Genomic DNA, 109,407 nt, shown 5'->3' with positions numbered 1-109,407 from the left:
TCTCTGGTCAGCCCATGACCATCATCTACCTTTGTCTTACTTCCTTCCCCATCAAACATTAGGTTTTAAGTTTTTTGAGGGTAGAGGTTCATTCTTGTGCCTTTCACAGCTCTTTTCAAAAGACATGTATAAGCAAGGCATTCAATAGATGTCTAATTAAAAGGGATGAATCCCTTCCTGGAGTTATACATCTTCTCACCAAACTGAGCCCATTTAGAAGCCTGGTGGCTCAGATGGAAGAATCTACCTGTAATGCAGGAGACCTGGGTTCAATCCCTGGGTTGGGAAGATCCCCTGGAGAAGGGAATGGCTACCCACTGCAGTATTCTTGCCTGGAGAATTCCATGGACAGAGCAGTTGGGTGGGCTATAGTCCATGGGATCACAAAGAATTGGACACACCTGAGTGACTAACACTAAACTAGAAGCCCATGGACACTATGAAAGGACACTGCCATTAGGAAAAATATCCTTCTATTCAGGGACTCAGAGAGCAACCTGTTATCACTTGGATAAAATTATGGCCCTATGATTGGAATTGGATTATGGTAGTGAAACCTGTAACTTAAATGAAACAACTCCACCAAGTTAGCTTCATTTCCCCATCATTTGGGGGCTTGAGACATAACAGCAAATGAAAATTCAGTTGTTGCACATACTGTGGCTGTCACACGACATCAAACTTTTGTGAGAAACTTTCTTGTGTTCAGGGTGTGGCCTGGCAGTGCCTTCCCCTGCTCACAGCTGTGTCGGGGCTATGTGGAGCTCTTTCTGGGCTAAAATCTCAAACTACAATTTCCTTTTAATTCAACCCATCCTTTTTTCCCCTTCTAAATCAATGAATGGCTTTAACTGGGTAGCTGTCACCCACAGGAGGTCAGGGACTGTGCTCTCACTGGAGCAATGGGAACACTGAGACTATTAAAGAGCAAGAGTCTCCTTAATGTCAGTCAGCTTTTATTTATGCCTTTATTGTGGTATGAAAATGGAGGCTATGTCTAGAAAGTAAATAAAAGAATGAGGTTTATTTTCCCCACAATCTGAAAGTTTTTGATTGATAAAGCACTTATTTTTGGTAAATTAACTGGGGAGCATGTCTGAAAATTAGGATATTCATGATGACACAGTGGCTGGATCTACTTTGAAGGTGAAACTATTGCTGAAAATAGCCTTTGTTCCTGGCCTAGGTTTAGGGTAGCTAGAGTTAGCAAATAACCAAACCAATCAAGCCAGGACGCCAGTTATATTTGAATGTCACATAAACAACCTTTTTTTTTTTTTTCATTTTGGTATAAGTCTATCCCACGTAATATTTGGGATATACTTATACTAAAAATTGTTGTTTATTTGAAATTCAGATTTTACTGGGTATCCTGCATTTTATTTGGCAATGCTGCCTGGGTTTCCAGATTACAATAAGATTAAGATAAGAGGACATGAAACAAACTGAGAAAGGATAAAACATTATCTGAGAAATAGTAGGAAGAAGTTGATATTGAATTTAACTCTTCTACATGATCCTCATTGAAGGCAAAGTCATATTCCCATGACATGCATGTAAGATCTGCATCCTGGACCTCCATTAAACATATTTCATTTGCCTGGGACAAATGAAAGTGCTGTCCTCTGAAAGCTTGCTAGTTATTATTTTTATATTACTTTCTTACTCTTGTAACTGCTCTAAGAACAATAGACTACACTTACTGAACGCTTACATGATGCTAGCCATCTACTATCTTATCTCATCTCCACAACAATGCTGGGAGGTAGGTATTTTGTTTTACAGAGAAAACTGATTTTCCAAGGTCTCCAACAAGTGGCAGATCAGGGATTCAAGCTTAGTAGGTCTGCCTGCAGGGTTTGAAATGTGCTGGTTTCCTGATCTGTATGCTCTGTTTATCAAAATTATCTTTGAAGTCATGATTTCTAAAAGGTGAAGGAAGGAAGTGAATCCTTTGATGATCAGAACCAGCACATAGGGCACTAAGGAATCTGCCTTGCTCTCTTTTCTTTTATTGATTCAATAGGTGGTTGTTGAATTTGCTTTCTACTGGAAGGGAAACAAGTAAAGAAATTAACAAGTAAAGAAATGAATAACAAGCTCATCTCTTATAGTGATAAGTGGTACTAAGAAAATGAAACAGGATGGTATGTTCTAACATGTTTTCTGTTTTCTACCTATGGGGACAGAAGCCTATTTTGGAACCCCCCTACATCGAAGCCCATCATCGAGTCTGTACCTACAATGAGACCAAACAGGTGACGGTCAAGCTGCCCAACTGTGCCCCTGGAGTCGACCCCTTCTACACCTACCCTGTGGCGGTCCGCTGTGACTGCGGGGCCTGCTCCACTGCCACCACGGAGTGTGAGACCATCTGAAGCTCGTGTGACCTGCAGACACAGCCGGAGGGCTCCAGGCTCACGGACACACCTTCACGGGCAGCATGAGCAGCAATACCCCCTGAATTCAAGGGCTGTTTAATTTTGACCCCACCTATGCAAGAGGCTATACATCTCCCTTATGCCTGGCTCAGGCACAAGGCTGAGGCAGCATACTTATGTTAAAAATGCAAAACAGTATTTGTGCCTTCCCTGACACAATTTCTCTGGTTCACCCACTACAAATTAAATTTTCTTTACCTTGAGTCTGAGAACATAACTCGTATATCATAACCTGCCTCCAATATGGATTTATAGTAAGCCAATATTTTAAATGCTTTGGGCATAATTAGGAAATGGGGCTAGAAAAGCCTTTAAATTCTCATATCTTATTTAATGACTGGTCTCCAACAAGATTTATGATCAAAGTGCCAAGAATTAATGAAAACCAATGCTTTAGTCCTCATGCCCTCCAAGAAAATCCAATTGCAAGCTCCCTTAGAACTTTCTTTTCCTTTTAGCTGAGTGATTACCTACACAAGATATAGAGACTGCTCAGATTAAAAAAGGGAGGGCAACAGTAGCTCAGATTGAAAGGTATCTGGATTTAAGGGATTCTTTTCCCAAGAAGAATTCCCAAAGTCCCTTTTTAAATCCTTAATAAAGAGACTCCTTTGTGATTAAAAACAAACAAAAGACTCAAAAAAAAAAAAAAGTAATCAGAGCTATCACTTGATCTTAAAAACTTGTGAAACTGAATTTATGCATTTAGACTCAAGTGATACTCTCCCAAAGCTATGTCCCAGATTATCAGAGTCACAAATATTCTTTACCACTGAGTATATTTTAAATTGTAGCTTTTTAAACTCAAAAGTTCTGTGTTTGTAGGGGTAAAACTGCACTGCTGACTCAGAGGAAAAAGTCTGTGATCGTCTAGCTCTTGCCCTCTGTAAAATCTTACGGCAGCTGATTCTCTGTACCTTTTTTTTAAAAAAACACTCTAATGTTATGCAGGTGTCTTTAGTTCTGACATTGTGGGGGTTGAAATGAACCTCCTTCCTTCTACACATTGCACCAGGAGAATCTATATTAATGACAATAAAGCATTTCCTCTGTCTTTTGAATTCACGAATACTTTCAAAAAAGTCTCTTTTGTCTTTAATACACTTGGAATTATAACAACAATCACACTTAAAATGAATTGCAAGGTTATTTTTACTTGCACATTTAGGATGTCATATTTAGTAAGGAATACAGACAGATGACTGGGTACCATGAGTCCCAAAGGTGGCTCAATCTGTATTCTCATCCCTGGCATTTCATCAGTAGGAACCAGGGGTCCTCCTTGAATGAGGAATCAGTGAGTCTCCATGAAAACAGTAAAGCAAATGCTAGGATTGATGGTCTAGGATTGGGATGCTGAGGTGGACATCCCAGAACAAAGGGCATGAGCAAAATCCATCCAACCTTCAGTGCAGACCTGTTGGTGGACAAGAGGTTCACTCTAATGTGAAAAATATGTGAGTGCCTGCCGTCTCTGCTGGGGTGGAGGAAGGGGATTAGGGATAAGACTTGATGGCACCACTCAGGTGTTTCCAACCCATCCCTCAGAACTTCCATCAGGAGTTTCTGAGAGAAAGAGCTGCTTCTTAAAGAAACTTAGGGAAAAAGAGCAGAAGCAGGAAGGGCTTGCCAGAATTTGAGAAAAGGTGACTGTAGCAGGTGGCACAGTGGTAAAGAATCCATCTGCCAGTGCAGGAGATGCAAGATACTTGGGTTCAATCCCTGGGTTGGGAAGATCCCCTGGGGAAGGAAATGGCCAGCCCTTCTTGCCTAGAAGATCCCATGGACAGAGGAGCCTGGTGGACTACAGTCCATGGGGTGGCAGAGAGTTGGACATGACTGAGCATGCAGCATCTGTAAGGGTCCTGGTGGGAAACAAATAATATACTGCAGTGGGATATTGAGGAGAATTAAACAAAGAGGCTATTTACAAACATGAAGACAGAATTAAGGAAACCAACTAGGGGGTGGTGAGACACTCTCAAACTCTTGTGTGAAGCAGCTGGCAACTGAGGCTGAAGGACCAGGAGAAAGAGTGATTTTCAGATCTCAAAGAGAACTGTAGGAGAGGAATTTTTTGACAGGGGTTGTGGTTTTTCATAGGAGGATGCGGCCGTTAACAATATGAGGCCTGAGAAGGAGGCAGGTGGGTAGCAAATACTCTAATCTCACTCTGCTCCTGTGCCCTGATCTTCTGCAAATGGGAAGGCAGAGAATTAGGGAGTCCACTGGTTCAGCTCATAAATGTTGGCCACCCAAGAAGCAGGCTGGAGAAAGGTGGGGAGTGAACCTAAGGGGTCCAATGGATAAAATCCCCAGAGGTATCTTTGGGAGACTTAGCCAGAATGCCATAGGTAGTAATGACTGCCCACTCCAGTGCTCCTGCCTGGAGGATTCCATGGACAGGAGAGCCTGGTGGGCTAAAGTCTACGGGGTCACAAAGAGTTGGACACAACTGAGCGACTAACAGTTTCTCACTTCAAGAAGAGCTTCTTGGGCGTTCTCCGATGACTCAGGACTAGCATCCTCACGAGGACACCTGGATTTCATTCCAGTGTGCGGTTGGACTGGCTCCCTAAAGCTTGGGGGAAATGGTGGCTTACATGAATGAAGAGAAGAGCCCAGACTGTCCTGGCAGAATATTTGAGGACTAAAGCCTCAGAGAGGGGCCCTGATATGTTCACCTGGAGAGTTCAGAGGATCCTCCCTTCATTAAAGCGATGAGGAAGGCACTAATGAGGGGCTTCTGCATCACAGAAAAGCTCAATAGTGGCTGTCTTTGTAGAACAGGGTTGCTGGGCAGGAGAAACTGGGCTTCCTGGTCTCGGCAGAGGTGAGAGGGGTCTGGAACAGCAGAGACCTGGTGGTGACATGTAGCTGCCAGAGGCGAGGTGGACGTAGTTGCCATAACAGGAGGAGGGTTCTGATCCGCGGGATCTGCGGTGCTGTAGAGTAGTCCACAGCGTTCCTAGTCCGTGGTGTTCCAACAGCTTCTACAGTAAGTATTTATTATAATCAGAAATGTTATTAATGAAAAGGGGGAAAATGTGTCAGTGATAAACTTGATTGTTTTTCAAATCTCCTCTTCCCTTTCCCTGTGTCTTTGTCATTCTCTTTTTCTCCCTCCTTCGCTTCCACAAGTATTTATGAATTCTAATTCTGTGCAAAGCACTATGTTTGGAAGTACAGATATAAATATTGCTACCATTTATGGATTTCTTATTATAAACAGGACCCTTTATATATATATATATTTAAACTTTTAATTTTTACTGGGGTATAGCCGATAAAGAAACAATGTTGTGATAGTTTCAGATGAATGGGAAGGAACTTAGCCATACATACATATGTATCTATTCTCCTCCAAACTCCTCTTCCATTTAGCCTTCCACATAACATTGAGCAGAGTTCCACATGCTATACAGTAGGGCAGGACACTTTATATTAATTCTTTGTAATCTTGTGTCAACTGTGCTCATAGGCATTGTTATTGCTGAAGCATTGTTAATGCCATCGCCATTTTACAGATGATGAAACCAAAGCTCAGAGAGGTCAAATAACCTCCCCAAGATGAGACAGCTGATTGGCAGCACACGCCAAGTTTCTCTGACCCAGAATCAAATTCTTTCCATTGGAGCACGATGGCTTTTTGGAGTGTTTCTTCTGAGTTGTTCTTGCCTGGAGAAGTCTTTGAGTTTATTGATGTCAGACTCTTTCTCACCATTGATTAGCATGTCTGCTGTCTCTCCTGGAGGTAGCTCAGTGCAAGCTTGGGTTGTTTTATGCAGACTGTAGTTTTTCTCTAGTTTTCTTTATAACCTCTAGCAAGATAGTGCTTTGCTATAACTCAAACCAAAGTTTATAACAGGAGAGACTGAGAGAGAAAAGAAGCAGAGCCTCAAAGGGAAATTCAAAGAGACTGCTGTAGAGATGAAGGTTGTATGCACTCAGCTTGTCTCCCAGGCAGTGTGAACGCTGGCAGAGATGGTGGTCCATGCCTATTGGTGGAGGAGAAACTCTAGACAAAACTGACTCCCAGCAACTCCTTACTCTTGGAGATATATTTATTTTGCAACTAACAAAAGGTAAGGAGAAGGGGAATTTCCTAGATTTTTTTTACCCCCATAAGAGTGTTTTTCAATGGAGAATGTAAATACTCACAACACATTCTACTTCTGGGCTTATTAGTTGTGCTGATTGAATTCACGTTTTCCTTCTTCCCCTGATCAGGAAAGGAATGAGCCACCACAAAAGTACCAAATTCTGCTGCAGTGACTCAACTCTTCAAATTAATTAGGTTTTTAATAAAAAATTTCTGAGATAGTAAATAAACTGTATATCTAATCAAAAATAATGTGGCATTGATAAAAAAAATACATTGCATTTCGTCAAGTTTTCCAAGAGGACTGATTGTCTTTTTCACTCAGGAGACATTTTCTTAAAAATAATATGTATCTTATCCTTTTTGGTTTTCTTCAACATGTTAAAGCAACTTATGAAAAAGTAACTTTAAAAGGATTCTTTGGAAAATTCTAAAAATATTATTTTCTGCTGAAAATTTCTACTAGAGAAATAGATTGCTCCTTATTGGTGAAATGAACCTTCTGGCATTTTCTTTTACAATGATCTCCCTTTGTTTTAATGAACAGGGTTGTTTGGAATTGTGTACAGGGAGATCTAAAAGGCTCAGTGGCTGGTTGTTGTGGTCCTGGAGTATCTGAAGGGGATGCTAAAGACCTCTGAGGAGGTAGGTGATGTCTAACAACAGAGGAAAGAAATAGAAAAAGGATGAGAAAAAGAGGAGCAGGTGCACAGCACTGTAACCTGTAGTGTAAGTAGAGACTTGTTCCAATGTTAAGGAGTTTAGAGGGATTATTCGAGTCTCTGTTCCGGGTCCTCATTAGCAGGAGAAAAGTAAACATTTCCTAAGCTCTTTGGCTTTATTTTTTACTCTAAGTTCCTCTGACTGTAGTTCTTTAGCATACTGAATAATTGAGTTAAAAAAAAGGCTTTCTGATAGACAAGATCAATTATATGCTTTGACCTTGACTGTGGGCCATCAGGGCTTCTGGAAAGTCATTCAAACCCCCAGACACATGCACCTCCTTCTTCAAAAGAGAAAAAACCATTTTGCTTTAACAAAGAATTATCAGTGTGGGCTTGATCTCCGGGTCAGAAGAACCCCCGGAGGAGGGCATGGCAACCCTCTTCAGTACTCTTGTCTGGAGAATCCCATGGACAGAGGAGCCTGGTGGGCTACAGTCCATAGGGTCACAAAGAGTTGGACACGACTGAAGCGACTTAGGATGCACTCATGCATCAATACTACCGAGACGACAATGGTAATTTTTTTTGGTGATGCTCAAGATATGATTACCAGTAAGTAATAAATATAACTATCCCTAAGTCATAAATAATAAATAACTTGAAAGAACATTTATTCACTTAATCTCTTGTTGTTGTTTAGTTACTAAGTCATGTCCAACTCTTTTTTGATTCCATGGACGGTAGCTTGCTAGGCTCTTCTGTCCACGGGATTTTCCAGGCAAGAATACTGGCATTGGTTACCATTTCCTCCTTCAGGGGATTTTCCTGACCCAGGGATCAAATTCGCATCTCCTGCTTGGGAGGTGGATTCTTTACCACAAAGCTTACCTGGGAAGCCCACAATAAACTCTATACATATACAATAAAGGATACTGATGAATTACTAATTGTCATTATCTCTGAAGTACACATGCAGAATTATACAGTTGAAATGGAAATTTAATCCTGTGAGGTTGCCAGGTCTTTGCATAGGAAATGCATGAACAGATCACGCTTCCTTGGCCTCACCCTGTTGCTCATGCAGAGGTTATTAATACATGGAGAGGTGCACCCTTGAAGGAAGGTGCTCTAAGCTTCTAGGCTGTTCTGAACCCCCATCTTCCATTACCCTCTTGGCATCTGCATATCAAAACTAAAACATGTGGGGGGACCAATTTTAATGAGTGGAATGACGACATCCAGCATTTTCAAATATGTTGGAAAAGGCTTTAAAAGGAAGATTTTGCTCAGCTTTTAGCTCCTGTTTGAGCAAGCTGAGGATGCTAATGCTGAAATATCTCCCCATTGAAACATAAACATTAGTTAATGAGAAAGTCCAACTGAAATCAGTGGCAAATTTCAGCATGAACAAAATCTGAGCCACCTTCGGGACAAACCTATGGTACAAACTAACGTACTGTAATTTCACTCAAGCCTGTCTCTATGCCGCAGGCTGCTGGCCAGTGGAGTAGAAGCAAGTGGGTTGTGACCAGAGGCTTCTCTCCTTTGGCACTTGATTATTTCAATGTGCTTAATTCAGTAGAGGACTTTCCAATTTCTTGGACTGGGATTTTGTTTTGCTGTTGCAATAAAGGGAGTGGGAATCAGACATTTAAAAATGATAAGTAAATGGATTCTTAAAGAGAGATTGATTGTTGTTGTCAGTGTTCTTGCCTGATTAGTTTCTTATGAGGAAGATAAAACAGGCTCTATTTTGTGGCCTGGGGAAGGGAATGAATGGATGGGTGTGCAGGGCCTAGGAGGATACACAGCCCCTGGTGTAAGAAGTGCTTTTTGGCAGTTTGCACCAGTGGTTATGAGTAAGAAGCTGCAATAATGAAAATCATCTTTAGTAAGATTCTGTTTTTGGTTTTGGCTAAACCCTTCCAAGAATGCTAGCTGCTTTGGGTAGCCAAGCTGCTCCTAGATGTAAAAACTGTCCCAGGTTAAAAGCTGTACCCAGGTTAAGGGTAACAGGTGGTCCCTGCAGCCTTGAACGTGAAGGAATAACTGACTGACAGCACCAGAATCAGAGCCGCAGGGGGCAGAAGGTGGTCCTTCCCAGAGGAGGTGGTCCCTTAGTGATGGTATCTGCATAATAGCATCAGTTTCTTATTCTGGGATGGAATCACTGATACTGTAGCTGGAAAATTAGGAGGCCATTTGTAGGTACAAAAGAAGTGATCCTTGTGTACTTTGTTTGAAAGTAGGTATGATTTGCCTTCAGGTCTTCTGGAGCAACAGTGGAATGCGAATAAGATAATAGGCTTAACCATGTGTGTGTACAATTTTCAATTTTTAAAGGGCTCTTGTATACGAGGTGAGGTATGCGTAGAGTTAACAAAGCGTGGTCCCCTGTGATGTTTAGTAAAAATGTGTTGAATAAGTGATGACAATTCTGGTCTGTGCTTAGAGCAATAAACATCTAAATCAGGGAGATGTCCTTCGTAGAGGTGAAGTTGTAGTCAATCCTTATTCTGGCCTCTAGAGAACTGTCTAGAATATTATCTTAAACAGTGAAGAATGAAGTTTTATGCCTCAGATAACCAAAAGTTTTATGCCTCAGAAATTTGTTTTATCTTCATTTTATAAGTTTATAATGTTACAGGATATAAATCTTTCTTATTTCTTGATGGGAAATCATTTTGGAGGTTTTTTCCTCTCCCTTATAAATGCCAGAAAGACTTTTGGAAAAGAAGTTCTTGAGATTTATCAGTTCTTTCAAACCAGATGCTGCTTTTCTGCTCTGGATTCCAAAACATGCTGTTTCTTTTACTGCAGCTGGGAAGCACATGAAAAGCAAAAGAAAGGACTTCTGAAAGTCTTTTTTTTTTCATCCAGTAAATGTGGACAACTCAAATATTGGCCTAAGATAGCATCAGAGAGACAGGTGGAGCCGATGGTTTCATCATCTGGCAGCTACATGTTTGGGTGTAAAGACTAATGATAAACTTAGTTGTCTCATAGGCCAGTATTCTCAAATTTTAAAGTGCACATAAGTCACCTGGGGTCTTATTAAAATACAGCTTCAGATTCAGTAGGTCTGGCCCAGGACTGAGCTTCTATAGTCCTAACTAGCTCACAGATTGTGCCCATTCTGTTAGTCCCTGGAACATACTTCGAGTAGCAAATTTCCCATTCTAAAGGCTAGAGGAGGCAGTTTTCTTGTGTGTATGGTGGGGACCCCGTCAGATAATCCATAAATAAGAGTAGGAAAAAAGACTGTATAATGAATTAAAAGTCAGAATACAGCACAAGATAAACTTCAAGGTTACAGCACAGGAAATGACATTCTGTTAATTACAGAAAGTGTACACAAAATAGCCATTACAAAGAAGGAGATGGTAAGAAAGCCAATCTGCAAGCAGCTCAGTCATGCTTCCCGTGTCTATCATTTTCTCTGTCGAGATTACCTGAGGAGGAATGTGGACTGTTTCCACTGGGACAAAATTCTGCTGAGATGTACTTAAACAGCAATTACTGTGTAATCAGAGTAAAAAAAACAATTTAAGCCAGGTGATGAGAAGAATGTAGAATTCATTAACCTTCTGCCCACAGCCCCTCTGTGAGAAAAAATCCAATTGCTTACAAAAATTGATTTAAAAAATAGCAGGTGGTGGTACTTTCAGGTGTGTGTTTACAAAGCTGTCCCAAACATACCACCCTGCTATGAAAAAGTCTCTATTTTTTCTTTAAAGAATTAACATAAACTCAAAAAGACTGCAGAGAAGGCAATGGCAACCCACTCCAGTACTCTTGCCTGGAAAATCCCATGGATAGAAGAGCCTGGTGGGCTGCAGTTCATGGGGCTGCGAAGAGTCAGACACGACTGAGTGACTTCACTTTCACTTTTCACTTTCATGCACTGGAGAAGGAAATGGCAACCCACTCCAGTGTTCTTGCCTGGAGAATCCCAGGGAGGGGGGAGCCTGGTGGGCTGCCATCTGTGGGGTCACACAGAGTTGGACACGACTGAAGTGACTTAGCAGCAGCAGCAGCAAAAAGACTGACTTGTCCAGGGTCTCTAGGAGGTGAAATGTGCTTCTAGATGAGACTCAGCTATGGGTCTTGGGACCCTCTCCTCGAATTACTCCAGACATCACATCCCTAAAACACTGATCAGATCTTGTTCATCCATGATAACTGCATATACTGAGAGGCTTGGAGGACATGGTTGAAAATACAACAAAATTATACCAGCTACATATCATAAAGTTTCTGAGTCACTGCAGAACTCAGAACAAAATGAAATTTCCATGGTAGAACATGTTTAAAACATGCACAAAATGACTCTAGATTTTAACAGAATATTCCCTAAGGAGAAAAAAAGACATAGATTGTGACCAAGATTAATCATGCAGCTTTTCCTCTAATTTCCTGTAGTGGAAGTTAAAAGCCAAGAACTGTTACTGAACTTGCATCCCACAAATTCATCGATGAGCCAAACCCTCCTTGACTCACTCCTGTCCTAACCCCAAGAAATCTTCCAAGAGCACAGCTGAGCCTCTTAGTGCTTGATGAGCTTGTGTGTAGAGCTTGGTGCTTTAATTTCCTTTTTGCTCTTTGTTGACCATGGAAGCACCATGAACTGTTGCCTTATCTCATATTTTTGTGCTCTGTTATTGCTGTTGTGCATTTTATTTTTTTTGTTTTGGAGTTTAGAGATGTTTTATTTTAGAAAGGTAACACCATTGTCCATTTTAAATGCAATCTTTCTATTTAGAGTTATTCTGCCAAGATAAATAAATATTCTTCATACAAGTAGCTGTCTTTCCAGATATCCCACAGTCATCCTTTACAGGTTTTAAGTCATGTTCATTCTCAAGGAAACTTTCAAAGTGATTTATTCACTCATATTTCTTGGTTAATTTCCTTTGCCTGCCTGCTCCATGTTAGAAGGTTTGAGGAGGATGAAGAAGAAGATTTGAAGGGGGATGACCTGCATGGCTATTAAAGACCCAGAGAGCACTGTCCAGCATCTCATCCATTTTTAATGAATCACGAGGTGGCATTATCTAGGATTATCACATAATTAATTCTGTTGGCTGACTCTGCTTAGAGACCCAGAAACATAGAATGCTCTTCATGAGAATGGTCCTGTTTTCTTCCCCATGGCTCTAGAGACCAGGCAGAAGTTAGTGATTCTCCAGAAGGACTGTCAGATTTGTGTTTTTGCTTTGTGTTTGGTTTTAGTTTTTTCTCCCTTCTCTAAATGTTTCCTTTTTAAGAGTACCTAACTTTCTTCGCAAGAAGTTTGGTTTCCCTGACCTCTCTCACTCTCTCTTTTTCTGTTTCTAATGGTCCTTGAAATGAAAATGTTCTCTTGAGTTTTTCTTTGTACCTGGGCAGCCTATTCAATGACTCTTAAGAGAATAGCTGGTGACCTGTGGTTCTCTTTGCAGAAGAGAATGCACATTTTGTATTCTGGCCTCTAAACACAGAGGTAGATTTAAAAATGAAGACATAAGTGGTTAATCATCTCCAGCATGGTGTCAAACATTCCTTTAAAGCTAAACCTTGATTTTTAATCTTCCATCACTTTGGTCTTATGGATGAATCTGCATTTATGAAAGCAATACTGCCTCTTTAAAGGCCGACCTCAAGTTATATTGGAGAAGGAAATGGCAACCCACTCCAGTATTCTTGCCTGGAAAACCCCATGGATGGAGGAGCCTGGCAGGCTACAGTCCAGAGGGTCACAAAGAGTCAGACATGATTGAGTGACTTCACTCAAGTTATATATTTCTTCTTGAAGACCCACTACTTTGTGAGGTTATAGGAGCTAACACTCCTAATGATGATATTTATGTTGGCTTCACATTCTGGGTTTAACTTTAAAATTTTTTTTCCTAAAATTGTGAGTATGGTTGTGATTGCCTCTTTACTACTATTTGAGTATTAACTTCCTTACTGATGTTTTATGAAAGCTGTGTGTATGGTTACAGGCACTTCATCTGGCACTTCTCTTACAGACCAGAAATCTTCCAAATGGTTCTTTGCATGTTATGATCAGACATATTGAATTCTCAATACCAAATATCTCTTCCTGTCATATGTGTGTGACAATTTTTGATTTCCCAATTTAGTGCTTTCGTCTTGAGAGTGCTGCAGTTGCTCTTTGGGTATAAATTTTCTTGGCAGAAAGCAGCCCAGAGTTCTACTGTTAACATGGTTCTGACTTGGGTCTTCCAAATAAGTCCATTAATTCTACTAAACAACCAACCATCTGATCGAAAAAAAAAATCTGTCAAACTAGCTGCTTGATCAAGCCATGAAATTGAGATTATATTACACTGTATATTTGTATCTTATTACAGTGGCCCACATATTTGAAATGTGGTTAGGATCTGTAGGATAAACAGATGCAACTCAGGTAATATACCTACAAAACTCCAACTTAATATGTTGATAATGAGTAGATTCTAGTATGAGTGGTGTCCAATTCTGCAACCCCAGGGATTGTAGCCCACCAGGCTCATCTGTCCATGGAATTCTCCAGGCAAGAATACTGAAGTGGGCCATTCCTTTTTCAAGGGGATCTTCCTGACCCAGGGATCGAACCTAGATCTCCCGCATTGCAGGCAGATTCTTTACCGTCTGAGCTACCAGTATAGATTACGGTATGGAGTTGAAAGGCACTGGATGGGAAGCAGAAAAACTGAGATCTGTCCAGCTTTGTCACAACATATCTCTTTTAACTCATCTGTGTATTCAAGAATATGTTTTCTAATCTGTTCAATGAGGAGATTGGACTATAGCTTCTTCTATCTCAGAAAAGTCAAGACTGTACCTTCAGTAGCGATCCGTCGCCCCTTCTTGACTTTGAAGATGGTGTAGACCTTTAAAAGGGTCCTTGTTGAGATTTCTATGTCTTCCAATCTTTGGTTTCAGAATATAGTTTTATTCAATCTTATGGCAGAAAATTTTTTTTTTTTTTTTAGAGAAATTAACTACCTATTGCCATGAAACAGGGAATACATGATTAATTTGGTGGAATGACATGAACTCTTTTAGGTTGCTTTATTCTTCATTATTTTATTCAACAAATAGCTCCTAAAATCTCTAAGAGCCTGGGCTCCACACAGACATTGTCTCTCCACGTTCTGGTTCTAGGCGAGAGAGAGATCTCCCACTATGAACAAGTTAATCTCTGTGGCCCATTAGGGAGGTGATGACCTGGGGAACCATTTGCCTGTTGAGTGCACACATCTGGAAAATTCTCCTTGGCAGAGCAAACACACTGTTCTCAATTTTTCATCCACATCAGTGAGGAGCGGCTCTTCAGCAAGACGTAACCACACAATAATGTAACAAAACCAGCTAACGGCACTTCATTTATTATAGGGCTAAATGCTCATTATTGTTTGTAAAGGATGAACTCATAACGTCTGCAGAGTTACAGTTTATACATGGTTGATTTCCACTTACAGAGAGAGAATGTCCTTGTTTTCTCTAAATGTCAAGCTTTGACTTACAAAACTCCCGTTTTCTTTTAGGTAGGGTGTGTGTGTATTCAAGAAAATGTTCAGCAACTAGATTGGGGAGAAGAGAAATAAAACTTGAAATGTAGAAGAAGGGAAAGCACATTTCAAAAATTCCAAACAAACCCCAAAAAACTGAGGGGGTGTCATGGAAGTCTTCACAGAAAAGACCAATACTGTATGCTTCTTTTTAAATGTGCTTCCTCCAGGAGCAGAAAGAACTAGAAAGACTGGATTTTTCCAACAGGAGTGTGAATCTAGAAATTCTTAAACTAAAATTCGTGTAATTTCATGCTGCAAAGAGGCACTTTGCTTATGCAATTGAAATAAAAATAAAGTGCCTACCTGGGTGTTTCCAGGATAACTGTAAGCAAATAAAACTAATTAGAAGCCTTCACAGTCTCTAATTAAAGCTAGGAAATAAATCACTCTGAGATATAAGAATCCCTGGATGTTTGGAAGTCTCTTCCCCAAGGCCAAAGTCCCTGTTCCACAGAGCACATCAGTTTGGAAGCAGGGCATAGATGGATCCAGAGCTTGGTACTCATGGATATAGACCAAAATACACATTTGGGACAATGAGTACAGGAAATAGGGAGGGGCAATATTTCAGTACCAGTTATACTTGGAAAATATCATTTAAAGAGAATGAGAGCTCCCATGGGACAAGCTGAGAAGCACTTTCAGTTGAAGTGAGAGGGAAAATTGAGGCACTTTGGCTTAACCTTTGGGGACTTTTAAACACAACTTTTTTACATCCCATGATCAGATCCTTCTTTGGAATCAAGTTATTATTGGGCATGGGAGACAGTGTGAAATCAAGAGAGGAAAGAGGCATGCAGTGGGGAAGCGAGGAAGCAGGAAATTTCACTTTAATGAATAATAATTTTTTAAAAGATAGGTCTGCCATATTCTCTTCCTAAAATCAGTTTGATTGAAAAGCAGAAATCCTACTTTATTAAAAGTACAGTTCATTTGTAATTTTGAAGAGCCAACTCATTGGAAAAGACCCTGATGCTGGGAAAGATTGAAGGCAAGAGGAGAGGGGAGAGACAGAGGATGCAATGGTTGGATGGCATCACTGACTCAATGGACATGAGTTTGAGGAAACTGTGGGAGATAGTGAAGGACAGGGAAGTCTAGTGTGCTGCAGTCCAAGGGGTTGCAGTGAGTCAGGCCTGACTTAGCGACTAAATAACAACAATGACAATATAATGTGGAAAAAATAAAGTGACCAATCAACGTAAGCATTCCTGGGGGTGAATCTTAGGCAACAAATGTGGACCTGCAACAATTCAGATGGTGTTTCTTTCAATCAGGGTCAGAAATTATGGCTTTGTATATTTCCAAAAGTTTCAACATTTCCTTGCATCTTCTTACAGTCAGGCATTCAGAGGTACATGTTGGTTTTAATAGCTTTGGTAGAAACATGCTCAAAATAGGAATGAACTTAAAAACCTTTTTCTTTAAGATAGTTTGGCATGGTTTTATAAGGCCTGAGTAAACTGGTAAATTAGTAATTTCTTAAAATAATACAAATTTATGTAAGACACATAGTAGAACAGCAGATTCAAGAAAAAAAAAAGGTTAGTATCATATTCCCAGGTTTTGTAAAAGACATCACATAAGGCCACCAATACAAGAACCAAGTTCTTTTTTTTGGTTTTGTTTTCGGTTTTCCTGTGATGATTTCCTATCAGATTCTCGATCTTGGAGGGGATGATGGAAAACTCAAGATGGTCTTTGACTTTGTTTCCCACGTGGTCAGCGGTGGCACTGGCTGGGATCTGGGCTCAGCATTCTCGTGGAGTGTGCAACGTGGATGCTTCTGGCTGGTATGGAGGATGTGGCAGTTGGCTGATAGTGTGCTGTGCTTGGGAGGGCTCACAGGGCAGAGGGCCAAGCCTCTGGGTCCGGGACTTCCTCTCTGGCCATGCCCTCCTTTTGGCTTGAGCTGGGTCACAGAGACTGGCTGCCATTCTTACCCTCGGTGGGGTGGAGGTGGGTCTCAAGCCACCTCAGATAATTGAACAGCAGCTGTGACACTGGGAGCAGTGTTTCTTCTTTTTCTTGGGATGGAAAATGGTGAGGATTGCTTCATCAAAAACTGCTTTGAGACCTTTCTGGGTCAGGGCCGAGCATTCCAGGTAGCACTGTGCTCCGATCTAAAACACAAAGAGAGGCGTGAGAGGAGGAGGAGAGAGAAAAGCACAGTGGTGTCTGCCCTCTGCCCAGCCAAGCGCTACCGTTGCTTGTCTCACAAACAGCCCAGGGATGGTTTGGATCACGTCTTTTCCTTCTGCGTTTCAACTTGCATCTGCTTTTCTTTTTGGTATTTTTACATATTTTGCTTTCTGATGTTAACATTAAATGACTGTGGATTGCTTCTGATAAACAAATTTATTCGTAAGTATAAGAATATAAAATATAAAAATTAAGAGAGGATTCAAAACCAGTGATATGGTTTAAGTATTTTTTTGTGAACTGCAGGGTACGTGATGTTGTTTTTCGTGCCTTCTCATTTGTATGCAGAACATGTGAACGTGGTACAAGTGAAATGAATTCCCTTCTGTGCATAGTAGGGCAGGGTGTCAACTTGCTTAATAAAGCTCACAGAAAGAGAGTGGTTTTATAGAGAGTGATATGGTTTTATAGGTCATTTTTTATTAAAATGTACTTCTGACAAGGTCTCTCTCAGCAAAGTAATATCTGATTGGTTATATTATTCACTTTTAAGATACATTAAAAGGCATATTTTAAGCAGTTAAAAAAAAGTCTCAAAACATATAAAAATAAAGGTCATAAAATGTATCTACTAGCACAGATACCCTCTTTGTCAATATACAGTCTACGTGTATTTAAATGACAAAATATCTTGTGCTTGCCTAGGGCTTTATTTCAAAGCTTTTGATGATTTCATATTATGATATATTTGATAATCACAGATCCCTATGAGAAATATAAAAATTCAGGCCAGAGCTACAGATTCTCATTTTAAAATATTGCAGCTAGAGCAGCCCATGTTTGGCAGTCAACTTCATGAGCTAATTCATGTGAGCGAGACCTGGGGTTTTAATTGCTCCAAGCTCAGTATGAGCTAACAGTTTGATGTGGACTTTTTAATATTAAGGACATCTGGAGAAATGCTTCTATTATATGCTTTACATTATAAGAATAACTGAGAAATTAAAGTGTATCCAGGAGAGGGTGGATAGATGGAGAGCTCCTGGAAACCAACAGATAAATGACTAAAAGAGGGTAGCAAAATCACATGCCAATTAGGGCCAGTAGCTTAGGGAACTGAATAAAGTAGGGCTGGTGCCAGACAACAGGGAGAGGTGGAGACTGCGGCATCCTGTGGGTGCACACCCCTCTAAAGCTGGCAGTCTATTTGGCTTTGGACAATTGTTGTCATGCAGGAATGTTGGTTCATTGTTGCCATCTTCATGTTTTTGAAGAGGACATGGGCATTTGGACTTTAATTAATATTTACCAATTAAAAAACACTCTGTGGGCCAAGCAAGACACTAATATGGGGTGTCTTGGGCAGCAACCAGCCAATTTGTATGGCTTAAGGATGTCCAACTAGAAAGTGAACAAGCTAGACCTAGAATCTGGGTCACTTTATGACTATTCTTTTCCTGGTTTCATGATGGAAACTCTGACCTTCATCACTCAACTCTAGTCAAGTTGACAATGAAGTGAGGCTGCCCACTTGTTTGAAAGTCTACAGATAAGAAAACTAAGCATGAGGTAAAATTGTTCTGGTGGGGTCCAGATATGCATTTTTTTCCTATATGGTTATTGGTTACTGTATAAGCCAAAAAAAAAAAAAAAATTCCCAAAGGAAGGATGTTACATATTGAAAACTGATTTTATGGTTTCACTTTGACCGTGGTCTGGATTACAAAATAGCTTTCTTTTATAGTTAAAAACAATTGAATATAAGAGAGGGACAGTGAAGTGAAAGTCACTCAGTCGTGTCCGACTCTTTGCAACCTCATGGACTATACAGTCCATGGAATTCTCCAGGCCAGAATACTGGAGTGGGTAGCCTTTCCCTTCTCCAGGGGATCTTTCCAACCTAGGGATTGAACCCAAGTCTCCCGCATTGCAGGCAGATTCTTTACCAGCTGAGCCACAAGGGAACCGAGGGATAAGGATTAGAAAAATTTTTCCTAATAATGTCCTGAAGTGTCATCTCTTACCATTTGGGACTGTATTCAGGACTCAATTTTAACACATGTGAAAAGCACAGTAATTTAATGAATGTGTCTACTGAGTGAGTGCTTATAATGTACTGGCTCTTGTCAGTCATACTGAAAAAAATACCCAGAACACGCCATGGGGCTGTTGTATCTAGAATACCTCCCCGCTAAGATCACAAGCTTCGACTGACTCTGGGAATTACAGGACAGCTGGATTGAACTGGGTTTACACATGGAATTCTGGACCATCTGGTCCTGCAAGATGGGAGAGTGCACATTTTCTCCTTCTCTTGTCTCTCCCGTGCCCCTGCCACAGTGCTGCTGACAACCTATTAGAGTTTTCCTTTTGATGGTGCAAGAGGAGTCCAAACTTGTCTTTCCCAATTCAGACATTTCTGAAGATAATCAAACAGTAGATCAAGGCATTATTGTGCAACTGGGTTAATATAGCATTATTTTGTACTGATAGTTACAGGAAAAGTAGCAAACAGATTTTGGGTGTGATTTGGGAAATATGTGTGAGAACCAGAACCCAGTTGTGAGGTCAGTATTGCTAACCAAGGATTAGGTGCTGTAATGGTCAGAGGAAAGAATTCATCCCGATGCAGGTAAGACTTATTCCCTGTAACACAGCTATGTTATAAGGACTGCTGGGAAAAAAAAGTGTGCCCTCCCTTCAAGGTGCAAAACGTAAAACCATCCCAAGGAAACATAGCCTCTTTTACAGCAGCAACTTCATCTGCCTCTTGGAGCAAAGTGACCTACACTGTAAAATATTTAGAATCCATCTGTAAGTGCTCAGGATTCACAGATCTTTGTTTAGATACACATTTTAGCAATCTGGGACATGCTTTACCAAAATGATGTGTTTTCAGGAACAAAATTGAGACTGAGGAATGTAAACTGAGAGAACATTTTCCTGATAACTTTGTAAGAGCTGTAACATTGTTTCCCAGAAGCTGGGAAATTTATCAGAGGTATACAGAAGGTCAAAGAGTGTGACAAGAAGAAAAAAACAGGCAAACAAACTCACAGTGACCAATCAAGTGAAAGAAAACCTAGTGTTTCTTCCAGGTGGTCCTTGTGGAGGTGGGACATGTTCTAGAATAAGATAAGGCATAACTGGAAGGAATAAAATGGAAGGTCTGCCCAGCTGCAGACATATCTGAGAGGACACAGTGTCCACAACAGTGCTAGCTAGGTGAGCTAGACTTTGTGGTAGGTACACTGGCTCACTTAGCTGAGAGGTTAAGTCTCTCACCATTCTCCGTTGTAGCTCAGAAAACTGATGTCCAGAGAGGTAAGGTAACCTCCTTAAGGAGGTTATACAACTAAGAAAATGGCAGAGGTTTGAATATGTCTGTCTCCTGAGCCTGAGTCTTAACCATTCTGTTGAGGTCTCTCTAGCAAATGTAAAGAAATGTGATGAAAGAGCAAAATAAACAGATGGAGATTTTGCTATGACTGAGTGACGATGAGAGAAGAAGAAGGAAAAGGAAGGCTGGTACTGTATGTAAATAGGGAGAAAAGATGTTAGTACAATAAACAGAGTAAGCTGATATCTAAAGAAATGGTGAGTAGCAGAGAAGTTCCTTATTTCTGATTAAAAATTTAGGAAAGGTATGCAGAGAGAAAGTTCAACTTGAGAGCCACACGACAGAAAGAGAACCAAAGGACTTGTGAGAGAGATTCCATCTCAATAAAGTAGCATAATGACCAAACTGCTGAAAGAGGAAAAGTGTTTCTACGCTGGATGCATTGGCTGCTGATTTTTTTTTTTTTTTCAAGAATTGGTAGAAATTGCCAACTCAAGGGTGGATAATGTGAGCGCACTGCTTGAGTGTAGGTTATTATGAGGTGGTGGGGATTGTGGCTTACTGAACGTATATATTGGTTCAGGTTTTTCTGTACCATCTTATGGGAAAACCTGAATGAACTTTCAGGCCAACCCAATGCCTTATTTAAAAAACTGTTTAAAAGTTGCAACTGATGAAGAAATGCTGGATGGTGCTGCCAGATGTACTGATTTTTTTAAGAAGTCAGAAACGTGTATATTTACATGAAGTTTCCAAACTGCTCAATGTTGGCCACTAAATCACATCAAAAATACCCATGTTGGTTGATCAAAACATTTGTGGGTGAAATTTGGGCCATTACTTGCATGTTTTGGTCTCCCTATTTGGGATTTGATCTCCCCAGTCCTCTAGTTTTGTCCACCTGACAAACTTATTATCCTGGCTCAGTTGTTGGCTGCTCCAAGAAGCTGACTCTGAGTCCTTCTCCCCAAACGTGTCCATCACTCTCCCCTCTCTGCTACCCCAGTCCTTTGTGCACGTGTCTGTTCTATTTGTTCAGCTGGTGTGCTTTAGCTTGCCTGTCTCTCTTGTCTTCTGTGCTGTGGGTCTCCTGAGGGCAGGGCTCTCACTCTGATCTCTGTAGCCCAGATCCCAGCAGTGAAGTGACTGATTTCCCATGACCACAGGACAAAGAGGAAATGGCCGGCACACAAAACAAGGAGGGTAATGGTGACCTTCACAGTCAGCAGAAGGGTATTAGAGACTCCAGGAGCATTGATGACAAGGTTTGTGCTGCAGTTTTGCTGCTTTAAACCCCACTGGTGCAAGTCAAAAACCCAAGAAACAGGTGCTAAGACAGAGAGTGAGAACAGCAATAAAAAAGGCACAGGGTGAAGAAGATGACGGGAGAGGCCAAAAATTGAAAAAAGGAAAATGATCTAGAGTTTTATTCAGAAATACCTTAGGAAGACTGAGCTTAGAAAACCATGTTTAGATTGTATTCAGCGGAATTGGGAAAGAGAATACACAAAGAAGCATCATCTCAGAGCAAAAGTGGCACAGATTAGGTATTAATTACTGCCAAGTAAGTCCAGTAGCCATACAGACATACACAAATGACAAAAGCGTGGGAAGAGTAGGCTGAAGATTAAAAACAATAATGAAAAGAAGAGGAAGGATAAAGCAAGTAAAGGGATAACAATGACTACTTATTATAAATTGATATAAAACATTTACATAAATGTAGTTGACTCTAGAGTGTAAATAATAGGAAATATGTATTACATGAAAATGTCTCAAATATAAAATGTCCTTTCAGATCAAGAAGAGATGATAGATGAAAAACATTTTGGAAATTGAAAAGTACTGAACAGAAGTATATAAAAAATCTGAACTTTCAAAGCATTTAAGTTATGGGGAGAATATACACATTAAAATCGGGGCCTTCAGGGACTTTCCTGGTCCCTGTGGTTAAGACTTCACCTTCCTGTGCAGGGGGTGCAGGTCCGATTCCCGGTTGGGGAGCTGACACCCAACATGTCTCACAGCCAAAAAAACAAAACGTTAAACAGAAACAATATTGTAACAAATTCAGTAAAGACTTTAAAAAGGGTCCACATCAAAAAGAGTCTTTAAAAAAGATACGGGGCTTCAGTCTATAAACAAAGAAGCCCCAAACCTAAGGGTTTCTTTTCAGATTAGAAGGGGGGAAGTAGAAGAGCATGGTGGTTAAACGCAGTTGCATATCCTGGCCCTGCCGCTTTCTAGGGGGCGACCTTAGCTTCCCTGAGCCTCCGTTTCCACTAGGAGAGTGGAGGTAATAATATATACACCTTGGGGGGTTGCTGTGAGGATTAATTAAGACAAGGCGTGTAAAGCACTTGGCATGAAGCCCAGTGGACTGCAAATCCTCCATAAACGTTAGCTGTTATTATAAACTACTTGACAGGAAAGTCAGGGAGCAGAGAAACCTAAAGCATCTCTATAATTACATGAATTGTGATGAAACAAGTTAAACTCTTGCTTGGTTTTCTTCTAAATTGGATTTTGTAAGCTAAACATGATTTTCGCTGTATCTGAGAGCAGTTGCTAGGAGAAACCGGCAAAAGGCGATGAAGTGGTGAACTCAGCCATTGTTCCTAAAATAAGTATGAAATGAGATGGGAGGCTTTGGAACGACTTCTTCTTAGAGGGAAAAAACAACTTCCCAAATGAGAAGCCAGTCTAGGACGTTGACAGGATGGTGGTGGGAGAGACTCCAGAAGCAAGAGACACAGAAAACAAGTTTCTGCACAAAGCTGGTGCTGAGCCTTTGGAGCCTCCTTGCTGTGAGAGATATCTAGCTAGGAATCACATATGATCATTTGTGGAACTGTATGTTAAAGTACTTTAGGGAGAGAATGGAAGCTGGATGTTTGAGGAAAAGGAAGAAGAACCTGTGGAAATGTGCCCATTTCTTAAAAAACATTTTGGCTCTATCACATGGCATATGAAATCTTAGTTCCCCAACGAGAAACTGAACCTGTGTCCTCTGTGTGGAAGTGTGGAGTCTTCACCGTTGGGCCACCAGGGAAGTCTGACATGTGCCCATTTTATAGGTGGGAAAAGAAATGGTTTGAGGAGATGGTTTACAAAAGGTCAGGTGCATGGGGGTGGGGAGGTCAGGAAGATCCCCTGGAGTAGGAAATGGCAGCCCACTCCAGTATTCTTGCCTGGAAAATTCCATGGACAGAGGAGCCTGGTGGGCTATAGTCCAAAGAGTTGCAAAGAGTCGGATGTAACTGAGCGATTGAACACACTCATACACACACACCTATTATCAGCTGTGTGAATCAAAGCTGTTCATCTCCCTAAGACTCTGGGTCCTCAACTGTAAGACAAGACCACTGCTCTCTACCTAAGAGGGGAGCAAGAGGCTGAAATGAGATGGAGCTTGTAAAGTGCTTAGTGAGAACAGGATGGGTGGCTCCCACTGCTGGTTCTAACATTACCACCCCTAGAAGCATTCAGTTTCTCAAATATTTGTGAGATGTTCTCACATCTTACATCCATAGAAACAGAATTTTATTTAATTCATTTCTATTCAAATACATCACTTAATTTTGTTGCCTATAAGAAAGGTTTAATAAGAGAAATACATGCATTTTTATTCACAAAAATTTGGTAATTAATGTGACTCTTCACCTATTTAAAAGCAGGGGACCCCTAACTCTGTCCCAGGGCATGCATTTGCAGAGTTAGTTACATAAAGTAAAAGAGAAATTTCTGAGACCTTTGGCCTGGCTTGATGGGTTTGTGACTAAATCAATGAGGAGGTTATGGAAATATGATTTATAAACCTCCTTTTGCATCTAGTACCTCGTCCTCTCATGTACATGTTAGTGTCTGCTTTTGTGCACCTCTTGGCAGTAAATGGGAGACAGATTTGGTCTAAGTTGTTTTCCCAACAAAATCACTCTTTAGCTCTTAAGAATGAAGAAAGGACCATGGAGAGGATCATGGAAACTGTTCCAGTTGTGAGCAAGTAGCTATTATCTGTGAATAGCCCCTTGGATTCTTCGACTAGTTACCTTTTGGTCTATGTTACTCTGTTAAGAAGCTGTTGGTGACATAATCCAGCTTCTCTAACTGGCTACTCATTATAGGATAAGAAGGACTAAACAAATATAACCCTGCCAGATGCAAATCTAAGTTTCTCTCAGGAAAATCACAAAATGCCTTTTATGGAGTCATTTAAATGAGTTTACATGGATAATAAGCAGTGAGCTTTACAAATATCCATCTAATGACTCCCTTTATTCATACTCAATATGGCAAATGGATATTCTAGAGGTTGCTAAATCAGATGATAAGTGCTTCAGCTGTTTAAATTCATCAAGTTTCTTTCTTAATGAAAACCAGACAGTGCTGGATGACAAGAATGCTAACCAAATGGTCCCTTCCAGCCTGACTTGAACAGAGGGAAGTGTATAAAGCAGAGAGATGATTTTGAACACATTGCATTTTAAAGCAAAAGCCTATGTCACTCTTCCATTCCAAAGCATACAGCAAACTCCTCTGTCAGAAACCATTGAAAATGAAATTCAAAATCAGTACCGCTTTTGCAAGCTTCACACCATGCTCGTAAGTGAGAGGTTTCTCCTTCATATATAGCAAACGGGCCAAAGTTTTGGGGTCATCTCGGAGATCAATCTGGCAAAAAACACACATGTGATACATTTATTCATTTTTTCAGGCCTTACCAGATATTTCAAACTGTGACATAATAGAGATGTTTTCCCACTTGACACCCATGAAATTGCTGAATTTTCTTTAAGGAAGCACATACACATGGCCATATTATGTCTAGAAATTAAAGTGTGTTCTTTGTATATGTATACCCCAGGCTTTACTCATAGTTTCCCCTTCAAAACTATTACCCTGGGAAAGTGAAAGTGAAAGTTGTTCAGTCCTGTCTAACTCTTTGTGACCCCAGGGACTATCAGTCCATAGAATTCTCTAGGCCAGAATACTGGAGTGGGTAGCCTATCCCTTTTCCAGTGGATCTTCCCAACCCAGGAATTGAACTGGGGCCTCCTGCATTGGAGGAGGATTCTTTACCAACTGAGCTATCAGGGAACTTTCACTATTACCCTGGGAGCTGAGGACTTATTCAAATGATTCTGCGGCTGTTTCAAATGCTTTTGAAATTTCCTGTTTATTTCTAGACCCTACTTATTGGATATACAAAATAATCAGTCTTATTACCCTGCAGTGATGCCTCATTTCGGAGAAGGCAATGGCACCCCACTCCAGCACTCTTGCCTGGAAAATCCGATGGATGGAGGAGCCTGGTAGGCTACAGTCCATGGGGTCGCTAAGAGTTGGACACGACTGAGCGACTTCACTTTCACTTTTCCCTCTCATGCACTGGAGAAGGAAATGGCAACCCACTCCAGTATTCTTGCCTGGAGAATCCCGGGGATGGCGGAGCCTGGTGGGCTGCCATCTATGGGGTCGCACAGAGTCGGACATGACTGAAGCGACTTAGCAGCAGCAGCAGCAGATGCCTCATTTGATCTCTAGTTATATTACCAATTTTCTAATAGTTATTTCCTGGCTCTGATTATATGTATATTATACACATAGACTTTTCCAAACCAAATCTTCATACTCAAAGGGATGAAGATGTGTCACTTATGAGGATATTCTAAAGAATGTGCTGTAGGCTCTGAAGGCAAGTTCTAAAGAAGAATTTCCAAGGGGCTTGCTCAAGGAATAAACATTAATCTTTTCAAACATAGAACTACTTCAAAAATAGCATCCATGTGTGGATGAGGGTTGAAAATTTAAATATTTAAGTTGCTTTAACCTCTCACTGTGTGTGTGAACCCATGCATACATGCATGTGTGTCAATATGGGCACATCAAAGCTTGTGTTTGAAAGAAAAAAATGACACTAGGGTCCCCTTTGAAAGCCCATTTCTCAGCTTTACTACTTTGTGGGTGGGTTTTATTTTTTTGCCTTAATTTTTCAACTTAGTGCCCACAAGTTATAAAAAGGATTTGGATCATACAAAGATGTTGGCATGTCCCATCAAATATTTTCTTATCAAATCGTCAAACATTATCATCTAAAGTTAAGACAAATGATTTCATTTAAACAAACAAATTATTATCTTTCAGAGCAGAAGCATTAATTATATTTATGGATCTGTTAGTTCTCTGTCCACATACTCTCTTGGAAATATTTTCCTTTCTCTTACTCACTTAAAAGTTTCTCTTGGTCAAGCAGAATGTAAAATGAGAAATAGAAAGCAGCTGCATATGAAACAGACAACAATAAAGCTCTTCAGTATCATTACATTTCTATGTCTTTGGGATAGTAATTTGGGTTTTAACATAGCAAAGAACAATCTATTTAAAACTATAAAAAGCTAGAACAAGCTCTAATGTGTTTGGGAACTGGCTTACTGTTGGAAATTCAAACTATGGAACTTTATTAGCTTTCAAAACACTTTAAAGTCTTACAATTGCAGCTTTGTCTGATATATATCTGTTTGAATATCATTTCTAAGATCTGAAAGATGGGGGGCCTTCAAGAGAATAGGGAACAGTGAATTTCTGTCTTCCTTTTCAAGGACTGTTATTGAGGAGTTTCTGTCATAATGAGCCTATTCTGATTGCTGGGGTCATTTTGACATTCACACCTATTTTGTGACTTTCAAACAATCATTGGTTTTAGATATAAAAAAAATTAGGTAATAAGTGTAACTGACATCTACACCTCATTCCTCTGACTCAGAACTGGAGAAGGGTGTCTGTTTAAAAAATGACTTTGTTTTTTAAAGACAAGAAGTGGAGAGAAGAATTTTTAAAGGCCCCACAGAAACTTACTGTTACATATGCAATGGCTTTATTGTCTTTTCGACCGTGGGCTGAATAACCACGTGGTTCATAATAAAGGCTGTTCATCAGACTGTTGTACCTGAGACCCTCTATTCAACAGTGTTTGGTAGAACAGGACGTTCAGGAGATGCCTACAGGGTCTTTCCATTTTGGTGAACCCTCCACTGCCACCCTACCCGGCCACGCCGCCTTCTAACCTGGGTCCCTATGAGGACGTAAGGCACGTGAGGCATGCAGTCCTTCAGCTCCGGGACCCACTCCTCCTGGACGTTGTGATAAGAAGCAGGGTTTACGACAGAGAAGCAGATCAAAAACACATCAGTGTTGGGGTAGGAGAGCGGCCTCAGCTGGTTGTAATCCTCCTGTGGGAAGAGCAAAGAGTCTGTGTGTTTGTATTGATGCAACAGGGTGAGGTGCGGCCCGTGTGGTTCCAGGAGTGACGCAGACTTAGATTCCACCGCAGCGCCCTCTGACGCCGTTCCTTCCCCGACGCCGAAATCTGATGGTTCCCTGTATTACCAGAAGTAAAGGAGCCCTCGGCCAGGAAAACACTTTGTTGTGTACAGAGCAATTATGAATTGTCCTCTTTTAAGATGAACAAAAACAAAAACAAACCCTTAAAAACATTTTAAAATAGCTTTAGTGGGATAATTTACATACTATAAAGTTCATCCGTTTAATTTCTATAACTCAAGAAGAATAATTGCGATTCTTGTGTCTGTGGGAATTGTGTTGTATTGCGTATGGATTTAAATTAGTGGGCCATTGGCCAAGGCACAGAAATTCTCTCCTTATGTAATTTTTAAAAAATTGCATTGAAATTCAATTTAGAATAAGCTAACTAAAATGCAAAGCAATGAGTTGTTGCTAAAGCATACACCACAATATTTGAAGAAATATATTGTGTGAGGGGTTAGATCTAAGAATTTGGGATTTGTTTCTAAATCTACCTACAAGCCATATTTGACCTAATAAATAAATAAGATACCAGATTAATGATTTTTCTCCGAAGACTTTTCAGAACAGAATATGCTTTGGTTGAAGAGCTTGTGGTTGCATAAGATGTTTATGTATATGCTATTTTAGTGAGAAATGATAGAGAGAAAGAAAAATGTTGGATCATCTCAACTTTGGGAAAAGTCAGCAAGTATCTTTTATTGTATATAAAATATTTTAGGAGGTTCCAAGGTAAAATCTGCTATTTCATTAGAAGGTTTTATCTATTTTCATAGGATTTGGTAACAAGTGCACAGTAACTTTATGTGTGTGTGTATATTTTATATGTATATACTATATACACATATTAATAATACATGTTCTCACATACCACAGTATGACACAAATGTTCATACACACTACAGTATACTTCATATACATACACACACTACATACAAGCACACATTATACATACATAGGCGAAACCAAATCTGTATGTTCACACTTAACACATATGTACATAGAAATGGACAATGTATCAATTCATTTATTAGGGTCTGTCCTTACCACTCTTTCTAACATTAAAAAAATTATAAAACATATATGCTCGTTGTAAATATTTAAACATTATGTAAGGACATAGAATTAGAAGTAAAAGTTTGTTTCTATCCGGTGCTTTATCTCTAATAATTTTTCCTCTCTTCTCAGATGGAGCCATTATGTAACAGTATCCTTCCAAACTTTTAACGTTTATTTACATATATAACATATGCATGTTTATTTAAAAATTAATTGATTATATAGCTTAAATTGTTGTGTGAGTCTTGCTTTTTTTTAAAAAATTTTTTTATTTATTTGGCTGCATCAGGTCTTAGGGAGGCATGCAGGATCTTTATTGCACCATGTGAGATCTTTCATTGCAGTGTGTAGACTCTCTAGTTGTGGCCCAGCTACTTGCTCCACAGCATGTGGGATCTTAGTTCCCCGACCAGGGATCGAACCCACGTCCCCTGCATTGCAGGATAGATTCTTAACTGCTGGATTACCAGGGAAGTTCTGATACTTGCTATTTTAAACTTTATATGTATGGATATTTAAAAATATCGATCTCACTATCTTTCTTTTGACTCTAATAACATCTTTATTAAAAGGGGGTGCACACGGCCATGTACACATGTGCCTGGGAGGAAACCCCTTGGAATGTCAGGCATGGTCATCTCTGGTTGGTCAACATGCATTTATTGTCATTTAGTGCCCAGCACACAGGGGCTCAGTACACTATTACTGCTTCTAATTCTATCACAGCCTAAGAAAAATGCAATGCAGGCTGGCAAGGATGCTGAATAAAATCCTAAAACAGTGAACGAGAAACACACAAAAAGTCCGTTATTGTGGCTCATTTACCACATTTCTATTAAAGCAATTAATTGGGAGTTGAATATGTTGCTTAAAAACTGACTGGGCCAGGCCTACGACTGCATCTCAGTCAAGTTGTGCCCATGTCTGTGTGTGTATGTCTGCATGTTGAGGGTGGTAGTGGTGGGAGCGGACATCTTTTATCAGTACCTCCTCCTCTGCACACAACTAGCCCTAAAAGCCAAACCTCTCCCAGGGTCTCTCACCCCTCTCTCTTCTCTCTCACAGTAGCTGTGAAGTCCGCAAGCTAAGAACTCTCCTTCCCAGCCCATAATCTATAGCTGTTCACGACACCACCTGCTCCCTGTCCCTGCGTCCTCTCATCTGCATTGTCATAAATGGAGTGCGGGCTGTGTTGTTTTTCTCTTGTGCCCCACTTAGACTCAGTCCATAGCAAATATTCCATAAGTGCTGTTGACTGACTGGATGACACAGGGTCTGCTGTGACCTGCAAATGAATACACGGCTTTTCTGTGGATCATTTCTTGTAGTTTTCATAAGAATCACCTGGGGAGCTTTAAAAACCTCCCGATGACCTGCTAGTCAACTGCCTGCCTCGTCCTTCCCTACCCTGGGATCAGTGAAACCAGAATCTCTTGAGAGTGGGTTTGGGTATCTGGGTATTCTGATTTCACTGGCCTGAGGTTGGCATGGAGTTGAGAACAAGTGAGTTACATCACCTTGACTACCAACTGAAGATATATCCAGGGCTTATTACTAAGGGCCAGGCACTGTTTCAAGCTCTTTCATGCATGATCTAGTTGATCCTCTCACTAGCCCTGAAAAGATGGTACATCAACATCCAAATTTCATAGAAGAGGAAATTAAGGGTTAGAGAAATTCAGCACTGGACCAAAATTACAGAGCTTAAACACCAAGATAGTGTATTTAGCCTGAATCCAGCTCTAGCTCTTAATTGTGAACATGTAATTTGTTTCAGCCCAGAATTTTAAGTGACAGATTAAGTATTTTCTTGAAAATTTGGTTCTCTAGAAATCTTAATATGGATTGATGCTTTACCCAAGGATCTAGGAAAAGAAATATTAGACCATGGGGTGTAGTTACTTATTGCACTCATCTCACACACTAGTACAGTAATGCTCAAAATTCTCCAAGCCAGGCTTCAGCAATACGTGAACCGTGAACTTCCAAATGTTCAAGCTGGTTTTAGAAAAGGCAGAGGAACCAGAGATCAAATTGCCAATATCCGCTGGATCATCGAAAAAGCAAGAGAGTTCCAGAAAAACATCTATTTCTGCTTTATTGACTATGCCAAAGCCTTTGTGTGGATCACAATAAACTGTGGAAAATTCTGAAAGAGATGGGAATACCAGACCATCTGACCTGTCTCTTGAGAAACCTGTATGCAGGTCAGGAAGCAACAGTTAGAACTGGACATGGAACAACAGACTGGTTCCAAATAGGAAAAGGAGTACGTCAAGGCTGTATATTGTCACCCTGCTTATTTAACTTATATGCAGAGTACATCATGAGAAACGCTGGGCTGGAAGAAACACAAGCTGGAATCAAGATTGCCGGGAGAAATATCAATAACCTCAGATATGCAGATGCCACCATCCTTATGGCAGAAAATGAAGAAGAACTAAAGAGCCTCTTGATGAAAGTGAAAGAGGAGAGTGAAAAAGTTGGCTTAAAGCTCAACGTTCAGAAAACTAAGATCATGGCATCTGGCCCATCACTTCATGGGAAATAGATGGGGAAACAGTGGAAACAGTGTCAGACTTTATTTTTGGGGGCTCCAAAATCACTGCCGATGGTGATTGCAGCCATGAAATTAAAAGATGCTTACTCCTTGGCAGGAAGGTTATGGCCAACCTAGATAGCATATTTAAAAGCAGAGACATTACTTTGCCAACAAAAGTCCATCTATTCAAGGCTATGGTTTTTCCAGTGGTCATGTATGGATGTGAGAGTTGGACGGTGAAGAAAGCTGAGCGCCACAGAATTGATGCTTTTGAACTGTGGTGTTGGAGAAGACTCTTGAGAGTCCCTTGGACTGCAAGGAGATCCAATCAATCCATCCTAAAGGAGATCAATCCTGGGTGTTCATTGGAAGGACTGATGTTGAAGCTGAAACTCCAATACTTTGGCCACCTCATGCGAAGAGTTGACTCATTGGAAAAGACCCTAATGCTGGGAAGGATTGGGGGCAGGAGGAGAAGGGGACGACATAGGATGAGATGGTTGGATGGCGTCACTGACTCGATGGACATGTGTTTGGGTAAACTCTGGGAGTTGGTGATGGACAGGGAGGCCTGGCGTGCTTCAATTCATGGGGTCGCAAAGAGTCGGACACGACTGAGCGACTGAACCGAACTGAAAACTGAACCGAACTGAAAAGAAAGGCCTATCTCTAGGTCTGCATCTACCAGAAAGTACCACCAGATGGCAGCAGACACTGTATATTTAAAACCTCAAAGCCTAAAAAAACAACACAATTGGGAGAAATGTCACAAATACACAAATCGGGTCACAACTAGATAAGCAAATAACTGGTAGTCTGAAAGGATCATGTTTACTTGATTCTTTACCCAGAAACCCTCAAAGAAATTCTACTTTCATTATGGGAAAGTTAGGAAGACCCTGGGTTGCTGGATTAACTGTAGGTGGGAAGGTGACAGGAGTTTGGTTTTTTGATAATTTTCCTCCTAGTAGGTCTAGCTGGGTGACTTCTGACTGTGTCCTTCATTGGGCTTTATCCTGCTCTGTATTCTGTGAAAACTTTAGTGCTGCTGTATGTACTGTGCTCAGCTTAGTCGCTTAGTGGTGCCCGACTCTTTGCGACCCCATGTACTATAGACCACCAGGCTCCTCTGTCCATGGGGATTCTCCAGGCAAGAATACTGGAGTGCGTTGCCATGTCCTCCTCCAGGGGATCTTCCCGACCCAGGCATTGAACCCAGGTGTCCCGCATTGCAGGCAAATTCTTTACCACCTGAGCTACCAGGAAAGCTCAGTCCTGCTGTATAATTCCAATAAAAAAGATTAATTAATTTCCTACTGAATGCCTAGCATATAGCATTAAGGATGCTAGAAGAACTATATAAACAAGAATTGGAATTCTGGTGGGAAAAAGATGAAAATATGGGAAACAATTCCATTTATGTGAAAGTGAGAGGTGAAATGTCTCTTGTGTTAGTTTCTCAGTCATGTCCAACTCTTTGTGACCCAATGGACTGTAGCCCACCAGGCTCCCCTGTCCATGGGATTCTCCAGGCAAGAATGCTGGAGTTGGCAGCTATTCCCTTCTCCTGGAGATCTTCCCAACCCAGGGATCGAACCCAGGTCTCCTGCATTGCAGGCAGATTCTTTACCACTGAGCCACCAGGGAAGCCTTGCTTTTAGTTAACTCTCTGATAATAGAATACTATAGACTAGTTTTTGACTGAATTGGGAAAATACAATTCCAAGGCTGGAAGAGGTCTTAGAGATCATTAGTGCAGTGGCTCTCAAACGAGCATGGGCATCACCTGGAAGCTCGTGAGGGATGCAGACATCACCTGGGAGCTCGTGAGGGTTGCACATTTCCAGGTGCCACCCAGCCTTCTGAAGCTGAGGCTCTGGGAGTGGGGCTGCCCACTCTGTGACCTAACAGGTCCTCCAGGTGATTCCATTGTAGACACTGAATGGTTGAATCAGGGCAAGCATACCATTAAAGAAGGCTCACACCTGGGCTGGCCTGACTCATTTCAGCTCCTCTTCCCCATGGACTGCAGCTATGAAACACGGCAGGGGCTTCAGGCTTAATATAAGTAAGTGTTCCCTCAGATTGAGGGCTGGGGACTGGGAGGTTGGGGGACTTGAATTTGTACCAGCTGATAACTTGATTTTTTTGTTTTTTTGCAATGGAGCACGTTTTGAGTGGGAATCCTTGGTAGCTCAGCAGTAAAGAATCTGCCTACTGGTGCAGGAGATGCAGGTTCGATCCCTGAGTTGGGAAGATTCCCTGGAGAAGGGGATGGCAGCCCACTCCAGTATTCTTGCCTGGAGAATCCCATGGACATAGGAACCTGGTGGACTCATAGAACCCTGAGTTCTCATAGGAACCTGAGTCTGTGGGGTCACAGAGTCAGATACGACTGAGCGACTAAACCACCATGACCATGTTTTGAGTCTTGGTTGGATGCACACATGTTGAGATGATGTAAAGGGTCAGTGGTCTATCTGGTATTTGAGTCCCCTTCCAATGCTGAAACTGAGAATGGAAGACTGCAACAGTGACTTGGATGGGGCTTCAAGGGCTAAAGTAGACAAAGAGGCTGGGGTGGGGGTGGGGGTGGGATGTTGTAAAGGTAGGCTTTTGAGCGCTTTTCACCCATCTTCACTCTGAGGGCAGGATAGTGTTTGGTTTGAAGGCAAATCTCGTGTTCTGGTGGTAACTATGGGTGATTATCAAACAAGAAAAGCTTAGGGACAGCCTCAGCCTCAGACAGGCTAAACACTTGTGTTTGAAATATGTCTGGATCAGCCACACCGTGATGGCACAGATGGTGAGGAAGTGAAACCATTAGGCCCGCTCTCCTCAGACTTCACGCGTGTTAAATTACCTGGGATCTTGTCAGGATGCAGATTCTTATTCAGCAGCAGGTCTGGGATGAAGTCTGAAAAGTTGCATTTCTAATGGGTTTCCAGGTGGTGCTGGTCCTGGGACCACACTTTGAGTGGGGAGGAGAGGAGAGTTGCACTGAGCAGTCCCTTCACCCCACCTCACCCCCACACCCACGTCAAATTGGAAATAGAAATTTGCTTCCAAGTCCTCTGGGTTTAATGATATTTACCCCAGATTTTCAGCACGGTCTCACTTTTATATTCTTCCATAAGTACACTTGGATCTGTTAGGTTTGGTTTGGAAAATGTGGGCAGGACACAGAGGGCAGGAGTGCAGTTTAGTGGGTTTTTTTTTTTTTAGTTTAGTGTTTAAGAACGTGGGCTAGACCTATTCACAGGGTTCAAATTCCAGCCCTGCCTGTGGCTACTGTGGGACCTTGGGTAAGTTCTCTCTGCCTCAGTTTTCTTATCTGTAAAATAGGTTGATAATAGAGTTGGACTCAGAGGGTTGCTCTGAGAATAAAACGTGTTAGTGTTTGTAGATCACAGATCTGTGTCTTGAACACAGCACATTCTTTAGTGGTTGAGAGTTCATCCTTCCTACAGCTCCATTTTTCATGATGAGAAAAATATGATTGTGTCCTGAGATTACTCTTAAGCAATAACTTGTCACATGGGTCAACTTCCTCACCCCCTGCCCCCGAGTTTGAACACTTCTAAAACCACATTAAGAGGCACATGAGCAAGAAAGTTTGAGTCACTCATTGAGGAAGAACATTTTTTCTGAGGTTTTAGGCAAACTTTCCATAGCGTTGTTGTTGGATTCTGGGCTCCAGAGGGCCCTTGGGTCAGCTGATAAGAAACGGGAAGGCTCCTGTCCTTCCAGGGGAGCCCTGGGTCGCTGCCGTTAATGAACGCCTGATGTACTTGCCCCCCTACCTGGTCGTGTGTCTCTCTTTCCAGCCCCTGTGGAGGTGTGGGGGGTGCGGGGTCTCAGGATCTAGGGCAGTGAAGATGTGTGGTGTGCCGCCCTGAGTGAGCGGTATGACTGATGGCTTTCCTGCTCTCATACACTCATGGTCACTGGAGACGGCTGAGCTGCTATGGTTCTCCGTGACAGACACCGTTCTGTACTTGCCCACAAGCCGACAGCCCTAATCCAGTGGTACTCATGTGCCGAGAACTCAGGGGTTTATCCCGCTGAGAAGCCAGGCTCCTGACACCAGGATAGTCTCATTTCTCCCTGCAGCACAGCTAACTGCCACTTTTGCAAATGTTGTCTTTGAGATACCTCTGTCCTGGAGTTTGCCCTGAGAAGCTGCAATTGCAATGGGGTTTTACTCACGTTGCTCCTGCAGGCCAGGGCCCATGAGAGGAAGAGGTGAGGTGTCTTAGTACCGGGACTGGTCCCACTCGAGGGGGCCAGCTGGGGGTAGGGTGGGGGTTGCCTGGTTCTGGGCTGTGACCTGGGAGAGACCCCTCTCCCATTTTGGCATTTCTCAGCCAGCAAATGTCCAGGCTTGCAACAGCATCCCCCCTACCCTGCTTCCTGCTCTCCCCTAGTCTCTCATGCAGTTGTTTAGTCACTAAGTCATGTTGGACTTTTTTGCGACCCTCTGGACTGTAGCCTGCCAGGCTCCTTCATCCATGGGATTTCCCAGGCAAGATGTAAGCGTGTTGTGAAAAAGTCGGCTCCAGACTCTGTAGTTGAGCCAAAGACCTGAGCTCTAGAAATCCCGCTCAGAAAGCCTCTCAGCCACACACTACTGGGGCATGTGTTGTGCAGGCTGGGTAGGCAGGACCTAAATAGATTCGGCTTACAGACCTGGGCCTTATCGCCTCCCTGGTGTGAGCTGGGGCGTAACATGCAGAGTGACCCTGTGAAAAAGCCCCTCACTTCATTGCCTAACTGAATGTTTGGAATTCTGTCAAACAGATGAACCGGAGTTCTGAAGACTCTTTGTCTTCAAAGAGCTCCACTCAAAGCCCAAGTATCCGTTTGTTTCAGGGGTTTGGGGAGAGAGCTAATGTTTGCTAGCAGCTGCCTCATGCTGGCAGTTTATGCACGTGACTTCATCACAAACTGTCTTGAGCGGATGCTGGGCTGGCTGTGCGGTGCCGGAAGGTGTCTCAGGCAAGTCTAGTGGGACTGCGGTGGCGCCCGAGGTGACGAGGTGTGGCAAAGTGGAGGGAACCAGGTCAGATGATTTTGTCCGGGGCTGACTTTGAGGGTAGAGGTAATGTTTTCTTGCCACTTTATCTTTCTGAACACGTGTGCTTCTTGAGGTTTTTAAGTGAGCCCTGGTTAACTCAAGGCAAAGATGAGGGGGCACTGTTCCTTGTTTTGTTCGTGTACAAAAATCGAATTATTCACAGCCAGATGGAACCCTATAGCCAGGTTCAAAGCTTGTTTCTTTTTTTGCGGCTCAGGGATCAAACAATTGGTTCTGAGATTACCTCTCTTTCTTGTTAGTAACTCTGATCAAATGAGTAATTTTGAATTAGTTATAGATCTGCCTTAGTCATGTGACCTCAGCAACATTTGTGAGAATATAACTGAGGAGGTTATCTTCCCTGAAGCTGGGAATGGAAATTTTGGGACAATGCTTCTAAATTAAATTTGTCACAAAGCCTTACTGGCAGAGTTGTGGAGCCATGGGAATCAACTTAGGTAATGGTTATTTTCCACTGCATCCTCCTAACATTAGGAACAATGTTTCAACCAACAAAGACTTCAGTTTTAACGTGTGTGTGAATCACCAGGAGATCTTCTTAAAATTCATTTTCAGATTCAGTAGGTGGGGGATGGGGCCTGAGATTCTGCCTTGCTAAATAAGGTCCCTGGTGATGCTGCTGGTTGGTTGTCCAGACTCTTGAGTCCCAAGGTTCTAGAACAGTGGTTCTCAAAATTACCTGTCAGAAACTTAAGTGTGTGGGCACCATCCCAGAACTGTAGAGTCAGCAGCTCTGAGGTGGGGCCCAGTGACCGGGTTTTTATCAGCCCTATATGTGATTCTCATCTCTGCTCAAGTCTGAGAACCACTGTTCCATGTAATGAATTATGTGAATCCTTCAGTGGAATGCATTCCAACACTTCACAGCCCTTTATTGCTGAAAGGTCTCCCTTAGATCTAGCCTCCAATTATTTTGCTTAATTACTCTGGTTCTTTAAGGCACTATTTAAATCATTTTCAAAGGTCCTAAACTTAGAATTTCAGTTCTGTAACTGACTTTAAGATATGTTCTGATTTCTTTTCCCCACATTTTATGTTCCCCTATGAACCTTGTCTACCTCTGGGCTTTCAAAGTAGATGATGGGAAGCATTAAAGTGCAAGTTAAGTTGAAGAATTATCTGTAACCCATTTGTTGTTACATTCTATCAGCAATTATCACTTTCTCCTGTGTCAGAGTTTTGGGTCAATTTGGAGTCTAAACATGTTTTTTCCACTGCCTTAGAGTCTCTACTCCCATACTAGTATTATTTTTAAATTTTTCTAAAAAGAAGGAGCAGTGGGAAAGAATAACTAAACTGGTTTTATGCAGTTTTGTTGGATTTGAAATTAAATAGAGGCCAGGGGGAAGCTGTTCTGGGGACAATTAATGCACAGAAGCTAACAATTGTAGTGGATTGCTATAGAATTAGGGAGAACTGGCTGGGCACAGGGCAGGGGGCATAGGGAGCTTATTTAGAAGGCAAGGGAAACAGGTTTCAGAGTCAGGCAATAATCCTTGCTGTGTTGAACTTTTCAAATGGATTATATTCATAACATATGATTATGTATGAGAAGGGTGTGCACTTTCTTTTTCAGGCTATGAGTCCTGATGAATGGGGACACCCCAATGACTGTGTGATTGGATGAGAGTAGGCAACTCTAGCCCAAAGAGCAGCCTCCTTCTATTGCTGGAATGCTTTCTGGTGGAGGGGCAGTCAAGCAGGAGCTGCACTGAAGCCTGGTACCTTAGCACAGAGGAGCCACTCACTTTTCCAATCTGCATGTCTGTGGGCATCTTTTCCTAGTCGTGTGTCTTGGTATTGATGTGAGAGGTCTCCTCCACTTTCTAGTTCCTGAGGGAAGCTGGCTAAAGCACCCATCTGCCAGTGAGGGGAGACTAGATGCTTTTAGGGGCTTTGAGTCTGCTGCTAGATTTTTCAGGTTCTCCACTGCCTGGTTCTACCTGTCTGTGGAACACTTGCTTTTGATGTTCCATAGACATTTATATTGTCTGAGCCACCATCATCTGATGTGAACAGCTGACTCATTGGAAGAGTCCCTGATGCTGGGAAAGATTGAGGGCAGAAGGAGAAGAGGGCATCAGAGGATGAGATGGCTAGATGGCATCACTGATGCAATGGCCATGAACTTGGGCAAACTTTGGGAGATGGTGAGGGACAGAGAGGCCTGGCATGCTGCAGTCCATGTGGTCGCAAAGAGTTGGACATGACTGGGCAACTGAACAACAACAGCAAGATATTTATACAGTGGTTCTTGCCAATGCACACAGAAATCCCAACGAGAGTTTTATTTATTATGACTTTTTTTTGTTTGTTTCAAGTTGAGCAAAAAGGCATATCTCCAGATAATTGTGAAAAAAATCTACACAAATGCGTAACTGCATATAACAATTACCAGGAGACTCACAGTGGGAACAAGCATGGTCAAATGTTCACTCAAAAGGACTTAAGATGTATGAATTCGGACAGACTGAACAACCCACTGATTTCAACTTAAATAAATGACCCAGGATATATGGTAACAAAAGCTCTGTCAAAGAAATTGGGTTACAGCCATCAATTACTTAACCACTGCCCCTCTAGCCCATGAACTTGTAACTTTGGAAACTTTTTGTAATGACATGTGGGATACAAGGGAAAAAAGATAAGGTGACATTTTCACCTTAGCAGAGAATGTGTTAACTGGTTTAAGAATTGAGGGTTCTATTGCTTTACATATTGGTTGGCCAAGATCTCTGACTTGAAGAAATGTTTCTGACAGAATGAGCATATTTCAAGAATAGAGAATTTAGATTCAACTCCAGTTGTTCAGGGGTTGACCCTTACTTTGGGAAAACATCCAGGATCCTGTTTTTTTCTCCTTCTGATACTAAATCCATCTTTTTTCTATTCCCTGACCCCCATTCCCTATCTCTTTTTGTACCTTCCCACAGCTCATTAGGCTTTTAAAATAAAGAGTGGGTAAAGAATACAACATGGAAAAAAGATAGCGTATGAAACTAAAATTTATGAAATTGACTCAGTAACCCTGGATCTGAAATTAGCATGGGTTAGAAGAAATTGGAACTCTTCACCAAATATGTGATTTTGGTTAGTGATAGTCATCAATCATTAAATGAATGGGTATTTGCTTATCAATACCTTGAATCTCATAATTTAGTTTTCTGTTATTACAAATATTTTTAAGATATTAGGTATATGATAAATTTGCCCCAGGTCATCAGAGGAGGTAACGTCTATGCCATCAATCCCCATAAACTTAGTCAAATGGATCATTCTCTCCCCTCCCAAACCCTTCATGATTCAAGATAAGAAAAACGTACCTGTCCTGCGGTGTCATACAGTCCGAGCAAGTGTTGCTTACCTCCCACTGTCACAGTAACTAGGGGAGAAGAGAAAAGGAGAGTCTGTAAATGCAAGCTTCAATCAGGATCCTTCACATTTCTCTATGCCAGCATCTCCCTGGGCAGCAAGGCCAAGCATATGCCTCACCCATGTATATTCTAAACCGAGTTGACAGCATGATCGCCAAATAAAAGCCAACCTTGGGCTGCAGTAAGAGCAGATGGGCTGAGTCAAGTCCAAATTTCTCAACCAAGGCAAATACTGTTGGTGCCACTAAGGTACTCTACCCTGCAGGCTGTTCATGAATCCTGATTCGGCCCTATAATATCAAGCTCCTGAAGGAAAAGGATGCTGGACTCCTTCTCATTTAGGTTATTTTCTTCTTTCATTTGGTTTGAGCCACCTTTCAGGATATAGACTCATGTAACCAGAAAACTCAGCTTTTATTTGTTGTCAAAATGCTAAGAAGCCCTGAAAACAAAGGATGTTAACCCACCTGCCTATTTTATAATTTATAGCAAAGCTGGGGCTTCCCAGGTGGTGCAGTGGTAAAGAATCTGCCTGCCAGTGCAGGAGGTACAAGAGACACAGGTTCGATCCCGAGGTTGGGAAGATCCCCTGGAGTAGGAAATGGCAACCCGCTCCAGTATTCTTGCCTGGAAAATTCCATGGACAGAGGAGCCTGGTGGGCTACCATCCATGGGAGTCACAAAGAGTCAGACATGACTAATCACAACAGGATCAGCAGGAAGGCAAAGCTAATAGTGAAATGAGAAGGGCTTAACATTTATTGCAAAAAGTGTTTTTATTCAATATCTCTCTGCTTTAGCTCAGCTGATTCATGACAGTTTGAAACTTAGTTGCAGAAGGAAGTGTTGTATGTGGGTTTCTTCTGACATAACTGAAGCATATATATAGAGTGAAAAGTAGAGAGTTTGATTTACCCAGTAGGCTTATTGCCTCACCAAGCAATTATGTCCAAAAGTAAGAGGTAATAGAGGAATACCAGCCACTCTTTACGTGGCTGGAAATGAAATAAAGTCTCAACTTGAAACTAAACTGAGATAGAACAGATCGAAAGCAAGAGTAATACAACATTCTTGGTAAATGGAAGGAACAAATTTAAATTTCCACAAAAATTTAATTCCTTTTTGGAAAAAGAAAGTAAAATATGAAGGAGAATATGGTATTTCCTAGTTGATTAAGAATGTACAAATGCTACAAATGCAGGGATTTATAGTCAATATCCAGTAATAATCTATAGTGGAATATAATCAGAAAAAAAAAATGAATTGCTATATGGTACACCCAAAACTAACACAATACTGTAAATCAACTATATTTTAATAAAAAATGTGCAGGTCCAACATAAAAATGATTTCTGATTCCTTCTGTTATTAACTGTTCAGGAAATGAAAAATAAATGGAATAGCAACCTTTTATAACTGCATCTCTAAAATATGCCAGCCAGATTCTCTAGTCTGCTGCTCAGAGTTACTGATTTGGTACTGATTTGAGTTTTATTTGTTTTCAGGTTCAGGGGCTACATGTGTGCAAAGTGCTTCTTAATGGCTTATTCTTTGAAAAGCACTTGTTTAAAAGCACTGCCTCCCCAGACACTGGGAACAATTTTTCTAATCTTCTCAGATCAACATGTGTTCAGCTTGATAACATGGTGGTAGTCACTCAGATGAGCTTTTAAATGTGTGTTTTTAAGTGGTGAACTCAGCTCCATCCAATGCTAGTGACAACACAGAAGACAGGCGTTTAAACATTTTCCTTTCATAAGCCAGGATAGCAATGCAAACGAAGGCGAGATGGCGCAGCCCCCAGCTCTTTGTCCTGTTATATTTTCCTTTTCCTGCAGACTTGGAGCCTAGTCAGATGTTCCTAAAATCTGCCTAAATGATTTCTTTAATGGCGCATCCACCACCTAGTCATGGATCAGGAATGAAAGGAAGAAAGCCAGCCATTACAACATGGAATTTCCTGCCTCTAGTGAGCCCAGTACACATAGGTTAGGGCAGCTGCTCGGAGACCCCCTGGGATAGCCCCCCAACCTACAGACCCACGGCCATCTGTGGAGTGAGCACTAGAAGTTGCCTCATCCTCCTGGCCCCACTGGGCACTGCAGATGTTCCAAAGTGATGGCTCTGACCTTCCTCACTGGAGCCCTGAAGATCATGCTTGAGTTTTCTCAGGGAACAAACATTCCTTCCAGCCTGCTTTTCCTCAGACCTCACCCTCTTCTCCCTTGGCAGCTCTAATGGCAGGGAACTGTACCAGGCCTGAGGCGAGGGCCAGCCTGGGAAGGAAGCCTTTGGGCTGAGAGTCTGAGCCCAGTCTTTCCTTTCCTCTGTCCTTCCCTTCCTCTAGTGTTTATTGGGTTCCAGGACTGCGCTCAAGGGTTGGGAGTGTTTATGCTCCTGGGAGATACATCTCCTGTTCTCACAGAGCATGGAGAGGAGGGTACAAGGCGGAGTGGTGGACACTCTGCAGGGGCAGTGTAGATGGGTGTGGGAGCAGGCAGAAGGAGCACTACCACATGCGCACACACACTCAGCTGAAGTGTGGTTCAGGAAGGCTTTCTGGAGGACATGGTCTGAGCCGAGTCCCGAGATTGCCCAGAATTACCCATGGTGCCCTGGGAGTGGTTCAGGAGCTACCCAGCATGCACTGGAGGAGATGGGGCTGAGAAAGTGAGCAAGCAGGCTCAGGCCCTCCTAAGTCACTAATACAGGCTTTGTGCTGAAGGCTTTGTTAAGTTGTGAAAGCCCTGAATTCTTCTCTTCCCCAAAGGCAGTGAAAGAGAAGGAATTAAAACAGTTTTCTTGGGTTTAGGCAAAACAGCAAGAGGAGGGAAGATGAGGTTTTTGGGGTAGAAGCCAGGTTGGTTCTGAGCTTGCTGGGCAGTGACTGCCTGCTCTGTTGGGTCAGCCCTGCTGGAGGAATCCTGAGGGGACAGGGCAGTGCTTGTGCCCCCATCTCTGGAAACCACGTTTATTCTCTCTTCTCTGCCCTTCGATTCTTCCGTTTTATCAGAAGGGAGATGAGGGGATCACGGGACAGCCAGCCAGGGACAGAGCCAAGCAGTACTCACACATTGTGGGATATGCAGATGGCTTTGTGAGTCCTTATCTTGGATTAGCAATGGCCGCCTTATCACTTGTCAGTCTGGCTCTGTGAGGCTCCTCAACTTGGAAATGAATTAGATCAGCACAGAAAGAAGGTGTGCTCTAAAATGATCAGAGGAAATGCAGAGAGGTTGAGACAGCAGAATCTTGGAAGTCAGATGGTTCTGCTTCCGAATCCTATCTTTCTATTCACCATCTGCGTGACTCTGGGAAAGTGACCTAACATCTCTGAGCCCCTCTTTCTCTATTTGTTAAAAGAGGGCGTCACCCATCAAAGAGAATACTTGTGAGGCGGAAGTTAAAGGAGAAGATGCCTGGCACATACCCTGGCCCATAGTAGGTGCTGAACGACTGTTGCTTTCTCTCCTTCAACAGTGGAGAAGGGAGTGACAACCCACTCCAGTATTCTTGCCTGGGAAATCCCACTGACAGAAGTCGCTAGTTAGTTATAGTTCATGGCTTACAAAGAGTCGGACATGACTGAATGACTAACATTCCTTCAACAAATGCTTATTGAATCTCTTCTAAGTCCATGGCCAGTCTGACTCCCCCCCCCACGTATGTGTACTCAATGCACATATATACTCAATGCACATGACACGGCACAACAACTTTATAATATGTATGAACTGCCAGTCACTTTCTACCCTAAATTGTTGCTATTTAGATCAATGTCTTGTGTCTCTGATTGGACAGGAAGACCCTTGAGGAGACAGTCTCCATAACCCATGTCCTGCTCAGTACAGAGCACACTTCCTGACATTTGTAGTAGTTGCTGAATCCACAGAATGGAAGTGAAGCCTCAGGGGCAACTCAGGCAGAAGGAGGCCCTTCAAAACCAGCAGAGCTGCAGCTTTGCAGCTTCAAGCTCCCTGGCAAGACACTAACTGCTGGGAATTGCCTGCAGCCAGTAAACCTGCCTGGCAGACAGTGGTCAGGCTAAAATCCCAGATCACCTTCTATTCTTGGAGCTTTTAGAATTGCTTTTTTTTTTGAGCTTAGAGAGGTTTTAAAGAGAGTGGGTCAAGTGACCTGCTAATGGCTCAGATGATTCTCTCAATAAAGTGTGAAAAGTTGTCAGTGACCTGTTAAATGAAAGGCCTGTAAAATGAAGGCCTTCCTCTCCAAATCCATTAAGTTCTTTGCTTCCTTGTGTTTGTTCTTGGTGCAGCTTGGATGGTTAAATTTATGAGTTGGAGTGAGTGAGGTGCTAATGAAGTTGAAGTCATGTTTGCTCTCCTGAGGGTTAGTTGGTTTCACCCAGAGAGAAAATGTCCTGGCAGGATGTGAGCCCACCCCTGCCCCTCAACCCTAGCATTTCTGTCACCTCATGAAATTGCATGTCATTTGTAAACCTGGATAAGGAAGGGTTGGTCATTCCCTGCAAGCCAGCTCTGACCATCAGTCCAGCTCATCAGCAGTGCTAGGAACCTGGTTCATAGCCCCTGCTCTGTTGGGTGGTGGACTGGTCATCTCATCTGCCAGAGAAATCTTTCGAGGTCAGTGTGATGAATATATGATGAATCTGAGAACTGGCATGGTGGAAATGCCAGATCAGTCATGAGGAAACCTCCCAGTGCCCCTCCATTCACAGCACAAGGCCAACTGTCTACATCACTCAGGTCAAATGTACCCTATTTGGTGGGTAAGATAAGGCAGACCTGACTAGGCGTGTGGATATAATTCCATAGAGGTCCTAGGGGTTCCTTGGTAGTTCATACGGTAAATAATCCGCTCGCAATTCAGGAGATCTGGATTTGATCCCTGGGTCAGGAAGATCCCTTGGAGGAGGACATGGCAACCCACTCCAGTATTCTTGCCTGGAGAAGCCTATGGACAGAGGAGCCTGGTGGGCTACAGTTCACAGGGTTACAAAGTGTTGGACATGACTGAAGTGACTAATATTTTCCCTTTCATTCTCACTATTTTGGAGGAAGAAACACTAAATTTATAAGCATAGCAATAAACAGAATTTTAAGAAAGCTTGAAATATGCCCTCATGTAAATATAGACTGATATTATGTCAAAGGTTTATTACCTCTTTATGAGAGAATTAGTAAGATAAGAAATCTTGTTTGAAGAGCATTTTGAAGAACTGGGCATTTATAGGTACTAAAAAGCAAAACGTCAGAATGAAATGGCTAGGTTCAGTGGAAAACTTGTTGTTATCCTATGGAAAGATAACCTTTGGTGTTCTGCTCTCTTACTGAATGAATTATTTGCATCTTAACCCAACAAGATTCACAAGGTAACATGCAACTTTAGAAAATCTAAACTTTTAGTTAGTAACAGCATCAGGCAAAGGTGAATTCCCCTAGATTGCTAAGCCTTGAGGGAAGGGTGTTGAACAGTGTCTCATCATGATGTTGAGAGGTTCAGGCTCTTGGCTTTATGTCTAAGTTTCTGATAATTTTTCTTTATGTCTGAATTCAAGTCCATACTTAGCCTTCCACTCATTTGGTGAGATGTCAGGCAGGTCAGTAGGTTTCTCCCTCACTTGGAAAATAAGCACATTGCCTTTACCCTAAAAGGGTCTGTGTGTGCTAAGTCACTTAGGTCATGCCTGACTCTATTGTCTGCAGCCTTACAGGCTCCTCTGTCCATGGCATTCTCCAGGCAAGAACACTGGAGTGGGTTGCTGTGCCCTCCTCCAGGGGATCTTCCTGACCTGGGGATCGAACCTATATCTCTTATGTCTTTCTACATTGGCAGGCAGGTTCTTTACCACTAGTGTCACCTGGGAAGCTAACGGGGTGTAGAAATTCTTTATAAGTTGTTCAAAAGTCAGGGGTAATCATCACTATAATTTGTCTACCTCTGGGGCCTGCAAAAAACAGAGAGTTTAAATGAAAAATCTCAATTCTGACCCTTGTGATGCTTGCTGACAGGATATTTTCACTGAGCTTTTCCCTCTCTGAACTGACTGTCGCCTCTGTGCTTCCTCCTTTCTAGAAGATCCCATCTGACTCACCTAACACCAGAGTCTGCTCTGAGGAGTTGCTTGTCTGTATGTGTTACGTGGTGTCCATCTCACAAATGAACATGTTCATTCTATAAGGAAGAAACTCAGAGGCATCTGGGATGACATTCCCCTCAAATTAAAATAAGTTAGAAAATAGAATGAAACTAGAAACAGACACTGTGTTTTTATGAATATGAATGGTGGTGGATTTCTCCCTTGTGGGGTTTTATCCTTCCAACTTATGTGTTCCTCTTAAGGTGGCTTGAAAACCTTCTCATCCACCTACACTGATCCCCCTCAGCCGGCTTGTTTCCCTTCTTTGCAGAGAATGCCTCTTGTTTGCTGAGGAGCAGCCTGTGTGTGAGCATGCATGCATGTGTGTGTATGTGAGAAATGAAAGTTGTTCAGGCAAGTCTCTAATTTGATGTGCTGGCGTGAGTTCCTGTTTCTGAAGAAGACTGAGGAGAAAACCAAACAGGTTCCCTGAGAATCCAGTATAATTCTGAGCTGAGGATTTTCTTTGGTTAGGTCTTTGTGTTTGTCCTACAGTAATGAAAGTTCCATTTGAAAAGGGTAAAATACATCTGCCGTGCATCTTCCACCCCCGGTCATGTTTCTTTTTTCTTTTAGGTACACCTGTGTGACAGGGGATTTGGTTTGTAGTCATTTGGGATTGTAATCACCCCAGAGTTTAAGGCAGAAGAATGGGTTGGAGGCTTGAACTCACTGTGAACAAACTGGGACCTTTAGCAAGTTTCCACTATCATAAGTCTCAATTTTCTTGCTGGAAGTTTGAGGAGAAAAGGAGATCTTGAGCATAAACACAGTGTACAAGAAACCTACTACAAATATAAGGTGGCATCACTAAGCAGATGGCTTCTTAACAATACTTTTGGGAACAGAACTTGCTGGAATGAAGTTGGGTGTGGGCTGGGTGTTCAGGAAAGGTCTGCCCTTCTCAGTCCTTCTTTGATGATGGAGGAGGAGGCGGATGAAAAGCAAGAGGAAGGGGAGGAGCTTGTGCAGTTCCAGGGCTCTTGGAACTGACTGGGGATGAGGCCAAACCAAAGACAGAGCTATGATTCCATGATATCCACATCCTGGGATTTTAGAGTCTTAGTACTTCGCCTCACCCTTCCTTCCTCAATGTTCATTTGGTGTCTCCATCCTGCCAGTTCTACCTGCTAAGTATTTCTAGACTCGAACTCTTCTTTACCATCCATGTAGCTGTCCCCATGCAGCTGCTTACCCCCAACCTTGTCAGTTGCAAAAGTCTCCTAATCTACATTTATTTCTTCAGGCTCCATCTCCTGTTCTCCTTTTCCTCACTGCCACCAGAGTAAACGCAACTATGGCTCCCGGTCATTTCAGATAAAATTCAAATACTTTCCATGAGTGTGCAACCTCCTTGTCATCTGGCTTGTGGTTTACCTTTCCAGATCTTTTATTTTTTATCCTCCTACAACCCAAACATCCTGTAATCTGTTATACTCACAATGCCTTTGCTTAAGTTGTTCCCCCTGGAGATCTGGAAAAGAAATTTTGGAATGCTTTCCCCACACCCGTCAACCTGGAAAGCTTCCATAACCTGGAAAACTCACTTCCATAACTCCTCCTTGATGCCCCCCCTCTCCCCAGGCAACTTAAGCACCTTTCCATGCTTACTTGCCCATTGGCCTTAAAGTGCTCTGTGCTATTTATCCTCACACACCAACATCTAGCATGGGCCTGGCATGTGACGCCGTAAATATTGGTTGAGTAACTGTGAGTTAAACTCCAACCAAGATGGGCATTATCTCTGAGGCATTTATTTTCTCTAGATGAGTCCTTGGTCTTTCCCAAAGGGTCATCATAAGCTTTCCTAGACATGAAGTGTCAGGATGGGGTCAACAGCAGTGGTGTTCTGTCCTAGAGTTGGCCTACCTGTTAGGAGGGGATGCCATGGAAATGTGGTTCTGCTGGGTGGGATCAGTGCTGGAGGCTCTCTGTCACTTTCCCAGGCAACTTTCACTATCTACAGGGCTGCTGGACTCCACCTGTGGGGCAGGACCACTGCCAACATAACACTGTGGCCATATAAGCTACTGTAGCCAGTCTCCCTGGCATTAGCGACAGAGTACAGGGGCACTGTCTTTTGATTAAGACTTTGGGGAGAAGTGACTGAATTATAAATGAAGCCTGCATATGGAGATGTGTGATCTGAAAATCAGGGTGTGCTTTATATAGGACCCCCTGTTTAAAAAGATACTTAAAGAAAGCCAGCTTTTTCAGTCACATTCATACATCACTAGCAACTTATAATAATTAAGCTGACATCGAGGTATGGTAGAATAAATACCTAACTTAGAGGCAGAACCTTTCAGCCTTGGTCTTGACTTGGTTGAGATCAATGTTTCATGGCAGCCACCAAGGGAAGCTGGTTTAAAACCACAAATTCTCTGGTTTCACACCCCATACCTAAGATTCCAGGAAGTAGGTCTGGGATGGGGCCCAGAAGTCTGCATTTTTATCAAACTCTCTGAATGACTAAAATCTGAACCTAAGTTTTCTCATCTTTAAGATGAGAATAATAATAACTCTTACCCTAGGAGCATCCAGTCCACTTTAGACAGTTTTGTGAATATCAGATGAGGTATGAAAAGGAAACAAGTTACAGTGTATAAAATGCTACATGGATATTATCTTTTTTGATCCTACACAATACAGGCACAAGGCGGTATGTTTGTTGCAGTCTTCTCCCCTCCTTGTCACTAAGTGAAATAGTCACTAAGGAAATTCAAACACCTAGGTGATGATAAAATAGAATAATGTATTCCTGTGAGGAGTGTGCAAAGAATTATTAGGTTCATAAAAATTCTATCAGGTGCCAGCTATAACTACTTAGAAAATATGATGGAAAATATCCTTCCCACAATAACAACAAAAACTATAAAATGTCTCGTAATGGGAAGACCTTTATGAAAAAAAGCATAAAAAGCACTTTGCTGAGATACATAAAAGAATAAAAATGGGGGAGCAGCTCATGGTCTAGGGTGGGAAGCACTGTATTGTAAAGATGTTAGATCTCCTCAGTTTAATATGTTTATAGTAATTCCAATAGAATTTTTGAATTGGGCACATGCCAGAGTAATTATAGCAGTTATATTCAAAATTTAGTTGGGGAGAATACCTAATAACTCAAAAAGAATGACAGGTTAATTGTGCTAATATGTTACCATGTAACATAAAGTTATTAAAGCAGAATAGTATCAGCATAAGAATCAATGAACCAGAACAAGAATCTCAGCCGCTGAACTTATGCTACATATGTGAGGATTTAGTATATGATAAGTGGCAATGGGGAAAGATGAAGTAGTCATTATATGGCATTTAGATAATTGGTTACTATTTGGAAATAAAAAAAGGACTCTGCAAATATAAAAGCAAATGAAGAAAAGCATAAAGAAAATGATTGATATATTGACCTAAAAAAAGTCACGTATGATATAGCACCGGAAACTCTACTTAATGCACTGTGGGGACCTGGTGGCAAGGAAGTCCAAAAGAGAGGGGATATATGTATATGTGTGGCTGATTCATTTTGTTGTACAGTAGAAACTAACACAACATGGTAAAGCAATTATATGAATTAAATATTAATTTAAAAAGTCACATATGCTCACATATATTGTGAAAAATGATCACAGTGTATGAGGGTCAAGAAGTTTATTACCTTTGATGCATAAGGGTGCTTTCTGACTAATAAGAATAATCATCTAAAAGAAAATATATAAAGAATATAGAAAATTTACAAATAAATAAAGAGCCAATGAATATTGGAGTAAAAAAAATCAAACAAGATGCAACTTTTGGCTTGTCAAATTGGCAAAGATGAGGAGAATGACACCCAGGACTGGGGGGGATGTGGCACCTACATACTGTTGGTGTGTGAAACGTAGATTGGTTCATGTTTTCTGTCAAGTCATTTGGCAACAGAGATCTAAAAAATGTCTGACCAAGGGTCTGCCTCTGACACCTATTTCTGCAATGTATCTCCAGGAATAATCATGCAGGTGCACAAGAATATATATGTATAAGACTATATATCACAAAAAATTTATAATAGTAAGAGTTGGAAACAACGTACATGTTCAGTAATTGGGGGTTGGCCCTCAACAGTTATGGAACAACCGTACAATGGAAACTTTAAAGAACATTGAGGTAAAATAACTAGGATATAAAGTCTAGGGAGTAGGACATAAAATTCTATATTGCATGCAAAAATACTTATAGAAAACACTTTATTTTTTCCATACTTGGTTACCATGAACATGTAACTCAGAAAAAGATGTTTGGGTGTTCAACAATTCTAGTTACTTTGTTGTTATTATTGCTGTTATATGTAGATTGGATTCAATGTTAACTAAGTTGTCTCCCATCACAGAAGTTCTACCATTTCTTCTTGGTTCCCTCTGTAATTCTGTTTTAGGCTTACCCAGATTTATTTTAGGCTGTAGGACCAAGTTTATATTTTTACATGGAGGACCATGTGATGAATCGGTCTACCGCAGTGAAGGTTTATGAACTGTGTATTGCAGAGCAACTCATCTTTTTCAGAGAATTATGATGAACCACTAATGCTCTACCTATATTTGCATTTCAAAGATACCAAGAAAATATTGTGCATTTGAGGTTGGTAGAATCTGCTAAATGTATTAGTTGTAAACCAAAAGTAGTATATGAGCTGTGAAGACAACAGCAGTAAATTGGTTTTAAATATAGAACAATGTCTAGGCAGAGTGAAATAAACTAGCCAAGTAAATATTTATAGTGTGCATTTCTGCTCTCAATAATTTCTTTTCCTAAGTATTACAAGATAATTTGGAGAAAATTAAGTGATTTTTCTGTTGTCTACTTTTGTGCGTAGTTGTTGTTCTGAATTATATTTACTCATCCGCCTCTTTGCTAGTCAGGATCTTTGCTAGGTACTTATAGTTTTCTCCCTTTATTTATTTCATTTACTTTAGTCTAATGTGGGGTTCTTTTCAGGTAGCAACTTTATTTTCTAGTTCTGAAGAACTGTCAAGAAATATTAATAGTTGCTGGTTAATTACGATCAAAGGAGGACGCGTGACAATTTGAGATAAAACAGTCCTTGGATCTTTTCTGCAATGAATATCTAAGAGACCGTCTTGTATAACTATTGAGTATTTTCTCAGAATTTCTGTAAGGTAACATCTACCATTTGTATGTCCTTGTTCACCTATTTTTCCCCAGTTGTTTTTCTTCAAACCATATAAAAAGAAAAGTATAATTTTGGGGACGCTTATCATCAATGTAAAGTTCATTGCTAGTCAGTCCTATTAAGGAGAGGTTCATGGCCAGTAAAGGAATGCTCTGGATGACAGCTACTATCAGAGCCTGCGGTATGCACTGTCACCCAAAGCTGGAGAAAGATTCATGAAATGCTTAGCATCTGAGTTCAACTAGGTCAGAGGATGAGCAATCTGAGGCTTTGAATTCTTGCTTGGTTTTGCTGATACTTTTCTGTCAGGTTTTAGGTGAGATACCATTAATTTAGTAGAGTTTCTGTGCATTTTCAAGTATTTAAAAAATGTAACAAAAGCGGAGAACCACGTGGTATGGTGTTAGTGTGGTTTCACATTCAAGGACATACAACACTAACCACCCAAAGTCCTCATAAACCATTCTGACCTTAAGTAAAAGATAGAGGGACCAAAGGGGGATTCAAACCATCAACCACAGTGTGTGTGCATACTCAGTCATGTCCAACTCTTTTGCAACTCCATGGACTGTAGCCCGCCATGCTCCTCTGTCTGTGGAGTTTTCCAGGCAAGGATACTGGAGTAGGTTGCCATTTCCTCCTCCAGGGGATCTTTGCCACCCAGGGATCCAACTTGCTTTTCCTGCATTGGCAGGCTGATCCTTTACCACTGAGCCATCTGGGAAGCCCATAAACGGACAGCACTGCCTCTTAAAAATCATTGTTTTCTCAGTATTTTTCCTAGTCTACCACAGTTGTGAAGTTTTGCCCCTCCCCTTTGTTCATCACCAGCACACCTTCCTAAATATATGGCTCCTTTCTGCCAACACAGGAAAGCCAGGGCTTGACTGGTCCTCTCCTTTGGCCTTTGGAGGAGAGGAAATCAGTAGCCAAAGGCACTTTCCCTCCTCAGGAGAAGGGGGGAGGGAGTGAGGACTAGGGGAAAGGGAAGGATAAAAAACATTTATAATTTAACTTTTGCTTTTGTGTCCTGACACATTTATAATGCAGGTATTTGTTTTATAAGTTAAGGGGTTGTTTGCCAAACTCTTAGAATAGTAACACCATGTCTTACTGCTGGAACCCACAGACAATCAGCAGTTTAAATAACTGCATGGTCATAAACACCATAGGAAGATGGAACTGCAGACTCTGTTAGACAAGAAGGTGAAAGGCTTGAGGCTAGAAAGGGGATACAGATTAGATGATGGTCCTCTTGAATCATCACTGATTTGGTGGAAGCAAGGAGGTTGTGCCAGTGGCAGCCACGTGGACATGGGAACAGGGCTGTATGTGTGAAGGGGTTTGAATACTGTAGTACTGTGTTCTAGAAAATGTCAAGTTAAGCATTCAGGGCCTGGTAAAACAGTGGAGCTGGGGAGGCTTTGCCATTAACTACAGAGAAATAACATCAAAGAAGGAAAAAAGAAGTCATATTTGCTGGGGACAAAAATTGGAGGTGGGAGTGAGAAATAAGATGGAGAAGGTGGAAAGAAGACTTGGGAAGGGGGTGAAAGTGAAACTATTAGTTGCTCAGTCATGTCTGACTCTTTACAACCCCATGGACTATAGCTCACCAGATTTCTCTGTCCATGGGATTTTTTCAAGGCAAGAATACTGGAGTGGTTAGCCTTTCCCTTCTCCAGGGGATCTTCCCGACCCAGGGATCAAACTTGGGTCTCCTGAATTGCAGGCAGATTCTTTACTGTCTGAGACACCAGGGAAGCCCAATATGTGGAGTATTTGGAGACCGGACATTTAGTTTGGCATCCATATCTCACAGTTCGCGTTACAAAAGGATCAGAAATAGTGGCTGAAACCCAGGATTGAACCAGGGACCTTTAGCTCGTCAATCTACACTCTCTGAACTATTTCAGCCACCCGTAGGGAAGGGGATGGATTATTCTAGTTGGCATCAATCTTCAGAAGTCCAGTGCGGGCCCCATACCAGCCACCCCAGGGCAGTTCCAAGAGCTGGTTCAGTTGAGATACTTAGGCAGTTTAGGTGTAGTTCAGATCCTCCAGGGTTGCTCTAAACCGATCTGGTCACCCAGGGAGCTCTCTGACTTGTGGCTTCTCTGTCCTGGCGATGGTCTTGACCTGTGACTCTCCAACTGGGAAAACCCAAACGTATTCTGAAGGATTAGTAAACTCCTGATTTGAGCTGGCTGTGTCAGGAGGGTCATATGGACTTGGGCTCGGTTCCTGAGTGGCTAGCTGTCAGGGGTGCCTATGACTAGGGGGAGAGAGGGCAGAGAAAGAAACCCTTGTCACTTCTGTCTGGCCTGTTCTCTTCTGGATGGAATCACACCCTACCGAGTCCCGACTTCACGAGGGCACTGATAAATGGACAAAGGCAGACGAAGGATGTTGTAGAAGACCAGAGTGTTGGTGTGGTCAGGAAAGTCATGCCCACTCGTGTCATGACCCTTGCTGCAGTTTTGCTGTCCCAACTTGAGATGCTTCAGCTTCTCCCTCTCCTCTCATTATGAATTCCTAATAAGGGCTGCGATGATTAATTTTATGTGTCAACTTGGCTGGGGCTTTCCCAGATGGCTCAGTGGTAAAGAATCTGCCTGCCGATGCAGGAGACACAGGAAACGCAGATTCAATCCCTGGGTTGGGAAGATTCCCTGGAGAAGAAAATGGCAACCCACTCTAGTATTCTTGCTTGGAAAACCCCATGGACAGAGGAGCTTGGTGGGTTGTAGTCCATGGGGTTGCAGAGTTCAAAGAGTTGGACAGGACTGAATAACTGAGCGTGCACACAATTTGGCTGGGCCATATAGTTGGTCAAATATTATTCTGTGTGTTTCTGTGGGGATATTTTTGAATAAGTTTAATGTTTTAATCAGTAAAGCAGGTTGTCCTCCACAATGTGGGTGGGCCTCATCTAATCATTTGAAAGCCTGAATAGAAAAGACCAGCCCTCCTTGAGTCATAATGACTTCTCCAATAGACTGCCTTTGGACTCCCTCTGTACCACTGGCTCTTCTGGGTCTTAAACCTGCTTGTCCACACTGTAGATCTTCTCCCAGCTTCTATAATCACCTGAGCCAATCCCTAATAATAAATCTCTTTGTCTATGCATCCACCTCTTATTGTTTCTGTTTCTCTGGAGAACCCTGACTAATACAAGGGCTCTTGTAGGACTGCACAGTCTGATCTACAAGCTCTCAGCTAGAGGACAAGTATATAGTATAATGTTTGGACTAACACAGAGATTCAACCAGTGGATTATAAATAAAAGGATATTTTTCATGACAGAGATGGTTAGGTGAGGACTGATACCAATGCCAGCTGGCGTATAGTATGGCAAGTAAGGGACCCAGGGCATGAGATTGTTAAATAAAGGTGCTGATTTGCAAATGGCTTGGTCACCAATGACCCAGAGCATCCTTGTCGGAATGGTGCAGGAGGCATCCTTAGTAAAGTCAAGGTGAGAGCTCCTTCTTCAGGCTCCAAGAAATGTGGCTCCAAAATGGAGAGAGAGAATACAGTGCATGTAGCAGGTGGCCCTCATCTGAGTGTGAGATGGGGAGAGACCATCTCAAAGTGGGAGCTGTTTTTATCCCCTGCTATTATCAAGAGGCACACCTGAATTATGAGGATGTCGAGGGAAGGATGGGGAGGTAGGGTTGCGTGGTAATGGTTGTTATTAATGTGCAGATTCGGAATCAGTTGGTCTGGGGAAGGCTTGAGAATTTACATTTCCAATAAGCTTCTGGCTGGTGCCATTGCCACTGGTCTGCAGGCCACACTTCAAGTGACAAGGTTCTTATTCTCCCCTTAAATATGGCATATATGCATTGTAGGTGGATTCTTTACCTACCGAGCCACCAGGGAAGCCTGTATATATCTAAAATATATATATGTAGACACACCACAAAGGCACATAGAAAGGAAACTGGATCTGGTCCACAACTGGCATACACACTCTTACCTACTCCCTCACAGGGCTTCTGAAATTAAAAAGGTGGAGCATGGTCAACTTGGTGGTTTAGGTGCTAAGTTGTGTCCGCCTCTTGCGACCCCATGGACTGTAGCCCGCCTCTCTCTGTCCATGGGTTCTCCAGGCAAGAATACTGGAGTGGGTTGCCATTTCCTTCTCCAGGGGATCTTCCCGATCCAGGAATTAAACCCAGGTCTCCTGCATTACTGGCAGATTCTTTACCAACTGAGCTACGAGGAAAGCCCAAAAGTAAAGGTCTCTCAGTCATGTCTGACTCTTTGCGACCCCATGGACTATCACCTTATCGGTCCTGCAAAAAGCCAAAGCACCTGCCATGAGGGAAGCCTCCTGTTGAGGCTGCCAGTTCCTGTGGTGGGGATTTGAGGCACGGAAGGGACTGCAGCCAAAAAAGAGGACTGTAAAAAATGGAATTATAAACAAGTAATCTTGAGGCTTGGAAAATTTTGTCTCACTCCCCTGGGTCATTACTGAGGGGAAATTGACCTCAAAATGTGAGAGGCAAGTGATTTGGCCAAATTGAGACCATGAAAAGGGCCGATTTTCTCAGTCATTTATTTCAATATTTCAGTAGATTATACCCAGCAGCTTGGAGTATAATAAAAACCAATGTGCTTGCTTCTATGTGGAAGATTTCTGAATGTCTTTTTGAAGTTCTGTGACCTAATTTACAAAAGTGTGTTTCTGAATCTGTGGGTGGAAGTACGTACTATTGCTATCTGTCCACTGTAAGGGTCTTTGTGGACATGGCTAAAGCCCCATTTGGGGGCAGTTGGTGAAATCAGACAATTTATCTTCTCTGGGTGAGCTTCCTTCACCCCACTTCCTCTTCCCTGGCCTAGTAATTGGTGTCTTTCTTTCCTCTTATCAAAATCTACCTTCTTTTCTCCCCTCCGCCCAACACACTGAGATTCTACAAATGATTAATAACTGAATAGACTGTGAACTCCTTACATAGTGTCTTGAAAGTAATGGGTGTTAAATAAATGCATTTGTTGAATAAATGGATAACTTCACATCTGCCCCCTCCCCAACAAGAGAGTATACGTTTTAGAGGGGATCACGTCAAACTGATACATCTCTAATAGGGATGTCAGGAGCATCTGGTGTGAAGGGCAGGGGAGTTTGTGTGAGACTTGTAGCTTTCCTAGCACTTGGGAAATCACAATGGGAGGTCCTGGGAATACTTTCTGGTGTGGGTGACAGAAACACAGTTGTTGAATTGAAACTGATCAATTCTAGGAAACAAGGAACCTATTGAACCCATGGCTTGGGCAGACTCCAAGATAGACAGTGATCAAGTGTTTGGTTAGTTCCCAGCGCTGACAGTTGAAACAATCCCGATCCAGGCTTGTGTGACATAAGGCAGCCTTTGAGGTTGTCAATTTCATAGTCTTGGGGGAGCAGCCCAAACTCTTGACCTTGATCTCTGCTGGGACTGGTTCTACCATCACTCCAAGCACCATGCTTCCCAGGAGCCCTGTGGGGGATGGTGCTAGAGTGGCAGACTCTGCTCCCAAATCTGACTTCCAGTTAGGAGGTGGAGAGAAAAATGGCCAAGCATACCTGCTAAATACATTACAGATTTTTTAAAAAATATAGAATTAATGACAGTAAATGAACATTACGAAGAATTGATGCTTTTGAACTGTGGTGTTGGAGAAGACTCTTGAGAGTCCCTTGGACTGCAAGGAGATCCAACCAGTCCATCCTAAAGGAGATCAGTCCTGGGTGTTCATTGGAAGGACTGATGTTGAAGCTGAAACTCCAATACTTTGGCCACCTCATGTGCAGAGTTGACTCATTGGAAAAGACCCTAATGCTGGGAAGGATTGGGGGCAGGAGGAGAAGGGGACAACAGAGGATGAGATGGTTGGATGGCATCACCGACTCGATGGACATGGGTTTGGGTAGACTCTGGGAGTTGGTGATGGACAGGGAGGCCTGGCGTGCTGCGATTCATGGGGTCGCAAAGAGTCGGACACGACTGAGCGACTGAACTGAACTGAATTATACCTCCTGAGACAAATTCAAACGGTTAAAAAAACATCAGAATGGCTGATTCTTCAACTGTCTGCAAAATGTTTTCTCTTTTAGACTTTGTCTAAGAATCAGTTTTTCTGGCTCTCTGAGAGGTATAGCATTTGTAACTAATTGTTTTTATATACAATCTCAAGAAGGTTGAGAAGGGAACGGCCTTACCAATCAACAAATGCTGACTTGCCTAAAACTAGAAATGCCTGGAGGAAAACAAAGATAGGCAAGAGGGCAGCAATAGCTTATACCTGTGAAAGAAAATGATTAAAAGTATTATCGGAAACCTACGTACTTTTGAAGGAATTAGGAATTGGCACTCATAGGCATCTATTAACAAATATGTATCTGTTGAATGTCCCTTAGCATGGTACTACCTTGGCTTCTAAAAGGATTTCACCTTGAGAATTATAGAGCTATTGATCTTTTGGGGCTTATAAGTAAGTATATGTAAGAGAGTACGGAAAGACAAGAGAAATAAAAATATGTATGTATGTATGTATGTATATAACCTAGCCTTAGCGGTCAGGCTAGAAAAATTTTCTAAACATACAGGCAAATTCTTCTTGAACAATTATGGAGAATTTCCTAATTTCTCTGTTAAATATCATCTCATCTTCACATTACTGTTCTTAAGAGATGCTTCTCTTTCCATCTTTATGACACTGTTGCATTTCCGGGAGTGAAAGGAGGTTGGGTGATTCCTGGGGGTGGAGGGGGCAGGGAGGATTTGGGAATGGTGAATTCCAGGCAGGAAGACTAACAAAATAGCTTCTTTCATCACAGTTGCATACTAGAGAGCTATTAATTGGGAAGGAGTGATGCTTTTCTTAGGGTTAAAAATAGTTTAGGAATATCCTTGAACTACTTTTCCATAGTGAAAAAACATTTTATGAACTGTTGGACTACATGAACTGATTTGAATGGATGGTACCAGATATTGGAGACAGTCCATTGATATGGTTTTAAGCATAGTCCAGATTCATACCTTGGGGCATCCATAGATATCTAACTATTTAGTATAACAATTGTAGGCAGAATAATGGTCCCCCAAAGATGCCTACCTGCACATTCCCAAAATCTGTGAATATGTTACCTTATAATGAACGCAAAAGGGACTTTGCCGATGTGATTAAGTTCAGGATTTTGAGTTGGGGAGATTATCCTGGATTACCTGGTGGATTCCATGTAATCACAAGGATCCTTAGGAGGAAGAGAGAGAGAGCGAGCAGGAGAGTCTGTCAGAGATGACAGGATGGAAGCAGAAGTTGGAACCCTGAGTCAAGAAATGAGGGCGACCTCTAGAGGCTGGAAAAGGCAAGGAACGGACTGTCCCATGTAGCCTGCAGAAATGCAGTTCTGCTGAAACCTTGATAGTAGCTTGTGTGTGCTGCTAAGTTGCTTCAGTTGTGTTTGACTCTTTGCAACCCTGTGGACTGTAGCCCTCCAGGCTCCTCTGTCCATGGGATTCTCCAGGAAAGAATACTGGAATGGGTTGCCATGTCCTCCTCCAGGGGATGGAACCCGCGTCTATTATGTCTCCTGCATTGGCAGGTGGGTTCTTTACCACTAGCGCCCCTTGGGAAGCCCCGATTGTAACACATTTCTGGAGGTCAGAAAGAAGATAATAAGATGATAAGCTTTTGATAATTTGTTACAGCAGCAATAGGAATCTAATACAGTAACTTTATGTTATAAAATATCTACTAGCCAAAATAAATGTTATAAGGTCAATAATGTTTGTGGAGAGGGAGCATCCTTTCCTTGGCTTAATGCTTTCATGTGAAGGCATCATGCAGTATTAACATTTTTGGCTTGACTGCGCCCATGGGAGTGGAGACAATGGTTTGACTGGCAAATCTGAGAACAGTAACTGGTCACGCGCTGCTCAGCCCTTCTTTCTCTCTGAGATCTGTCTGCCACAGATGTAAAAGCTCTGTTTCTTTTCTCTTTCTCTTCCTCCCCTCCTTCCCATTTCCCTTCATAAGCCTTTATTTTCCAATACTGTTTGTGATGGGTTATGTGCTTAAAGCCATTCTGTTCTTTTTCTGTTTGACTTTTTTTCTCTCCCTAAGCAGGGAAGAGAGGTGTCATTTATCTAAACCCCTGAAACACAGCTCATCACATAACTATTTTTCTCTTTTCATCGAATAAGTTATTTAATTTATTTACTATGTCTTGCTTAGTTCCAGAGAGTATTTACCATGGTTTACAAATAAATTATAATTAAAAATGAGGAGCTGAGGGAAAAATGAAGAACTGATTAGATTAAGCTGTAGCAAGGTGAGAATGCAAAGCCTGGCAATGGCACCCTACTCCAGTACTCTTGCCGGGAAAATCCCATGGACGGAGGAGCCTGGTAGGCTGCAGTCCGTGGGGTCGCGAAGAGTCGGACACAACTGAGCGACTTCACTTTCACTTTTCACTTTCATGCATTGGAGAAGGAAATGGCAGCCCACTCCAGTATTCTTGCCTGGAGAATCCCAGGGATGTCGGAGCCTGGTGGGCTGCTGGCTATGGGGTCGCACAGAGTCGGACACGACTGAAGTGACTTAGCAGCAGCAGTAGCAAGGTGAGAATACAAAGCCTGTATTAGGAAAGTCTCTTCTGGTGCTGGGTGGGGATTCAGTTGTGGAGGGTTACAAATCTGGCTCTGAGCTTATCAGTAAAAGCAAAGAGGGAAGCCTAATTAGTTAATGATTAATAGAATTATTATAGAATCAAAATAGAATGATTTATGGAACATGATAGCAAAACACCAACTGGTTACTCAAGAGAAACATAATTACTCCTAGAACTGAAACTAAAAACTCTCTCTTATGGTTTCCTAAACAGAACACTTATATTGATATAATGTGGTGAATGGGATTCTAGACATCATCCTGAGTAAACATGGCAAATTGTTGTTGTTTGGTCACTAAGTTGTGTCCAGCTCTTGGTGACGTCATGGACTGTAGCATGTCAGGTTCCTCTCTCTTCCACTGTGTCCCAGAGTTTGTTCAAATTCATGTCCATTGAGTTAGTGATGGTATCTAACCGTCTCATTCTCTGCTGCCCCTTCTCCTTTTTCCTTCAATCTTTCCCAGCATCAGAATCTTCTCCAATGAGTTAGCTCTTTGCATCAGGTGGCCAAAGTATTGGAGCTTCAACACTAGTCCTTCCATTGAATATTCAGGGTTGATTTCCTTTAGGATTGACTGGTTGGATCTCCTTGCAGTTCAAGGGACTCTCAAGAGTCTTCTCCAGCAACACAGTTCGAAAGCATCAATTCTTCAGTGCTCAGCATTTTATGATCCAACTCTCACATCATTACATGACTACTGGAAAAACCATAACTTTGACTATAAGGATCTTTGTCAGCAAGGTGATGCCTCTGCTCTTTAATATACTGTCTAGGTTTGTCATAGCTTTCCTTTCAAGGAGCAAATGCCATTTAATTTCATGGCTGTAGTCACTGTCTGCAATGATTTTGGAGCCCAAGAAAATAAAATCTGTCACTGCTTCCACTGTTTCCCCTTCTATTTGCCATGAAGTGATAGGACCAGATGTCATGATCTTAGTTTTCTTCGTGTTGAGTTTCAAGCCAGTTTTTCACTCTCCTTTTTCACCCTCATCAAGAGGCTCTTTAGTTCCTCTTCACTTTCTGCCATTAGGGTGGTTTTATCTGCATATCTGAGGTTGTTGATATTTCTTCTGGCAATCCTGATTCCAGCTTGTGATGCATCCAGCCTGACATTTTGCATGATGTACTCTGCATGTAAGTTAAATAAGCAGGATGACAATATTCAGCCTTGATGTACTTCCCTCCCAATTTGGAACCAGTCAGCTGTTCCATGTCCAGTTCTAACTGTTGCTTCTTGATCTGCAGACAGGTTTCTCAGGGGGCAGGTGAGGTGGTCTGGTATTCCCATCTCAAATAATTTTCCACAGTTTGTTGTGATCCACACAGTCAAAGGCTTTAGCATAGTCAATGCAGCAGAAGTAGATGATTTTCTGAAATTCCCTTGTTTTCTCCATGATCCAATGAAAGTTGGCAATTTGATCTCTGGTTCTTCTGCCTTTTCTAAATCTAGCTTGGACATCTGGATTCTCGGTTCATGTACTGCTGACGTCTAGCTTAAAGGATTCTGAGCATAATCTTGCTAGCATGTGAAAAGAGCATAACTGTGTGCTAGTTTGAACATTCTTTGGCATTGCCCTTCTTTGTGATTGGAACAAAAACAGACCTTCTCCAATTCTGTGGTAACTGCTGAGTTTTCCAAATTTGCTGACATATTGAGTACAGCACTTTAACAGCATCATCTTTTAGGATTTAAAATAGCTCAGGTAGAATTCCATCACCTCCACTAACTTCATTCATATGTGTGTGCTCAGTTGCATCCGACTCTTTGTGACCGCATGGATGGTAGCCCACCATGCTTCTCTGTCCTTGGAATTCTCCAAGCAAGAATACTGGAGGAGGTTGCAAGTTGGACCATAAAGAAGGCTGAGCACTGAAAAATTGATGCTTTCAAACTGTGGTGCTGAAGACTCTTGAGAGTCCCTTGGACAGCAAAGAGATCAAACCAGTCAGTCCTAAAGGAAATCAACCCTGAATATTCATTGGAAGGACTGATGCTGAAGCTGAAGCTCCAATACCTTGGGCACTTGATGCGAAGAGCTGACTCATTTGAAAAGATCTTGATGCTGGGAAAGATTGAGGGCAGGAGGAGAAGGGGGCAACAAAGGATGAGATGGTTGGATGGCATCATTGACTCAATGGACATCAGTTTGAGCAAACTCTGGGAGATAGTGAAGGACAGGGAAGCCTGGCATGCTGCAATCCATAAGGTCGCAAAGAGTCAGACAAGACTTAGTGACTGAGCAACAGGTCCAGGGGATCTTCCCGACCCAGGGATTGAACACACATTTCTTGCCTCTCCTGCATTGGCAAGTAGATTCTTTACCACTGGGCCACCTGGAAAGACTGGAAAGTTCATATTAATGCTTCCTAAGGCCCACTTGACTTCAATCTCCAGTTCTAGGTGAGTGACCATATCATCGTGGTTATCTGGATAATCAAGACCTTTTTGTACAGTTCTTCTGTGTGTTCTTGCTATCTCTTCTTAATCTCTTCTGCTTCTGTTAGGTCCTTGCTGTTTCAGTCCTTTTTCGTGACCTCCCTTGCATGAAATATTCCCTTGATATCGCCAATTTCTTGAAGAGATCTCTAGTCTTTCCCATTCTATTATTTTTCTCTATGTCTGCACTATTTGTTTAAGAAGGCTTTCTTATCTCTCCTTGCTATTCTCTGGAACTCTGCATTCACCTGGGTATATCTTTTCTTTGCTCCCCTGCCTTTCACTTATCTTCTTTCCTCAGATATTTGTAAAGCCTCCTCAGACAACAACTTTGCCTTCTGGTATTTCTTTTTCTTTGGGAAGGTTTTTGTCACTTCATCCTGTAATATGTTATGGACTTCCATCCATAGTTTTTCAGGCATTCTGTCTACCAGATCTAACCCATTAAAATTATTCATCACCTCCACAGTATAATCATTAAGGGATTTGATTTAGATCATACCTGAATGGCCTAGTAGTTTTCCCTACTTTCTTCAACTTAAGCCTGAATTTTTGCAATAAGGAGCTGATGGTCTGCTCCAGGTCTTGTTTTTGCTGACTATATAGAGTTTCTCCATCTTTGGCTGCAAAAAACATAATCAGTCTGATTTTGGTATTGACCATCTGGTGATATTTATGTGTAGAGTTATATCTTCTATGTCGGAAAAGGGTGTTTGCTTTGACTAGCATGTTCTCTTGCCAAAACTCTGTTCGCCTTTGCCCTGCTTTATTTTCTACTCCAAGGCAACCTTGTTTATTTTTATGGTTATCTCTTGACTTCCTACTTTTGCATTCCAATCCCCTATGAGGAAAAGGAGATCTTTTTTTGGTGTTAGTTCTAGAAGGTGTTGTACAGTGTATGTAGGTCTAATATGGCTATACTTACCTTTAGAAGCTACTGTTTTTACAGTATCCTTCAGTGGAAGTAAATGGTGTAATAAGACATTTTTTTCTTTTACATTGAATATTTATTGGGCATCTACTCAATGAGTTAGGGGTGATGCTTGGTACTGGGACATACATGGGAGAGCAAAACAGAACCACCCTTGTTCAAGCAGCTTGCAGTCTAGAAGGAGAGCCAGATATTATACAAGTAACCCCATTCTAAGAAGACAGAAAATTGGGAACTAAGAGAGTATAAAGCAGAGGAGTCACTTTATATTAGGGATCAGGGACAACCTCTTTGAGGAAGTGACACATAAGCTGAGACTTTAAGTGAGCAAAACAAAGAATGTGGGTGTAGTGGGAAGAGATCAGGTATGTGTGTGTGCGTGTGTATAGAGCATTCTAGGCAGAACAATAACACAGAGGCCCCAAGATGGAAAAGATAAGGAAGAAATGGAAGGTTAATGTGGCCATTGTGTAATGAATGAGGGGGGTGAGCAGACAATGGCCTGGAGAACTTGTGTATTTTTTAGCTTAAGCATTGGGAATCCTTTGAAGGTTTTTGAGGAAGGAAGTGACATGTTCTAGTTTATATTTTAAGAAGCTCACTCTGGCTGCCATGTGATAGCAGACAAGAAAGAACAGAGAGCCTCCTGCAGTGGCCCTGGGGAGATGTTGGTGGCTGAGACCAGGGGGTGGCGGTATAGAGGTGGAGATGTGTCTATGGTGATGGGGGCAAGCAGGCACAGATAGGTGCTTTGCTGTTGATCTAGGGAACGCTTCTCCCTATTTCTGATTTGATTTAATCCTAAATCAACTTCAGCTCTTTCTTAACTGATTGGCTCTCTCACCTAAATTAGTTGCGTGTGCAAATTGGGCAGATTTCCTAGGAGACATACTATCATCCCTAACAAGATTCTACTTAGAGCCATGGTTCTTAACCTTGGCCACACCCTGGACCAATGATCAAAGAATTTCTGGGGCTGAGACTTAGGCACAGACATATACTAAAGTCCCTCATCTGCTTCCATTGTGTGGCTAAGATTAAGAACCACTATTATAGAACATAAGATTAATGATGAGACGTAACATGTGAGATTAGAATTAAGTCTAATACTTAAGGTTGTAAACAAGGTAGAGAAGGAATTTTTTTGCTAATATGAGATTTGAATGGAGCCAACTGTGGTTTTCTTTAACCAGCACTACATGTAGAAAATTAAATCATGATGAACTGAGGGAAAAAAATCCTCAAAAATAGTTTAAATTATAGCAGCTCTTGTCAAATTTATCTGAAACCTTGAACTTTATAAATAAAGACAAATTCTTAGGCACTGTATGGACCAAAGTATAGGCTAATTGAACTTGAAACGTTTCACCTCTAAATCAGTGTCAGAGGCCAGCAGTTGTGAGCATATGGTGGCTGCTTTGTGGGGGTTTTTAACAGAACAACAGCCTGCATCCTGTTGCTATGGGAAAATTCCCAGGCTACATACTTGTTAGTCCTCAGGTATGAGAAATGACTCATGCACACACTGAGTTGGTGAGTTCCCATCATCCTGCTGCTTCTGCAGAGACCATCAGCTTTGTAAGGACTGAGAATGCAGTGAATGTATCTAGTTCCTTCCAGCATCCATTTCATACCTTCCTCTGTCTTCTGAAAGTGCTCTGAGCTTCTCAGCATCACACAATGAGCTCTGACTGGTTCTAAGAGTGAGCTGTGATTACCATACGCCTGTCATATACCCCATATAACAGATCACCTTGTTTGGTTGGGAGCACATGACCCAGGTCAGACCAATTGGAACCAATGAGATTCACTTCCAGGTTCTTTATTTGAAGTATAGGGGAATAGACCCTCTTTCTGATTGAAAGTGAAAGGGTAAGGAGGTAGCTGCTGTAGCTGATTTTGGAATTGTGAAAAGAAATCTCTTTGAGAATGGAGCCAATCCTAAGAAAGCAGGGCTGACAGATGTTGTGTAAGTCGTGGATAAAGCTTCATCCGAAGCCAGGATGACCCTCTGTTACTTGCAATGATATAAGGACTGTGCCTGCCTTGTTCATTGTGGCTCTAGCATGACAGTAAACATTTGTCGAATGAATGAATGATAAAAAGAGGAAAGACAATAGTGTTAGGAAATAGAAATCAATATTGAGTTTATGTAATTACAGAAGAAAAAACCATTATCTGGGAGGCCAAACTCCCAACATATTTCTGATTCTGACATCAACTTGAAATAGCAAAATATGGAATTTCCTTCTGATCACCTTACAATGACAGAGGAAGCTTAAATGGAAAAAAGTAGTAATAAAAAAGAAATTGAGCTGGATGGGAGGGAGAAAATTCTTTTTCCATAACACTGGTATCAGGGGAAATCTGACTCAGATTTAAGGCATTTATGTCAATGATTTCCCAAACTCAAGTATTTTATTTATTATTTCTTTAGCTTTACAAATGGTTGACTTAATTTAATCACACTTACCTTGACATAGATTATTAAAATTTTGCCCATATTTGAATTTGTAGAATTATTGTATCATGAAAGAAAACACATTCACGTGTTTCAATATATCAATCAAAAGAGAAACATATCTAGTCAATGATCTAAATCATAATTTTTATGTGATACTTTCCTGGGGGCTACATGCATATTTTATATAATAGAGGTCCCCAACCTTTTTTGCACCAAGAACCAGTTTCGGGGATACAGGGGGGATGGTTTTGGGATGATTCAAGAACAGTACATTTACTGTGCACTTTATTTCTATTATTGTTTATTATTATTACATCAGTTCCACTTGAGATCATTAGGCATTAGATCTTGGAGTTTTCAGACCTTTGTTATATAGGAAATCTATCTTATTTTAGATATAACACATAGGTGAGAAGAGGCAAAAGAAAGATTTAGCAGCGACCTCTGTGATGATTTTACTCAAGGACATATTCAAATATGAGGAGACAATTCACTTTTGTAAATGGAAAAAAGATAGTTTGCATTTATTACAGAAGTTTATATAGTTTCCTCCCAGACAAAAAGCAATGGAATTTTTCATCATTTCTTTCCTCCTTGATTTTTTTCTCCATTTCTTTTCTTTCTTTCTTTCTTTTCTTTTCTTTTTTATTTTATTTTATTTTTTTTTTTACCAATTTACTAGAATATACTAGATTCTAGCCCTACAGGCAAGAGGAAGTAGAAGAGTGATGAAAAGAGGGTAGAGTCAGCATGGAGGAACGATTTTCATATCAAATTTCATGCTTTGGAAAATTCAGATACATTTGGTGAGCAAGTAACAGCCATTGGAGATGCTGCTCTAGAACTGTGTACCTGGCTATAGGATGTACCCGTTCAAGTCCACTGCTCGAGACCTGTTAAGGGTCTGCAGAGCCAATACATACTGAGTGTGTCCACTGAGAAAGCCTCAGTGTATTATTTCAACACAATACAGACTAAGTTTGCTTAGTCTCTTTGCTTAGTCTTTGATTTGGTTACTCCATTCTTCACTACATCTAACAATAACAAGATCCTTAGGCCTCTGAAGAGCCTCCCTGATGAGTACTTCTGATTCCAGCCTTGTTCTGCATCCCTTTCCAATTTTATCTCCAGACTTGTGACGTGGAGCTGGGTAGGAACCCAGGGAATAGTTAAAAGGAATTAATGAGTTCATTTTCAACAAGGGCTGACTCTAAGGTCTTCTCTTATAACCTGCAAACAGATTGTGATCTGAACTTTGTCAAGTTAAATTCACAATCTACTCTCTCTCCCTCAGTTCAGTTCAGTCACTCAGTCATGTCTGACTCCTTGTGACCCCATGGACTGCAGCACTCCAGGCTTCCCTGTCCATCACCAACTCCCAGAGCTTACTCAAACTCAAGTCCATCGAGTTGGTGATGCCATCTGACCATCTCATCCTCTGTTATCTCCTCTTCCTCCCACCTTCAATCTTTCCCAGCATCAGGGTCTTTTCCAATGAGTCAGTTCTTCACATCAGGTGGCCAAAGTATTGGAATTTCAGCTTCAACATCAGTGCTTCCAATGAATATTCAGGACTGATTTCCTTTAGGATGGATTGGTTGGATCTCCTTGCAGTCCAAAGGACTCTCAAGAGTCTTCTCCAACACCACAGTTCAAAAGCATCAATTCTTCGGCGCTAAGCTTTCTTTATAGTCCAACTCTCACATCCATCCATGACTACTGGAAAAACCATAGCTTTGACTAGATGGGCCTTTGTTGGCAAAATAATGTCTCTGCTTTTTAATATGCTGTATAGGTTGGTCATAACTTTTCTTCCGAGGAGCAAACATCTTTTAATTTCATGGCTGCAGCCACCATTTGCAGTGATTTTGGAGCCCCCCAAAATAAAGTCTGTCACTGTTTCCATTGTTTCTCCATCTATTTGCCATGAAGTGATGGGACTGGATGCCATGATCCTAGTTTTCTGACTGTTGAGTTTGAAGCCAACTTTTTCACTCTCCTCTTTCACTTTCATCAAGAGGCTCTTTAGTTCTCTCTTTCCCTACCTCCCCTCCATGTTTAGGTATCTAGGCTAGCCCATGATAGCATATAAAAAAGCTGAATTCTTATAAATATATATATATATAAAACAGAAAATTTTATTATTCTATATACCATTACAGAAAAAAAATGTTAAAATTTTATCTTTAATCCTAGTCATCAAAGAAAAGCTTAGTTCAAGAAACAGCTGGAGGGTGATAACAGGATTAATAATAGTTAAGATTCCCTGCATACTTGCCATGTAGACACTGTGCTCAGTGCTTTATGTGAATTATCTTATTTAACTTCTCTTTAACAGTTAAGGCATAAGGAATCTCAGATTGTACTATTTTTCCAAGAGCAGCTGAGTAGTAAGACTCAGAGTTGGGAGTAGGATGTAAATTTGTCTGATTTCAAAGCACAGGCTTTACCCACTATGTGGTTTCGGTAGAGATCCTGAAGACAACTTCTGGAAACTTACGAGGCTCTTGATGTCACTGGCTTATCATTAAGTCCAATTTTCTTAAGCACTCAAGACTTCCTTTAATTTTTCATTTCATGTTGTGCTTTTAGCTCACACGTGAAATGGGAAAGGAGACACTGAAAGAGAAATATTTTGAAGATTGAGATGAGAGGCAGGGACTAGAGATGAGTGGTGAGAAGTCAGAACAAGAGGAGAAGGGAGGAGGGGCAAGTGAGTACTTGAGAAGGTGATGGGAAACAGACTTGGGGTTGGGCCTTGCCTGGATTCTGGCCCAGTCCCCTGGGTGGTTGCCAGGAGAGAGCTAGGGCTGGGGGAAGGAAGCGTGAGACACTCCTAAGCTGGGTCTTCGCAATGGCAGGAATCCCTGCACTATGCAATCTCCTTTGGATTTGTAAAAAGCTCATACACCATCTCATAGTAACATTAGCTACACAGGTAACAGGTGGCAAAACGAGGATTAGAATCCTGTCTCTTGGAATTCAAAGCCAGGGCTCTAGCCGCCCTGTTCTTTTTATGTTTCTGATGATTTGAACTACTGTGTGTGATTGTGAATGTCTCCTATGAGGTCCTTGGCATTGGTAGGTATGGATTTTAGTTTTCCAGACCCTTCAGTTTGTAAGCATTTGCCTACAGAGAGATCATAGTCCTAGATTTTGGTTTACACTTAGCTCAGATTCGTATAGTTTAAAAAATACATAGTTTTCTAAATAATATACACTGTGTACTAGTGTAGCCAGTTGTGTCTTTTGCCTTTCTTTTCAATGAGCAAGATAATCTTGAACATGTTTGCACTGTTAGGTTTGCACTGTGATGACTCGGAGGTAAGGCAAAGTCATGGTCAGAAGCACCAGCCCTGTAAGAGTTTAGTTTGGTTTAGTTCCCTGATGCACAGAGTGTTCTATGGAACTGGACAGGAACACTTCAGGTTTACTAGTTCCATACATGTGATTGAGGTGATGAGAAAATGTTTGATTGTTTAGTTATTCAGTGACTTGATATTACATTGTACTGGATCGATTATTTATCAATAATTGGTAAAGTATTCGATTTTGTTTTTTATGTGTCAATTTTATGCTTTTCCCGAAAGGGTTTAAAGGTTTGCCAAAAAAATATAAGATTTTTGTAAAGTGAAGCAATCAGGGTGGAAAGAAAACTAATGAAGGAAAAATTAAGTGAAGGCAAAGATGTTATTATACAAAACGCACAGTGTAGGCCCCTGTATACTGACCCGTGAGAAAGAAAACCCAAATTTGGTCCTGCGGTTTCTGCAGCCACTGTGAAAAGGGTTGAAGGATGAGTCAGAGTGTCCATGAAGCAGAAAAACCTCCATTTTACCATTAAGAATATTGATGGACAGAAAAGATCACACAACTGGACACTGTATTTAAATTCATGACTGTTTGGCTCCAAGGCTCACACCATTCTCAATAAGCTCTATTGTACACACAAATGCTCACGTGTGAGTGAACTCAATCAGAGACAAGAGTAAGGACGTCAAAGCGGAGGCTTTGCTTACCTGAAAACTTCTTTATTTGTTGAAAATTAATTTTTGCACAGTTTTGTGATCTTGGGCAAATTTTATTATTGTTGTGGAGGATGCAGAACAGCTAGTAGTCTAGGCTGACAACTGGCAGTGTCACTACTGCCACATTTTATCTGCTGAAGCAAGTCACAAGGCTGGACCAGATTGGCGGGTAAGGATTCTACCTCTTGAGAGCAGTTACTGCAAAATCACATTGTGCAGGGTGTGGATTCAGGGGGACATGAACAATTGTTGTGATTTTTGTACCTCATCTACTACAACTTCAGTCTGTGAAATAGAGATAGTAATAATAGTTTCTACTTTATAGGTAGATTGTGAAAATTATATGAGATAATATGGATGTTACCTGGCACTTAAAGAATGTTAGAAGTTTTAATTATAATATCGCTTATCCTCACAATCAGCCATATGGAGATTTTGTAATCCTCTTTTCACAAACGAAGAAACTCAAAGTTGAAGTAAACTTGTTGCTGATCACATTGTTAGTCAATTGTGGAGCCAGGATTCAAACCAAGGTTTGTTTGAATTCAAAGCTTGTAGCAGAGACTTCCTAACTGTTCACCAAATCTGTTTTTGTTTCTGTTTTTTTTTTCTGGGCACGTAAGTAGACTACATTTACCAGCTTCCTTTGCTGTAGGACTGACTGAGTGATCTAGTCCATAAAAGATGAGCAATGCTGCTCAGAAGGGAAAGAATCTGGATCTCTGAATCTCCACATGAAAGAGAAATGCCTGCAGATTAGAAATACTGATTTTGGATTTTAGTGAGCTAGAAATAAGCTTTTGTGAATAGCCAATAAAGTGTTGTAGTTTCTTACAGTAATTATAAGCAACTACTGAAGTTTTTCTTATTCTTTTTTTGGCTGCTCCACACAGCCAGTGGGATATTAGTTTCTCAACCAGAGATCAAACCTGCTCCACCTGCAGTGGAACCTTGGAGTCTTAACCAATGGACTACCAGTGAAGTCCCTGAGAACTATTGCAGTTTAGTTGTTAAATAGTTAGCTCTACAAACTGACTTATACTTGCTGTAACAAAATAATACTAACAATAACATTATCTAATGATATTATTACTAGATGTAAAATCGAATGTATTTGAGTTTTAGTTTCCTTGTTTTTGAAATTGGGATCTTTTTGGTATTGTTGTATGGATTAAAGATAATGTGTATCTACCTATCTCACTAACACATTACTTGAGATTTGACAGCTCTTCCAAAAAAGAAGCCATTATCAATTTTCAAAGCTGCTCATTTTCAATCAGGCATTACCTTGGTTTGATAACATCCCTAATGGTTTCACAAGCAACAATAATAACAGCAATCATAGCTTAGATTTATTGCCTTCTTGCAATGTACAAACTGCCGAGTAATTTTTATGAGCCAGTCTATCTCACAGATTCCTCCCTCAGAGCCTGTGAAGTCAGAGTTCTACCATCACCATCTTAGGGACGATGACACTGAGGATGAGAAATTCATAGAAGCATCTGTTTTGGAAAAGGATGTTGTACATGTTCTGAGTAGGAATAGGTGCTGTTACTCAATTGATATTAGTCAGTTGTAGGAGTTTGTCTGTAAAATGTGCTGGTTGTGATGCTACTCTTTCAGCATCACATCAGAAATGGTGCCCTTTGCACAGCTGTGGAAATGACTGCAATTTGTCTGGGGGAAGAGTTTCTGGCTCTCATAGCCTAATGTAAAAGAAGATCAGCTTTCCAGAGTAGTTACTGTTGTGTTCCCCACGTCATGTTTAAAGGAGCCATGAGTTAAGCTGTCCTTAAATTGCTGGGGGCGCTGTTTCATGGCAATACTTTTCAGGCTATCCTTACCTTTGAAGCAAAATATAATGTGGGTCATTGGGTCAAATCCTTTGCTGATGCTTCAGAAATGCCAAGTTTCATGCCAGTGTGTCACTGCACAGGGCAGGGGGATAGGAGGAACTAGCCTTGGTGCTTATGGGTGGATCAGTCCCATTGAGAGACCAGTTAGTTAAACCATGTGGGTAACCTTGAGACATACAGGGGACAAGTACTTTTCGTTCTTTGCTTTTAGGGGGGCTTGTTCAGATTGGGAATTGAGAGAGCCTGAAGGTGTATTTTATCACTTTTTTCCCTTAAGAGTTTTCTTTGTGTTTTGTTTACATATATAATAAAAAAAGGAGGTACAAGTACTATAGTTCTCTATTTGGCCACCCTACCATTTTGAATATATCGATGTCCACAATATAGATTCCCATGCCCCCTGGAATCTGGTGGGTTCCTTGTATTTGGTCTCGAGGTCAATACAGCTTATACCCACTATGATTTGAACTGTAATACTCAATAGAAAAATGAGTATTTTATTTATTTAGTTTTTTATTGTCTGTTAGAGTGTTATATAAAAATACTGCAGGTAGTAAATAATTGTGGTCATTTCATTTTATATCTCTGAGTTATCTCCTTTGTATAACTGTATGACATAACTGCTTATATAGGTCTGTTGATAGCTGTGTTTAGTTTGGATAAGAGCTTATGGATTTTTCCCAGAAAATAGGAGTGAGGACTGGCTTATTTAAAGAGAATGATGTCTCCTGCATTGGTAGGTGGGTTCTTTACCACTAACGCCACCTGGGATGCCCCAAATTATGGCAAAAAACTCATGGTGATTGCTAACGCATGCCTTTCCATCAGAATCAGGCTTCTCAAACTGGGTTTGAGTAACAAGACACAGAGGGAAAAAGGAAGCTTTTTCCTGCAACATCAACTGCCTACAGTCAAATAACAACACTTCATTTTCATATTAAAACAAAGAAGGATATATTACAAATGCCAAGTTCATAAGGAGATTAAAGATAAAACATAGAACTTTAAAGAAAATTTCCACTTGCCTTTGTTGAGTATATTCCCCTACCTCCCCCTCCCACAATGTTTCCAGCCTGTGCTTTGCTTCTTCTGCTCTCAACAGCATAACTAACTGCTCTGCAAAGTTAACTGGATATTGATGTTCCTGTCATCTGCAAAGCTGCAGATAGCACATAAAGGTAGTTAATGTGAGTGTCTTTGGCTTGTACTTGCTTTCTGTCATGTCAATAAATCCTAAATCCTCCCTTGAAGTCACCAAAGTCTACTGGCAAGTCATTCTTCTGAATGTGTGCCCAGAGACAGGAGGGACAAGCATTTGTTTAAAATATAAAACTAACCAGGCATGTGCAGCCAAGCTGGCAGGACTCTCTTTTCATCTTGTTCCCCATCTAGGGATGTGGTTTCACTCTAGGAATGGCAGGCCACCAGCGCTTCTCATCCCCAGCCCCCAGTTCCGTATTGCAGAAGCACTGTTCCAGATAGACATGGCCAAGAGAACTTGTCTCCTCTTCTGACACATCTCCCAGTCAGAAAAGAAGCTCTCATCCAGGGACAATAGGATGAGCATACTGAGTCTTAAATATTTCTGCCCAAGCTCACCTATAGGGCAAAGGTTCCATGCCAGGAGGAGCAAATCAAGAAGATGAGGGTCTACTGTTCCCACTCAGAGACCAGGGTTATCTGGGAGAAGTGGGCCATCGTCTTGGCTGCAATTTCAGTGCAGAAGCACAGAAGCTTTACTTGGAAGGAGGGAAATATTGAACAAACAGCACTGCTCTGCGTAAGGTAATTGACTTGATTTGGGAACAGAGTATGGGGATATTCGTGCCTAAGGGTGTTGTGGAAAATGGGATCCTGGCAGCGAGCAATTAAGAGAAGGCAGTAGCTCCATGAGGGAAACAAGCTATATAGTAGATGACTGAGAAGTTTAACAGGGAGACCAGAAAAAGAGACAACTGAGAACTTAGAGGGTTGAAACAAACCTCAGAGTCTCCCCAAAGACAGTCCCTGAAAAGAGGACCATGACATTTATTGGATCAGGCTGTTGAGAAATTTGGGTACCAAGCTGTTGTCAAAAACAATCTAGAAAAAATGGTACTGATGAACCTATTTGCAGGGCAGGAATAGAGACACAGACGTAGAGAGTGGACATGTGAACCTGGATCAGGGAGGGTGGCATGGGACGAATTGTGAGACTAGGATTGACATATATACATTATCATACCACATGTAAAATAGCTAGCTAGTGGGAACATGCTGTATAGCAAAAGAAGCTCAGCTCTGTGCTCTCTGATGACCTAGAGGAGTGGGATTGGGGGGGCGCTGGAGGGTGGTTCAAGAGGGAGGGGATATATGTATATTTATAGCTGATTCATTTTGTTTTATGGTAGAAACCAATACAACACTGTAAAGCAATTATACTCCAGTAAAACAACAACAACAACACAACAACAAACACCCAACAATACAACCAGCCATCAGTGAGTGGAGGCTAGCAGCAACTTGTGGTATCAACAGGAGCAGTCAGGTAACAAAAACCAGGAAAACAAAGCCCTTCAAAACCCATTCTCATCCAAGGATGATCATACCAGGCCAATGCCTTGCCCTCAGCGGAGTGACAGCAGAGGCTGCTCACAGAAGGGGAAATAAACTTCCTTAAAATAATCCACCATGTTACAAAATAGACAACAAAAATATCAAGCCCTGGAGTGGAGGAGGGGAATCAGTACTTACAGTTGCTGTATCATCTAAAATGTCCAGTTTTTTTCAAGGGGGAAGGAGGGGGAGGGATGGACTTGGAGTTTGGGGTTGGTAGATGCAAACTCTTAGATTTAGAACAGATAAACAATAAGGTCCACATTCATAGCACAGGGAACTATATTCAATATCCTGTGATTAACCATATGGAAAAGAATATAAAATGTCCATTTTTCAACCAAATATTATGAGACATGCAAAGAAACAGACAAATGTGATATGTGCACAGAGTGAGGGGAGGCAAGAAAAAAAGGAAAAAGGAAAGAAAGCTGGCAAGTCATTGGTGGGATTAGAAATCTCTTTTTTCCCTTTTTCTCTTGTGTATTTATGGCTGTATCAAAGACTAGGGAAGATGCAAAAGTTTTGGTCCTTGCTTTCCCAGAAAGCTCAGAAGATAGATGATTAATACTACTAGGATACATTTTTGACTCACTGCTTCCAATCCATCGTAGATCTCCAACGACCATGGAACAAACACATTTATGGTGTTCCACCCCCCACCCCCCACTCCCAGCTCCTGGGCTCAACCTGTCCCTGAGTAGACTTTTGTGAGATACTCTAGACCTGATAATAGTTTTGAAGGTACTTTCTTGGTCAATGTCTTTGGTATCTGGAATTTACATTAGTCATGATTTCTCCCAAGGGCTCTGGGAAGAAAGCAAGTGAAATACTGGGAGAGGACTGGCTGTGGATTTGAACTTGAAATCATTGAACCTGAAATCAAAAATTTGAGGTGCTTAGTCTGCTGTTGAACACATTCTTAACAAAATATACTTTTCATCTCATGGAACCAGTATCACAGATGAGAAAATGAAAAAGTGGATTCTGGTTATAAATGTCTTAGTTACATTAAATGAGTTGAATAATTTTCCTTGACAAATTTATTATAAGGTGGAAAATCCTGACATAACTTGATTTCATTATGTTTTTAGTTGTTCTGTAAAGCCAGTAGGTATTTGTGTAGTATCCACTGTGAAACGTTATAACAAGATGATTATAAGGTGGTCCTATAGTTTGTAGGCTTGATTGTTTTTCTTGACAGCTTGTGCTGAGCATGGATCATCTCTTTTCTCTCTCACTGCTTCTGCTACATACTCAGTGTAAATATTCCAGTATCTTTCTATTTACTTACTATTTCTCTTATGCTGCCTGAGCCCTCTGCATCTTCATGCCTATCATTTATTTTTTTCTCTCTGAGATCAAACAAGCAAGTATTTTTTTTTTATATTGTTGTTGTAACAGGCTTTGCAGGAATTAAGCTATAATTCCTAAAGGCTAGGGGAAGACTTCTGTCCAAATTGTTCCACATAACCACTAATGTATTTCATGCCAAAAAAGTACTTAATAGTTTGGATGATGATGATAAATATATACCTTAGAAAAAAATGGGATCTTTAGTTTCTTTCTTCTAAACACAACTCTGCTTAGACTTTTCCAGAAAGAGTGTTCATAAACTCTTTTTGGAAAAAGGGACTCTATTGGTTTTTATTTATTTAAATATTTATTTATGCATAATTGACATTCAACATTCCATTAGTTTAAGTGTGCAACATAATGATTAGATATTTATATATATGCTGAAGTGATCACAATAAATCTAGTTAACATCTGTCACCATACATAGCTACTAAAAAACTTTTTTTCTTATGATGAGGTCTTTTAAGATCTAGTCTCTTAGCAACTTTAAAATATGCAAAACATTATTATTAACTATACTCACCACGCTGTACATAGCATCCCCAGGACTTTTTTTAATAACTCTAAGTATGTACCTTTTGACTCCCTCCACTTCCCCTTCCCCCCAGAAACCACCAATCTGTTTTCTGTGTCCATGATTTTGGTTATTTTTAGATTTCACATATAAGTGATATCATATGATATTTGTCTTTCTCTGTATGACTTCTTTCACTTAGCGTAATGACTTCAAGGTCTATTCACGTCGTCACAAATGACAGGATTTCATTCACATGCTTTTATTATTAAAACTTTTGTTTTTGTCTAACCATGAATTCCCTCCCAGCCTTTCTTTGCTTCTTTCTATTAAGCAAATCCCACTTCCTTAGGGTTTCCTCAAAGGCTCTATTTTCAATGTCATAAATTATTCATTTTTGTCATTCTGCCATATTTACAGAGTATTTACCATACATAAAATTCTGTGACACTTTATAAAGGAAATACAAGTCAGAGCCATTGCCCTCAAAGACTAGAAATAGGGAGATTAAGATAGCCACAAAGGTGTCTATTTTAGTTCTTTAGAATTTCATCTCTGGTCTTTTAGCCTAGAGTTGGCTCACTTTATAACCTCCTCTTTTGACTGTCCTTAATTCCAGAAAATATCACACACACATTGTTAAAGAATCTTCTCTTTCTCTTCCTCTACTCATCTTGAGAGAGGTCTGTATTGCTATCTTGCAGGTGGACAGCAGTGACCATCACAAAATTACAGCCAAGGCACTCCAGCCTATATCTCTTAACCCCGAAATAGAGAAGCGCCTGACAACTGCAGTAGGTTAGTCAGGTCAGACTCTGACAACTAAATTTTTAGTTCTGTTCAAAGCAACTTTCAGAAACAACTTGAAGCCATTTAAATTTCCCCAGAGTCAGTGAAAGTACTTGGACTTGCTGACTTCTAATGTTCTTAGGATGACATGGGAACCCTGGAAAGTCTATGAGGCTCGCCTCCAATTTTTCTGATAACAGAGTCAACTTTGTTGAAGAAGTTGTCATTTTTATTTCCACTTTAACATGATTTGTTATTCATTTGAAAAAATTATGCTCAGCAGTAGGTAAACACCGAGAAAGATCATGGACTGAATTTAGGTCGCTGATTTCCTCAGTACCCAACTTAGGGTGCGACCATGTGGTGTGGATTTATGGTTATGAGTATGGGATTCAATATCAAGTCTGCTGCTTATGTGTGATATGACTATGGGCAAATTTCTTAATTGTGTTACACTTTCCTCATCTCCAGAAATGGAGGAATCACAGTTACCTCACAGGATCACCATAAAAATGTACTGATGTATATATCAGTACATATACAACTGATATATATGTCAATACATCTATCTATCTATCTATTTATCTATACACATAAATGGGCTTCCCTGATAGCTCAGTTGGTAAAGAGTCCGCCTGCAATGCAGGAGACCCCAGTTCGATTCCTGGGTTGGGAAGATCTGCTGGAGAAGGATAGGCTACCCAATTCAGTGTTCTTGGGCTTCCCTTGTGGCTCAGCTGGTAAAGAATCTGCCTGCAATGTGGGAGACCTGTGTTCGATCCCTGGGTTAGGAAGGTCCTCTGGAGAAGGGATAGATACCCACTCTAGTAAAGCCATCAGGGAAACCCTGTAGTGATAGATATATCAGTACACACACACACACACACACACATATATATCACATATAGGAAAGTCCTCATCACATTTCCTGAAGCATGAGCAGTGTTTCATGAACTCTATGCTGACTGTAATATTATGCTAAGCATAACCAAAAGTACACAGTGTAAGATTTCCCTGATTCTGATTTTTGAAAAGTTAGTTTTATACTATGCTATGGATGACTTTTGCTTTAACAATTTCCACAGCTTCCTAAAAGTGTTCTGGTCTGAACTATATTATTTTTGCTATGCCTGAGGGAAACAATGAAATAAGCAAGCAAGCAACAAATTGGAGTAATCTTTAATAACACTTCTAAGATGGATTTGACTTAGCTTTCCAAATATACTAGAAATCTACAATTCCTCCCTTCATTGCTCACTTATGAGATATCGAGGAAAAGTTTTTTCTCTACATGAAAAATTTGCCATGTTAGGCCATGATCCACTGGTGGTGGAAACCAAGGCCAAGAGGTGAACACGTTAAAGTAAATCTTAAGTGAGTTGAATGTAGTCTGAAGCTTGCTAATTCTTGGCAGCTGCAGGACCAGCAGGACAGAGCAGGGTGGGAGAACAGCCAGGCTGAAGTGGCAAGGAAAATTCCTTTCACACCTAAGTTGTACTTGCTAAAGAATGAGAAGCATGTGAAAAATCCCTTGATTTCACTGAGCTGAGATAACAAGGACAGGTGTGATGGAGATGGTCTGTGATACATATCAATTATTTCAGTCTAACTTTCAAATATGGTAGAAGTTTGCAATAAAATTGAACTTACAAAATGTATACATGTTCATCATCATTTCTCAGTTATATTTCTTGTTTCTACCATATTTAGATACTCTTTGGAAAATGGAACAAGGAATTACCCCTTGAAGCCATAATTGTAAACTGCAACTTAACAAGTGTATAATTGGAGTTTTTGATGAATAGCTAACAGAATACCACTTTACATACCACTCTCCTGCTATTGGCTTAAGAGAGAAATGAGGAGGATTTAAGAAGTAACAATGACTCTCAAGAGAAGATGTGTTTTAATGCTTAAAATTAAAATTTTCCAGACACTGATACTGATCTGACATTCAAACTGTTTCAATGGGAAACAAAAGAAAATTATTCCTTTGAAGTTTTAAAAATTTTTTCTCATGAGATTAAACTGAGCTGGTCAATGTTTTGTCAGATCATGCTTTCTAGGTTATGTCATCTTGTTTCCTGCTAAGGCCAAGCTATTTAAGAGAAACTGATTTTTTTTTCTCTTGCTCATATTTTCTCTTATTTTTATCGGCAAAGTGTATCTCACAAAACATTTTCTTTTGTCTACTCAAAGTCTGTTGAAATAGTTTCCCACTGTGTGAGTGTATGCATGTGTGTGTGTATGTGTGTGTGCGCTCGCATGTATGGCTTTCTGAAGTCAGAGTAAGAAGAAAGGATGCAGAAAGGGAGATTTGATCCATAGATTTGTAGAAAAATGCAAAAGCAATTTAAATTCTTTGTGAGTGCTGTGTTTCGCTGTTAGACCACTGAAAAAATGAAGAAATGAATTTATGAAGAAGCATTTCTTCCATGTGTCCCATATGTACATTTTTCTCTTGGGGAAATATTTCTCCAAGTGAAAAAGTAATTATTAAAGAAAGTCATCTATTTGCATTTTGATATTTCCTCTCTGGAAGAAAATAATTCTAACCTCAAGTCTTTTGGTAGGTTCTAAAGTAGGATTAGAGAATTTAACCTTCTTATTTAAACACAATTCAGAAGTTAATAATCAGAAAAAGCACTGCCATCTCTGTAGTATCAAGTCTAACAAAAGACTTACTTATCTCTAAAACCAAATGACCATCTCAGTTTGAAAAATGCATGTTATAGCATGGGTCACAACTATCATTTAAAAATTTTTTTTCTGTAAAGAAAATTATTTCAATTTTTATTTCAAAAGAATTTAAAATGTACTGAAAAGTTGAATGGACAATGTGAACACCTTCTATCCTCTACCTAGATTTAATAGTGTTAACACTTTGCCACTGTGCTTTCTCTCTCTCTCTACATATATAATTTTTCTCCCTGAACCATTTGAAAATGAATTACAGACATGACATTTTATCTATAACTACTTTAACAGCATTTCTTTAAAAAGGACATTCTCTTACAGAGCCACAATACTGTTATTATACCCAAGAGTATTGACATTAATTTCCTAATGCAATCTAAATTCCATATTAAAATTTCCTTAATTGTCCATAAATGTCTTCAATAGCTTTTCTTTCTCTGAAATCATGATCCAATTTGCATTTAGTCTAGAGTGGTCTGTTCATCCTTCCCCCACCCCTGGCCCCTTGCTATGTTATTGATGCTTTTAAAAGTCCAGGCCAGGTTTCTTATGGAATAGATTACATTCTGGAATAGTTTTGATATGCTTTTTGATAATTTAGAATCACAAAAGAAGCAGCCTAAGAACTTAGTTTAGTATATTAGTAAAGAGATACTTACCAAAGTGGTGAATACTTTCATATTAACATAGGAACCCCAAGAGATTTAGATCAGACAGAATGAATTTGGCAGGAAACATAATAGTATTTCGGGAGCAGAGTGTGTCTGAGTTTACTGGTTTTTAGATTTTCTAAAATTTAAAGAAAGGCAATGGATTTCTTTAACATGTCATCATTCTACCATGGATATGTTTCACCAATGTCTAGGAATACTGGTTTGGGGCTTATAAGAGAAAGTATGGTTAAAGAGAGACAAACTGTCTTTTCCAAAGAATATAAGAGGAGAGAACTCTTCCAAATTCATTTGATTATAGTACCATTATCCTGATACCAAAACCAGACAAGGACAACACAAGAAAAGAAAATTACAGTCCAATATCCCCGAAGAACATAGATGAAAAAAAATCCTCACCAATATATTAACAAACTGAATTGAACAATACATGAAGAGGATTATACATCATAATCAGGTGGAATTTATCCCAGGGATGCAAGGATGGTTCAATATCTACAAATCAATCAACTTGATATACCACATTAACAAAATGAAGTATAAAAATCATAAGATTATCTCAATAGATGCAGAAAAAGCATTTGACAAAATTCAACATTCATTTATTATAAAAGCTCTCAACAAAGTGGCTATAGATGGAATGTTGTTGTTGTTGCTTAGTCACCAAGTTGTGTCTGACTCTTTTGTGACCCCATGTAGCGGTAGCCCACCAGGTTCCTCTGTCCATGGGATTTCCCAGGCAAGAGTACTGGAGTGGGTTGCCATTCCTTCTCCAGAGGAACTTCCTGACTCAGGGATCAAACCTGCATCTCTTGCATTTGCAGGTGGATTCTTTACCACTGAGCCACCAGGGAAGCCCATAGAGGGAATGTAACTCAATATAATAAAGGCCATGTATGACAAGCCCACGTCTAACATAGTACTCAATGGTGAAGAGCTGGAAGCTTTTCCTCTAAGATCAGGAATAAGACACTCTCAGCACTTTTATTCACCGTAGTGTTGGTAGTCCTAGCCAGAACAATGAAGAAAAAGAAATCCTTTGAGAATATCTCCCTCCTCCGTCTGTAGAGTTCTAAAGAAGGAAAAATTGCTTAAAGCTATATAAGAGGTCAGATACAGATAAACACTTTTTCAGTAATGATGCTACGTTTAAATTATCACAGCAATATGTAATAATATTTTCATGCATTGAACACCTGTTAGATGCTTTAAGTACTTCAGTTTATATATTCCTTACAATATATCCATGAGGTAGGTACTTAACTTCTTTACAAGTGAGAAAATTAAGGATTAGGCAAGAAGTTACTTATTTCATACTTCACTTTGTACAAGCTCAAAAGTCATGCTCTTGACTACTGTTTGAGAATACAAAGCATCCTAGTCTTTAAAATTTCTCGGTAACTTTCCCATTCCTCTTTTACATACCACATTTCATGACCTTCACATTTTCCTCAACTTTAAGTAGCTCACCTATTCTTTGGTTACTGGCTTCATCTTTTGAAATGTTAAGAAAATTCATGAAAATATGTTTTTATTAGAGACGGCAGGTCCAAGAATTTCATTGTTTCCCCATTCTTCAGCTGAGGTTGGGAGTAAGCTTCATTTAGAAAATGGGTCAAGATGGTAACTGTTTTATTACTAAGCAAATGGTAAAGATTCACTCATTGAAACATATAGGTATTTATATAATTGCTGTATCTATAGGAATCATGTTTGTCTATTATTTCTTCTTGATGTTGTAAGAGAAACATGATAATCTGACTTAATGTTAATCCAACTATGGTTTACTGTGTTTGAAGACAGACTGTGCAGGGAAGAGCTTCCCGCAGGGGGCCAACTCTGCGTCAGCTATAGTCTCCATATTCTGGCAAGCTTCCTTAAGTGAAGTGCCTCTAAGAAATAGACTGCATTTATTTTCCTACTGCCTACTTCCCAGGCACCCTAATATACCTTTCTCCTTAGTGCTGTTGTCTAAATCCTACTTGAGATTATTGTATCAACAAAGTATAGTTTTGGGGAAGGAAGATGGCTTTCCTGACTCTCAATTTAAATTCAATAGGACCTGTGAAAATTAATCTCTTCAAGTGTCAGAAAGGAAGAAAGTATGCCTGACTACCTAAGAATGCAGTTATGATTCTCTAGTTGAAAATTATTTGATGAAACCCACAGTATGGAGAGGCTTTACTAAGAAAAAGAAAATGTAGGCCTAGAAGGGACCCGAGAAAGTCATTTCACAACTGTCTCTGGTATATTAGTGTCTTAACCATATCAGTACCATGACTGTCTGCTCTCTTTATGAAGAGATCTTCATATATGTATACTCCATAACTCACTTGCTCATTTCAATATCTTAGGAACCAAACCAACTAACATTATTCTGTGTTGGATTAGTCTATGGGCTTTTCTGTTTACTCATCCGTGGATGTTGGAAACTGACAGTGGACAGGGAAAACACAGTCTCTGAGGTCGGATGTGATGTAAGGACAAAGAAGTTGGATTAGGTAGCTCTCTCACATGAACAGAAACAATAGAAAAGTCACTAACATTTTCTCAATACTGATACATATATTGATGCATTGGCTCACTTAATCCTCAAATGTCCTAGATGAAATGTCTTATTATATTCTCAGTTTACAAATGAAGAAACTGGCTTAGGGAGTTTAAGTGACTCGATCAAGATCAAACTACTACTGAGTGACACAGCTGAGAGTCTAATGTAGGGCTACTTGATCCAAAGTACATCTTCTTGACTACTCCACATGTGTATGTCTATTCCTAACATGACTGTGTGACGTAATTATAGGATGGAATTTTGCAAAAGCGTCACTAGTTCTTTGCCTACATAACCAGGAAAAATAATAGTTCAAGCACAGCTGCTATAAATTTTGGTTTACTTGACTAGCTGTTATATTACCCAGCAAGATAGTTAGGTTCCCTAAATTATGTTGTTGTTGTTCTTTATTCGCTAAGTCGTGTCTGACTCTTTTGTGACGCTATGGACTGTAGCCCACTATGTCGATGGGGTTTTCCAGGCAAGAATACTGGAGTGGGTTGTCATTTGCCTCTTCAGGGGATCTTCCCAACCCCAGGATTGAACCTGTGTCTCCTGCATTGGCAGGCGGATTCTTTATTGCTGAGCCACCAGGGAAAATCTAGAACTGGTTAATTTTCTCTGCTTATGCGTAGTATGATCTAATATAATGGACTCATAAGATCAGAGGGAAAAAGTAAAGATGGATACAAATACTTGTTGGAATTAGGGAAGAATCAACATATTAAAAAAAGCTAGAGGGACTTCCCTAGTGGTCCAGTGGTTAAGATTCTTTGCTTCTGCTCTGGGAGGTGCAGTTTCCCCGAGCTGGGGAACGAAGATCCTGTCTGCCTCACAGTGAGGCCAAAAACAAACAGAAATTCCCAAAACAACAAAAAAAAAGCCCTACAAAGTGAAGACATTGTATTCTTGTAAACTTACATTTGTTCACTCAAAAGATATTTATTGAGTGCTAAGCATACTTCTAAATATCAGAGATATGGCCTATCACCTTAATCGTGAGACGATAAAGAAATGTAGTGTATGGGTACATGTATATGTGCATGCAATATATTAGGTGGTAATAAGTTCTACAGAAAAATAAAGCAGATAAGTGGTGAGTAGTTCATTACTATATAGTGTGACTGGGAAAGACCTTGCTGATAAAGTAACACTTGAATGGATCCCTGAGGATAATGAGCAAGCCAGTCACATGACTTTGGGGAGCATAAGTGCCAGTAGTGGGAACAGCAAAAGCAAAATCTTTAAAGGAGAACCTTGCTTTCAAGGAACAGCATAGAGAGTAGAATGAACGGAGGGGAGAGAGTAAATTATGAAAAAATACCCCCAATACTTTTCTCTTATCCAAGTGCATCATATTGTACTTTCTATGAAATGTTAGATAATAATGTTAGTAAGGGAACCTTTGCCTTAGTCCTGACTTTGCTGGAAATATTTCTAGTCTTTCCTCATCATTCATTATCCTGGCTTTTGGATTCAGATAGATGTATAAACAAAATACCCATGCGTTAAATTGTCTATTACTACATAAGCAACTATAAAAAAATTCAGTGACTTAAAACATTAATGATTTTATTATCTCATGTTTCTGTTGACTGGACTTGACTCAGCATTTTTATGCTTAATAATATGTCATTTGGGGCTACAGTTGTCTTGGGGCTTGACTAGGTTGAAGCTTCCAAGATGGATCACCCATATGTGTGCCATTTGGTGTTGAGTTGTCTGGGAGCTCAGTTGGGGCTGTGGACCAGAACGTCTTAGCTCTCATTTTGGTCTTTCTGTATAGCTTGAGCTTCATAGCATCGACAGAGAGGTTCTAAGAGGAAGAAAATCTGGGGCTCTGATGTACTAGAAAACCATCACTTTACTCTCTCGGTCAAGACAGTCATAGGACCGATTGAGATTCAAGGGGAATAACTCTATTCAAGAGGAATAATTCTACCTCTTGATGGTGGAGTGACATATTTATACAGGAAGGGAAGGATTGACCATGGCCATTTTTGGAAGCTATCATATCATCAATTCCCTATTTTATTGTTGTTATTATTTAAATCAAATTTTAATTATTAAATTTTATAATGTTTTTCAATCTCCATGAAGGTGATCGTATTGTTTTCCTCCTTAGACATATTAATATGATAAATTTTATTAATACATTTTCTAATCTTGAACTATTCTTAAATACTTGGAATAAACCTCTCTGTACATGGCTTTATCTGTATGACTCTTTGTGAGGTCCGTAGCTTCTGTGATCTGAATCAGATGTATGGAGTCTTCTAAAGCCTTCAGTTTATTCTTTTCTGCACTGTTTTATATTCATGGGATAAAGTTCTTTTCCTTTTCAGATGTATCCCTCATCTTCAAAAATTATATTTTTGTTGGAAGTTTTTGAGACCCATCATAACTGGGCTCTGTCTTCTTAGCTTCTAAATATTTCCTTCCTTTGTTTCTTCTGTGAATTCTGTTCTTTTTTGGCATCCTTTTCAAAATATTTTGAAATCTATGCTCTTGTTTTACTGAAAATACAGTTTGTATTTTTGTTTTCGATTTTTTCCTTTTGGATGGTTTTCAGAGAGAGGATAAAATTTAATTTATGTAATAACAATCGTATCAGAAGTCCCAATGAAATACTATTATTTTTACAGAAGTAAATATCAAGATCTTAAATTGATTTTCACAGACTCAATAGGCATTTTAGAGGTGAAATTGCTTGAGAAGTAAAAGATTTCAATATTTTGGGGGATAGGGATAAGATTATTACAAGTTAATTATTTATCATTTTTGGTAGCAAATACAACCCTCTCCTGGAAAGCTAGACGTAATTTATATTGTCCCAAGGGAAAACTTTTCTCCTCCATCAACCTCCAACTATAGTTTAAAAAATACCAGTGATAGCTGTATAAGTGAAAGATGCAATTGGGAAAAACTGCTTTTCCTTGGAGATTGATCCCAATCACTTTCAAAATTGTGATGGGGTTGAGGGGCTGAGGAACAAGCCTGGGAGTTAGTGAGAGGTCCTAGGGTGGGGGTATGGGATAAGGGTGAGCTAACTTCAGAAGTCAGAGAATGCTAGGAAAATCAGGAAAAATACAAACAAAATCTTCTAAACAGCAAACTTCTGGATCTATCCCAGTAGGGACTAACTGCGCTTATTAACTGTTCTGTGAATTTGGTATGGAGTAGGCCCTGAATTTTCACTAGGCAGTAAATTGTTTGAGGTATATTATCAACAGTAAACAGCACAATTACAATTATGTCTTTAGAATAGAGTGTTTTAATATCCAAATGTTTTTGTGGTGAGTCTTTTTAAGGTCATAAAAATGGATTTACATGCTTGGTTAGAAACAATTCTTCTGGTGCTGCAGCTGGGTGATCTGGACTCTGGAGACCACCCCCCGCTCCCCACACCTGCTGCTGAAATAACGCCAACAGTTCTGAGGCATTTCCACCCGCAAAAGGAAGGAGCAGGCCGGGTGCACAAGCTACAGGACACAGAGCAGAGACCTCTGGTTCTGAGCCCTATTTCTGGCATTCACACATCCATACTGCCTATGCATATGTGAAAGAACAAATAAGGATGAACCGCCTCTTAGAGACACAGTCTGGGGGAAAGAGGATGTGTTAGTTTTGTGTGCTGTTGTTGTGCTTTGTGTGTAATTACATTTTACGTCATTCTACACTTATGGAGCATTTAATAAATAAAGTGATTTATACTAATAAGAAACAATAACTTTTGATAGTGCTTTCCAGCACACAAAATGCTTTCATGTACATTATATAATTTATAATTTCTTAAGGATGTTTGGCTAATACAGATTAGTTGCCTGGGGATCTCTATAATATTAATGCTATCAAGAAGACAAATCACTTCCTAGATACCTGGTTTCAAGGTAAAATTACATGTTGGAGAGAGTTGTGGTGGTCATAATTTGCTTAACAAGTATTTTTAGAGACTCTCAGGGTAGAGTAAAATTGGACTATGAAATGAGACTATTAAAACGTTTAAAAGGCTTTATGGATAAGACTATCTTTTCTTAAAAACAAATAAAACATGTTGAAGTCATCTTGTAGGAATGAGACTGAATATTAATCTGGAAAAGCAGAGTTGTGTAAGAGCAATACCTGAGGAGTATGTCAATACAGATCCTTCCTTTTTTTTTTCTCCTACAGTAGAGTTGGGGTTTTTCTGTTTCTGTGTCTTTCTAACTCTTTTACACACACACACACACACACACACACACACACACACACAGAGTCAAGATCAATAATGAACTGGATTGCACTTATTTTAGTCTTTTAGAGATGTCCATGAAATTAAAGACTGGAATGTTCATATTGTAAACACTGCTTCCAGCACTAAGCTGATAAAATAGGTACAGAAGTTAGCTTCTGTGAATATTTCACAACTTCCCTACGAAACTCAGCAGACAGTAACCTTCTTGTGAGGAAAACACTGATCTGGGGGTGACAGTATGGGCTTTTGGGCAATAAGCAACTCACTGAATGTGCCCCACCCTCCCCTCCATTTTCTATGCACTTCTGTGGATCACCTAGGATGATGACAGAATAGGGCAAGTGTTAAAACTTATGCATAAATGCAGAACTTGGATGGAGATGATCTGTAACACTGAGGAAGAATATCTGTCAATGCTGGGAGTTCTATGCAGGCAAGATGCAGTGGGACCTCAGAGACAGCAGGACCATAGGATCTCTTTCTTACACTAATAGGTCCTGCTCTAGCAATAGTCTAGATGGCTGACCAAAATTTCCTATTTTTCACTATACCCAACAGCATTGACAAGACTTGGAGGAAGTGCCTCCAAGATGGGACATCTTCACAAATGGCTTTTAGCTGTGAAGAGCTTCCCTGGTGGCTCAGATGGTAAAGAATCCACCTGCAGTGGAGGAGACCTGGCTTTGATCCCTAGGTTGGGAAGATCCCCTGGAGAAGGGAAGGGTTACCCACTCCAGCATTCTTTCCTGGAGAATCCCATGGACAGAGGAGCCGGGCAGGCTACAGTCCATGGGGTTGCAAAGAGTCAGACACAACTGAGTGACTAACACATTTTCTCCTTGAGAATCAGAATTAACCTCTACTCATCTACCCACAAGCCTTATATTCTTTTCTTCAATCTTTTCACTTGTCATGCAACAATGATAGATGAGCTCAAAGCAGGAGGAGCTAGTCTATGCCCTTTCTTCTCCTCCTCTTACCTCCTTTGTGTTCTCCAGATACACAGAGGGGAAGTGAGCAAGAAATAACAAGACACCTTGTAAAGAAGTCGCATTCCTTTGTCTTTGTTCTCTTGACCTTCAGACCTAACACAACTTCAGGCTGCTCCCCTTATGAAGTGGGTTCATTTATAAAGAAATAATCTCAGATTCTTTGAAGGGGAAGATGCCAAAATTGCTTTGGAAGTTGTTCAGCAATGTCATATTCGAACCAGTCTAGTCTAAATCCCTCTTTTTGTAGTTTAAGATGATGTATTTAGGCATGCCCCCAGGCATATATAATGCAATTTTTATCCCTGAGACATCCATTTGTGTTCTTGACACTGGAAAAGATGGTACATCCTTTATCACCATTCTCTGGTGTTGGAAATATAATCAGCACTTTCAGTCTAGTGCTTACTATAAGCCCAGTTGTGATGGGGGATAGAGCCTTGCCTCACTAGGAGGAATAGCCTGGCAGAAGGGGATAAAAGTAGCTATTTTAAAAATTAAGCTTAATTGAAGTACAGTTGCTTTACAATGTTGTGTTAATTTCCTATGTAGCAAAATGATTCAGTTCCTTTTAGATTCCTTTTCCTTATAGATTATTGCAAGATATGGAGTACAGTTCCCTGTTCTATACAGTAGATTCTTATTTATTTTATATATAGTAGTGTGTATATGTTAATTCCAATTTCCTAATTTACCCCTGCTTCACTTCGTTCTTTTTTGGTAACTATAAATTTGTTTTCTGTATCTGTGAGTCTAATTCTGCTTTGTAAGTAAATTCATTTGTATCATTTTTTTTTTTAGATTCCACATATAAGTGATATTATATGATATTTTTCTTTCTGTTTCTGTCTTACTTAGTATGATGATCTCTAGTTTCATCCATGTTGCTTCACATGGCATTATTTCATTCTTTTTTATGGCTGAGTAACATTCCATTGTATATATATACCACATCTTCTTTATCCATTCATCTATCAGTGGACATTTAGGTTGCTTCCACGTCTTGGCTATCAGAAACAGTGAGAAGTAGCTGTTTTATAGGAGGCATTCACACAGTTGAAAGACAACAGATGAGGAAGAACAGGAAAGCTTTAGGGATCTTATTGCCTCAAGACAACAAGTGTAACAAAATAGTCATTTAGAGATAGGACATAATGCCAGATTCTTTAGTAAAAAAATTTAGTTCTGTTTGAATTTCTATAGTTTCAGTCATTGAGTATATGTATAAAGAAGGAAGGCATTTGGGAAGTCAAGTTAAAACCACAGTCTTTTATAATTCAGGAACATTTGGATTTTTGCTAAGATCTTCTTTCTTGTGCTATGTGCCTGCTCTGATCTAATGGACCAGGCCAGACTCCAGGCAGGTTCTGTTTTCAAACAGGACCTCTCTTGAGGTGTAAGATCAAGTTACCTAGTCAGGGGTGGAGGGAATAGCAATTTCCTGTGCTAGTCTTCATCCCTAGAACTAAGAATCTTCTTGTCTCGGTGGCTTGATGTTAAAATGAGAAAAAAAGGGGGAAATTTAGAAATTAATAGAAGAAGATTGCTCTATGTACCCAAGAAAGGATCCTGATGGATCCTGGTGGAAATAGTACCAAGAATTTGGGGCTAGAAGAACCTTGTCCTTGAAGAATCACAGAGAAAAATCTCAGTTAATTTTCTCTTTCCATAAATTTGAAAGACATTGCTCAGGGGTAGACTTGCATTATTCCTCCTGAATCACTGATTAATTCACCAAGGAAGAAATATGCAGCTCTTCCTTGTTCCTTTTGCATTATGGTATAATTTCCATAAATGAATTGCTACGATTCTCACATATACCATTTAAATATCGCTAAAGTATTGTTTCCTTAATAAGAGATGAAATTTAAATAATATTAGCAATAAGTTTTGGTTATCAAATTAAAGCTGCTTGTCAAAATTAATATGCCATTGCCTTTCTCTTAGAAGATATACATTCCCTTTCCTGCAGAATTCACCAAATAGAGGTACTTCGGGGGTGAGGGGAAACTCTTGGCACATGCCAAAGAAAGTTTAGAGTCCTTTAAAAAAAGTAGGAGAATATGGAAAGACTAAACAAGAACAGAACAATCTCTATGAGGCTCTTTCTTGAGTATGTCACATATTTTTTCAATAGCTGATTATTGATTTTAAGAATCATGAAAATAAAAATGTGCATTAAATCCTCTGAAGTCACCATTTTCAGTTAGTTTATTTAGAGGTGGTTGGTGCCCGTATACAAAGACATAGAACAGTGCTAACAATTTTCAATGGACAAATGGATCATTCTGTGGGTTGATTCCTCTCTTTTGCAAAATGCTTTACCTGGTGCTCTTTTTCTTTGGGCTTTGAGTGCTTTTCAGGGTCTATGGGAGTAGCCAGATGTTGGCTGTAAAAGTAGAGCTAAGTGTCTCTCAGTGGAATAGAAATTCTCTTCCTCATTTCATGGGAACAGGCCTCTAAAATGTTGGTGACATGGCAAAAGATAGGGAAGCTGAAGTAGTGATTTTAGATATCAAAACAATGTAGGTTTACTGGCTCCTTGTGACACTGAATGCAAATAAAATGTATTTTTCCAAATGTGTGCAAAAGTTAGTTTTTTGGATTAGTTGCTCAGTTGTGTCCAACTCTTTGCGACCCCATGGATTGTAGCCCGCCAGGCTCCTCTGTCCATGGAATTCTCCAAGAAAGAATACTGGAGTGGGTTGCCATTCTGTTGTCCAGGGAATCTTCCCAACTCAGGGATCAAACCTGGGTCTCCCACATTTCAGGCTGATTCTATACCATCTAAGCCACCAGGGAAGCCCCCAAATGTTGTGTGGATGTTTTGAAAGCTATGCATTTATTAATCTATATTCCTAACCCCCTTTCATTCTTTCCCCATCACCACAACCTCCCACACTCGCACATCAGTTGAAATTTTGGAAATCTCTTGAGGACCCACATATATAAATAAATACAAAGTGAAGTAATTTCTTTTACTGTGTAAATTACGAGACTTAAGGTTAATTGAAGATGTGGTAGTGTCCACAATAACCCATGGTCTCTTGAAGGTACCCTTCAGGCTTTGTTCAAAGCTCGGAGCTTAAAATTTCTTCCTGTGTCCAGAAAAATCTAGATTATTCTGGAACAGAATGTCTTTTGTGAAACTGGAGTTCAATCTGTGGTAATTGGTGAGGTCATTAAATAGGATGTTGGTCTGACGCACACTCTTCTAGAGAAGTTTTTAATGTACTCACTGGTAGGAAGTGAGTGCAGCCGAAAAAATGCTTCAGGATGATTTGTAATCTACTACAATCTAAATCCTAGTAAGACTAGCACATCTGTTACAATGATAGAGTGTTCAGTGCTATAAAGTACAGTGATCTATGGTAACCACTGGGACCAATATATCTCCTGTAATACCAAAGAATGTGTCAATCTAAGGACACATTAATTTCTCTAATAACAAGGGAAAAAAACTCAAAGATAGAGGTGATCAAAAACATTATTTTGTCTAGATTTCTACATCCTGTTAGGGCTGGCTGCACCTAACCCTGTTGATGAGATACCCTTTACTACTAAAAAAATGACAAAAGCTACTTACTAGGTGCTGGCTAAAGATTTGAAATGAAAGTTGTTTGTGCTTTCCTTGAAGTGAACTCATGAGAAGTGGCCCATTAAAAATGGGGAAAGAATAGTCAAATGTCTGTGAAAGGAGTTGGAAAGATCTGGGAATATTGTCTGAGGACAAAAGGGATGAAAATTTCCTTGGTTTTCAAATATGTTAAAAGCCATTATTCTGAGGATGAAAATGAAGGTTGCTCCACCTTTGATAACTTGAGAGGAAATGGCTTTCATCTACAGCCTAAAAGATTCAGTTTATCTAAGGGGAGGACTTGGTAGGGAGAGTTATTAGGAGGGTAAGTGAACAAAATGAAGGGAACAACCTCTACGGCAAAGTTTATGCCTGATGTTGACATTTAAGATTTAACATTCACTGTGTCTCTTGTGGGCTTCCCTAGTGGCTGAGTGGTAAAGATTCTGCCTGCCAATGCAGGAGATGTGGGTTTGATCCCTGGGTCAGGAAGATCCCCTGGAAAAGGAAAGGAAAACCTACTCCAGTATTCTTGCCTGGAAAATCCATGGACAGAGGAGCCTGGTGGATTACAGTCCAGGGGGTCGCAAAAGAGGGGGATATGGTTCAGTGACTAGGCAACAACATCAACTCTGTTTCTTGTGAAAAGTTTGGCTAAAAATATGTTTACTATTGAAAATTCTTAATGCTAGTATTTACTAGCTTGAACTATTGTAAATTTCATATGAAATTCATTTTAGTTGAAGAAAGAAGCACTTAAGGCTCAGAGTGCAAGTTTTTCCAATAAGAGCAGAGAGGAGACTTGAGAAAGAGCATAACTATTTTCTTCCAAATAACTTTTCTTATAACAAGTATAATGTGCCCCATTATTGATATGTATGTTCATGACTTTTCTTATCAGCTGAAAATTAGTATACTTTCTACTGAATGGTGACATTTTATAAACATCATTCACAATTTTTAGGAAGTTTATACCTGGTATGCATTAAGGAGATTATTGACTTACTGCTTTTCTCTTTATTAATCTAATTACTTGAAAAAAGTTTTACAGTACATATTTTAGGGAATTAAATTTTTCTTTTTGCCTCTAGGATATAGCATCCAAAAAAACAAGAGATAGAACAGAAATCCTTAATATAATTAGGAAAAACAATTTTTGCCTAGTGAAATCACTCAACTCACAAGTTTGAAATTTGGCTTAAAGCAAAAGCTTTTGGAGTTTTTCCCTTAGAAGAATAAAATTGTTTTACAAAGTTTTAAGCAAACCCAATACATTACCTTTTTTTTTTTTTTTTGGCCATGCCACGCAGCATGTGGGATCTTAGATATCGAACCCATGCCACCAGCATTGGAAGCAGAGTCTGAACCACTGGACCACAGGAGAAGTCTCCCCAAGACACTATTTCTGAATGAATGATCTTGATGTTTAGGATATATAGGATAAGGGAGGACCAAATTTTAACATAGAAAATTATCCTGACAGTTCACATGGAGGGCTGACTTCAGTATAATGCAGTGGTTAAAACTGTGGGGTTTTTGGATGTCATTCATTCATTCAATCAGTCATCCAGTAGGCATTTCTGGTGCCCATTGTATTGTAGGCTAATTCCAGGCACTGGGGACATAAGAATAAATGAGGCAGAAAGAATCTTGCCTTCATAAAGTATACATTCTACAGTGAGACAAGCAATGGATAAATCAATAAACAAGTAAGACAATTACTATAGAGAAAATAAATAGGTGTTGAAATGGTGGTCAATTAAATCAGGGTGCTTTGGTTTGGCCTCCTGAGGAGTTAATATTTGAGCTGACATATTTTAACCCCAATTCTGCCACTTCCTGGTCCTGTGAGATTGGACTGATTACTTCTCTGACTTCCAATTTTCTTCTCTATGAAATGAAGATATTACTATCAGAGAAAATATGAGGCTTAAAGAAGACAGCAAAGTAAAGGGCTTGGTGCATATTAAATAATAGCTAACTAACATTAATTACTATTTTGGGCTTCCCAGGTGGCACAGTGGTAAAAATCTGCTTGCTGATGCAAGAGACACAAGAGAGGTGGGTTCAATCCCTGGGTTGGGAAGATCCCCTGGATCAAGAAATGGCAACCCACTCCAGTATCCTTGTCTGGAAAACTCCATGAACAGAGAAACCTGGTGGGCTACAGTCCATGGGGTCTCAAACAGTCGGACAAAACTGAACAACTGAACACAGACAGACACAATTACTATTTTATTAATAAACCATAAATATTATTCCAAAAGGATTATGAAGCAATTTTTTTTTTTCGTTATGATACATTCTGCTCAGGCTACACAGAGAATTGTTTCTCTCTTGTTGGCAAGTTGAATCGCATTCTGAAGCCTGGCTGACTGATTTATATTAAAACAGTGAGAGAGAGAGACTTGAAAGAGGTCCCCACTGGCAGGAGTGCTGGTCATTGTCCAGATAAGAGTGCCTAAGTCCCAGTTACCAAATTTCTGTCTCTCCCTGACTTTACATCCTATCTTTTTCGGAAACCAGATTCTAGCCCAAGTAAAAGCTTTTTTAGACTCTGAGAAACTGAATTTTAGGCAACTTTCCATTTTTGTTTTTTTCTCCCTCGTTTTCTCCAAATAATAGGTCAAAGCATGAAGAAGAACAGAAAGATCTGCAGAGGGGAAACAGATGTTTATGTTCATTTCACAATCACAGGGCTGGATAGATATGGAAGAGCAAGAACTGCGTCCAGGACAGAGCTGTACCCAAACCTCCCCAAGGATCCCAGGCTCTTTCCTGTGTTTTAAAACTCCTTTGCTTCTTCCCATGACAGTAGGTGTTCTCTAAGCTTTCCTCAGTGCCCACTCCGAAGGTCTCACAGTCGTGCTGTTTTGCATACAGCAGGCTCAGTGAATTCATGCTTCGCAGCTTTGCCAATCACATCTGAGGCTTTGCTCTCAGCAGCTGGTGCTTGGTGCACCCAAGTTTCTCTAATGAGTCTTCTTTCTGCTCCGTTTTACAACTCCCACTCTTCTCTGTTGTGAGTCTCTGCAGCTTTTCCCTTTCCTCCCAGGCACCTCCCCCCTAGCCCCCTTTCTGATTTTCATCCTTGTGAATTCTTTCTTCCAAGGTCTCTCTATGTCCCAGCCATGGACACAGATCTTTTTATAAAGGACTCTTGTTTCCTCATTTAGGAATTTGCTAGCTGTTTCTGAAAGACTCTAAAGACCTCTTCTGTCTTATACAATTTCTCCTGTTAGAAACTAAGTCAAGAAATGATATATACATTACTTATTCTCAACTTGCTTTTTACTGATTGAAAGTGTGAAAGTGAAAGTGTTAGTCGCTCAGTCTTGTCTGACTCTTTGCAACCCCATGGACTGTAGCCCACTGGGCTCCTCTGTCCATGGAATTCTCCAGGCAGGAATACTGGAGTGGGTTGCTGTGCCCTTCTCCAGGAGATCTTCCTGACCCAGGGATCAAAACCTGGTCTCCTGCACTGCAGGCAAATTGCTTACTGTCTGAGCCACCAGGGAAGCCCTTTTAATCATTGATGGTTGGTTATAGAATTTTTCTCTTAACTTGATTTTTAGGCATCTTCATAGCATAAAGAAGGATTTTCTGAATGTTCTAAATTATATTAGGTTGAACTATATGAACTTATGATACCCAAATGATTTTGAACTACAAAATGATCATTTCATCTGTTCACCTAATAAGAAATTCTTAGAATGCTTGTTGAAATTTATATTTACAGCTCTTTCTCTGGTATAGAAGTTCTGGCATGGACCAAAGAAATCTGCATTTTTTTTCCTTCTTAAATTGAAGTATAGTTTTCCTTTTTTAAAACTGAAATATAATTGAAAATAATCTGTATATATGTATCACAAGATCTTGAATATTATTCCCTGTGTTATACAGGTAATTCTTGTTGCTCTTCTATTTTATGTATAGTAGTATATATCCATTAATCCTATACTTCTAATTTATCCCTCCCCCTACTGCCTTTCCCCTTTGGTAACCATAAGTTTGTTTTTTATGTCTGTGAGTATGCTTCTGTTTTGTATATAGATTCATTTGTATTATTTTTTAGATTCCCTGTATAAGTGATGTCGTATAATATTTGTCTTTCTCTGTCTGACTTACTTCACTTAGTATATTATTCTCCAGATCCACCCATGTTTGCTGCAAATGGCAATATTTCATTCTTTTTTAATGACTGAGTAATATTCCACTGTGTGTGTGTGTTTGTGTGTGTATACATACATACATACTATAATTACATAGTACATCTTTTTAAACCAATCATCTGTTGATGGGCATTTGTGTTGTTTCCATGTTTTGGCTATTGTAAATAGTGCTGCTATAAACATTGAGGAGCATGTATCTTTTTGAATTGGACTTCATCTTTTCTGGATATATGCCAATGAGTTGGATTGCTGGATCACATGGTAGCTTTTTTTGTCCTTTTATTAAAAAAAAAAAACCAAACAACAAAAAGCTACCATATGATCCAGCTACCATATGATCCAACTACCATATGAAGACCACTGATCTTCCCAGTGGTTATGTATGGTTGTGAGAGCTGGACCATAAAGAAGGTGGAGTGCCAAAGAATTGATGCCTTTGAACTGTGGTGCTGGAGAAGACCCCTGAGAGTCCCTTGGACAGCAAGGGGATCAAACCAGTCAATCTTAAGGGAAGTTAACCCCGAATACTCATTGGAAGGACCGATGCTGAAGCTGAAACTCCAGTATTTTGGTTATCTGATGCAAACAGCTGACCCATTGGAAAAGTCCCTGGTGCTGGGAAAGATTGAGGGCAGAAGAAGAAGAAGGTGTCAGAGGATGAGATCGCTGGATGGCCATGCAATGGACATGAACTTGGGCAAACTTCGGGAGATGGTGAGGGATAGAGAGGCCTGGTGTGCTGCAGTCCATGGGGTTGCAAAGAGATGGACAAACTGGACAACTGAACAACAACAACGTGGTAGCTCTATATTTAGTTTTTTAAGGAACCTCCATATTGTTTTCCATATTGGCTGCACCAATTTGCAGAATCTGCATTTTTGACAAGCAGGTGACTGGGAAAATTTGGGAAATACAGGTATTTCATTGGCAGTTGAATGAACATCTAAATATGATCCTTAGGGAAATTTATATTGTTTATGAGTTTATTGTATTTGATGTAAGAAATTTCAGCTTAGCTAGCGTGATGATGATTACTAAGTGCTCATTGAAGTCTGTTCACCCTTTCTTTGGGCATATAGCTAACTTCTCTAAGTGTGGCCTAGGGTTTAACTTCTCTCCAAAGAAATATAAAGAGATGTCATGACTGCTACTTGCAGACCTGGCCCAGATCACCACTCCTTGCCCTCCATATCCTCTCATATTCTGTCTAGATATAGAGCAACACAAAGTCCTACCCAACAGCAGAATCACATGAAGTCATATGAAGTCACATAAAGTCTTTTGCTTCATATGCCTTGTGCGTAGCTATTGTTAATTTGAGAGCAACAGGCATTGGCTAGATGAGGCAGACAAAGTATTTTTAAGAAGTATGTCTAGGAAAGATTCACTTTGGTCTTGGATGTGGTTCTTGGGTACTGAGAACTAACCAGAAACCTAATAAGTTCTTGAGAGAACTGCATTTCCAAAGAGACTCCAAACTTGGACTAAATGCTCTTATGACTATAAAAATAATACTTGAGCCATGAAATTGCACAAGCAAGAGGCAGGCTGTGAAAGTTGTGTGACTCTTAAGAAAGACAGTGTCCCTGAGGCCCAATTCAGATGTGTGTCATGAAGGATAATGGAAGAGGAAGAAGAACTCCCCAGAGACCCAAGCTAGGGGAGGTTTAGAATAATGGACAAAGAAATTCCTCCTGGAGAACAACATAAGGGTCAGTTCAAGAAATGTCTTCCATTGCTAGGTCAGGGAGTCTTCCCAACATTTGCTGTCTGGATTTTGTTATTGCTATGTCTCTCCTTTTCTTTTCTGAAAGGGGGTTTGGGTATTTCAGTTATCCCATCTCTTCTATCATTGGCTAAGAGGTGGCTGTATATATGGGGGATATAATGAGTCTTCTACTGACCACAAGAACCGTGTCTCCATCAAATGGAAAGGACCAGGCATCACTTGCAGATGCTAGATTTCAACCTGCTTCACTGAAATATTGGACTCCGTGATCCCTCTTGAGAAAAATTTTGTTTTACATGTAGGAAAAAATGTGCAGGAATATTTGGTGGCTAGAGAGTTTGACGTAAACAGAGATGGCTAGATTCCATTAAAATTCATCTTCCCCCTTCTGGGCACATAGGTGGGTTTGTTTTTATTTCCCAGCTTCCCTTAGACATAGGTGTGGCCTCATGACTAAGTTATCTGCTCTGGAGCTTGACTGGAAATGATGTCTGTCACTTCCAGACCTGGCACATAAAACTTTCCATGCAAGCCTCTCCACCATGCTCTTTCTCAGTAGTCTGGTTGGATGGGAGATCTTAAGGGATGGTGGGATCACAAGATACAAAGAACCTGGGTCCCTAAATGACTAAATGAAGGAAAGTAGCCCAACTGACATGAATACCTATTCAGGACCATAAATTAGCAAGGTGTTAATCCCTTATATGCTTGGGTCTATTTGTTAGAACAGGTTAGCATATCCTAACTAACAGTGACTTTTTGATTAATGTGATTAGCTCTAAACCTACACACTGCTTACATTGTTTATTTACTGTTTCATGGCCACCGCTTACTTCATTACAAGTTATTTAACCTTATCAAATTGGTTAGTAACTTTGAGACTTGGTTTCCTCATCAGTCAAATTTAGGAAAATTAATACCTCATAGGATCATTATGAGGATACAATGAATTGATGTATGAAAACATCTCAAAATATGCTCATAGCAAGGACTTTATAAGTATGTAGCTACTGTTATTGTTGTTAGTACATATTCTAGTAGCGTTTGGGTTTTGTAATTAAATAGTACCACACTGCTTGTAGGATTACACGTGGCCATAATGAAATTCAAACTGAGACTGCGAGTGAGGAACATCATAAATAAAAGCTGTATTGTGAACCAATACAAAACGCTGAATGAATACACATGAATAGGTCCTTTTGTTTGGTGAGAATTAGGCACATCCAAAAAGTTGGTGGACTTCAGAGTATTCAGGAATGATGCCAGGCCACTCAGTGATTCACAGTGGGTCCCTATTGAGTTCACGGTGGAATTTATCTTGAGTTATACCCGGAAAATTAACCATTTGGATTCTGCTAACTAACCAAGGGATGGCATTGATTTTTGTTTGTGGGAAAGTAAAATTTCAGCCTTATTAGAACCTGTGTCTATACACAGAGGGTAGCACCTCTGTAGATCCTTGTGATCTTGTGCTCAGAATTGGTGAGCGAGATGATTTCTGTTGAGTTTTCACACCTGTCCTTTCTTCAGAGGCCTCATGTGAGTTGCCCACCCTTCAGTTGCCTTTGTGGAATAGGCCAACTACATTCCAAAACAAAGCTATCCAATGTGCTGGGCCATCCCTGAGCCAAGTTTGCTCTTTGCCCCACAACAAGAGGGAGTAATGGCAGACTCTGAAAATGCCATCCTGGAAATGAAGTACTGATTACCTGAAGCCCAACCTTGTTGGGCAATCAGTAGAAAACTTTATGAAGGCTTTCCTAGCTTGGGCAGTGAAAGGAGCCAGGCTGTGTGGAACTAAAAGTCTTGGTCACAGGGAGTCTGTCCACTGAAGCCTGAATTGGTCACAGGCCTTGGTTTGTTGCCAGCTAAATCTGGAATGCAGGAGGGTTATGAACTGCAGATGTAGTTTCTAATCCCAGGAGCATGACTTTTCTTGGGTTGCTATGGTCACAGATACTTAATTCTCTTTTTCCCTCTTGTATTCTTTGTTAGCCCTAAGAGATGAAGCTCACAGTTTACTCCTTTGCAGGATGCTTTGGCTTTCTGAGTGTAATTTCCACCCCTGAGCCTCTGAATGTGCTTGTGCTCATAGGCATCACAGTGTAGACTGTGGAAGGAACTATCTATACAATTCCTGTTACTGTACCTTTGATGTGGCCTCCAAGAGACCAGAAAAACATCAGACACTCATCTCACTATCACACTGCCTCACAAAGAGATATTGGAGAGTGGAATACCTGTAAGATACTGGGCTTTTGAGCATCATGTTGGGTTTTTGAACAGAGAGATTTGACTGGCCCATTCTTGTGTCCTCTTTCACATACTTCTGTTACATTTTTGCCTAAGGTTAAAAGCCTGGTGATTTACTTCTTAGTCCCATGAGAGGTGTTTTAGGTTTTCTTTTGGCTTACAAAAAATGAATCTCATCCATTCTCCAGAGACTCTCAGGTATCTTTAGAAAGAACAAAAGAGAAACTCCTGAGTAAATATTCCTGAAGGGGCAGAACTGTCATAACACTGTATAGGCCTGGGGCTTTGTTTTATTTACTCTTTATTATTTTATTTTTTTCCTTCTGGGTTGGATGTAGTTTCCTCCCAATGCTCTGGCCATTAGGGTTATGATGGAGTCTACCTTGGACCAATCATCATTTCATTAGGTGGAAAAAGTTTAGAATTGACTTTCAGCTCTCTGTGAAAACATCCTTTTACATCTCCCTCAGCTGATAGAGCAACTAACTGTCCTTCCCTTTTCCACAAATTGTGTTAATTTCCTGCATAGGCAGCCTGGGTTTGCAAATAGTGACAACATAAATTTTTTAAACACAAGTGGTTTTCCTAGAGAGATGGGTGATAGGTGAAAGAGCCATAGACATGCCTGATTCTCATACAGAGGATAAATGAAATGGTGAATGAGGTACGTCAGGCAGGGGCTTTAACTTGAATGGAATTCTTTTATGCAGCCACACACATCAACAGACAAACCACAAGCATGATCCAACTCAACATACAATCTAACTAAACTAGAAACGGAAGTGTTATCCTTATGACATATGTGGTGTGAAACATTAATTGATACTACTTTATCAGTGAGATGCCTGCCACAAAACTCAAAGCTGAAGAGAAGATGAAGCCAGGATAGGGAAAGAAATATGGTTATTCTGTGGTAAGCTGTGAAATCTCTAAAGGTTGTTAGGATACCTCGAGTCTTCCTTGGGAGTAGGAAACAGTGCCCAGAGATGTTTCTTAGGCACATCTGTGGACTTTTTAATCTTCCTTTAACTGCCCCCAATTTTTGGACCTAGCTCTTAGTTGAACTTGGAGTTACTCTGGAACATACTCTTTTATAAAGAACTATAAATGAGTGGGCCACTCAAAATTTACGTAAGCTTTTAAATTTAATGTAAATGGAGGAATTTGAGTACATCCTGTCTGTTTGCAAATGAAATTTATACATTGAATACATTGGGCTTCCCTGGTGGCTCAATTGGTAAAGAATCTGCCTGCAATGTGGTAGACCCAGTTTTGATCCTTAGGTTGGGGAGACCCCCTGGAGAAGGAAGTGAAAACCCACTCCAGTATTCTTTCCTGGAGAATTCCATGGATAGAGAAGCCTGGCAGGCTACAGTCTATGCAGTTGCAAAGAGTCGGACATGATTGAGCAAATAGACATGACATTGGCCCATTAGATCAAGAAAATTCAATGCTGTATTATAATTCCAGTAGAGATAAAATGATTATTTAAAATGTGAACAAAATAGTTCAAAAATATAATACATTTAATAAATAATTTATATGTTCCCTCCTGAAGAGACATCTATTGGACTAACAATTTGTTCATTTATTCATCAAAGTTTTAATGGACCAGTAATATAATTATCTAAGCACAGGAAGAATGAGGTGATTAAGACACCCTAATTCATTAATTCAGTAACTGTCTATTGAGAGTATACTGGATTTTGAGTTCTATTTGAGAAGATGGAGATAGAGCAGTGAACAAGACAAAATCCTTGCCCTCATGGAGTTTACATTTCAATGTAGGATAAAAGTAGTAAGCAAACAAATATAAGTATCATGTCAAGTAGTGTTAAATCTTATGAAGAAAGATGAAGCAGGATAAAAAGTTAAAGAGTGACTCTGTAGGCATGTGTGTTTGTGTGTGTGAACATATTGAACAATGTGATCAATTGAGACTGAGGGGGACCTGGATGGAATAAGGTCAGGTTGAGGGAAGACCAAGAACATAATCTTCAAGGAAAGAAGTTTGGTGTGGCTGAAGAACATCAAGATGGCTGGTGTGGCTCGAGCAAAAATACTACAGAGCAGAGTGTTAGGGTTGGAGGTTGGAGAGATAACAGGGCCCAAGTCATGGAGTGCCTTGGAGACTGTGATAAATGATGGAGTCTTAGGGTGAAGGGAAGTGATTGGTGGATTTGGGTCTGTGGGTAGTCCCCCTGTGAAAAACTGACTGGAGGGGGCCAGACAGGAAGCAGGGAACTGGGAAGTGACTATAGCAGTTTGGATGAGAAATGATGGTGGCGTGGACAAGGATGAAAGCAGAGGAGTGGTGAGAAGTGACCAGGCTTGAAGATGTAGTTTGAATGTTGACCTGATTCATAGTAGGAAGGGGTAATAACTAGTGGTTTGGAGGGAGAGATTTGGAGGGTACTGTTAAAGGGAGAAAGGAGTTAAGGATAATACCAAAGTTTTTGTTCTGAGCAACTGGTTGGAAAACTTTAGTCATATACTTCTATTGGGAACACTAGGGGAGGAGTAGATTGGGAGAATTAAAAAAAATCTGCTTTGGACAGGTTAAGTTAGAGATGTCTATTAGATATCCAAATGAACAGTTGGATATATGAATCTGAGTCAGGGTATTTTTTTTGTATGTGTGGTAGAGATATACATTTTGGAGTTATCAATGTATAAACTGTATTTAAGTCCATGAGACTAGATACAATCAACCTGGGCACAGATGGAGACGTGGATGGAGAGACTGAATATTATAGTATGCTGACGTATAGTGGTAGGGAAGAGATGGAGAAGGCAGCAGAGGAGATAGAGAGAATTGCCATCGAGGGGAATAAAAACGAGGAGAATGTTATATCCCAGGAATCAAGGAAGTGTTTCAAGAAGGAGAGTATAAGCCATAAGAAAAGCCTCCAAGAGACCAAGTAAGATGAAGGCTGAGAGGTTGTTGTTTTTTTTTTTTCCTTTTTGGCCACACTACCACTTTTGGGATCTTAGTTCCCCGACCAGGGTTTGAACCTGGGTCCTTGGCAGTGAGAGCTTGAAGTCATAACTCCTGGACCATCAAGGAAGTCCCAATAACACAGAATAGAACACTGGTTTTGACAAGACATGACCCTTTCTTTCAGCAGCTTATAGTATAGTGGCAGTGGGGAAGTAAGGAAACAGGCAGATTGCTCTCAATTGTGGAAGCTGTGTTCTAGCAGTGTTGACCCATTGCTGGACATGGGTTGAAAAAGGAGCAAGGAATTTTCCCTGGGGAGTCAAGGAAAGCTACATCAAGCAGATGTACATTTTTTTTTTTTTTTGCAGATGTACTTTTGGATTCTGGTAGGTAGGAGGGAGGGAAAACAACCAAGATTCATAAAACTTAAAAACATTTCTTTTCTAGTTGGTTGTTGATTTTTTTATAATCACTTGTGCAAAACTAATATTTCCTCTCAAGTGAATATCCAACTACAATTACTCCATGTAGACATATTTATCAATTATCAGTAAACATGATAACTATATTATAAGGACAATACACACATTCAATCATACCCTGTTCCATTCGGAGGACACTCTTGTAATGATATTCTTTCTGGTTGTAGCCTATATCTTTTAATTATATTTAAATTCCCTTTCATAGCTGTGTTCAAGTGTAGAGACCCTATTCTTTTTGTTATTGAAGTATAGTTGATTTACAACATTGTGTTAATTTCTGCTATACAGCAAAGTGATTTAGTTATATGTATATACATATATATATAATTTTTTATATTCTTTTCCATTATGGTTTTTCATAGGATATTGAATGTAATTCCCTGTGTCATGCAGTAAGGCCTTGTTTATTCATTGTGTATATAAGATTTTGTTGTTCAGTTGCTAAGTTGTGTCCGACTCTTTGTGACCCCTGGACTGCTGCATGCCAGGCTTCCCCATCCTTCACTATCTCCCGGAGTTTGCTCAAATTCATGTCCATTGAATTGGTGATGCTATCTAACCGTCTCATCCCTATGTTTAATCATAGTAGCTGCTATGTACGTAACACTTACCATATGTAAGACACTGTTCTAACAGCTACATGTATTAATTTATTTTGTTCTCATGACCTTAATTTCTCTACTGTCCCTTTAAAAGATTCATGACAACTGAGGTACAGAGAAGTTGAACAACTTACTTAAGGCCACACAGTAATGGCAGAGTCAATATTAGAACTGGGCTGTCTGGCTTCAGAGCTCACTATCTTGAGCAGTATGCTGATGTGACCATACTATTATATCTTTACCTTTCTAAGATAGGTAGTTATTAGCGAGAAATCTTTGCAGCTCATGAAATTCTCCAGGCCAGAATACTGAAGTGGGTAGCCTTTCCCTCCTCCAGGGGATCTTCCCAACCCAGGGATCAAACCTAGTCTCCCATATTGCAGATGGATTTTTTACCAGTGGAACCAGAAGGAAAGCCTGTTCACTTCTTTAAGGGATAGGCTCTCTTTGACTTGAATTTTTCTGAATTCCTTGACTTCAGTTTTCCAAAGACTCAGTAAACTAGTTGCAGGTTGTCACTGCAGAATGAGCCCGTAGCACCCAGGGACTAGATATTGAATACTTCTCCACATGGAGAAGAGATCATGAGATCTTTTACAGTTGACTGTGGATTCTCAAGTGACTGTGTCAGGGTTTACATTCAATCAGTTCATACATGAACAGGACGGTGGTAAAGAGAGTTAGGGTCTTTGTGGTGAAGAAGATCCCTCTACTGATGAAAATGTTCACTTCATTGGGCTTCTAGATGTATATGGCTCACATCTTTATTTCCCTTAAAGATGTGAGATACTGTACTTAAAAAAGGTACGAAGTGTAAAAGCAACAATGTTTGGGAGTGCCTACTATGAGCAAAGTATTGCTTTGGCAATCGTGGCTGTGATATCTTGAGAGCTAAAACAAGGAATAGCCAAAGTCTAGATGCTTTCATGCTCAAATAACAGCAAGTATGTATACAACTGAAACAAAATAATTTGTCCCTGGTGAAATCTAGTGGTGGTCCAGCCTTTGTTTGCTCCCTGATGTTTTTTATAGGCTGCTTTTACCTCTAAAGACAGTTTTATCCTTTTTCTTTCTGACACTGTGCTGTAATTGGTTCATCCAAAAGTTGGAGGTGGGATATGTAATTTAAAAAATTATTTATTTACTTATTTTAATTTTGGCTGCATTGCTTCTTAGTTGCAGCATGTGGGATCTTTCAGTGCAACTTGCGGGCCCTCTAGTTGTGGCACATGGGCTTAGTTGGCCACAGCATGCGGGACCTTAGCTCCCCAACCAATGAGTCCCCCTCATTACAAGGCAGATTCTTAACCACTGGACCACTAGGGAAGTCCCATGAACATGCAATTTTTAAAAGCACTCAAAACCTTGTGGGTTCTATTTTTTTTTTGTTAGCAGTTTTTGAAATTAGGTAGTCCTTTGGACTGCAAGGAGATCAAACCCGTCAATCCTAAAGAAAAAGAACCCTGAATAGTCATTGGAAGGACTGATGCTGAAGGTGAAGCTCTGATACTCTGGCCACCTGATGCCAAGAACCAACTCATTGGAAAAGACCGTGGTGCTGGGAAAGATTGAGGACAAGAGGAGAAGGGGACGACAGAGGATGAGGTGGTTGGAGGGCATCATTTACTCAATGGACATGAATCGGAGCAAACTCCGGGAAATGGTGAAGGACAGGGAAGCCTGGTGTGCTGCAGTCCAAGAGATCACAAAGAGTTGGACAAGACTTAGTGACTGAACAACAACAACAATCTGCCAGTTCCCTAGCCTGGAAGAAAGAGAATGTAGAATAAATAACTTTTGCTAAGATGTTTATAGGTCGAGACCCTAATAACTTTCTTAAGTTGCAGACCTAATCTTACAATTAGATTTTTTATTTTCCCCTCAGGGTGAAAGTCTATCTGCACTTCTCTTCATTCTGTTCTCATTAAAAGGTTCTTCTCTGGGCATGTATGTGTGTGTGTGCTTAGTTGCTCAGTCATGTCTGACTCTTTGTGGCCTATGGACTGTAGCCCACCAGGCTTGTCTGTCCATGGGATTTCCCAGGCAAGAATACTGGAGTGGGTTGCCATTTCCTTCTCCAGGAGATTTTTCCAATCCAGGGATCAAACCCAGGTCTCCCACATACAAGCAGATTCTTCACCGTCTGAGCCACCAGGGAAACCCTTCTCTGAGCACGGCCACTATAATTTCAGAAAAGCTTAAGGGAACTAGCATTCAAATTTGCTCTTAATTTCTGCAAATATATAAAAACCTGCTAGACAGTCGATACTATTTTCACTGTGGTTTTCTCCCTGTCTGCTATGTAATAGTGTCATAAATCAGGTACATCTAGCAGGAGGAGGAGAGGGAGGTGACTGTTGAGCTCTGGAAAAGAAGCTACTTCCTACAGAAAGGATTTCAAATCGTCCCACAGCAAAGCCAGCACTCAAACAGGTTTCCTGTGGGCTATTTCCCCTCTGCTGCTCTGGACCCAAAGCCAAAGTGAAGAAGAGAAATTTCCCTATCACAAATCTCAAATCTCTGGTAACTCAAGCTGATCTTATAGTGATCAAGCAGTTCATCATATTCCAAAAAGTTATAAAATCTAGGCTATTGTAAATTGAAGCATTTTATGAATTTGCTTTTAAGAAGTTTAATAAGATTTACTTTAGAGAAGAGAAAAATAAGAGTCAAAGTGGAAAAGATTAGATAAGTGATCATATGACAAACTTTGGAACACTCAACATAACTGAAAGAATTAAGTTGTAACTACAGTATCTTAACTGTCAGACCTCAAAATATCTTATGCCATATTTTGTGCTTTTGGGACATATGTTGAAATAATTAAGAAATTTTATATTAATCTTTATTTTTACTTTTAAAACATATTGATTAAAAATTTCTCTTTTAATTCAAAATACAGATTGCCTAACGGATATTTAAAATCTTTGAATACTTTTTCTTCAATCTACTTCCACAGGAAAATGAAAGTACATCAGGATAGCACCAATTGTTATGGAAAAATGAATGTTCTAATGCTACTAATCTCAGCATTTCATTTATAAATGGCATGGGGTGAATATACGAGAAGTGTCAAGAACACTTCTTTCACCAGTTGTGTAACTAGTGTTTTTTTTTTTTTTTTGTAAAAGAGAATTGTGACGCACCACATTGTGAATCAGCTATACCCCAATACAAAACGAAAAGTTAAAAAGAACTATGTTGCAATTATACTACATTTTATAATGTTCACATTAAAGAAAGTTGATGAATCTTCAGGCAAATATTAAGTAACATCTCTAGCCCCAAAGTCTAGAGGGCAATTCAGGGTATTTCCCCCGCATTATTCATTTGGTTTAAGCAGAGAAAAGGGTTACAGTTAAAGTGATATACAAGTTGTTCTAACAACAGCAAAGACTTTGGTTGCTGTGACGCCCAGCTACCTGGCTCCTGCCAGGCCTGCACCCAGTACTGACAATGGAGATAAGCCAGGCCCCTCTGAAGCAGGGATATCACCTCCCACGCCATGTGTCCCATACACAGGGGTGGCTTTCCCACTTTTCTTACCTGCGTAGTGATCGAACACAGTGGGCACGTATTCCTCGGGGAAGGCGTCGTTGGCGTAGCTCATCAGCAGGCAGGTCTTGCCCACGGCGCCGTCCCCCACCACCACACACTTGAGCATCTTTTTCTCCTCATGGCCACCGCAGCCACAGCTGCTGTCATTTCCCTCCTGGCAGTTCATGCTCGCGGCTCCAGCTGCTGTGACTGTGCTGTGGTTGTTGCTTCTCCCACTTCTTCCAAAGCCCATGAAGCCCGCGGCAGGCTTGAGATCACTCTGCCTTACTCGGGGTAACTGGGATCCTGCAGACTCGTCCGAGGTGGCTGGCACATGCCCTCTCACTTACCATACTGATCGGGACAGGTAACACACTGGGGAGAGTGATTAAAAGCATCTGTCCCTTTCCCCCATCAGTTCAAGTTAAGAAATCCTCATCTTCCCTGAATTCTAGGGGCTTCCTGGGAGTCTAGAGATTTCAACAGCTCGAGGGTTTCACTCTGGTCCCCTGTTCTCCAAGCCTGACTGAAGACACTGTGGAATTTTGCTAAATCTTCCCCATTTTCCACTGCACATCTAACATGGAGGAAAGCTGGGCTTTTTTAATGGAGTTTTTCCTTGCTTCCTCCAGCTTGCGAGTGTCAGGAAATCATGGGTTTCCTGCTGCATTCCATATTAGGATCAGTGGGCTGGAGAAGGCTGCAACAATGGGAGCTCTGTGTGTGTGTGTTTGTACTTCTGGGGAACGCTGCCAGGACATGGAGTGGGAAAACACTAGGGGTCCCACTGCAGACTCAAGCTGTCAGACTTCCTGTTTCATCCAGGGCTGGGGAGCCTGTTTGCCTGTGGCTGGCTGGGAAGAGGCTGACGAAAGGATGAAAACCCGGGAGTACTGTCCGCCACAGAAACACAGGGAACCACACCAGTCGTTGTAGGATAATATATGACATCATTCCTCACTGAGTCACCCGTTAAAAGCTCTGCAAATTAAAACTGGACAGTTCTTCACATACTTAAATGAGAAACCGTAAGAAATTTGTCTGGGCAATAAAGAAGAAAACCTTCCAGAGTTTCATTGTTTCAAAGGGAAATGTTCTTGTAGATTGTAGGTTTAAGATGCGTGATCAGGTTTATAAGCTGCCACATTTGAGCTCAACACTCGTACGTGTATTCCAGACACAAACATTTTTATGGTTGTGGCACATAAGAAATCAATCAGATGTGGGATGTTTACATCTTCTTATTAGCGAATAAACACACATGTCTTGGCTCACCCTTACTTTTGGAAGTGAGAGTGTGTGGGAGAGCTTTATTGGTTTGTTTCAGGTCTCCAAATGCTGCTTTTTCTTGAACAGTTCCATTTTTGATTTAGTCTTCTCCCCTTGGTCAGCCTGGTCCTCTTCAATTACAAAGGAGCCATTGGCGCCTAATTTATTTGTCTGTTGGGTCACTCAAAACGAAGCCCCTCTGAAGCACTGAGTCTGATTAATGTACTCAATCTTAGAAAAGAAGTGGAACTCTGCAAGTGTTTCTGACAAATGGGTCAAGTACGTTTTTGATGCGGGAACTGTGTGTTTCTTTGAGATTTTTGAGAATTGATTTTAAGAATTCAGATTATCCAGTTGATTTGAGGAGGGTTTTTTTTTTTTTTTTTGCAGGGGTAGGGTGAGAAGTCTGTTTTTATAAGTGGCTATTAAGAATTCTCCTGCCAATGCAGGAGATGCAAGAGATGTGATTTGATTCTTGGGTCAGGAATATCCCCTGGAGTAGGAAATGGCAGACCACTCCAGTATTCTTGCCTGGAAAATTCCTTGGACAGGGGAGCCTGGTGTACTACAGCCCATGGGGTTGCAAAGAGTCGAATACAACTGAGCACATGTGCACTCACTCATGCATCAATAATATATATATTCACATACATATGCTACTGTATTATCAATATATTCTCATATTACTTCTGTGTTGGATTGTAGTAACATTTCCCATAGTGTTTAGTGTCCCAATATTTCTTTTCTATAGAAAGATGATGTTTTGGTTAGGTTGTTGTGTTTCTACCAAATTATGTTGCTATAGCAACTCCCAGTGCTCAATAATTTAAAATAACATGTATTTCAATGAGGTATCACTTCACACCTGTTAGAATGGCTATCATAAAAAGTTTACAAGCAACAAATGTTGGTAAGGAAGTGGAGAAAAGGGAACCTTTGTACAGTGTTGGGGGAAATGTAAATTGATGCTGCCACTATGAAAAACAGTATAGAGTTTCCTCAAAAATGTAAAAGTAGAGTTACCATGGCGGTGGCAGTTTAGTCGCTAAGTCGTGTCCAACTCTTGCGACCCCATAGACTGTAGCCCCCCCCGGCTCCTGTGTCTATAGGATTCTCCAGGCAAGA

At 40.5% G+C, this 109,407-nt stretch overlaps 2 protein-coding genes across 3 annotated transcripts in view; one reads left to right on the top strand and one right to left on the bottom strand.

Annotated features, from left to right (window-relative positions):
• The window catches only part of GPHB5 (glycoprotein hormone subunit beta 5), a 7,752-nt gene extending 5,112 nt beyond the window's left edge, over positions 1 to 2,640 (top strand). The window contains exon 4 of one of the 2 annotated variants that reach the window (XM_081509856.1): positions 2,190 to 2,640. In XM_081509856.1, the coding sequence (XP_081365982.1) occupies positions 2,190 to 2,378 (189 nt within the window). In that variant the 3' untranslated portion in view covers positions 2,379 to 2,640. The remainder of the gene's footprint in view (positions 1 to 2,189) is intronic. The other variant, XM_081509854.1, reaches the window with a different exon arrangement.
• Positions 2,641 to 14,568: 11,928 nt separating this feature from the next.
• RHOJ (ras homolog family member J) lies at positions 14,569 to 107,657 on the bottom strand. Its single transcript, XM_081509831.1, has 5 exons — positions 107,023 to 107,657; positions 39,598 to 39,656; positions 27,317 to 27,481; positions 24,828 to 24,923; positions 14,569 to 16,893 (listed from the first exon to the last, which is right to left on the bottom strand). The coding sequence occupies exons 1-5, from the start codon at positions 107,264 to 107,266 to the stop codon at positions 16,747 to 16,749; spliced, it is 711 nt and encodes a 236-aa protein (XP_081365957.1). The 5' UTR covers positions 107,267 to 107,657; the 3' UTR covers positions 14,569 to 16,746.
• Positions 107,658 to 109,407: the final 1,750 nt, after the last annotated feature.

This window comes from Giraffa tippelskirchi, chromosome 7, assembly GCF_054371585.1.
Source record: "Giraffa tippelskirchi isolate mGirTip1 chromosome 7, T2T-mGirTip1v1.2.pri, whole genome shotgun sequence".
NCBI lineage: Eukaryota > Metazoa > Chordata > Mammalia > Artiodactyla > Giraffidae > Giraffa > Giraffa tippelskirchi.
Note: the sequence above shows the minus strand (reverse complement) of the source record. Positions and strands in the feature narration are given on the sequence as shown.

Bases quoted from the DNA above. Each gene is read 5' to 3' on its own strand.
- RHOJ (XM_081509831.1), bottom strand. From the start codon at position 107,266: ATGGGCTTTGGAAGAAGTGGGAGAAGCAACAACCACAGCACAGTCACA. The intron at 24,924-27,316 runs GTTAGAAGGCGG...GTTTTTTGCCAG, and splicing joins ACGTCCTCATAGGGACCCAG to ATTGATCTCCGAGATGACCC. The intron at 16,894-24,827 runs GTACTGATTTTG...TTTGTGTTTTAG, and splicing joins GTGTGAAGCTTGCAAAAGCG to ATCGGAGCACAGTGCTACCT.